Here is a 144,179-nt window from a genome sequence, read left to right on the forward strand (position 1 = left end):
CATATGATCCGGCCTGTTAATAACCAAACAAGTATTATACTCATATGGTCAGACCATACACGTACGGTCGGACCATACACGTATGGTCGGACCATATGAGTATACGCATATGGTCCAAATACTCATATGGTCCGGAACATATATATAACGATAAAACATATGTGATACAAACGATGCCAATTCATATATAAAAACTTAAGGGTAGCTGCTATACATTGTATTTATGAATTATGAGGGATGATGAGTTAGTGCTTATATAAGCATGGGTCATATTTTAAATATTGTATATAATTCCAGGTCATTATTTCTTAAATATTTATATAACTATAGGTACTGAATTTTAGTGAATGTTATATTAAAATGGGTACGTTTATTGAGGGAAAAATGGCACACCCCTACCAAAAAAATATGGAAGAAACCCCCCCCCCCCCTGTGAATTTTAGTGGGTTTCTGAATACTGGTCCCCATGAATTTAAGTGCCCAAGGAATTGCTATTGTTTTATGGGCTTGTATACAGTCACTGGTATAACCAATGTTCAAACATCCATGAAATTGTAAGTTTTCCTTATTCCATGAAAATTTGTAGCCACAAAAATAAATTATTCTGAATTCAAGGGATACAATCAAAATCACGTGATGGATATACACACACCGGAAGTTACAGTCGAACTCGTCGCTTGAAAGGTTAGTAGTTGCATTTTCTTGTTTATATCAATTAAATTTTGATTAATAAGTTGGCACATTGAATGTCGGATAGTATGTAGTTTTAAAATACTCAATTGTTTTTGCTAGAAAGCGTGCAGTTATTGCAAACACTTCGACACAGTTATCTGATGAAATTTTGGAACTGTGTCGAAGTGTTAGCATTAACTGCACCCTTTCCAGCAAGGATAATTGTGTATTTCAAAACTAGATAGTATCCGACATTCGGTGCACTACCTTATTTATTAAATTTAATTGATATAAACAAGTTAATACAACTACTTACCTTTCAAGCGGTCTGCTCGACTGTTACTTCCTGTGTGTGTATATCCATCACATGATTTTGATTGTACCCCTTGGAATTATACTTTTAGAAATTTGCACGCAACTCATATTTTAAAAACTTTCTAAAATAAATCCAAACTAATATTTGGTTTATTTTAAAACCAGTTTGCAGTATACTGTATCTGTTTCTTTTTTTTTATATTTAAGGAGATTTTTATGCTCCATTTATGGGCATTATGTTTTCTGGTCTGTGCGTCCGTTCATTTGTTAGTTCGTTTGTTCATCCATCCCGCTTCAGGTTAAATTTTTTGGTCAAGGTAGTTTTTGATGAAGTTGGAAACCAATCAACTTCACTTAATGCACATGTTCCCTATGATATAATTAATCTAGTTTTAAAGCCAAATTAATCAGTTCCTTATGATAGTGTGGATGGGGCATCCATTTACAACGGACATATTCTTGTTTATGTGTATTACTGTGCCTGTATATTTTGTGACGAACTTTAATATACTGTAAATTCAGAAATTAATGTGATGTTTTTTTTATTACAAAAAATGCGACTTAGTTGAAAATGCAATAATTTAAACTCGCATTTTGAAATGTTTTATATAAACTAAACAGGATTTTTCTCAAAATCGTAAAATTAAAAATCGCATTTAAGTCTAAAATGACAAAATCGCAATAATAAATGCATTCAATAATTTCTAAATTTACAGTACTATTTTTAACCAACTGTTCCTTTTTAAACTGCCTTTGGTCTGTGTAACCTTTCAATTATTTTACTTTGGAAAAGATCAACAAAAACAAACACAAAGCATGCACTGTAAAATTTTATTATTAAAAAGTAATGCACTATAAATGCAGTATAAATGAAATGATAACAATTAAATATTGGAAGAAATGAAATAAATGATATAAATCTTCCCAATAAATAATTACCTTTTCCGTTTTCTGTACCTGGCAGTGTTGTTTGGGTCTGTTGGGATTCAGCCATATTGTTTATGTTTTAATCGTATTGTTTTAGGGTTAATATATCTGATCACAAACAATCGTTTTAACATCTTTAACTAGGCATATGCATTACAAAAATGATAATAAATGGAATTAAATCCCAAAAGATACATTAAAGGGTTTTTAATTTTGAATTTGTTGTTTCTATTTAGCCTTAAGGTTTTCCTACAAGCTTGCATCAAAAGATAACAGTCAGAGCCAGGATCAGACAAATACAGAATTTTATATTTTGGTAATGAGATTTTATTGTTTTTCCTAACCTTTAAGTATCTAAATGTTTTTAATTTGGTTTTAATATTTTTAAGAGTGATGAGAGTTTAATGCATTTGGTTATATTTGAAAAGATATAATGAAAAAATTAAAAGAATTTTTTTTTCACATTACTTAATTCATAAGAACCAGGGGGAGCAATGAAAATATAAAATGAAACAAAAGAGGACACTGACTTTAAATACAAAACATTTTTTTTGCTTAGCTTTTTACTTTAGTGTATCTACCCCATCCCCACTTTTGATATAAATAAGAAGATGTGGTATGAGTGCTAATGAGAAGACTCTCTGTCCTAGTCCAAATTTACAAAAACTTCACAATTATAGGTCAAAGTACATACCCATAGCCAGGGGGTTCGGACGACCCCCCCTTGAAAACAAATAAGCACTGTTAAAGTCAATGTTCTGTTCGAATTGTGACTGTTAAAGTCGAGTTTGTGAGTCCAATGAACCCCCCCTTGGAAATTCCTGGCTACAGGCCTGAAGTACAGCCTTCAACAGAGAGCATTTTCTCACACAGAATAGAATACAAAAAAGAAGATGTGGTACGATTGTCAATGAAGCAACTCTTCACAAGAGACCAAATGACACAGCAATTAACAACTATAGGTCACTGTACGGCCTTCACCAATTAGCAAAGCCAGTCAACTTTAAAGGCCCAGAAATCGCAAATGTAAAACAATTCAAACAAGAAAACGAACAATCTAATCAAGGTACAAAAATATTAACAGAAAACATATATGTCTCACAGCAACAAACAACAACTACTGTATTACAGATTAAGTCCATTAATACATGACTGATTTGCTATAGTATTATAGTGATCTTAAAACTTTAGACTGATTTTTTTAGTCTCATTAAGGCGGTACCCAGCACTTTCACTAAAATAAATTTGGCTTGTTTAATTTTCATAAAATTTTGTCATAGTATTTACTTTGACACTTACACAAAAACATGAAAATTTAAAAAAATTTGAACGAACAGTTTTGTCAGAAATATTACACTGGTTATATAGCAATTTGACAAACACTAATTTTGATCATTGAGAAGCCTAATTTTCCTTTTGCAACACATCATTATTAAAACTGACTTTACAGAGTTATCTCCCTGTAGTGTTAGGTCCCACCTTAACTAGAAATATTTTATTAAAAATATATTGTTCAAGGACAATGGACAAAGGTTGATGTATAAATAAATAAGAAATGACAATTATTGATAAATGTATGAAAAATATACAAGTTCACTGTGATTTACACATTGAATAAAAGATCATTATTTTTTGGCATAACAAACATAATAACAGGATACATATTTCAATTAAAACATTCATAACTGTCAAGAGTACTGTTATATTTTAATTTATATACCGTACCCTAATTGAAATTTATGGATGTCCAAATTTATTGATGGCCATTTTCTACTTTACTCAGACATTATAATTTAGACATTTTTAGCATTGTCCTGAGTTTGTAGAAAATATTTTTTAATTGAATAATAGTACATCAATATTTGCAGTGTACCAGTTTTAGTGGATTTGGTAGACCACAAATTTAGAGATATATATATATTCAACAAAGTATTAAATAAGCTGTTTAGCAACTTTGTCTTTTATAACCATGAATTCAAGGCTCCACAATTTATAGTAAAAAAAAATTATCAAACCAATGAAATTGGTATATACAAAAATTAATGAATCCACATAACACACTTAATAGATTAAAATATTTTCTCTATATATAGATTCAAGGGTAAAGAAAATACAAAGCTGTTAAAACTGTCAAATGTGTGCTGAAAAAAATATCTGATTCAAGTAATTTCTGAACATAAATAAAACCTACAACTGTCAAGACTATATTTATATTGTCTGAGTACAATCTGGAGAAAAACTGTGGGGAAACAAAAACTTAAAGATGAATTTTTCAAAATGTGAAGAACAAAAACAAACTTATTTTTTTCCAAAAATGAGATTAAAATGCAAACATCAAATATTGAGTACAATCTAAAAAAATAATATAAATCAAAATTAATCATATGTGCTAAGATAACTAGGTTACTTATTATAGTCTTCAGTAACATGTTTCATCCTACTGGATCCATTGGTAGGGTATGAGTCAACACAGATTTCTCACTAGTTAAACTCCTTGAGAGGTCTTCAATTCATGTCTGTCAGGATTCATCTGACCTTCACCTTATTTTCAGGATTCATTTATAGTCAATGTTATGTTCTGTGGTTAAGGTGGTACCTAACACTACAGGGAGATAACTCTGTAAAATCAGCTTAACGTTTTAATTATGTTGTGTTGTAAAGGGAATAATAAGCTTCTCAATGATCAAATTTTGTGTTTGTCAAATTACTACATAACCAGTGTAATTTCTGACAAAACGGTTGGTTCAAAATTTTTGAAATTTTTATATTTTTGTTAAAGGGTCAAAGCATGGAAGTAATATTGAAAGGAATAAAGTCGTCACTTCAAAGGTTTCATCTGCGTTACCGCCCATCTTTCAATAACTTGTTAATTGGTTCAATATCTGGCATGGAAGTTGATTCTCCGCATGTGATCGATCAAATCACTGACACTTATCGGTCATTTTCTTGTTCACGGAGAACTACGAACAGACAAGTTTTTGTCGTTTATACGTGTGAAGTAACCCGAATAGTTCATTCGTTACATTCCGTTGATGTAAGCTACCGAAAGAGTCATTCGTTCAATTTTTATTTTAGTCCAATTTTTGCCTATTTTTGGTTAGTTTGATCATAATAGTTTAAACCGACAGCTATCACATAGAAAATTGGAGAACAAGATTGTGTCATTTCAATTTTAATATTTACAGACAGTTAAGAAAACATTTCCGTAAGTTAAGAAGATGATTGTAAAAAAAATACGTTTGGACCCCCTTTATTTAATACGAAAAATCGAAATCCTTCGTGTATTTATAGTCAATTAAAATATTCACAATTCTAAACGGTTCTATCCTTCAATTTAAGGTCTTGATACATAAACTAATTTGTGTAAAAATGAATTTACCGTAAGACAGATAGATTCAAGCCCATTTCGTCGGTTTGTTATAATTTTTGCTGTATAGCTTATTATATTAATACAAGCATTCCACAATACTAAATAATTACATTATATGTAAGTTTCATTGTAATACGTTATTCTGATTGGCTAACATGTTATTCCGTAAACAATTGCATCAGACAATAACATTTATCATGCATGATGACACGAGGTCCCACAAAAAAGTGCACAGGTGAATTAAATAAAACTGGATAAAAATCGTGTTGTCATGATTTTAGCTAAAAAAAATGTAATTATAAGTATTGAATACTTCTTTTTGAAACTTTATAGGGTTGTAAAAGCGTTGACCGTGCGTACATTTTTAGAATGAAGCGCTTCCGCGCTTCATACAAAATGTACTTCGGTCAACGCTTTTACCACCCAATAAATTTACAAAAAGAAGCATTCAATTCTTAAGTAATATATATTTACGAAAATATTATCACCATTTTAGTTGTCCAGTTTCAATAATGCAATCAATGACATTTATGACATATATGTAAATTTAGAATACTTGAAAGTAAATATTCTTTTATTCAATCTCGATTAACTTTGCACATTTCAACAGTAAAAAAATCTATTGCCTTCATTTGCCTACACTATTTTGTTAAACATCATGTGAAACCTGATCAATTCAACGGTATTTATCTGTTTAACTCAGGATCCTCTTTTAACCGGAAAATACTTTTCGAACAGTTAAAAACAAAAGGTTAAAAGCATAAATATGCTAAATTAAAACAATTTTCCATGTTAAATTGCTGTAGTTTGAACAATTCTCGTCCGTTTTTCAAGTTTTTTACATCATACGACTTCATCTGAAGGCAGAAGTTTTATATGATACAGCGCCACCTTCTTATTAATAAACCTCGGATTTCACACAGGTACTTTAAAATTACCGGACTCGATAAAACCACGTGACTGATAAGAAATTCCAGATGCCACTTTACAACCGCGGTAACACAGATAGTTACCAAAGGGGTCTTACCGCTGAGACTATAATTGGATGAAATCGTATGACTTTAGTAAAGAGCTTAGCATGCTATAAATACATGCTAATTAGTCGTTGTTATTCCTTCTAAATATTACTTCCATGGTCAAAGTAATTACTTTGTCAAAATTTTATGAAAACAAACAAGCCAAATTTATTTTAGTGAAAGTGTTGGGTACTACCTTAAGTCAGTTTCTCCGACATAATTAGCAATATATTCACTTATGTTTGGATGTATGAAATGATGGTATGGTGTAGCTATGTGTTCATCTGACCTTGACCTCCTTTACATGGATCATTGATATGGGTAATGTTAAGACCAGTTTATGTAAAAAAATTAAAAAGAGTTCCAACTTTTTCTTAGATTACAGCAAATATGTCTTTCAAAATACCTAATGCCCTCGTTGATTAGCATGAATATCAAGTGAATATTGCCTGGTTAATTACTGGCACGTGCCGTCAGACAAAACCTTTGATGACAGAAAAAATCAAATTTTGACTTAACTACAGTTTTTAATGACTAAAAAATTCAGATACATGTACATTAATTTCATGAAAAAACTACGTCCAATGGTATGTTTATTTCATTCATAGCACCATCCCATCATGGGCTTAGTGCAGTTTCATGAGATTAGTGCACCAAGGCCTAGGTAGTGTTTAGACGCTCCCCTGGTTATCAGCTATTATAATGGGATATTTTCACATCTCTTTTGTTTTTGTTATTGCACTGAACTTTTAATGTTAGATAAAATAGAATGTCATCACCCACACAGAATTTGTTTCTCTAAAAGGCAGTTAAATTTTACCATCGCTTTCAAGATATTAATAAATGGAGTTGTTTTTAAAAAAAGTAGAAGACCTTACTATTGCTAAAAGAAAATGACTCTTCATGACAAAAATTCGGAACCCCCCCCCCCCCAAGTGTTAATTTAGTTTATTTACATAAAAGTCCTAAATCACAATTGGTATGTTTAGTGAATGAAAAGTCAAAATCTGAATAGATGTTGAGTGTAGTAACAGAAAGTGTCTAAATAATTCTGTACCACTGTCCCCATGTTTAGGGGAGGGTTTGGTGCAGGTCACTGATCCTTTTTATGGCATCATGTTTTTCGTTGAAAATCCAGCACCTCACATCGGTCAGGGTAAAGATTAGTATTATCAACAAGTAAAAACACAAAAATACCGAACTCCGAGGAAAATTCAAAAAGGAAAATCAAAAATCAAAAGGCAAAATCAAAAGTCCAAGCACATCAAACGAATGGATAACAACTGTCATATTCCTGACTTGGTACAGGCATTTTCTAATGTAGAAAATGGTGGATTGAACCTGGTTTTATAGCTAGCTAAACCTCTCACTTGTATGACAGTCGCATCAAATTCCATTACATTGTCAACGATGTCAAAATAGTTCAACTTTCATCAAAGGAATTAAAATCTTTTAACAGGAATAATTCAAAAGATGACAACAAGAAAATATGTGCTTCCAATGTGAAAGAATCCAGGCAAGGTCAAGGTTATATATAAATTGGAACAGGAATGGTATAGATCTATATTGGATGAACAAGAATTCAAATTCACATGAAATAGGTAATATAAAAGTTAGGATATTTGATATGATTGTCAATGAGACAACTATCCACCAGAGTTCAAATGAGGTGGATGTAAGCAATTAAATGCAAATTGCAGTTATACTGCTTTCAACAATGAGAAAAATCTTTACCATAAAGTCCTGCTTTAAAAGCTTGAGACAGGTAAACGGAATATTTTTTTACAAGAAATAATTTTTAACAGCCTAATTTATAACAAAATGATTTACAAAAAAATAATAACAGACAGGAATGAACCTGAACTACTTGCTGTCATAAAACTGTTGAACACAATTTTTGGACTCCGACTCAGGAATAATCAACCAATCAAAATACTGCACTTGGTGTTACAAGCATAAATTTTGTTCTCCCAATACAGAGTAAAGTTTTTTGACAAACAACTGAGGCTCCTGAGTCCTGACTTGGGGCTGGCACATGCAGATATGGTAGGGTAAAGTTTTTTGACAGAGGACTGAGGCTCCTGAGTCCTGACTTGGGGCTGACACATGTAGATATGGTAGGGTAAAGTTTTTTGACAGAGGACTGAGGCTCCTGAGTCCTGACTTGGGGCTGGCACATGCAGATATGGTAGGGTAAAGTTTTTTGACAGAGGACTGAGGCTCCTGAGTCCTGACTTGGGGCTGACACATGCAGATATGGTAGGGTAAAGTTTTTTGACAGAGGACTGAGGCTCCTGACTCCTGACTTGGGGCTGGCACATGCAGATGTGGTAGGGTAAAGTTTTTTGACAGAGGACTGAGGCTCCTGAGTCCTGACTTGGGGCTGGCACATGCAGATATGGTAGTGTAAAGTTTTTTGACAGAGGACTGAGGCTCCTGACTCCTGACTTGGGGCTGACACATGCAGATATGGTAGGGTAAAGTTTTTTGACAGAGGACTGAGGCTCCTGACTCCTGACTTGGGGCTGGCACATGCAGATATGGTAGGATAAAGTTTTTTGACAGAGGACTGAGGCTCCTGACTCCTGACTTGGGGCTGGCACATGCAGATATGGTAGGATAAAGTTTTTTGACAGAGGACTGAGGCTTCTGACTCCTGACTTGGGGCTGGCACATGCAGATATGGTAGGGTAAAGTTTTTTGACAGAGGACTGAGGCTCCTGACTCCTGACTTGGGGCTGACACATGCAGATATGGTAGGGTAAAGTTTTTTTCAAAGTCCAAGACCTCACAATTGTATATAAATTTCAGTAATCATTAAAGTTAGTCACTTTTGCTTTTTTGCATCAGATTTGTTGAAGTCAACATTTAACACAAACATCTGAGATATCTATTTATGATAGATTGATTGTTGGTGGTTTATTGTCACTTTTAAGCGCCACTTTTGGGCTATTTCATGGCAGCCAGTTTTTATTGGAGGAGGAAGCTGGAGAAAACCACCAACTTTGGACAGGAAAACTGGAAATCCTATAAAAAAGGAGATGTGGTATGATTGCCAATGAGACAACTTATAATCCACAAAAGACCAAAATGACACAAACATTAACAACTAAAGGTCACAGTATGGCCTTCAACAATGAGCAAAGCCCATACATAGTCAATTAAGATTGGAGTCAAGTGCACCTGCACGATTGGGGTTTGAAACCACAACCTCAGTGTTGACTGGCTAGTGATAATAGTAGTAGAACTACTTAGACCACTTGGCCATCAAGCCACTCATTTATGTTATACAAATAGTGGCATGATGTATAAGGAGTTCTTTCAATAGCATTGATATCCATTAAAATGATGACTGAGCGAATCTTTTCATAATTAATAAAAAAAAAAAAATCAGTTGTCTTTAAGATGCATGATATGTTTGCCACTGTACATTTAAAGCAAGCAGCTATTAATAGACATCAAAAGATCAATGTAGAATAAAAAACTTAAATCTTAAAAACTTAAAAATTTGTTAATCCAAAATTGATTTTACATATATCCCTACTGGTCAATCAATTTTTCCCAAATTAAGTTAAGAGGGGGGGTGTGGGGGTCAGTGAAAAAACTATGTGAATTAAGGTTTTTTTTCTTCATTGAACTTTTGATGTCGTCCCTTAAAACAGTGAAATCTTCCTATAAATTCTGTCATAGAATGCCCAACAAATGAAGTTATAACAAATTGAGAAAAATATAATTAACAAAAGAGCACTCAGTATCATCATTTTTTTGTTTTATCTAAATTTTCACTGGTCAAAGTACTATTATATAACTGGTCAGTAGATCATCATTAGAAAATTGAAACCCATAATCAAACACAGGAAATGGTCACTTTGATCTATTCATTAGTTTTTTAATCCAATAAGGACCCACACCATTTAACTGTCGTAAAAAAGACAGATTGACACCTATAGAAAAGTTAATGAGCCATAAAAAAGAGTCCCTTAGTATAATTTAGGTAATTATAGTGTATTTTAAACATGTTTTTGTCATCTAATTTTTTTCAACTCCCACTGCTATTTTTCACCTGAGATGTTAAATCAGGTATTGATTATTCACCTTTGACCCTAAGGTATAGAATTGCTCACCTACGATCAAAACGCATGTCAGACCAACATGTGCATGTCCAGCAAGGCTATTGTTAATAGGTCACTTTTTAATGACCCGCAGGTCAAAATGATATTTTCTGCTATTTAAGGCATGTTTTTATGACATTAAATGAAATGAAATTGGAATTTAAGGGTTAATTTGTGACAAGGTCAAATTACCAACAAATTGACCATGTTTTTATAGTAAATTATAAAAACATGATAATAGGACAGAGAGATTTACAATTTAATGGATTTACTCCTTCAATGTTACTTATTTTGTTGAAAAAGTTTTCAATTTTGATATTCATATGACTGACATCTGAAAATTGGAAACCATTTCAATCAATACCAGCATATAGATTTGTTTGAATTACTAGTAGATGAAATTCAAAAGATTTTAACTTTTTCATTTCTTGTCCTAATTCAGAAGATTTTAACTTTTTCATTTCTTGTCCTAATTCAAAACATTTTAACTTTTCATTTCTTGTCCAAATTCAAAACATTTTAACTTTTTCATTTCTGGTCCTGAAAAAAAAGTTTCTGATATCTTTAATTAATGGGGTTCAGGCAGGGTCCTGGTGGGCAGTAATTAGAACTTGTACTCTTGTCTTTCTAGCTGGAAAATTAAAATAAAATTAATGCCCAAACTGGACAAAAGCAAAGAAATAGAAATTAAATGAAATTATATATCAACAAAAAAAGTAAACTAAGCATCGAAGGATAAATAGAAAAAAAACAAAGATTTGATTTTATTTTGGAATAAGATACAGGCCTATTCTGGTAGATATGGAAAATGATATTCATGTTGCCGAGTCCCAAAGCTATTTTGTTGGTGACATGTTTTATTTCACATGGAACCTGTTTTAATAAAAGGCATGTGGATTTGATTTGTAAATAAATTATAATCATAAATCTGTTTCATATAGATAAACAAGATATAACATGTATTTGCATGTTATCAGAAATTGTGAATTTTTAATCTAGTTTTTATCAATTACAAAACTTGACCAAACAAAGGTCTTTTGGTAAAATGATAAAACTTGACAGATTATATTATCATTAAAGTGCTGGTCATGTTGTTGAATTAACTATATTTTTATTATTATTGATATTGTTATATTTATAAATTAACTGTTTACAAAATTTAGAATTTTTGGAAATACTAAGGCTAACTCAGGCATAGATTACCGTAGCTGTATTTGGAAACACTTTTAGGAATTTGGGATCTCAATGCTCTTCAACTTCGAACTTTATTTGGCTTTTTAAAAACTTTTTTTTGATTCGAGCGTCACTGATGAGTCTTTTGAAGACAAAAAGTGTGTCTGGCGTATATATAAAATTTAGTCCTGGTATCTTTAAATGAGTTTATTTATAGAATACTATTTATTTACATGGTGCATTATTACTTTGTTCCAGTCAAAAGGGCTTCATACTGTTTTTAGAAAAAAAAATATTGAGTTAGTTCCCCTGTGAAATAATATATTTAGGAGTGGCCCACAGAATGTCAGCTGGTACCATTCTCAGACTCCTTTTAATTGCAACCACTTGGCATCCATCATCTTCCATCTACTGTGGATTCATTATTATACCACTTTTTGTGGTTTTTAAGGGTACAAGTTAACCAAAAATTTAAATCGTCAACAAATTACAAATTTTCTATAGGATTTGTTACAAGAGATTGGCTACACCATAAAAATCAAATAAATGCGAAAATGTAATATGTTTAACTTTCTAAGCAATATTCTTTTGAAATAATTCATCAGAATTCTTTACTTTCAGGTATGAAAGAAACAAACACATATAATTTACATACAAAAGATGGATCATGAAGAAAATCTAAGCAATATTCTTTTTAAATAATTCTTAGATTTCATAACCCTTCTTTAATTCCAGGTATGTCAGAAACATACATATATACATACAAAAGAAAAACCATATACATATATTGATACAAAAGAAAAACCATATACATATATTGATACAAAACAAAAAGCTTCTTTAATTCCAGGTATGACAGAAACATACATATATTAATACAAAAGAAAAACCATATACATATATACATACAAAAGAAAAAACATATACATTTATACATACAAAAGAAAAACCATATACATTTATACATACAAAAGAAAAACCATATACATTTATACGGTAAACGGACAGAAAGTCACAGGACACAAAGTCACAGGACATAAAGTCACAAATTAGATAGGACAAAAAGTCACAGGACAAAAAGTCACAATTAATCCTTTGACAATTGTTTGAATATATAAAAGAAAGATCTTGAAATATTATCTTTTTATTACATCTATTCATTTTGAAGTGTAGGACATTGTTCATAAGCTTTGTTAAATAAAAAAATAGTAAATTTTAATCATTCAAAAATGATATTTCTTGGCACCATGAAGCCATTTAAGTACCATGTCATGATGACATCTTGTTTTCATAACAATTATTTGATCATTATTGATATTTATTGAATAATTTTTAATTACAAAGTTGCTTTAAGTTTAACACTTCAAGAAAAAAACAAAACTTTTATTTTTTAAATTATTTTTTCTTGCTTAAAGAAAAATATTCTAAAAACTAAATTGTGACTTTTTGTCCTGTGACTTTTTGTCCGTGACTTTTTGTCTGTGACTTTTTGTCCTGTGACTTTCTGTCCTACATTCATTTATACATACAAAAGACCTGTTGTGATGAGAAAAGGTAACTATATTCTTTTTCAATACTTAGTAGATTACATCAGCGTTCTTTTATTCCAGGTATGTTAGAAACATACATACTTTAGACCCAATGTGATGAGAAAAGGTAAAAAATCTTTTTTTTTTAAATAATTTAAATTTTAAGTTTCTAAGCAATATTCTTTTTAAATAATTCTTAAATTACATCATCATTCTTTAATTTCAGGTCTGACAGAAACATACATGTATACATACAAAAGACCTGTCGTGAAGATGAAAGGTATCCATAAGTTATTTTATTATAGACAATACACCAGTTAACCTTTGTTAACTTTTGTTACCTCTTTCTATAGAAGATAAATGGATGCAATTTACCAATCTTTCTCTAATTAAAATTAATATATATTATAATCACTTTGCTTGTCCAAAAGTAGTACTGAGCTTTCAACATCAATAATTAATGAGGAGTTTTTAATGGAGTATTTTCGATATTAGCAGAAGACAATCTGTTATTGAATCAAAAGCTAAACGAAAAATGACAAGGAATTGTTAATCAATATTAATACATATAAATCCCAATTTAGTACGGGGGTTATGTAATTTTTTTGTCCCGTCCTTGGCTTATCTGTTAGTCATTAATGAAAATAATCATCGTTTTATTGTTCCGTCGTAATGGGAATAAATGAACTAGGAAGGTTGGAGATTGTTTTCTAAAAACGATGTCCTGGAGAACTTTTGACATTGGACGATAACGTAATTGGGGTTTTATAGTGTTCTTTGCGGTAATTGGGTAGATTTTTATCACTTTGAAACTGGATTGGAAGGATTTGTTGATCAAATCACAAAAAGGTTGGGTTGCATCAGAATTGATGAACTGTTATATGAAAAAAAAATTCCTAGAATTATTTTTTTTTTATTTTTTTTATTCTTTTTTTAAGAGTGTATCTATCAAGCCAAAGATAAGAAATAAAAAAATCATTGAATTGCAAATAAAAAAAACATGAACAGCATATGAATTAAAATTTTAGCTTTTTTTAATGTTTTTTTCTCCCTACACATAGTTTCTTCTCATATGTTATATAAATTCCTAACAGAGTTTTTGACCTAAAAGATATCTTTTTAACATTTAAAATTAAGCCAGTATGAATTAATTAACTAAACAGAGTTAAAGAGGAGATTTAAACCAGTCCTTATCTCAGATACTATTAGTAATAGGTCATCTATATTTGGTGTATGAAATTTAATAAGATGTATTCATAAATATCTATCTGGTAGATTTATTTCATGATGACCTAATTTTCATGGCTCATTGGTCAATCTTTTGGATTTGTTTCTCATACACTATAAGCAATAGGTGCACATATATATATATATATATATATTGTTGTATAGAATTATTTTACAGTGTACAAGTGCACCTGGTAGTGTTCATTTTCTTGGTTCATTGGTTAATGTCATGTTTTCATGGTTGAAACTGTTTTTCAGATACCATAAGCAAAATATTTTAAAGCAGTAAGCAAGACATTTCAGCATATGCATACTTGTATGCCTATTCCTAATTGTTTGTCTTGGGCAGAACTGATAAAGCTAATCCAAACAATGAGATTGCTAACATACATAAACAAAAACTGTGGAAATCATCAATGGAAAACAAAAATACAACCACTTATTTAATTCTTTTTAACTCCTGAATTGCATTTTTGTTTGACGATTGACATTTTATATATTACATATTGACAAACAAATCACTGTTTACTGTGAAATAATAATTTTACATTTACATACCAGTACACATGTACAGATAAATGACATCTAAATATGTAAATTTTTTAATAAATTGTCATTTTAAGATTTTGTGTAGGATGGTTGAAATTTTAACTTTGAATAACCTTTACACATTATCAGAATAAGGTAGATATCTTACATAAGCATCTAAATATGTTAATTTTTCATTATTTTTCATCATTTTAAGATTAAAGTGTAGGATGATAGAAATTTTAATTATTTAGCACAATTTTGAATGTCTTCCTAATAAAGTAAAAGATTTTATTTTTGCCAAGTTTTCCACCAGTTGCTAATTTACTTTAATTAACTTTGCCCTTTTGGGCCATGTAAGAGGGTAGTAATGCCCTGTACTGTCAGGTGTCAAATTGTCATTTTCAGCTATTGCTAGCGTCAAACTAGTTAAATTTTTACCATAATTTACAAATATCCTTATCTTGAAATTGTCAGAGGTCTCAAGTTATATTTGGTACCATCATTTTTTGGAGAAAAAAAATTACATGATTCTTCAAACACAGTTGATTTTTTATGCCCCACCTATGATAGTAGAGGGGCATTATGTTTTCTGGTCTGTGCGTCCGTTCGTCTGTTCGTCCATGTGTCTGTTCGTCCGTCCCGCTTCAGGTTAAAGTTTTTGGTCAAGGTAGTTTTTGATGAATTTGAAATCCAATTGACTTCAAACTTGGTACACATGTTCCCTATGATATGATCTTTCTAATTTTAATGCCAAATTAGAGGTTTTACCCCATTTTCACGGTCCACTGAACATAGAAAATGATAGTGCGAGTGGGGCAGTCGTGTACTGAGGACACATTCTTGTTTATCATCTAAAAGAACTTGCACCAAAAATAACTGTTTACATCTTCCTTGGTTGTAAACTTTTCAGAAATAAAACCACTTGACAAATCTCAACCAAACATAAGGAGAATGATCCTTTGGATATCTGTTTTGAATTTTGTATTTATTGTTTCTGCCAATTAATGATGTGACTACCATACCTAAAAATAGAGTATAACATGCACAAATTGTTTAATATTTCAAAAAAACATAATGGAAAGAGAATTTACATTCAACATCAGTATAACGCTCAGAATTTAAAAGTTATACCAACTCCCATTTCTACAGAATTATCAAATGACTCTTAGAATCCGACTTCATCAAAAACTCTCAGAATTCCAAGTTTTCCATTTCTACAGAATTATTAAATGACTCTTCAAATCCGACTTCATCAAAAACTCTCAGAATTCCAAGTTTTTCATTTCTACAGAATTATCAAACTACTCTTAAAATCCGACTTCATCAAAAACTCTCAGAATTCCAAAATTTCCATTTCTACAGAATTATTTAATGGTCTGTGTATGAGTCATTGTCCATACATGTGGAGGAGCTATTGCCCATACATGAGACTGTTTTACTAAATTTGCTTTTGGTCTATTTTTTAGAAAAGGTAGAAACTGTGAACAGTAAAAAAAGAAAAGATTTGTGTAATTTCATAATGAAACTTCAACCAATGAAGAACTGAAATCAAGCCACAACAGATTGATTATAAAACAGAAAATTCAACCATTCCAAGAAAGTATCAGTTAGGTAAGAATTAGAGATAAATAATAACTGTTGATTGATCCATTTCTGTGGGTACATGTACCAATTTTTGTGGATTCAGTAAAATTTGCAGTTTTGTTGACATGTATCTGATTTTGTGGTTTTGAGGATTGATTCATTTTCATGGGTACTAAGGCCAAATAAAAATACATGTGTGGTTCCAGTTACCCTACCTGCCCTACTTTTTCGTCTTGAAATTAGCCTACCATAAAGATTTTATTGTCATTTTTATGCCCCACCTATGATAGTAGAGGGGCATTTTGTTTTCTTGTCTGTGCCTCCGTTCGTCCGTCTGTGCGTCCGTTCGCTTCAGGTTAAAGTTTTTGGTCAAGGTAGTTTTTAAAGAAGTTGAAGTCCAATCAACTTGAAACTTAGTACACATGTTCCCCATGATATGATCTTTCTAACTTTAATGCCAAATTATAGTTTTGACCCCAATTTTATGGTCCACTGAACATAGAAAATGATAGTGTGAAGTTCAGGTTAAAGTTTTTGGTCAAGGTAGTTTTTGATGAAGTTAAAGTCCAATCAACTTGAAACTTAGTACACATGTTTCCTATGATATGATCTTTCTAATTTAAGTTTTGACCCCAATTTCACGGTCTACTGAACATAGAAAATTATAGTGCGAGCGGGGCATCCATGTACTATGGACACATTCTTGTTCATTAAAAGCACTGTTAATGTCATAAAGATGCTCCCATAGACTCACTGTAAAACAAAACATAAAATAAAAAAAAAATCCCTACCTACCTACCCTAACTTTTTTTCAGATGTAACTGGAACCACACATACTATTTTATTTAGCCTAATCTTTGTGGATTCAGTAAAATTTGCAATTTTGTTGATATTTGATTTCGTGATTTCGCCAAATTCTGCATTCAAGCCTTTAGAAAAAGTGTACTTAGTTGTACGTTTAAATGCATAGTTCACCTTAACCACAATATCCACAAAAATTGGTATCACTCAAATATAAATGATTCCTCAGGTATATGATTCAGTGGAGTTGTGGATGTGACTGTAAAATTTAGCCAATGAAAAAAATGTTTGGTATATAAAAGTTACCTTAGATTTCAAAAAGTATTGAAGCAGCTGAATATTTGTGTAACCTTACTATCAATGGTGTCTATCAAAACATAAGTGTGAAATGCTGTTATTGTCATATTTTACACCAATTATATAAAACGGTAAGACACCTGTTTCATTAAATTAAATTTGGATTTTGGACTTTGTCTGTTATTCAGAACTCCAAGCACTCCTCTAAAAAAAAAATTAAAGTTTACTTTGGCTTCTGTTCGTGGGAATTGTTTTCAAGATGTTCGCTCCTCTTGTTTTTGAGTAATTGTCAGATATTCTTAATTCTCTGATTTTATCTATGTGTATTCATTACATTTTTTATGAACTATAAAAAACAATTGACTTATTTTGGCATGTTCAACCAACCTCTTTCCATGGCTATAATTTACATTTCCATTTTGAAATTTTTTGTATGAACTAAAACAGGATTTTTCTCAATATTGCAAAAGATTAAATCGCATTTAAGTTCAAAATGACAAAATCGTTATAATAAATGCAAGCAATAATTTCTGAATTTACAGTATTACTTAATCAATTGACAGATGTGTCATACAGACAGCAAGAATTATGTATTTTGAGAAGATTGGGTGATGTACCATACAAACAGCCAGAATTATGTATTTTGAGAAGATTGGGTGATGTACCATACAAACAGCCAGAATTATGTATTTTGAGAAGATTGGATATCAAGAACTGATCTAAAGAAACACTAAGTTCCAGCCAAGATAAAAGGTGAGTATACTTACAATAAACGACAGAACACTTTGCTGTAAACCAGGGATAAAGCATCACAAATTCTGCCAAAAACAGTTGGTTTTGCCATGTTCTTGCAACCATATTGTTATGATTACGATAATTATACTTAAACTTTGAAATTAACCAATCAAAAGACTGGATTTGATGTTTCGAGGACAATGTTTTACTCAAGTATTGAGTAGTTATATGACAGAAAGGTACAGAACTCATGTGCTATTGAAAGATCAGGCCTTGAAGGCATAAAACTTTGCTCAGTGCTCGGAGCACAAAAATCATGCTCGAAACATGAAATCCAGCAATTTGATTGGTTGATTTTCGAGTCTGAGTACAAAACTCATACTTGAAAGTTTTATGACCGCGAGGCCAGATGTTCCTAATCATTAGTCTTTTTCTTTTTGAGCTAGTTATGTTGGCTGCAGTGGAATGAAGGTGGGACATGACACTAAAGGGAGATAACTCTGTAAAAATCAGCTGAACATTTTATTCACATTCTGTTGTTTGGGAGATATTAATTAGGCTTCAAATGATCAGAATAAGTGTTTTGTCAAACTGCAATATATGCAATATAATTTTTTCAATACACTGTTTGGTATCATGTTTTTTGAATTTTTTTTTTTTTTGTCAAAGGGTCAAAATAAATATTTGTCAAAATTTAATGAAAATTAAACAGCCAAATTAATTTTTGTGTTCGTGTTTGATATCACTTTAATATACTTGATTTATATTTGGTCAGATTTCATAATTGATATTTGTGTTTGAAAATAAATAACTTTGAATAACAATAACAACTCCACAACAAAAATAAACCGAAAATCGCATGAGAATAAATTGACATTAATATAAACAATTATCACATATTTTATTAAGTTATTTCAGAAATAACTCTTCTTGCATTAAGTATTTGTTTTAAATTATATAAATTCTGACTGAATATTTATAATGCTGAAAAATAACTGTTGACAAATCATTTTGCATAAGTTAGTTTGTTTAAGGGATGGACAAAATATCTAATTAACTGATTGTCTGTTTTGGACAGTGGTCAAATGTATTTGTTACTCGAAGAAACATCTGCAACTGACATTGTGACTTTATCAGAAAATGTCTTTAAGTTACAAGTTATAAGTTATCAAAAGACTTTGTCTTGAAACTGCATTATTTCGTAATGAAAAGAGTTTAACCGGAAACACAATAAGACAACCTTTCAAACTATGATTGATAGCATCAATATTTTGCAAACATAATTAAGATCATCCGGAATTCATACCACGCGTGTATACCGTATTTAGTATTCATTTGTTTTAATCAAAAATGAAAGTATTGTCAAAGTATTGTCATCAGTTCAATTTCATTATTTAGTATAAAAGACTAATTAGCGAAGAAATGGTCTGATGTTTGTTTCATTGGAATGGACAACACTCCAAAGACAAAATAGATGTCGTGTCTAACAAGACCTTGTCTCAATAATGTATTTCCAAATGAATACAAATTTTATGTTTCGTAAAGCTGTCTAAAAAGTACATTGATGTTTGAGGATTTTGAAATGACAGCTAAGATACGAGATTTTAACTTAATACTGTAAATTCAGAAATTATTACATGCATTTATTATTGTGATTTTGTCATTTTAACTAAAATGCAATTTTTTATTTTTTTTAAGCGATATTGAGAAAAATGCTGTTGAAAATTTATAGAAAAAAAATCAAAATGCGAGTATGAATTATAGCCTGTTGCATTTTTAGCAATAATTTCTGATCTACAGTTATTTAGAATTGGTTTAAAAATTTAAAAATTAAAAAAAACAACATTTTTTTCCTTTTGTCTGATGCATTGAACTGTCATTTCTACAAATACAAAGGAGAAGGGGCTTTACTATATTTGTAATGTCTTCCACTCCTATTAGGAGGTGGGAGGCAACACACCAGTTATTTGAAATATATTTGGAAAAAAAGAGCTTTCGGATAGAAATTGACCTTATACAAAATTACGTATATATGAATATGTATTAACAATTAGTAATTTTAGAATATTCAAATTAGAAATAAAAGATGAATTTTGGTCTCTTTTGTATGGTTTTTTTATCGACTCAATTTCAAACTGTTTATTCTTTAGTTTTCTATGTTTTGTCATGTGTACTATTGTTTTCTGTTTGTCTTTTTAGTTTTTAGCCATGGTGTTGTCAGTTTGTTTTAGATTTGCGAGTTTGACTGTCCCTTTGGTATCTTTCGTCCCTCTTTTACACATTGCAAAGGATTTTTCAACCCAAAATAAGTAAACGTATGTTCATTTGCATAAAGTCAATTTCTATTGTAGGCAGTTCAAATCATAAATAATATATAAAAAATGAGTTTGTAGCCAGCATAATGAATATATTATTCAATAATAGATTAAACTTGTTGACAATAAGTTTCTGACCACGCTTTGAGGCATATTTTTGCTTTGAAATTGAAAAGCACACATTTCAATGATGGCAGATTATTAAAAATCCATTCTTTCTCCTTTTGGTAATTCTCATTATAGAAATAAATAAATTATGATTGCTTTTGAAGGTGGACATTACCTCTGGTTGTTTTTCCACTGACCAGCGTCCAGTGGGAATGAGATGACCACTAGATATATAGTTGATTATACATTTTAATAATCGTAATTGTCCTTTATTCCCAAGTATAGATAATTCGTTTGATAAAAAATTTATATTAATGGTATCATATGTAAAGTTTTCTTCCAATAGTTTGTTATAATTATGATGTGGAAAAAGGGGTTCAAAAAAGGAAAATGAATATCTGTAAAAGTATATTGAAGAAGTAAAAAAAGTCTTTGTAGAAAACATGATTTTTTTTTTAATTATTTATATGGTTCATGGGATTTTCATCTTAAATTTCAGTTCTTGGTACAGGATGTCTCTTTTTATTATTTTTAGATTAAGAAAAGTTTTTTGTAAGATTTTTTTCCATTTATTGGTTGAATAGAATTAATTTTGAAACATATGTTAGTGCTTATGAAGGGACATATGTAGCGAGTCTATGCTTTAGGCCATTTTAAAAGTCTGTAAATTATCAATGTGAAATAGCTATTTAAGTTTGTTTTGTAAAAACTGATGATATTATTCTACACTATTTGATTTCCCTGTAAAAAAAAAATTCAGTGATTATAAAACTACTTTATTTTTTCAAATTGTATTGTACAGCAAAAACATGGCCTCTAAAACAAACTCCTTATACGTCAGTATTGGTTATGGTAAATAGAAAAAAACTTGCAGGAAAAAAGTCCCATATCTGGTCTTAAGAAAGTCACACCTTTGGTTTTTATGTTAGAAAAGTCATCACAGAAAAAGTTACAAATCAGATAGGAAATAAATTCTAAATCTGAGTAAGTCATAGGAAAAAACGTTGGAAAATTTCATGATTATATTTGGCTTAATTGTAATAAATACCAATTGGAAATTTAGAGGTCAAGTGTACAAAACAAAACAAAAAAGAGGTCAGATCGTATGAAGAAATGTAATAATTGGTAGTCAATTTAATATTTATCTCTATAATTGAAAGAAAAATTACAAAAATCATAGTTTTATTTATCACAAGGGTTAAACCTACATTTATCTTATTACAAAACTCATAATTTTATCAAACTGAAAGAAGATAAAAAAAATACACCAAAATTTTGTTTTATCAAATGGAAATAAATAACGTACGAAATTACAAAAATTGTACTTTTATTGAACGGAAATAAATAACCTATATTTGCCTCATTACGACATTCGGCATATCAAGTTTTAATTGACCGATTGGGTAGACACAAGGGAGAAAAATATGGCGATGATATGTACGCATTTGGGAATGATTATGAAAAAGACAATTATGATATAGTTTATAAAAGGTGTATTGGCAGATGTAGATAACACATTAAATTTCATTATTGGTGTTTGTCCACTCAAAACTGGACACTGGTCATCAGCTATTTTTAGTCAAAGCAGCCTTGAAAATTGTTAAGTAATAATTACTTCAAAGGCCTGATAGATACATGTTAAGCATGTATGTAGGATGTAGTTAGTACATTTAGTTGAATAAGAGATTTGAAATTAAAAACTTTTAAAGCAATAAGCTGATAGTCATTTTGCTCTCCATTTATTGGAAGCATTGATAAAGCCTTACATACTAGAATATCCATCTATTACTATGTATTAATTTTGAAATTGAGTTTTCATATTTTCTGGTATCTTTCCCTTCTCTTTTTTCTATCATATTTTGTTAATATATTGTACAAAGTGCTTCATTGCCTTTATAATTGTCCACTTTATTTCATTATCAGACTATTGTTTTGAATGATGTGGAAATATCTGTCTCAATTGGGAATTAGTTTTTCACAAAAATATGACCCGGCTGTATTTTAATCTAATCAATTCCTCCAAACACATATCTAATATAGTTTTGTAACCTGTTATTTTGACTTTTGCTTATTAGTTAGCATTGCAAAATGACCAACTGTTCCTTAGAGAGTTGTCTAACTTGATTCTGCTCTCCAGACAATGAGATTAAAAAGTGTCAAGTTGGTTTTCATTACTGTCGCTTCAAGTTATTTATTTCAAGCTATAAAAAAATTGAAGAGAGCAAATAAAAATGAGAAAAATATTGAGGAGTTGCAAATAAAGGTCAATAAAGGCACTTTAGGAAATAACCAAAAATTGTTTTAAGTTTAAGTTTAAGTAGTAAACGCCAAAAAAAGTACAAACAAACATTAAAATACTGTATAAAAAGACCTGTTGATCTGAGAGATTTTAAATTGTCTTTACAAATAGGACAAAATTATTTATCAGACCACAGATGAATTATCACGTTGTGATTCAGGTTAAAAGCCGTCACGTGGTGACCCCATATGAGACCGTATGAGGTTAGTAAGTTTCATATGGGGTTCATGACGCGTTAATGGCGACGTCATCTATTTATGTTGTTGTGTTTCATTGTTTATTTTTCAACAAAATGACGCAGAAAAAGTCCAGCGTCCAATAAATTCGTTATACAGTTAACTACTGACCCCCTACGGATCAATAGAGGGTGAATAAAATTCATAGGGGATTGGGCCTACCGTCTATGGGTCCGTAGGGGGTCAGTAGCAAACCATATATCTTATACTGTCCTCTAGTGTTTTTCACATTATTGTTTGTATTCAGTGTCTGATCCAGAACCTTTCCTAAGCGGGGGCCCGCTGACTGACCTAAGGGGGGACCCGCTCCAGTCATGCTTCAATGATTCCCTATATAATCAACCAATTTTTTTCCCACAAAAGGGGGAGCCAGGGCCCCCCTGGATCCGCCTATGGTATTCATGAGATCATAGGAGAAAGAAAATGTGGTATGATTTGCCAATGAGACAACTCTGCACAAGTGTCCAAATGATATTAGTTATTTTTGCACTTAAGAATTGCCAACCTTGTTAATTCTTGTTCAAAATTGTCTTCTCGATGTTTTGATCTTTTAAGAGTTGTGTCTCTTAGTAGTTGTTGCTCTGTATATCTATGGGAGACGATTTGTAAACTTTATTTTCCTTTTCTTGAATGCAAATTAGCCATTTTAACATGTTTTGAAAATGAAAGATAAAAATTTAGTTAATGATCTTATGTGTTTCTTTTTTAATAAAATCAAGCCAATAATATAGATATTTTTTTATTACAGAATTGGACGATGAATAAAGACGCTGTTCAGGCAGAGATTGAAGACCTGGTAAAAGTAATGCTAATTTTAATTTCTTAAGCTAATGTTTTAAAGGAGTACCTAACATTGTAACCTCAGTATGAGATGATTTGCGCATGTGCTTAGCATGTTCAGTTTTTGACCAGAATGTCAGTTGAAAACTACAATCAGACCTATTTTATTGATTGATTTGGCTCACCAAAAAAAACCTTATTCTTATATACTGTAAACCAACTTATTTTTTGGGCGATTTATTTTTGCGACTTTCATGAGTAGAAAAATAACGCAAAAAATAAATCGTAACGAATATGTAAAACTCTGATGTTATCTTATTAAAATACACCAAGTCAGCTGGAAAATCGAGAAATTAAATAGCCGTGAAGTGGACTAGAAAGGATCAAACGCAAAATATAGTATCCGCGAAAATAAGTTGGTTTACAGTAAGTATCCAAATCTCATAGGTTAATTGTACTACCTGGTACATGTATCTGAGAATGCCATGTGATGTCACAATCTGTTTTGAAAATTTTTTACTTTATACAAATTAATGTGATTATGAAAACATATGATCTGATCATACTAAATACAGGTGATAATCACAAGGATACACATGAGGCTTTTTATCTATTGATATGTGTAAACAAGAAATTATACTATCTCACATGCTCGCTTACATATATTTATCTCCATTCATACCTAGGTCACATGCTTATTTGCAAAATAAAACTGATGAAATTCTGTTCATTCAACAAAATTCAATTTTATTCTTTCAGAAATTTCATTGTGACCTAGATAGGTGTATCATGTTCTCTTTTTGGCATGAACATGCATGAAATATTTGCCACTGGACATAATAGCCAAACAATCAATCATGCTCTAGTGGTGACCTAATCTATTTTTGTTTGAGCTGTCTCTGTTGAGCTTATGCATGTATTTAATTGTTTTAACTATGTTTACTGTATAATTAATTTTATAATTGTATCTTGTTTTAATCATGTTGTATGTGGTGAGACTTTAATAAACTATTGAATCTGAATCTGCAAAACAGTAATTCATGTTTGCAAATATTTAAATGATACTTTATAAAAATATCTGAGTTAAAAACTTTTTAAGTTTGAAAACTCATCTATATTTGTCAGTTTATATTTTACGAAAAAATATTTTTGGGTCAAAATTGAAATAAAAGGAAGTAATCTTCTTGTAATGTGTTTTAGAAAATAAAATTAGGTCTTTTGAATTTTATCATCATCAGATGTTTTTTTTCTTTTCTTTTTTTGCATCTTTTTTTTGGCTGCATGTGTTACCTCTTTGGGCCTCTAGTTGACCATTGTATGACCAGATGTAACTGATGATGAACATTATCCTGACTTAATCATTTTTCTGTGACATATCACTGATATTTCTAGTATCAAAAATCATCACAATCTTAGGGGCTCTGATAAGGATGCAAATGGTATACAAATTAAAATTGTAAATTTCACAACTAATTTTTTTATAAAACATTTTTATTTTATATAAATCAAGTTTTTATTGCATTTGTAAAGAGTAATATTTATTTTGTAAATTAATTTATAAGATAAGTACTAAATTTCTTTTCATTAGCTAGTTCTCCCAATGGTGCCCCTCCTTAACAGATAAGAAGAAATGATGAGTTTCTTGAAAGTTGCATAAGACTGAATGGGCTGACCCAGGAAGATGTTCTTTCCTAGTGGTCAATCTTTAGCACTGGACATCTTGACCACATGTCATTTATTTCAAAGAGAAAAATCATCCTTTGAGAAAAGTCCAATTGATTTTTGTCAGGAGATACGAAATTGTCTCTTTTGTTTAAATTAACTTAATCAAGAATGTTGCTAATGGCCTTTTGTTCCAGTAATTACTGTTTTTCAGGAAATATTATTTATGAAACTATGAAAACATACATGTTGACATTATGAACAAATAGATGATTAGGGTAAATTGATTGATCTGTTCTTGGAAAGTAGAGTGATTTCTTACGTTTTCACCATTGACCTAGTAGTTAAAACATGTATTGGTGTACTATTAAACTTTGATAAGTGAAAAAAAAGTCAATTTGTTATGTGTTGTCTTTTTTCTCTGAATTGATTATTGACTATTTCATCAAAGAAATTGTGAAATTGCTCTTTATTTAAGTTTCAAGAGGAACATGCATCACAACCTCGGTGCGGTGGTAGTCACACACATTCAACATTGTTTTATTTTATTTTTTATTTATTAAATTGATATATTAGGATATAACATAATTCATCTTTTTTTTATTTGTAAATTTGAATATTAAGCAATTCATTTTTTTATTTGTAAATTTGAATTTTGAACAATTAAATTGTTTGTTTTATATATTGGTTATTTTTTACACAAAAATCATCTCCTTTTTTATGGTGGGAAAATGTAGCAGTTTAACAATTTATTTTGCAAAACAAAGATAATTCAACATTTTACTGTTGACCAATAAAGAGTTCATTCCCAAGACTCTTTGTCTCTGGTAAATTTAAAATTACGTAATTCAAGTATCTTATATCAAAATTTATCAGAACATTTATTGGTGAAATTATTTATTATCACAGTGAAGACAAATTAGAGACAGACCATTTCATTTATGTTTGACATTCATTGAATTGTATCATTTTACTAATTACATCTTAGATCTGTGCAGATCTATTTTAGAAATTAGCTGTAGCTTAAAAAAGGGGGGGGGTTAAAATCTGAATTTTGTAAAATCTCAGCATTCTTTTCAATTATGTAGCTTAAAAAAAAGGGAGAGTTAAAAATCTGTATTTGTGCCTTTATTTGTAATATCACAGCATTCTTTTCAATTATGTAGCTTTAAAAAGGGGGTGTTTAAATCTGAATTTTGTGCCTTTATTTGTAAATTCACTGCATTCTTTTCAATTTATCAACAAAGAGATAAATTTAAATTATATGAATTCAAGAAGAAAGTAATTGTTAAACAAATATAAATCTTAAGAAGTAACCAATATTAGTTAATCATTATATTTTTGATCTAATTATTTTATTGTGAAATTGTTTCTCAAAACATGCATAAAAAATGATAAAACATGTTTTTGTCGAATTGTTTTTCTGATCGGGAAATATGAATGAAAAAAGATGTTTATTGGTATATAGTAAATAGAAAGCAAGATGATACAAAAGAAAACAAAGGTCATTCGAATGTGTCTAAACCATCAAATAAAAACAAATAAAAACTAAAAAATGAGAAAAACAATAAATTAAAGGTCTTTCCTTATGTAGTGGAAAGACATAAAAAATGAAAAAAAAGAACAGAACAAACAAAGCAAGCTATGAATAGAATAAATATGTAATAGAGGTCAAAATAAAATTGTATTGAAGTCAAATAAACTTTATTAGACATGTGATAGTTTAACAAGACATAGATTAGGTATGACAGTTCATTAAAGAATCAAATTTTCTACTAATTAGATGCCTAATTAAAAATTCTATCAGAATGACTTTATAAACAAGTCCATTGACAGGTTTATTTTGGAGATACTTGTTTATTGCTAAACATGTGTTGTGTGTGTCATTTGCATGAAATTGACACCTGAAGTGTGTGTACTGTCGTAAATTACATCATTTTAGAATTATTCATTTGATTGGCAGTTAACTTTAATATATGTTCTCTGGATTTTAATACATATCTCAGGATAGATAAAGAATTAATATTAAATAAGTGTCAGGAAATTTATTTTATGGCATGAATACATTATGTAGGTAGATGGATAAAAATGTAATAGATAAATATTTGGACCAATAAATAATTGAATCAGTAGGAGTGAAAATTTTTGTTTTGATGATAATAATCAATTGTATAAATAAAAGTTTAAATTTACTTTCCAGCATGTCAAACTCTTTATATTAAGTAGCAACCATTGATACAGGATTTTTTTTCAAATTTTGCTATAACACTTTTTTTTAAATGAAAGATTTTTTTTTCAATTTTCAAACCATAAAAAAAACATTAACCAAGGGTGGATCCAGGACTTACGGTTATTAGAGATGGGATGAAACCTGTTTTATTCCACAGCGGAGCAAGACAAATACAATTTTGAGTTAAAATTATCCTTTTTTCAGCTGAAAACAGCTGGTACAGGAATTTCTCGCTACATTGAAGACCTGTTTGTGACATTCTACTGTTGTCTTTTCTATGGTCAGATTGTTGTCTCTTTGACACATTCCCCATTTCCATTCACAATTTTATATGCCAAATTTTAGGGGGCAGCACACCCGCCTCAATCCTCCCCTGTATAGTGTATACAGAGATGTTCGCAAAAGTTGTATAAATATATGAACAATTCCTTTTTAATGAAAAAACATTTATACTGGATCACAAAATTCTTTAGAAATTAGTCACAAAATGTAAAGTTATAAAATGTTAGAAAATGAAAACACAATTGCTGCAAAACCACTACCAAATCAAGTTTACCTGTGTCTTATAGTATCTAATTGATAGATTGCGTGTGTTCAATTGCAATGAAAGTATTAGCATGATCACTGATCCAAGAAATGAGGTCAAGGTCAGGTGAACTCTGTCTATACTGCATTTATTGAAAGCTTGCAAGAATCCAGTCATCACCCATGTCCTGAATAGTTATCAATTTGACCTTGATCAATATAATCAGGTCAGGAGAACCCTGCCTATATTCCAACAGTCATTTAAAGCTTGTAAGGATCCTGTAATGACCCATGTCCTGAATATTTATCCAATTAACAGTTATAAGTTATATATTCCATAAAACTTTTAGCAGTCGCTGAACCATGAAAATGAGGTCAAGGACAATTATCTTAGGTCTGACAAAAAATTTGGACAGTGGCATCTGTATTCAAAGTTAGCATTATCCAGGCTTCTGAAGTGGAAATTTCAGGCAGTCAAGGCTAGACAGGTTGTTGTCGCTTTGATACATTCCCCACTTCCTTTCTCAATTTTATGTTAACATTCACACATTTCTAGCGGAATTCTTTCTAGCATACTCATATTTTGTCGCAGGCAAGACTGAAAAAAAAAACATGTGAAAAAGTTTTTACAGCTATTTTTTTGTTTATTTCACAAGAAGACATTTTAGTTTCTTGTGTACAATTTGGAAATTAGTATGGCATTCATTATCACTGAACTAGTATATATTTGTTTAGGGGCCAGCTGAAGGACGCCTCCGGGTGTGGGAATTTCTCGCTACATTGAAGACCTGTTGGTGACCTTCTGCTGTTGTTTTTTTATTTGGTCGGGTTGTTGTCTCTTTGACACATTCCCCATTTCCATTCTCAATTTTATGATAAAAAGTCGGAACTTTTTTACAACAGTAAGGGACGACATCAAAAGTTCAATTTAGGATTAAAAACTTAATTCACATAGTTTTTTCAAAGGTGAAAACAAAACTAAAAATAGTGAAATATTGAAAAATTAATAAACAATCAAATAAAGACGAAATGTGTGAATGGTAAAACAGGTGTAGGGTGCTGATGTTTCTTAGTCTTTAAATGAGTACAGCAATTATAAATTGCACTAAGAAATAAATTTTGTGCTTCCTTAAAAGGTATGAAATCATTTTTCGATAAAGGGAAGGGAAAATAAGAAGATGTGGTATGATTTCAAATGAGACAAGTCTCAATCAGTGATCAAATAAAGTGGAAGGTTAGCTTCTGTAAGTTATTGTATTGCCTTCAACAGTGAACAAAACCCATACACCATAGCATGTAATATATGACCCTAAATGATGTTGTATATGTAAATCCTACCTTACTTTACACATGAATTATAGGGAACTTGAGTTAATTTTACCCTGGGTACTGATGATTTCCGAACCACTTTCTGGGAAGATTTAATTTTTTCAGGGATTTTTATCCTGTACATCGGGAAGTTAATGGCAGTCAGCATAAACTTTCTTACATATTATAATTGAACAATTATAAAAGGGTTTGCTGGTAAAAAGAAATATGGTCATCCCTCATTATTTCTTGCTCATTACAGTAAAGAACTCTCGTTCAATTGATTGTGTGGGATTTATAGATGCACATTTGAAGCACACTTAAATTGTACTCTGAGTACTTTGTCAAGTTTGAAGCACACTTAAATTGTACTCTGAGTACTTTGTCGAGTTTGAAGCACACTTGAATTGTACTCTGAGTACTTTGTCAAGTTTGAAGCACACTTGAATTGTACTCTGAGTACTTTGTAAAGTTTCATGACAGAGAGTCAAACCTTCCAGTCATAAAACTTTGGAGTATATTGTGCTTGGTTATTTCTGTTAATTTTTCCTTTTACGGTTCCCTTTTTCCAACAACACATTTCAAAAAGAGAATTAAGATAGTACCCAACTCCTTAACTAAAATTAATTTGGCTCGTTTAATAAATAATTTTGACAAAGTATTTACTTTGACCCTTTGACAAAAATATAAAAATTTCAAAAAATTTGAACCAACTTGTTTAATCAGAAAAATTACACTGGTTATATAGCAGTTTGACATACACTTATTTTGATCATTGAGAAGCTTAATATTCCCTTAACAACGCAACGTCATTAAAACGTTCTGCTGATTTTACAGAGTTATCTCCCTGTAGTGTAAGGTACCACCTTAAGATAGTCTCTAAGTATTTTTTAAAAAAAAAGTTCATAAAAAATCATTTTCTTTGCCTCATTAATTTTTGAAAGTGCAATCTCACTTGTTTTCTATTCCTTATTGATTTAACCATATAACATACAATCCAATTTATTGAGTTTTGGTGATTTATAAATTGATAACAAAAAATATGATTATTCTGCCTTTTGGCTGTTTTAAATATTGTCTTTTAGGATACAGTTATTTTCTTTGATCTAATATTTTATCAATATATAAATGTAGTCTTACTGCCAAACAGTTAGAAATGAATCTGTAGAGATTTTTTCTGTTGAATAATTAATTTTTGACGCCTGTGGCCGTTACTACTATTCTTTTTAACATTGGTATTTTCAGTGCAAATGATGTTGATCTTGTTTTTAACAGATGTTTGACTTGTGAGAAAAAGAATTAAAGGCAAGATATAGGGATGGTAGATTATGTTGTCATTAGCATCACCAACGCTAAGTTATTAGTTTTGGTGTTAAAGTTTTTTAGACACCCAAGCTTGGGCCTTGACTCCCGCTGTAGCCAGCCTTTCCCCACTAATGACCCTCCACAGCCTTAGGCTAAAAATTAACACCTAGAGCAATGGTTTGATTTTATGCCCAATTTATGGGCATTATGTTTTCTAGTCTGTGTGTCCTTTTGTTGTCAGTTCGTCCCACTTCAGGTTAAAAATTTTGGTTGAGGTAGTTTTTGATGAAGCTGAAGTCCAATTAACTTGAAACTTAGTACACATGTTCCTAATGACATGATCTTTTTCATTTAAATGTCGAATTAGAGCTTTTACCCTAACTGAACATAGAAAATGATAATGTGGATGGGGCATCCATGTACTTGGGACATATACTTGTTTTTCTTACTTTTTTCTACATTTTACAGCTATAATATAGATACAAGATTCAATATTTCATTAAAGTCTCACCACTTGTATATCTAATTTTTTATCAATCAACATTACACTCTTACGCTGACGGCAGCATTCCCAGGCATGATACAGGGTTCAGGGAAGCCCTTTCTAGATTTAATATCTTTATATTCGATACTCATTGCTAGCAATATAGTAGACCAAAGTTTACAAAAAGTCAACTAGACTGAATTCACAGTTATCAAAGTGTTAAAAAAAAAAAGATGTACGGCGAGTTCATATGATTTGCACATTTAAACAAATTGATCATCCTTCTTTTGATCGTAGAATTGGCGCTCAGAAAAAAAGTTAATAAAAAAAAAATTATGCAATCTGTGCATGTATTTTTTTGTCTTCTAAAATTTAAAAAACTTCAAAGGATTAAAATATAAAGGTTGAAAGATACCATTGGGACATTCGCGCGCCTAAGTCATAAACAAACTGACAAAGCCATGGTGAGAAAACAAAATACTAACAGACAAACAACTTTACACAAAATAGAAAACTAAAGATGGAGGCTGCAATTATAAAAGAAGTTAATATTCCCCTTATTATTTTTTTTACCAACCGTGCAAGGGCTGTATAGCCAGTCAATGTCATTAAAAACTAACATTTGTTGTTATATTTTTTAACTTTTTTTTCATACTTTTTCAAGATATGAAAACTCTTTACCATGATTAGAAGAAAAAAATACCAACAGACCGACAACAGTTCACAAAACACAACATAGAAACTAAAAGACTGTCTTTTATTATAGGAGTAAGTTATGGCCTTAATTTTCTTTTTCTTCATGCTTTTTCAAGATACGGAAACTACACTTATCATCAAGTTTAAGAATTTCAATCAGATTTTTTGGGAAAATCAGCAAATTTCTGTAAGTTATTAAATCATTTTACAATGTTATAAATAAATTAACAGTTGTTTACTGACATAAAAGTGTACAAATCCATGAAAACCAATATGGAAAAATAAACATTTCCTGTTTGTGTGCCCTCCATAAAATTAACCTATAAAAGAACATTTTGGCTATGTAATAAAAGTGTTGTCCAAGGTATTTGAGACATGTTATTATATGTTTGTATGTTAGAGATTACGCAATCTTTGATTAAACTTTTTATCTAAATAACCCCTTTTATAACTTTAAAGTGAATTTACAATTATTAGTCATTTTTGGACCTGTCCATTATGAATACCTTGAGGGTTATAGGTATAGGCTATGATCTTTAATTTTTTTCACATAAAAATGATTTTGATGGTATTTTAAAACATGAAAGGGCATCTTGTTTTTCTACGTTTTATTCGGTCAATGACGTTAGATTATTGTTAATGAAAATGTTTTTCGAAAAGTCTTTAAATGGATCTAAAGATGCTAATTTTACAAATTGAGTTTTCCTAAAAATAGATATTGTTTATTTGTTATAAGAAATAAAAACAGCTGATCTTTCATAAACAAAAAAGTATGAATGGTGAAACTTGTTTTTCATGAAATTCTAAATTGCAAAAGGTTGTTAAATGTTAACTAAAGTATATATATGGAATCTTTTCCACATTAAAACATCAACATCCATAAATAATAACTCATTCATTTTTTGAATATAAGAGATATAGAGAATAAGATACCAAAGGGATTATCAAACTCAAAAGTTGAAAAAAAAAAAGTGCCAAAGCCATGGCAAAAAATACAAAAATTATGAAAAGGCTAAAATCAATACACAAAACAAAACATTGACTTCTTAAGCTGAACAATTCCATAGCAGTCAATCAACTCATGGTGGTGTCTGTTAAAACTGCATTTTGCACTACATGTACATCGTATTTTCTGAATTTGACCAGCCTCTTTTCTTTTAAAAACTATAAAAAAATAACATGGAATTTTTATAAGATTGTTCAAACTGCATTTTGTACTATAAGTACATGTATTTTTTTGAATTTGGCCAGCCTCTTTTCTTTCAAAAACTATAAAAACTAACATGGAATTTAAAACATTGTTCAAACTGCATTTTGTACTACATGTACATGTATTTTCTTAATTTGGCCAACCTCTTTTCTTTCAAAAACTTTTAAAAAAAAAATAACAAGTATTTTATAAGAATTTCAAAACTGGCATATTAGACTAAATTTTTTTTTTTAAATATGAATTGAAATGTAGACTGGTTAAGAGGGCAATATTTTTATTGGCACAATTCATGGATAAAACTAAAGGATTCTGAATGTCTGACAAAAAGTAAAAGACAAGAGTAGCGATCATCCTTAATGCACTGACTTTAGTGAAATCTTCATTTTTGCAACTAATAAATATATAGTATATTAATCTAACAGTGAAGTTTTAAAGTACAGTTTCAATTATTAAGGGAGATAATTTACTAACCTATTTATTAAACTATATTATTCTCAATGCAAAGAAATTGGATTGGAATGGAAATGGGGAATGTGTCAAAGAGACAACAACCTGACTAAAAAGTAGAAAACAGCGCAAGATCACCAATGGGTCTTCAGCACAGAGGAATAATTAGTGCAATGGATGTCACAAAAAACTCTAAAAACATATAGATAAACTAAAATTGAAATAAAAACATGTTATACTTAAAAAGGCCAGAGGCTCCTGACTTGACCTTCTTTTAAAATAGATGTAAGGTACAACATGATTGAGACAGCAACCCCATGACATAAAAAAAACAAAAGAATTATTTAGTTCTTAGTTTTGTATTATCATTTAAACAGTTACTCCAACCAAATGCCATTATATCAGAATCAATTACTATTGGGGTAATCAAGAAAGTGTAGTCTTATTTCTTTAATTATGAATTAAAACTTTTACAAGTAATAATAAGAAAATTGAAAAAATGGAAATGAACAAAAGAATCAGTCTTGCTTCATACAAAGTTACATAAAGTTAACATCGATAAAAATTTGAAACTTTTTGTTTTTAAATTTAGTGGAGGTTAAAAATAAATAAATTTTTAAATGTGAATTTAAAGAAGTAAAAAGCAAAATTAAATCTGTTTATGCTTAAAATTAGTTAGAATAGAACTCTAAATCTTTATATTTTTTTATAAAATTTACAAAATACTAACAAGTGTTTTTCAATTTAATCTATAAAAAAATGTTTGAACTTCTACTTCATGAAATTACCGATGGCTATTTCCTAATCCTAAGTAAAAACAGAGACTTCTAATGTATTATAAGTCTCTGGAAAAATATAAATTATTCAAGATAATAGCAAAATCTTCTAAAAAGCAAAATTTTACCAAAATAAGTAGATTATTCAATTTAAACAATCAATTTTATTAAAACTTTGTCTCTATAAAATCAATTTCTAATAATCCCAGTAGAGCATCAATGACCAATGGCTATTTCTTAAATCTATTGTGAAAAATATCAATTACTTATGATTATAGCAAAAGTTTCTCAATGTGAAAATTGAAAGAAAAAAATAGATTATTCAATTGAAACAATCAATTTCATTAAAAGTTTTATTCAATAAAATCAATTTCTAATAATTCCTTCAGCATCAGCATCAATGTCCATTTCTTGTTTCAAGCCAAAACTTCTGAAAAGTGAAAATTGAAAAAGAGAAGATAATTCAATTTAAACAATCAATTTAATTAAAAGTTTTACAATATAAAATCAATTTCTAATAAATCCCAGTAGCATCAATGTCCATTTCTTGTTTCAATCCAAAACTTCTGAAATTGAAAATTGAAAAAGAGAAGATTATTCAATTTAAACAATCAATTTCATTAAAAGTTTTACTTTATAAAATCAATTTCTAATAATCCCAGTAGCATCAATGTCCATTTCTTGTTTCAAACCAAAACTTCTGAAAAGTGAAAATTGAAAAAGAGAAGATTATTCAATTAAAACAATCAATTTCATTAAAAGTTTTATTCAATAAAATCAAATTCTAATAATCCCAGTAGCATCAATGTCCATTTCTTGTTTCAAACAGAAACTTCTGAAGAGTGAAAATTGAAAAAGAGAAGATTATTCAATTTAAACAATCAATTTTATTAAAAGTTTTATTCAATAAAATCAATTTCTAATAATTCCTTGCAGCAGCAGCATCAATTTCTTGTGTCAATCAAGCATTAACTGCAGTATGATTTGACAATACATTTCCTATGTAAATTTCACTATCATTGATTCATTAATTAGAAAACTTTTACCTCCTTCACCCCTCTGGCTATTGGTTAAATGGACCTGTCCATAGTATTATGTAATAGTGTATGGTCAGTTAATTTTTCATTCCAGGGTAGAAAAGCTTTTGTCCATTGATGTTGTTTACATATCTTTATTTAGGACCCGAAAATAAACATAGGCTTAGGATTCCACTTCAGTTTTATTACATGTGTAAAAAATGGGAATGCCTGGTCAGTTTGTTGTGACATTGTACTAGCTTGACCAGTGGTCAGTTGAAAAACAATTTGTTTTTGTGTGACAATTTAGAAAGAAGCAATTAGGACAATTTATTGTGGATGAAAAGTATTTTGCAATGATGGAGGTTGAAGCTACTAGCCAAGTGTTTAACCTGAAAAGCAATGGTATGCATTTAGTTTTAAATAAGTTTGTTGTCTGTTTTAATAGTCAATTTTATAGCTTTTCCTTTGCAAGTTGATTTTACATGAATGAAACTTTGTGGTGTTTAATTGTTTCTATTAAAGAATGAGAAAATGTTTGGTTTTTAAAAACCATTTTAAGTCTATTATTTTACCTTTTGAATTATGTAATTAATGTTTTTTTGTTAACTTACTTCTGTTGTTTTTTAGTTTTTTAATGAACTTAAGTATTTTCTTATTTAAAAAACAAAACAAACAAAAAACTGTTACATCATGGTTTTTTTCTGTGTCTCTTAAATTTGAAATAATTTGCTTCCTTTAATTAGTTTGTGTTTTTTTATTTATTTAGAACTAAAAACTCAAAAAGTGCTTTATTTTTTATGATGAATTCATAAGTCGTTCTTCAGACTTAACTTGGTATTCATATTACTTTTAGCAAAAGCATGTTGTATATGTACTATGTGTGTATGTTTTTGGTTTGATGTTTTTGTGAAAAAGCATGATTTTCGTGTGTACAAGAGTTTCTGAAGATACCAAATGAAGAAAAAAAATTGTTAATTAATAATACCTTAATACATTCTATTCTATTTGTGTAAAAAAGGAACCTTTAAAACAAGTGTGGCTACTTTTTTTAATTAATTACAAAAGTAACTTATCTATTTTAATGAAAATATGGCGTTGACTTCAGCCATAAATACATTGCATTAAAATGCTAAATTAGTTGTCACACATTTCCATGTTTATTTTTGTATTAAAAAAAAATCTTCTAAAAATAACTTTAATTTAAAAAAAAAAAAAAAAGAGTTATACATGTAAACATATTTTTATGAATGAACGAAAAACACCCGATTGGTATTAAAAATGAGCAACACATTTAGACACATTAACAGTTATACTGCTCAGTGGATATCTATAACTGACCATTGTCCACCCATTGTCCAGACTAAATACTACACCCTGTGTTGACCACCTCTTTATAAATTTTGTTTGGATCAATCAATGGTTGTATTGTGAGGGCTAACTGGATCAAATGACTTGTTTAGATTGTATCTGAATAATTTTGACACTTAAGCTCCTCAATGTTGACACTGTTAAATTTGTGTTTGGAGATTTTTTGTTGTATGGTAGACCTCTAAGAAATTGAAAAGATTGTATTGACATAAGGGGGGGGGGGGGGCGAAGATTTTTTTCGTGGTATAGTAGACCTCTAAGAAAATTGAAAAGATTGTATTGACATAAGGGGGGGAAACAAAGATTTTTTTCGTGGTATAGTAGACTCTCTTAGAAAATTTAAAGAGATTTTATTGACACAAGAAGGGGGGAAAGATTTTTTTGTTGGTTGTTTTATGTAATAGTCTATTAAAAAACTTGATCCCTTGGTTAAAGTATTGTTTAAAGTCTGTCTGTTTAACAAACTATGTTTGAGTTTACATCACAAGTTTTAAAGTGTCAATATACACAAAAGTTTGTCGAATGATTTTGTGACACAAAAGCTGATAAATTGAAAGAAAAAAAATCAAAATATTATTTGACTTTTCAATATAACTTTCTATATAATCTTTGGTTTTGATATATATTTTTTTAACATTTTAAATCCAAGCAGAATTTCAAGCTATTGTGAGTTGAGAGTTTTGTTTATTCTTTTTTCTTATCTGAAAACTGGCTGCTGACAAAATTAATATCCAAATCAAAATTTTAAAAAGTAATGTTGTCATTTCAGTTTTTCTAGGCCCAGACATTTTCGTAATAAGGGCAAAAGCGATGGCATTATGTGTTCTTCAAAAGAATGGTACTTTATGTATACAATGTTTTAGTACAAAAACTACACAAAAAGCTTAAAAAAAGAAATTTATAAATAAAATATGGTAAGATTGCCAATGAAACATTCTCCATAAGAGACCAACTTGAAGTCTTCAATGACACAGGAATAAACAGCTTTAAGTCACAGTGTCTATTTGACATCTAAATTGAGATTTGACAAACGTTAACCAATAAGCGAGTTACATGTATCTGACATGGGACTGAGACATATGTTAAAAGCATGTGGCAGGGATGAACTAGAAGTTCTAGAAGCCACTAAAAACTTTTAATTAAGTAAAATTTTAAGGATTTTCATAGTAGCCACTTGAATATTGTTGAAACCTCTTAAAACACCCACAATAACATTATACTCAGGAGTTAGTTTATACTATTTTATACAGGAAATGTTGTCCATACTTATAAATTTATCAAATAAATATACACAGATTTTTTTTCCCTGATTAAAATTCATCCCTTTTAAAATGATGACCACAGGAAGAAAACTGTATTTATATTTGAAGATTCTAAAGTTTCATCGAGTGTTGTTCAAATTACTTCCCCTCTAATTTTCAAAGTTAAAAAGTGAGGCTTATTGAGCATTTGAAATGTTTCAAATTTAACTATTGACGGGGGAAATATCACAACTTATGAGATTTGGGGATAAAATCAGTTTCGTTATATTAATAGATATAGGAAGATGTGGTGTGAGTGCCAATGAGACAACTCTCAATCCAAATAACAATTTAAAAATTAAACCATTATAGGTTAAAGTACGGCCTTCAACACGGAGCCTTGGCTCACACCGAACAACAAGCTATAAAGGGCCCCAAAATTACTAGTGTAAAACCATTCAAACGGGAAAACCAACGGTCCAATCTATATAAAACCATTTGAGAAAAACTTTCCCGTTTTTTTTTTAATAAACTGCTTAAAGAATCTAGCTGTGCTTAGATTTTTCTTGAAAAATGCTCATTATTGCGAAATCACAAAATTGCTTTGATTGTGATTCTGAGAAGATGTTTTTATATTCATTGACATTTATTAATTAAAAATTCAAATGATTTAGGTGTGGAATGTGTGAACCAGTGTGCAGACCTGTGTAATGTCTCACACATATACATGTATCAGACCTCTGTAAATGTCTCACACATATACATGTATCAGACCTCTGTAAGGTCTCACACATATATCTCAATGCAGTCACACTTAACAGGGCTTTGACATTTATGCCAATTGTCTTTGAGCTCATGAAAACTGTGTGTCTTTTTGTTTATCAAAATTCATATGTTCTTTAAATTAAAATGTTAATGCAAACGTAATTATACAGGGTGTGTGATGAAAACCATTGCATAGATATCTTGGAAATCAATGTTGAACTCTATTTTCTTTTTTTGATTGTGTTGAAGTTTGTTGTCTTTACTTTGCTTTCTTTCTATTCACCAGTGAATTGTCTCCCCCTTTTCAGTAGACTTCCAAAAAATTATGACCAAAATAGTTATTATGTAACATTTAAATAAAGAAATCTTTTTGTGTTGATAGTTTGCTGTCCCTGTTATAATGTTACTTTACTTCCCTTCTATTAATCAGTGATTTGTCTCCCCCTTTTTGAGTAGACTTCTATTCATTAAACCTTCATTAAGAAAATATTATGAATGGCATAGTTATTACGTAACATTCAAATAAACTTTTTAGAAAGCAATCTATTCATCTACATATAGGTACAAATGTACTATTTTAACAAGTATATTAGTGTATGATCACTATCTATTTTTCACAGTTATGTTTTTTTTTGTTAGGCAATACATGTACATTGATAAAATCTTCTTTACAAGATTTGGTTGATATAAAGTTGAGAATTTGAACAAATCAAGGATAAAATATTGGAACCTTTGAAAGCTTTTTTATAAGGCAATACATGTAGATTGATAAAATCTTCTTTACAAGATTTTCATTGATAAAAAGTTGAGAATTTGAATGTTAGATGTAACATGATAATTACGATCACGCCATTGTTAGTACATGTAGTGTGATCAGATTATTTACGTGTTTCAAGGAGAGATGTCTTAATTTAGTGTGAAATGAAATACACAGGTTGAAATTTCAAAGAAAACGTCAATGCTAAAATACAGGGAGGGACCTTTAGAAGCTCAAACATCAAAATACATTTCTAAGTGTACTCTTGTTCAGAGTTCTCGAAAAAAAAATATTTCCCTGGTGGTCCTTGAAGAAAAACTGCTGGTACTCACAACTATTTGTATTTATCAAGAAAACTAAATTGTGTCCATTTCTGCATATTTTGGTGGTCAAATCCTTAGGACCACCACTTTTCAGGAACTCTGCTTGTTTGTGCAGTGAATGCAACTTTGCAGTGCACAAAAAACAGTTTCAAAGTTTCGTGCTGAGTATTTGCTATTTCATCAACAGAAGACCAAATTTTAAGTTACCAAAATCTTAAGAATGTCTTCAATTTTCAACACAAAAAATTAAGTAAAGCGATGAATTGGTTCCTCCTTATTAAAAAAGAAAATTAAACTGGCTTTTCAAATTTCAAACTAAATGGGAGATTTTTTAATATAAATGCTTTATCCTTGATATTTTGGTTTGCATAAAAAAGTTAATGATACATATACTTTTTTCTTTGTTGACCAACAGTTTATTTTTAATTATGCAGTTCCATAGCTTTTTAAAATTTACCATTTTGTAACAATTACAAGTACATAAAAAGGAACTATTCTGAATCACACAAATTTTTCCTGTATTGACCAATAGGTGTATTGCCTGAATAAAAATTCTATAAGATACATTAGTTGACCATCATTTCACCTTTGTCCATTATCGAAACTGTCCATCATAAAAAATTGTCCAAAACACCACTAGGAAGTTTTGACCAGGGCTAAAGGCTAAAAAATTTGGACAGTTTTTGTGATGTATTGGTATATACTAAGAAAGATTTTTAAAGAAGAAAAACTAATTCCTTGTTAAGACTTGAGTTTAGGTGCCATACATTTAACAAGAAGATGTTAGTTGGTTTGTCTTTCCTAAGAGGTGAGTCTTAAACTGAATAAGATGAAAACATTTGGCAAGTTTGTTAGCAGAAGGGGGGGGCATTTGGCAAGGGAGGGGAAACATTTGGCAAGTTTACTAGCAAGGGAGGGGGACATTTGGCAAGTTTATTAGTAGAGGTAGGGGGACATTTGGCAAATTTGCTAGCAATGGCAAGGGAACATTTGGCAAGTTTATTAGTAAGGGGGAGGAATGAAACATTTGGCAAGTTTACTTGCAAGGGAGGGAGAACATTTGGAAAGTTTATTAGTAAGGGAGGGGGGACATTTGGCAAGTTTATTAGTAAGAGGGAGGGTGAAACATTTGGCAAGTTTACTAGCAAGGTAGAGGGACATTTGGCAACATTTCTTCAACCTCAGTATTCTGAAGTTTTTATAATTTTGATACATTGTCGCTATAGTTGCAAGACTGTGAATGACCTTCATTTGTAATCTCGGTCAATAAGAATATCTTATAAAGTAAAAGGTCAGAATTCTGACAGCACAACAACCAATATATACCATTCTAAAAAAAAAAAAAATTTCAATAATATCATTTTTTTTTATTTTATGAATGAAAATTAACCTCTAAGAACACATTTTTTTGGTGGTATTTTGATTTTTTTTTACTAATTTCAATCCTGTTTTACAAATGGTAACTAGATGGCAGGTGGTCTTTTTTTTTAATTTAGAGCAGGCTGACATTTAAATGATAAACTTGGTGAGTGTTCCCAGTACAAACAGATTTAAGGAGACTAACAAAAATTGATAATAAAAGTGGTCAATCAGATATATTATGTAACTCTTCATTTTTCTCAACTACATGAAGTCATTTTGGTATTTAGACGAACCCATATTTTAATGTGGATTAATGTTTTTATAGAAGGTTTCAAGACACAAGAGGAATTTTAAATAAAACTTTTGAATATAAAATGTTTTAAGAAGGAAACAGATAATTGCTAATAGATAAATTTGTGATAAGAGCTGTTTCGTCTTAATTCTTTTCAAGATCTCATTAAAAATTTTCCTGTCAATTAGACATTTTAAATTTTATTTTAAGAAGGTAATAATTTATGGAAAATATTAATCCTAAAAAATCCTATTATAATAGTTCAAAAGATGAGTGTCGATCTTATTTTAAATTTAATGTGATTTAGTCGATTATTAATCTTAAAAGTGCAAAGGAAAAGCTCTTTGTTGACAATTTGTACGCTTTTGTAACTTTATTTGTTGACTTCCTATTTTGATCTTTTTTTTGTAATTTTGGGTTGAGATTTAAGGGTAAACAATATAATCCTTGAAAAGAATCAGAAATTTTTAGAAAATTAAATTAAAAAAATAGGGGGGGGGGGGGGATATTTTCATATCTGTTATTACAACACAATGAGGGGGGAATTTCAAAGGAGCAATGCAATGAAAACTCAAACAAAACAAAAATAAGGTCCCATAAAATTTAGTAAACAAAGAAAAAACTTTAATGTAATTCATAGAAAAAGCAAGATAGAGCAAAAAGAAAGTCACTGATTTATATCTTGTACTGTAAGATTTCTGACTAAATGTATTCACTTTTTGCAGGTACATGTATAATCTGATCTTCAAACCCAATTCCTTTAAAATTCTCATTTTGTTGAAACAGAAAAATGAGGGGTTTAAAAACCAGAACAGTTTCTATTGTGTATTTGTTAAATAAAACACATGTAATAATCTTTTTTGAAATATATCATGAAATCTGACAAGTAAGAGTATTTTACGATGTGTCAAATTGAAAAAGGTAATTGTGAACTGTCACACCGATTTGGGTGACATTTTTACCAAGGGCAATTTACATATCATATCTTTCACACTGGAACACCAATTAACACTAATGTCCAGTCAGTGGTCATTATTTTGACCACCATAAAATATTAATATGTCAGAAACTGGCCTTTCCTATTTTTGTAATCAATTTTATCTTATTCCAATGGGGATGATTTTCAAAATTTGAAATTGCTCATTTGGGTATTGGAAAATAGGCATACAGAAGTAACGAGAAATACATTGATTTGCTATTATTTAAAATCGGACTTCAAACGGATAATTATCTCATTGTGTTTGATAATTTTTTCAATGAAAAGGAAAGAAATTTAATATTTACATTCAAAAAGAGAGAGAAATTGAAAAAGCAAAATTTAAAAATTAAAATGTAAAACTAAACAGCATGTTAGTCTTGGAAAAAAAATAATTGTGGATTCAATGCCAATCAAAACTAACATTTATATAAAATTCTATATAACAAAATGCATACTCTGTTATGATATCTTTTTTGGTCAAAGGATGGGAAAAAACTAATACAACTATGAACTTATAATTCTAGAAATTAAATATTAAAAGTTTAAATAAACACAGTGTCAATCTGTTTCTCTTTGTATATATATATCTGAAAATAATTAATAATGATGAGTGTCTCTTGTGGAGCAGGAACTGTGCACCTGCCTTCTGCACCTAAGTTCTTTATTTACTATAAGTAGATGCATTTAATTTGGAGGATTATTTCCTCTTTTTTTTTTTCCTTTTTCTTTTTTTTATCCATGATTTTGAATTACCTGGCCGTCCTGATAGTTTCTTAATTATCACCGTTAACTCATAGAAAAGCTTTGTATTTTGCAAATTGAATGTTAAAAGCCCCCCGGAAGATAAATTTTTCCTTGATAAAATAATTCTTTGATGAAACACATCTAAGGCTTTTGTAACATTGCATGATGATAATTGAATGTCTAATTGAAAAGTTACAAAAATCAATTTCGTGACAGTTGTCAGTAGAAGTTGACGTAATTGTCCATTAAAATACAAAATATTAATAATAAATGACCACCCTTTTTACATGTGACTGGTCAGTTTCATTGTCCACTTGCCATCAGCATTAATTAAATCAATAATTGAGATTTTTATTGTCAAAACTTACTGGAAAATGAAGGGCTATTTTAATGAGTTATAATAAAACATTGATGGTCAAATAAAGTGGACAATGGCTGTCATTTACACTGATCAGTGGTGTTGAGAGGTCAGCTGTGATGCAATATTGTCCATCAAAAATTTAATTAAAAGTTTTCACAATGGGGGAAATGAGCATATTGAGTTTTTCTTTTTATAGAAAATGTCAGACCCTTCAGCTGGACATGATGGTCAGTTTTGGCATTTGGCTGGCTGTCTTGTCATGCAACTTCATGGTGATGTGACTTTATCAAAAAATAATTTAAATTATCTTAAATTTGCATAATGTGGATTCATTGTTTATCATGGGATACCAATTTTGTTGGGGTGTACCTCTGAATCATGCATTTCAATATTAGATGAAGTAAAATTTTCAAAAGGCTTGTAACTTATGCCAATTTTGGCAAATCCATGGAATCATGCAAAATACAATATTTCATTTATCCTTTAAAATTGATACCAAGGAAATAAATGAATCCACAGTATATATTTTTTATTAGATGAAACAGATGTTAAATAAAAGACAATCAAAATACAATTTTTGAATTTGACAGTAAAAATAAAATTAAAATAAAATAATTAAAGTTAAACTAATTATCTATTAAATTTGAATGATAGACTTCAATAGATTTACAAAAGTGACGTTTAAGGATATTTGAAAAAAGAGTTTTTTTTCATTATTTAAATCTTAATTTAATGATATATCATATATATTATAAATTATTCAAAACAAATCTTATAAAAAAAGAATAAAACATGTCCAGTTTTAGGTCAGTTCTAATAAATTTCTGGGTCCATCAAAAATATAGCTGTACTGTTGAATTATTATTTATAGCATTTGTCATGTAAAATAATTAATGTACATAACTGAAAAATCTATAAAAGACCCCACTATCATCAGGGGCAATAACTCAAAACAGTTAATAGATAAAAACCACACTAGTCTCTCGTCATTCCGACAACTTTATTGGTGAATTTATGTTTTTGTCCACACGTCTAATTGTTAAAATGAATGTCCACTGTCACAAATGTCCAGTCTCCAGAAAAAAATGACCAGTACAAATTTTGTTCACCCGAGGGTATGATTTGGACGAACACCACCTGGTTAATGGGTCTACAATTATGTAATTTTATCACAGGTTTAGGTTTTCGTGTGTCTACTCAACCGTGAAAAAAAGAAAATTAAATGTTTATTAGTACAAATTAGGATAATAAAAAAGCTGAGAAAAAAAGATAATAGGAGGTTTTTATGTATAGAGGTGATATCAATTACAGATCAGGAAAGAAATGACATGTAATTAGTTAATGATTAAAAACATTACCAATGTATACTTATACTTATGTTACGATTTATACTTATATAACTGATTTTACATGAAAAATGGAAATTCTATCAAAAAATGGAAATTGAAGCAGTTTTCTTTTTCTTTTACTGCATGAAGATTTAAAAAAGTTAAGAAAAGGAAAATACTTTTAAAATGGAAATCAAAATGTTTTTTTTTTCTTTAAATTAAATAAGGTTAAAAGATATATTAAAATAAGAAGTTTTATTAAAAAAAAGAAGATGTGGTATGATTGCCAATGAGACAACTATCCACAAAAGACCAAAATGACACAAACATTAACAATTATAGGTTACCGTACAGCCTTCAACAATGAGCAAAGCCCTTACCGCATATAGTCCTGTTTAAATCAGTTAATATCGTTTAGGTAAAAGTCTAAAATTGCTTGATATAGATTTATTCAGAAGTTTATGCTTGGAAAAAAAGGTTAGTATCAGGAATATAAAATGAAAAAAAAATAATTAAATAGTCTCCTTGATTGAATCTTGCTAACTCAAATGTAAATCCCTATACATGTATTTTTAATATAGAATTTTAAATAATTCCAAAACGAACTTACAACTTTAAAAATAAATATCATGAATTTAAATGAAGATAAAAATAAAATATCAACTTAAAAGTTTGATTGTAATTTCATATGTGAACAAAGATTAATGAGATGATTTGGGAAAATGTTGCACTGGATGAATTAAAGTACATAGAAGTAGTAAGAACTGACCAATACAAAATTACACCAGAAACTGACCAGTTGTATTCTAACCTTGAGAAAGTGATTATGTTATCATATGATGGAAAACACCAGGCAGAGAAGATAAATATCTCATAAAAATTACTTAAAGAAGATTCTCCCAGCTGGTCAATCTGACCATGTAAATCATCACTTTTTTGTGCTGCCAAGAAGGGGGACAATTGGGATAATTAAAGTTTTTATTTGAAATTTTCATAAAAAATGTGTTAGTTTGTCATTTCAGTCATTGAAAATGTGAAAATATCATTAAAATGATTAAAAATAATACAAATAAGAAATTTGATATTAGTAATTATTGGTAATTATGAGTTAGCTCCCCTTGGGAAACCTCAGTGCATGTAATCTTGGCTTGGATAATGAAATGAGTTGTACAAAAATCAATAGCTTTATCAATATGTGATGGTCAGCTTGACCCTTCCAACATTCTTTTTCACTGGGTCATTTATTGTTTTTCCATTAAGCATACTAAGTGCACTACGACTTTCTCACAAAAATTAATTAGATGACCACTGTATACATGGCCAGTACTTTATACTGATAGAATGAGATAGCATTCATTAAAAATCCTTGCAATCTTTTGATAGTGAATATATTAACATGTTTATTTGTTTAGACAAAGAAAAAGTTCACCCAGTACATTTTTCATGTAAATATTGACAAAATTATGATTTTTCGTTAGTCATTTGTGCAAAGTACATTTTTCACAGTAAATATTTACAAAATGATAGGTTGTTTATTTCAAAATTTCACAATTTATACAATGTATAGTTTCTTATCACTAAAATGTTTTTATTTACGCATTTGCAAGACTGGATCAGCATAAGTTGATGTTTTAATTGAAATAATTTAAAAGGCTAAGACAAAAGCATTTTTAGCTATAAACTTTTCACATGGAATTTTATCAAAAAGGTAAAAATTAACTGATTTGTGAAAGGTCAAAGTTTGTTCAGATCTATGTGACAAACAGTTTTGTTTCTAAAAACAACAACATTTTGTTATAAAACATTTAGAGAGAAAATGTGTTTGCATTACTTGACCTCATTACCAAATTTATGATTAAAAAATTATGGAACTTAAATAGAAAAGTTGGACAAAGTCAATGGATTATATAGTTCTTTTTAAAGTCGTAACAAAAAGCAATTTCTATCCTTGTAAATTATTTGTGTAATGCACAGTGACTTATATAGTCAAGTAAGGCCTATTCTGAATGGTCAGTTTTTTTTTTTTTAATTTAACGCTTGTAATGCAGAAGATTGCCTGCCTGGATTTTATGTTCTTGTTATGGTTAGTTACTGTAAATGCACAACTAAGACCATAGTCGAGGGAGAGGACAGGGGGGTACCCTTCTCCCTTCTTCCACCCCTCTTCTCCTTTCTCCTACCACTCTTCTCCTTATTTTTTTTTTTAATTTACCGGAAAAAAGAAAGATGTTTTATTTTTTCATATTTTATTTTTTTCTCCAACTTTTTCTCCTTCCACTCAGCCTTCCTCTCCTACCTCCTTTCTCCCTTCTCCTTTCTCCCATCCCCTTTCTCCTACACCCTTTCTCCTTTCTCCTACCCCCTTTCTCCCTGTCTCCCTTACCCCTGTCCTCCCCCTCATAGTCAGATGCTGATTGAGGAGGGGGCACCTGGTTGCAAGAGCTCCCTTTTTGTTGGAAAAATGTGGTTGATTATTTAGGGAATCACTGAAGCATGGCTGGATTGGGCCCCTCTTGTGCAGTCAGTGAGCCCCCCTTAAGAAAATATCTAGATCCGCCACTGACACAAATGGAAAGTTTCTAACTAATTTTACCCTAGAGAAAAAAATCAGTGGAATTACACTGGAATACCACTGATATTCCATTGTAATTTCCACTGGAATTCCAGTAATTATCAATGGAATAATTTGGCTGGAATTCCACTGGAACTACATTGGCTTTCCACTGGAATTACAATGAAAATTCCAGTGTTATTTCACTGGATTCCAGCCAAATTATTCCACTGATAATCACTGGAATTCCAGTGGAAATTACAGTGTTATTTTACTTGTATTCCAGTGGAATTCCAGCCAAATTATTCCAGTGGAATGCGAATGTAATTCCAGTGGTATTTTGCTGCAACTCCAGTGGAATAACTACAGTTCCAGTGGAATTGCTAATCTGACATATACGCCCTATTGCTGGCCTTATCACTACTTCTGAGAAACACACAATATAGTGATTCATCATATGATTGATCTGATCATATTCAAATAAATAACATTTTTAACATCCTATCCATGAACAGAAAAATGTCCTGCATGGTTTGTATAAGTAGAATAAAAACAGTGTCTATATGGTCAGCTTAAACCGTACCCACAAACTGATTAACTAATATAAAAATTATGTGTGATATATAAACTTCTCTTCCTTTCTGTAATTCAAAACTTGCTGTCTCTGTACTTCCAACTATAATTGCTGAATAAAGGTATTAACATGGAGTCTGCATAAAATCTGTTTCATATCATTGCTGGCAGCTCATATTTAATCCCCTAAAAGTACAAAAATATCCACAAAGAATCAATTGTTCAAGAGGTAATGATTGTATGAAGCAATAAATTCAATAGAAACAGCATTATGCATCTTAAATTGCATTGGAAGTTTAAGTTAAACTCAAATTTAGTACCCCCCCCCCCCCCCCCCCCCCCCCTTTTAACCCTTGAAGATAAAACTGGCGACTTAAATTATTATTAACGTTTCACCAAGTTAATTTACGATGAATATTATTCACACAATTTAATTTCTACATATCAGATTATCATATATACCCATGTACCATTTACATGTCAGATTACGATATGTCTGTTATGAATGTGACAACAATATATCAATTTATCATTCTTCATTAATTTATTGTCTGCCTAAACTTTCTGATGTTTTGCTCAGATTAAAATCCTAAATGTTTTATATTGCCTCAACAAATTGTATTTCATAATCATTATATGTTAAATCAAATACTTATCTGAAAACATCTGCGTTTGGATTCTCCATTTTTGTTATCCAGCGTAATCATATGACGTCATATTTGCAAGTGCGTTTAAGTCAAGGTGTCAATCTCGTCCCATATAATATCGGCCCGAAGTTGATTCGTCCCTGTAATGGTATTTCAGTGAACTTCTCAAAACCGGTCGTCCGTTGGACTACGGAAACAGCCGATTTGCGGGGTTTGCCGGTTTGTAGAAATTTAAAATCACAAGAGTTACTTCCCCTTAATATGGGTGTTTGAGAATGTTTTGAAAATGTATTTCACTTTCATTAAAATATACGTTTTCCTTTTTAAATTTTAGTTTTGTATATAATATCTATCTTAAAATACAGCTACAACTTCTATTTCATCTTATTTTATTTTTTTATTTTGCAGGAATAAAAAAATAAAAACACCATACATTTATGATATTTCACGAATAATTAGATAAGATGTTCTACTCTGAGCGGTCGAAACAGTACGTATGATACTCATTTGTACGTGTGCTGTAAGTTATAAATGTTACACCTTGTCAAAACGCAATAAAATAGGAGAGTTATGAAACGAAATTGACAGGTGAACAGATATTACAGCCTCGGACTATTAGGTGACCTGATTGAATTTTATTGACCGAACAATTTGTAGGTTACAGTTATACAAATGAAACAGTAATTTAAATCATTTCAGATGACAAGGCGCATTTTTCGAGAATGAGTTAAAATTATAATGATATAATTATTTAAATACAACAATACCGGCTGGTATCCGATTTCAAGGAATAACCATTTAATATAATGCAAATCTGCTGGGTCTTCTTAATTTGGCCGGTATAGTGGGAGAGGCTGTATTCAGATAAATTTCAATATATAAGAAATAAATAAGGGTGATGCATTAAAACATTTTTGAACAGAATGGCAATTTAATTTTTTTTCTTTGCATGTTGCTGCAGAAGTTGTCATTAAAGCAACAATTAAATTGCCTTTCAATTAAGACATCATAATTATTTTGACTAGGTACAAATGAATTGTACTGAGAATAGTCATTAGAATATAATATAAATACTTTTTCTACCACAAAAAATGGCCATCAGTATCTAAATGATAAATCATGCAACCCAACAATGTATTCCAGTGGAATTACAGTGGTAAAATTTTCAAATGTCATTATTCCAGTGGAATTACAGTGGTAAAATTTTCAAATGTCATTCCAGTGGAATCACCAATCAAATTCCACTGGAATTTTTAGTTTTAAATGATTTACCAGTGGAATTCAAATGAGTCACTGTAAACCAGTGGAATTCCAGTGGAATCAACTGGTATTCCACTGGAATTCCATTGATATTTTCTATGGGGTAAAACTATCATAAATAAGAAAATGAAATAGAAATGGATTCAATTCATTTCATCAAGGATTTGTATACTATCTATTTGTATACTTGCTTTCATACAAAATAAATCATCGAAATAACTTTTTTCAATAATTTTGTAATATTTATCGACTCATTGTAATTACAGGTTTAAGTTATTTGCTTTCAGAACCTATCATATTAATCTGAAACCAATTGATATTGTAGTGTATTTCACTTAAGCTGACACAAAACGTGTAATTATATTGACCTGAGGGATATTTCTATTTTTTAGATGTTTTTTATTACTTTAATCATCCTAAAGCAAATTAACCATGTGTTGCACATAAAAATTGGATTATTGAAAATATAATCAAATACAGATATATAATTCAGTAAAATTTGAGTTATCTCCCCTCGTTCTGGTGTAAGTAATTCTTATAAATATATAGTATATATGTATAGTTAATATTGTCACTAGAAATTGATTTGATATAGTTTGTGCTGATGAAGAGTTGAGCATTAAAACATTGTAAATATGTTTGCAGTATTGAAGTTCTCAAAATTTATACTATAAAACATTATGCTAAAATATCTGTTCCATATATAAAAAAGAAGATGTGGTATGATTGCCATGTGACATCTCTCCACCAGAGACCAAATGACACAGAAACAGAAATTAAAACAACTTTAGGTCTTTATACGGCCTTCAACAATGAGCAAAGCTCATACCACATAGTCAGTTATAAAAGAATCCTTTTATAACATCAACTGTAATTAAAATATACAGTGGTAATAATATTCCAGAAAATCTCTTCTGTTCAGAATTTATATTAAAAGGGTCTTCTCTTGTGTGGCAATATCATACATAATCATATTTAGTTTTGTAATAATATTGGCCTTTAAAATTGATATTGAAATGCAAAATATTAAAACTCAGAAATACTAGTGGTCCATTAGCACTCAGCTGGATACTATATATTTTTAATTTTCATACTAAATTTTCACTAACAACACATTTGCCATTCATTCTTGTTATGCACCCCTTATCATACTCCTTCTCAGCCTATAATACCAAAATAAAAACAATAACAAGCAATAATTTAGGTATTTTAAACTAGTGTATAATGAAGATTTTCTCAGCAAAACTTGTATAAATAGCATATCTTGTATCTTGGTATTTTTAATGATACTTATTTTTATGTCCCTCTTAGGGGCATTATGTTTTTCGATCTGTGGGTCTTGTCTGTTTATATGTCCCTTTGTCCCTCTGTCCAGTTTCTGGTAGAGTGAGTGGAGCATTCATGTACTATAGTTATACTCTTGCCTTTAATTGTGCTGAATGCCTTCATATATTTAAGGAATGACTGTAATCTTTTTCCTGTCTATGAAGGAATAACATAAAAAATTGGGTACACACTGAATAACGCGTGTCACATGACTAAATTATGTTTATGGGCTGATAACAAAATAATGTCGGCCAATCAGAAGACACGTTACATCCAAAATTAAATTATAATAGCGTAAACATAAATGTAATCACAAACTTTTACTATTATAATCTTTCGTAGTAGTAGTTATGTCAAAGGTTAACAGTTGAGGAGAATGCATTTTAATACCAGACAATTTTCTTTTTCCTTTTTTAGTTCCTGAAGATGTTGGGTATATCAAAGATGCCCACCAGTTTGCCCACAGACCATTTCTGGACATTCACGGTCAAGAGAAAACAACACCAAGACTGCCATACCCAGAAATTTACAATCAGCCATCGATATCACCACGACAACATGTTGAAAATCAAAACCAAGAAAAGAACCTATATCCTCAGGTATTTGACAGACAAGAGCAAGAGAAAATCGTGCAGAGACAAATGATTGAGGCCTACAGACGAGAATCGAGAGAATTTGGAAAAATTGAAGAAGAAAGCAAGGGAGATTACTCACAAAAGTCAGATGACCATGAGAAAGCAAAAGAAGCTATTTCACCAAGACAACATATTGACAATCAAAACCAAGAAAAACAACTATATCCTCAGATATTTGAGAGACAAGAAAACATCAGAGAACGAGAGATGATTGAGGCTTACAGACAAGAATCAAGAGAATTTGGACAGATGGGAGATGACATCAAGGGAGAGAATTCACAGAAGTCAGACAGCCAGGATAAAGACATTGAAGAAGGGCGTGAGCAGAAAGAGGAGAGTAACCAGTTAAATGATGGCTTAAAGAAATGTCCTGACAGCATGGAAGATTTTCAAGCAGCAATTAAAAGGTAATTTTCTAGAATCAAACTTGTATTCTGGTTTTGTCGTGTCATAGGGTTGCAGTCACATGGTTACAATTCTGATTGTTATTCACTTGTGGTTTGTTGGTTTGCTGTCTGTCATAAATTATTTTGTTAATAGTTTTGGCATAAATCAGGCCTATGTTTTTTCCTTTTTATAGTTTCACATTTTATCATGTCATAGCCATTTATAAGCTGATAATGGAGTATGGGTCTTGCTTGTTGTACAGTTTCTTATATTTGCTCACGACCACAACATCTGGCCTCACAGTCATAAAACTTTCGAGCATGATTTTTGTACTCAGACTCGAAAATCAACCAAGGAAATTGCTGAATTTTATGTTTCGGGCATGATTTTTGTGCTCTGAGCAATGAGCAAAGTTTTATGCCTTCCAAGGCCTGGAATCTGGTGGATAGTTGACAATCTTACTAGGACTTTTTAAAATTGGATTGCCAACCCAGGTGAAAAAAAGGGGGGTGTCCATCCATATATCCCATTCAACTGCATTGATTGTAAAAAAAAAGGGGGGGTTCCAACCACCAGAATCCCATCCCTTTCTGGAACTATAAATGTAAAGTCTGTCATATCTTCTTACAGCCTTGAATGATGTAAATATGTTTTTCCGTGAAGAATATTTTTACTCTCAGGTGCTATAGATTACAATTTACCTTTTTTTATCCAAATAAGTGGACCTTTTATCGTTTTATTGATAACTAAAATGTAAGTTGTTAAAAACAACTAAATAAAAACTTCAATTTATGTTTCACCTGGTTTACTTGAAGCAGTGTTGCTTAATATAGATTATTCTGTGATCTTTTGCTTGTATGACAAAGAATCAGCTGTTGTATTTTTCTTTACAAGTAAAAAAGTTGGCCATGGACCAAAATTGAGTGATACTAATATTGGGTCATTTCTTTGTACTTTTATTTTGTTTTGGTTTCCATCTCATTGCCATCTTTATGGTCATTTCCTTCCCCTTATTGTTTTTGACCATTTCCTATGTTTGATTAGGATGCTAGAAGGTTTCCGAAGTTATGTAACCATGTCAAGATTTGAATACCTGCCAACTTTTCAAAATGCCCATGGGGGTTGTAAAAGATGGTTCCTATAATCTTACAAAGCCTTCAAGGGGGCTTTCAAATATATTCTTATGTGTTTTTTTTGCTTCTTCATGCTTAAACAAACTCATAGCCATTGTTAAATTAATTGTATTCTTTAAAATAGTGGACAAAATTGCTCTTACAAAACTTCCATTTGGGAGCCTTCATGGGGGAATTTCCCCGCAAATAGTGACAGTTGGGGGGGGGGGGGGGGGTAATGAATTTGGTTTATCTCACATTATCATCATCATAATCTTATATAAGTTATACAATATAAAAGTCCCTTCTTTGAGTTCTTCAACTTAAATCTGTTTTCTACAAACATTAATTTTCTTTTGGATGTACTCTTTTACTTTGGTTCTTGAGAAGTTGGGCTATATACTTAAGACTTAAGTAGTTCTGAAACTGTCATTTTGAAAGTAGAGTTCCTTCTTCAACCCCACCCTTAACCCTAGCACACACCCAACTGCTTTGCTATAGGTGTGATATCTAAGCATTCAATTATAACTGTGGTATAGTTAAATTCTTCTATAGTTAAATACAGCAAGCTATATAGGTAACCAAGAACTAAAATAGGCTTTGCAGCTTTGACTAGATAATAAAATTATGTTTCTTTAAACAATATGTTTATCCTTAAAGTATGGGAATCAGTACCTGGAAAAAATATAAAGAATCAACATGTTACTACATATAAAAAGCAAGGAGTAAGTTTCTGAGTAAAAAAGTTGCAAGTTGTCCATAAACCCCAACCCCCCTTTTTTCTTAAAAAATTTTTTTTGAATAAAACTGACTGGAACACCTGTTTTGCAAACATACAAATAAATTTAACTAAAAACTTTTAACATCCTTGAGCTGACTTTCTAAAAATTTCATCAATTTTTGTATCTCACTGTTATAAAATCTCGAAAAATATTTGTAATATTTACAATAAATTATATCTTATTAAATTTAGGTCAAATTTTAAGTGGTTTAAAAAACTGATGTCTTGTTTGAAGCACATCTTTTTCCGATGAGGTGTCAAATATCGGGCATGTTTATCAAGTGTTTTTGTTCAACTCTAATCTGCTTGTTTTTAAAGGTTTAAGTGTTTTCAATTATATTAACAGGATTTGAAAATAATACATGTACTTCCAATAAGTGAGGATTTTTTTGTTTCATGGAAATTGAAATAATAAGATTTATGACATCTATTTAAAGTTTAAATATTTCCGCAATTTGTCTTGTTAAATTTTTTCTCTTCAAACCAAATTTGGTGATTTTTCATGCATATGTTGGTCTATTTTTGTATAGCTAAGTAGGTTTGAAAAATTAAAAAATAAATCTCTTGAAGTAACTGTGCTCCAAACATAAAAAAGAAGATGTGGTATGATTGCCAATGAGACAACTATCCACAAAAGACCAAAATGACCTTGACATTAACAACTATAGGTCACCGTACGACCTTCAACAATGATTGATTGTTGGTTGCTTTATGCCGCATTAGCACAAAAAGGCTATATAGCGGCTAACCTTCAACAATGAGCAAAGCCCACACTGCATAGTCAGCTATAAAAGGCCCCGATAAGACGTTTTAAAAAGAAATCATAGAACAATGCAGATAGAGAATTTCAACAGAATTGTAAAGGCTGAAAATGATACTTTTAACTCTTTGCAATCTTTTCTAGAAAATGTTAACAATTTATTCCCTTAACTTTTGATTTAATAAAACCCACATCAAACGTTAGACAGATTTTCCTGAATCCAGGACTGATGGATTCATATTAAATGGGAACCGGGCCCGGCAGGGGTTAACTCTTTATCTACCACTGACGGATATATACGCGGTTATTAACACTGTTTAGTTCGTAGTGACTGATAAATCCGCTTGCCGTGTCACCTGTGTATTCGCAGTGACTGATATATCCGCTGTAAACAATGCATGCGCAGTCGCGTTGACGGATATTTCCGTAAAATATACCACTGTTAAAACTCTTTAGATTGGACAATACCTAGGGGGAATCCCGAAATGAACCAATCAAATTCGGTTTTACAAATGAATAAGCTTTCAATTCGTATATTCTTTTTCATTGAAAGGTAATATGTTTACATTAAAATACATTGTTTTTAACACGTGTTTTCGTTTGAGAATTGCGATTGAAACAATGGCCGATCAATGAGCTTTATTCTTCGAATCGGAGGACGAAGATGAAGGGTTTTAGTGTTTTAAGCAGTCTGATATAGACAAAAGTGAAGTTTGAAGTGTCGGCAGTGATATCAGTTATCCGAAAATAGCGAAACGAGGAACCGGAGTTAGATAACGGCATTGAACAAATAATTTGTTTTTCAACATATTTTATTGGATTAATTAGTGAACATAATTGGATCAAAATCAGAAATATAAAAATTCAACCAATTGAGAATTAAATACGTTTTTCATTTTTAATTTCTATACAGTAATTGCTTAATAATTTCATATTTAATTGCACCCCTGTAAAAATAATCACACTGCAAATTATCTCTGGTAGTTAACCTACAAGTCAGCTGCAGTAGCTAACTAATAAAATGTGTGTAGTAGTGAACTGTATGATTGCCTGTGGTAGATAAGAAGTTAAAGTCATAAAACTTTGCTCAGTGCTCAGAGCACAAAAATCATGCACGAAACACAAAAACCAGCATTTTGATTGGTTGATTCTTGAGTCTGAGTACAAAAATTGTGCTCGAAAGTTTTATGACCGCAAGCCTGATATAAGAAATGGCTGGAAGTATTTACTTAAACCAGCTGCTTGTTTTATAGACTTTGAAGGAGAATGGACCCTTATTTGTCTGTCCCAGTGCTGGAAAACTGACATCTTATGTTTGTCTTAACATTTTCTACTCTTTAAAAAAAATCAAGCTTGTATTTTAAATGTTTTTGTGGGACCTGAAAGATGTAAATGTTAGTCTTGTATGTGTTTTAATTTTAGTTCATTTATTTGTTTTGGAGTTAAGTGTGATGTCCATTTTCACTCAACAAGTTCACATTTTTTTTAAGGGCCACGTAAGGCCCATCTCCTGGTTCAGGATTTTCTGGCTGGGTTGAAGACACATTGGTGGCCTTTGGATGTTATCTTCTCCTTTGGTTGGGTTGTTGTCACTTTGACATATTCCCCATTACCATTCTCAATTCTATCAAAGTTTTGGTGCAAAAATAAAAATTCTGCTTTAACTTCCTATGCTATCAGTGACAAGAAGTTCATTTTGTGACAAAGAAAAAGAATGTAAAATTCAAATACAAAATTATAAGTACAAAAAAAATGTACTATTTAAATAATAAGTTATACTGATGTGTGTATAAAATTGTAAAACTATTTTAAATGATTTCACCAATTTCACATAAGTAAACTTTCATTATCCTTTTGAGGAAAAAAATTAATTTAGACAATATTATATAATTGAAAATATATTACATAAAACATAGTTTAAATCCGTTTTAAATTACACCCCATCCCAAAACTCATCTTTTTTTTTCCCTTTAAATCCAAAACGTTGTAATCAAATATCATTTTACTGTGAAAAAGTTCAGCCATAAAATTTACAGGGGTCAGTGAAGCAATAAAAATTAAAATGGTGAAAAGACTGAAGATAATAGGATTTTTTTGGACATATGTTGTGTAAAAGGTGACCAAATGTCATCCAGGTCAGACCAATCTTTTATCCTGCTTACATTACCATGTCATACAGGCAGGTGTTTTTCAATGGTCAGTTTTTAAAAATAAAGGTGGACAATGGCCAAAGGGTCAGCTTTAATTATCCCTTTTGTTGTTGATGATGACCATCAGACCCAATGGTCAGTTTTTATGTTTGACCACTGTATTCATTAAAACCGATTTATTAAAATTTCATTTTTCAAGCAGATGACCAGTGCAGTGGTCATCTTTGCTGAAAAAAAGAATTGTTAAATATTTTGGACGCATGTCAGTCATGGCTAGTGGTTTAGGACAGCCCACTTAAACTAAGTAGGCATGTAATGTATATGTTGATTTTGCCACGCTTATAATGACCTTTAACCTCTGTATCATGTGGCTACGGACAAGTGACCAGTGATATTTTTACATTCTGATAACTAAGTGGACATAAAAAGGATGCTGTTCTGATCACGAGTGTGTTTTTTGTCACTAGTATAGCTAATGGTCATTTGAAGTTTTTAATCAACACCACTGGTCAGTGTTAATGGTCATTACATGTTTTCAACTGACCAGTAAAGATAAGAAAATGCCAGATATTTACCCAGATATTGAGCAGAACCTGATTGGCAGGTAGGGATAATTATTCTATATATTTATAATTATAATGTCAGTAATTATCAATTAATTGTAATCAGGAAAATGATTTAATTACGTAAAATTTCAACTAAAATTGAATTAAAAAAAATGTTTCTATTTTTCATTATTTTTCTTTCTCTTGGTCATGGCTGAATTTTTTGTTATTTAATCTTATTTTATGATTGTGTTTCTTTTTTTTTTATTGTTGTGGAAAGGGTTGTTTCAATTAAGCATTTTCCTAAATACATATTCTTATACCAGAAAAATAATTAAACAATTTCTTCTTAATGTGTAATGACTAGGAAAAATTTAGAAAAGGACATTCTTTACTTGTAATTTAAAACACAAACAAAAAATAGCAACTGTACATAGGGTGTCTTCATTTCATGTAGAATATATTCTCATGTATATTTGTAAGCAAAATTAGTTCAAACACATATAAACCTTGCAAACAGGTTAGGTTTGACAATTGAAATCAGAACAATTTAACTGTAAAAAATAAAACATTTTATAATGAAGGCCTAAAAAATGTGTAACATCAGTTAGTTTTAAATCAGACTGGTTGTTTATTAAGTATTAATTTTATGGGTTTTATAAAAAAAATATATAAACAATTTTTTAGTAGTAATAATTACTGCATAAAAAACAATGATTATTTAATATGTCTTTATGTTTTATTGTACTTTTCAAAAACACATTAGATTTGTGTAACATTTGTGAAATAAAAAAGTCACTTGTCAGTTTGATGTTAATAGTAATACCTTGATGTGGCGACTAAGTTGACATTACATCTGACTTTTCAATTATTGTGTGTCCTATAATGTCTCAGAAAAGATGTTTTTGATCAAAGATTCTTAAACTAAAACAAATTGGTGTAAATTGAAACTTTATCCTAAATGTTCATGAGATTGAAATATTTATAGAATTTTTAAAAAACCTACAGTTTATGAACAAACTGTTCTGCTGTTGTCTGTTCTATGGTCGGGTTGTTGTCTCTTTGACACATTCCCCATTTCCATTTTCAATTTTAACTCTTTCACTTTTAGGATACAAATTTAGTTGTCCTTATTGACAGCAGAAATGTGATAATATATAAATGTCAAGTTTAATCAGAAAGCTCCAAGGGGTTTATGTTAGAAAGAAGAAAAGATTTTTTTACATATTAACACTGGGTAGGGGAGAGTTGAACAAAGTTTTAGATCATCAATTTCATCGTGTGTTTTCTTCCTTGTGGGCAACACACCCTCTTGTGACTTCCTCTTCATCTCTTGCTTAGAAAATTCTGGACTCTCTAAGTTACACTACCAATTTTTAAACTGAAGTGTAGCATGAAACATTACAGTTTAGATTTCATGGAAAAACACTTTTGACCACTTATACATTTGGTGTTTTTGTTAAAAACAAGTGACATCAGTTGAAACAGATGACTTCTTTATCCCATAAATTCAACCCACTTTCCTCAAAATTTAACAGATTGTGATCTTTTTGAGTTATGATAAAACCTGCAAATTTAATTTTTAATTTCATCAAAAATCTCATTTTGAGTTAGCTGGAACAGACAGTAGATATAATGTTTGATACGGTTATTCTGAGGTATGCTTTCATGTTTTATATATAGATATAATTTTTGTTTCCTGTTTGTTTGGTTTTACACTAGTGATGTTTGATGCCCTTTATAGCTTGCTGTTTGGTGTGAGCCATGCAAGGCTCTCTGCTCAAGACCATTCACAGGCCGTAGCCAGGAATTTCTAGGGGGGGGGGTTCGTTGGACTCTCAAACTCTACTTTAACAGTCACAATTCGAAAAGAACATTAACTTTAACAGTGCTTATTTGTTTTCAAGGAGGGGAAGGTCGTCTGAATCCCCCAACCCCCCCTGGCTACTGTATGCTTTGACCTATAATGGTTTACTTTTACAAATTGTGACAAAGTATAAATGCATATATATATCATTGTATTAAGATCTGTTTAAATGGTTTTCTCCAAAGAATCAGGAATATTTAAAAGTAAGAGTGATATGGAAAACATTCAAGATTTTTTCACCACAGTGGTATCTGTTGCTAGGTATTGCTGGAGTGTGGTATCTGTTACTAGGTATTGTTGGAGTGTGGTTGGTATCTGTTACTAGATATTGCTAGAGTGTGGTATCTGTTATTAGGTATTGCTAAAGTGTGGTATCTGTTGCTAGGTATTGCTGGAGTGTGGTATCTTTTACTAGGTATTGCTAAAGTGTGGTATTTGTTAATATGTATATATTGCTGGAGTGTGGTATCTGTAACTAGGTATTGCTAAAGTGTGGTATTCGTTACAAGGCATTGCTGGAGAGTGGTATATGTTACTAGGTATTGCTAGTGTGGTATCTGTTACTAGGTATTGTTGGAGTGTGGTATCTGTTACTAGGTATTGCTAAAGTGTGGTATTTGTTACAAGGCATTGATGGAGAGTGGTATATGTTACTAGGTATTGCTAGTGTGGTATCTGTTACTAGGTATTGTTGGAGTGTGGTATCTGTTACAAGGTATTGCTAGAGTGTGGTATCTGTTGCTAGGTATTGCTGGAGTGTGGTATCTGTAACTAGGTATTGCTAAAGTGTGGTATGTGTTACTAGGCATTGCTGGAGAGTGGTATCTGTTACTAGGTATTGCTAGAGTGTGGTATATGTTGCTAGGTATTGCTGGAGTGTGGTATCTGTTACTAGGTATTGCTGGAGTGTGGTTAGTATCTGTTTCTAGATATTGCTAGTGTGGTATCTGTTACTAGATATTGCTAGTGTGGTATCTGTTACTAGGTATTGCTAGAGTGTGGTATCTGTTGCTAGGTATTGCTGGAGTGTGGTATATGTTACTAGGCATTGCTTAAGTGGTATCTTTTACTAGATAATGCTGAAGTTATTGATGGAGTGTGCTTTTTGTTACTAGGTATTCCAGAAGTGTGGTATTGTTATGTTACTAAATGTTGACTGAAGCCTGCCTCAAGGTGCTGGATTTTCTCAGTGTGTTGACTCATTGGTGACAGTCAGCTGTTTCTGCTCTTCGGTTGGGTTGTTGTCTCTTTGACACTTTCTAAATTTCCATTCTCAATATTATTAAGAAGTTCAAATTTCTTGTGGCACCATATTTGTAATATTTCAATGATATCCAGAAAAGTTAGAAAAAAAAGAATATGACAAAATCTGGGTTTTATTGGTGTTTTTTTTAATTTAAATCAGGATAGTAACTTGGCCAAATAAAGTTGGATAAAACTTTTAGTTCTTATATATAAAGTCAAACTTTTTAGATTTGGGTGTGGATCAAGTTTCTGATCTTTTTGATTTTGATGACATATGAAATGTGAGGGTTTATTTCCCCAAATTGTTGACTTTGATGTAAAAGATATAGATCAGGCAAAAACAAATTACTTAGTATGTAAAATAAGAAGATAAGAACTTCCTGGAAATGGGATGAAAAAGTGTCCTACCCTTAGCTACTGACAGGAAATATGATTCACAAAGTTTTGTCCAACCCTTGACCATTTCCTGGAAAACAATACTTGAAAGGGAAAACACCTTTGGAACATATAGTTGAATTTAATCCACAAATAAACTGTCTTTAACCCTCCTTGAAACTTTTCATAAACCCTGTAAAAAAATAAAAATTATCATCAATTTTATAATCAAGTTTGAAACAAGTTTTCATATACATGTATCTTTAATTTTAGATGCAGAATTCATTAATTTTATGATTAAATGCATTGCAATGATTTTCAAAATTAAATCAGTATTAACAAATCTAATGCTCCTTGAAAGACCTGTGAAAGACTACTCAGCTTGATGTTAATAAGTTCAATAAGACATAAAGAATGTCTTAGATTTTGCCTAACATTCTCATTTTTCTATAAAAAGACTATTATTTTCATTAAAAAAATCTCTATTAATATTATGACAGAAAAAAAATCCCCTCGTGTGCCTCCCTGAATACTGCAATTTCTCCCATAAAAGGTCCTCAATGAATGCACATCTTAAAGAAGAGCTTTTTACTAATCAATGAAACATCTTATTTTAGATGATTATATTTCTTTGTCCAGTGGTCAGCGGCTTGACCAGTGTCCAGTGGCCCTTTGACCTCAGACAAGATAAAGCATGACAGTAAAAAATGACCGCATGACCCGATGGACAATGGTAAAAATGATAGTTTAACACATCAATGTGTTGGGACTGTCGCATCATGAAAATGGACGCTTTGTTCCAATCTGGCTCAAATTTCCATTTTCTAAAGTGCAAGGAATTTAAATGTTTTAATTATGCACTGGTTTTTTGAAAAGTTGAAAGATGAATTAGAAATGTTCAAGTGGTAACATTTGGATAATGATTTCGTATTAGCAATGCATTTGATGGGTCTGAACAAATGCACTATTAAAGACGTGTTAAATTTCAAATAAATATCTGGAGAATTGTAATAGCTAGAAAAAAAGATATATGTTATGGTCGAATGAAATTCAAAAGTGACTATTCAAGAATGATTTATAAGTTTTTTCTAAAATTGCTAAATTCAAAATTTGTATACACTTAAATATTGGATAAATTTATATTTTGAATTAAATTTAGAGATGAAAAAATTAAAGGATTTTTAAACAAACATGGTTTTACTCTAATAAAGTATGAGAAAATATAAAAACATTTTGTATTGTATGTTGTCCCCTGGATTGTCTTTGTGTTGTTGCAGAGATACAGTTTCGTTGATGTCAAAATAAATTACTCAACATTTCCCTTTATTTCTGTAACATTTGATTAGTTTTCTTATGTCAGCATTTCTCATTTGAAAAAAAAATCTTAAGAGGGTAAACTCTAACTGTTTGAAGGTGAAACCTTTTTATTTGACATTCCAAAAATTGTTGACAAACTTCCCTCCTACAATGTTCCCAATGTGGTATAAAATTATCTCCCTTTTTTTAAATCCTAAAAGGGAATTTTAAATCTCCTGATTTTTGAAGGTTGAACTATTTCATTGCTGTCAGCATTCTGACTATTATAAGGTTTGAGGGTGACATAGCTGTTAATTTCTGCTTCATTTGGTCTCTTGTGGAGAGTTGTCTCACTGACAATCATACCACATCTTCTTTTTTATAATTAAAACCTTCAACAATGTTCAAGATAAAGTTGAACCTTTTCTGATTGTTGACATTCTGAAAGCGGTTGGATAAAACATGCAAAGAAGACTATTTGTACATCTATCATTCACATTTATCACACCTGTAGCCTGGGGGGTTTGTTGGGTTCGTACGAACCCCCTTGAATACTAATATTACCACTGATTAAGTTGACATTCTATTTGAATTGTAACTTTTAAAGTTGAAAATGGTTGTATGGAACCCCAACTTGGAAATTCCTGTCTACAGGTCTGTTTACAAGAAATGTCAACAACACAATTCCCCATCAGAGTTCCCAATTTGTTACTGACGAAAACTGCCCAATCTCTTGATCTTTGAGTTTCATAATATTATTACATAATTTCAAAAATGGCAAGAACCTTTAGTTGTTTGGCCTGTCTCAATTCCATTTTGCTAGTATCTTTGTTATTTTACACCTTTTCTATATAAGAATAAAAATGACCAATCCCTGTGTTTGCCCTTTCAGTTTATGCTATTTAATCATTTTTTTAACGATTTAATTTTATTTTTCTTAACTTTGACTTCCTGATTGCATGTCCATACCAGAAAAAAAATGTCAATCCCTGCTTTTGACCTTTGAGTTAATACCATCTACTGAGCTTTTTAACATGTTAATTTGTTTTTATGAGCCAGCTTCCTGAATTCTTATTTTTTTTCTAATCGAAGGACAATTCAATAAAACTTAGATTTTGAATAATACTTGTGAATGTTAGGAATTTATTAAAATTGCCCTGAAAGTCTTTTTAGGCATAATTTGCTTTCTTTTAAATGTAAAAAAATGTTTCATATTGACAAAAGACAATTTTTTGCCTTTTTTTATAGGACCAAATGTTGAATCCATGCAGTATAAGTATTCCTTTGAAAAAGACCCCAAAAAATATACTATAACCAAAAGGTATAAATCCACAGTATTTAATTAACAAAACTATTTCAAATTATTTCAAATTAAGCTAAAATAATATCTAATTTGATACCTTACGAAATGGATAAAAATAGGTATGGGGTATAACTCAATGAGACAGCAACCTAAGAAAACAAAAATAGTCAAGTAGTACATTGGCTTTTTGTGATTAAAAATTAGAGGCTCAAAGTTGTCTTATTATATTATGTATAATAAAGCACCATTATCAAAACAGTCTTTATAGCAGTTGTCGTTTATTTATGTAATTTATACGTGTCTCTCGTTTCTCTTTTTTTATATAGATTAGACCGTTGGTTTTTCCATTTGAATGGTTTTACACTAGTAATTTTGGAGCCCTTTATAGTTTGTTGTTCGGTGTGAGCCAACGCTCTGTGTTGAAGGCCGTACATTGACCTATAATAGTTTACTTTTTTAAATTGTTATTTGGATGGAAAGTTGTCTCATTGGCACTCACACCACATCTTCCTATATCTATTTATAAAGATAGATAGATAACTTCATGTAGGCTTAAATGTCCAGTGACAAATTTTTCATTTAAAAGAAAGACAGCTATCAGTTAAAGATTTTTGCATATAAAGAAACTGATTTTTTTTTTTTGGTAATGTTTTATGAAATTTACAAGATTATTTAATTCAGAATTTATGAGATATTAGAATGGTCAGTGCTTTAATAACTAGAATAATGTTTGTCATATTGATTCACAAAAAAATCAGTTAATGATCTTAATTTTGACTGCAGATGGACAATGGTCATCTTAATATTATCAATCTGTTACCATGACAATGGAGTCCTTTACTTTCAAACTTAATCTTTTTATCTGTGAAAGTTAATTACTTTTCTATGATTATTGGTAATTGGTTCAACTCTTTTATAACATGAAAAAATATTTTTTGTAGTAGTATTTTCTATTACCTATAGTGTATAAGTTAAAGTAATTGTCTTTAATCAAACTAAAGGATTATGGGAAGAGAGGAAATTGATTTATCATAGATATAGGAAGATGTGGTGTGAGTGCCAATGAGACAACTTTCCATCCAAATAACAATTTAAAAATTAAACCATTATAGGTTAAAGTACGGCCTTCAACACGGAGCCTTGGCTCACACCGAACAACAAGCTATAAAGGGCCCAAAAATTACTAGTGTAAAACCATTCAAACGGGAAAACCAACAGTCTAATCTATATAAACAAAACGAGAAACGAGAAACACGTATATATTGCATGTAAAGGAAATTGAACAAAATAGTGGGAGGGGGGTCTATAAGAAGCAGAAAAGGTACAACAAGGTTAAAAGTAAAAGAAGTAAGAAGCCTGCAGGAACAGTGATCATAATCCAAATAATTTGGTAATCCACTAAAGAGGATTAGCCAATGATGCATGCCCCCTGCCCCTTCTTTGTGTAAATGTAAATCAGGATCTGTGAATTCAAAAGAAAATAGTTTAAATTACCCTTTGATTTCTTATGCTTTTTTCTTTTTTAGTATGCTTTTTCTTTTTAAGTATCTCATACAAAATAAGACTTCATGAAATCTTTTTGATCATTAATGGAATATTTGAAATTTTTTTATTTTTTTATATCATAATTTATTGTTAAAGAAAATCATTCAAAATTTGAAAGCAACAAAAACAAAAATATTAAATAAATAAAATTAGTTACTGCAACAGAATTGCTATTAAAGGCTGCATAAAAATCTAGCATTAAAAAAAGAGCATGCATAAATAAGTTGACATTTTAAGTGGACTTCTTCAAATTTCATGTTCTCTTTAAAACGAGTCATCAAATATTAATATTATCTATGACCTTTTATTGATTCACTTGTAAGGGTCATAAAATAATCACATGTTTTTTAACAACTTCTTTCAATAGAAATTTATAAGCTTGTCAAAAACATACTCGAAAAGACATTTAGACCCATGTCGCCTGTTTTAAAACCTTTAATTAAACAATGTTTTCTATTGTGTTTAGATTTGTTAACAAACTATCACAGATGTTTTGTGGCGGATAATTTCCTAAAACATGTGCTCTGCCGATTTGTTGGTTAATTGTAACCTCATCAATGCCATTTTATGGAAAACATCAAGTTGAAATATGTTAATTTGTTTTTGATAGAAAAAATGAAATGGAATGGAAACATTTGTAAATGATATTCTGGCACTTGAAGGAAGTCTTTTCTTGATTTGAACGTTTTTTTGGGTTGCTGTGTGATTGAAAAATACTCCTTATTCTATTATTCATATAGAATTTTGTTTAAGGTATTCAAAGAAAACAATGACTAACTGGCAAGGAAACAGAAACAACAATTTTTTGATTTTTTTTTTTGGAAATAAATAATAAACGTATTTAGAAATTACAATTTGTTTGTTTTAAAAAAAAATGAATTTTAAGAAATAAAAGTTTTACATATTTAGAAACAAAAATTAGTTTAAAAATAAATTTGAAGGTTATTTTTTTGTAAAATACTTTCATTACTGATAGAAAATGAAGCATATTTCTAAAAGCTTCGATATGACTCAAATTAATATTTGATGTACTCAGGCCCGTCTTTAAGTTACTGACAAAAATCATAACTAGTAAAGTGACCTCTTGCCATCTTTTTTAGACGGGGCTAAACTATCCGTCAGATTTGGTAAAAATCTACGAATTAATCTAATATTGTCCTTCATTGGTATTTCTGGTTGATTTCCCGTGAGTTTTGTGATTTGCTGTATTTTATACTGTCAGATCTTGTCAGCCGACAAATTAGAATCTGACATTCAGAAAAAGGTTTTAAAAGGTGACGTTAGCCAAAGAAGAAAAATTATATTGGGCATAATGGAGTTAATTAAATGATTGTCTCCCCTGATTTGTCAGAAAACATTGAGAAATGATTGTTGGTCATAAGTCATTATTTTCTAAGATAGGTTTTGTTACGCTTAATTCTGGAATCAAGAAAAGGAGACCTTTTATACATAGGAATAAAAAATCAAACAAAGAACTAGTATAGTAAAGAAGTATAAAATTATATATTTTTCCAAAATCTTTCTCTACCTCTGTCCCTCCTTCAATAAATGACCAAGACACTAAGGACGGTTTGTTATTTGTTGGAGGTAAAATGATATTCCATATTTTTCCGAGATCTACTTTAAAGTCTGGATCCGTGATTGATTATCTGTCTTGGAGAAAATAGTTAATCATAATTTTTGCTGACCTTTTGGGGTTATAGCAAGGCCAGTGGTCAATAAATGACCATTGCTATGTCATATCTTGTATTTTTAATTACATTTTTCAATCTAGATGGTCATTAGAGTAATGCATTTCTGCATCCGCAGGGAAACCATACCGTCAAATTTCTGACGGCTTTTTTATGTCCATTCAATTGTTGCAATTGCAAGGACAGTGGTCAGTCAAAATTGACCAGTGCTGCATCATAATTTGTATTTTTAGAGACAAGATGACCAGTGCTTCAATCGATTATCTTTGTTCTTTCAAAAGAGTAATTGATATTCATTTCAAAAGACAGAGAAGGGGGAAGTTGAGGAAAATTATTATTTATTCAATTATCATTCAATTTTTTGTATAAAATGATAATACTATTTTGTAAAATTAATTATTTATTTTTGTTGCTTATGTAATTGCAAGAAACATTTATAACTCTGTCTTGAAAATCCAGTTAGAGGTATATCCAATGTTGTGGTAGATCCCGGGGTTGGAACCCCCCCCCCCCCCCCCCCCCTTTTTTTTGACAATCAATGCATTTGAATGGGGACTATAGTTGGAAACCCCCTTTTAAAAAATGCCCTGCAATTGAGTAATCAACCAGGTTTCTGAACGATTTTTCAAAGTAATTACCTTAAAATACACATTGTATGTATTGTAATGTTAAAAAATCAGCGATATAAACATTGTCCTCCTTTCTTCTGGGTTGGGAATCCCCCTTTTAAAAATGACTGAACCAGCGCCTGCAATGGAGTTATCAACCCAGTTTTGGAACGATTTTTCAAAGTAATTACCTTAATATACATATTGTATGTATTGTAATGTTAAAAAATCAGCGATATAAACATGGTCTTTCCCTAGAGGTTGAAATCAATGTTTTTTACAATACCAATCTTGTTACAAACAAAAGACTGAACTCAAGCTATTTGTGATGTTTTTTTACACAATATATTGATTGGCTTAAGTGGTCAAGCTGTGGTCATAATGTACTAAAATATTGTTTTTTCCTCTCTTGATGAAGTTAATCAAAATTTATATCTGACTGGGTCCATAAAGTGGAATGTATTTGATCAGGTAAATGTATGTTTTATATTCACTTCGTTCTCTTTGGGGTTTTTGGGAGGTAGGACAAGGGGGCTGATTTCTTATATGGGATTAAACTGAATTAATAAATGGGTTTTTGTTAATGAGACAGCAATCCAACAACAAATGTATGTTTTTTATTTACTTTTTTTTTTTTAGGAGGTATGGAAAAAAAGGGGGCTTATTTCTTATATGGGGATAAACTGGGTTCTTTGGTATTTGTTAATTAAACAGCAATGCAACAACAAATGTATGTTTTTTAGGGGTTTTTTATTGGTTTTTTTTTGAGGTAGGGAAAAGGAGCTGATTTCTTCTATGACAATAAACTGAGTTATTAATTGGGTATTTGTTGATGAGACAGCAATCCAACAACAAAAACATCATGAGGTATCTGGAGAGTGGAACAAATTTATATAAGAATAAAATGTGATATGGTTGGCTCTAGTAGATAATTGACTGACACCTGAGACACCAAATGCCACATGTTCAGAAGTAAACAACTATGTGGATAGTAATTTTCATGGATTCACATTGAGGCTAAATTGCATTTCATGTATATTTTACTTCCTGGTTTTACTTTTAAGTCTGCAAAAATTCCTCTAGAAAACCTGTACTAGGTTTATTCTTGGTTCACATATACCTAAGATTGGAATCCAACAGATAATGATGAATTCTAAGTAAAGGTCACTGTATGACCTTCAATAATGAGTAAAACCCAAACTGCTTAGCAAGCTATAATAAATGTGACACAAAATATTTGATATAATATACAGCAACAAGCAACAACCCCTGTATGGCGTTGTTTGAGTATTGAGAGAGGTAGTCCATTAACCATATTCTGAAAAGATATGAAAACTGGTGAACACCAAATAAGGCATAAAAGTAGTGAAATGTAAGATTTGATTCTGTATTCCTATTTGGTAGTTTTATTGCAGCGCCTTTCCTTCATGGACATCCATGAAATTTAAATTGGAAAAAAAACTTGTTATTTCAAAGCACACAAAAAAAGTCCATAGGGTCCTTAAGTGTTGGTTATTTTTCTTCGTTATACAAATACAAAAAGATCTTGTTAATTCAAACTGAAAAATAAAGACGTCAAAAAAGTTAAGAGGTGGTTGTTTTTCTTCCTAAGCCAAAAAATTGACGTCAAGATAGTTAAAGTGGTGGTTATTATTTTTCTAATTCATAAATATCTTGTTAATTCAAAGCATGAAAAAGACGTCAAGAAAGTTTAAAGATGGTTATTTTTCTCTTCATTTACACGTTTTCATCCTCCAGTCTTTTTTGTAAATCTTGTTTACTTAAAAGTCTAAATGTCAAATAGATATATATTTGCAGATGTTAATATTTATTGACATTTTGAAGATGTTATGTATGAATTCTTATAAAATGATGGAGGGGAAAATAAAATCTTATGAAAAGGGGTGCCCTATCAAAACTATGATTATGATTTTTTTATTTTAAATTCTTTGGTAGTTGTAAAAAAACAAAAACTAAAATTATGAAGAATTTTTCTTTCCAAAAAAAGATATTGAATTTGAGGTTTAAAAAAGAAAATGTCAGTAGCACAATTTGGTCTAAACATTTAAGACATTTTTTTAATTTTTTTTAAATAAATATAAAAATGGGAAATTCTGTAAGTATATAAACAATACTCTCAAAAATGTGTCTTTCCCTGAAAAATGTCCTTAAAATAAAAAATTGTCCAAACATGTCCAGTTTTAATTTTCTTCTTGTAAGTACGTTTAGACCTAGTAAGATTTTAGTGATATTTCAGTTAATGAATCAACAAATTTCTCACTTTTGCTGGTAATAAATCCTTGGTAAAATAGCGTGTTAATGAGTCTTGTGAATGACTTTTTTAGTTTGTTAATGAAAATAGTGAATGAATTGTTTTTATCCAATGAGAATCTTCTGACTGTCATATAACTTACTTTGACATTTCAAAAACCCGTAGGAGTGAGAGAAGTTTCCGTTCACACTTTTGTCACAAACATGTTTGTTCTTTTTCTCTACTATAAGATGCATAGTAAAACCGACCTTCTGAAAAAATTAGCACCTTTGCTATCAGCTATTTTTTTGTTACTTTTATGAATGAAATTTTATCCAGCCAATCAGTGTTGGATAAAGAATCTTGTTATCCAATCAAATTGGACTCTGAACTTATATGAATGAAAGTGTAGTAAAACCTAAGTCTGTAGTACGGTATAGTAACAAGTTGTGAAGTTGTTTAGAGACAAACAAACAGCCTAAGTGTCATCGACTTAAACAATTGCTTGAACATTCTGATGCCATCGTATTTCATTTATAGGAAGTTTACTAAAATGTAAGTTGTAAATTGTTATCTTTAATTTGTGCACGCTTGCAGTGCATCAACGGACAGTGATTTCAAACTTCTGTTTTTGAAGACAATACAAAAAACAATTGAGTCGATTTCACAAAATACTTACAACTAAGATTGACTTAGATTTGTTGTAAGTTTTTTTGTGAAACAGACATGAATTTTTCCGGCTGTAAAAGTCACTAGATTACATATGTTTTCCTTAAGCTGTATTAATATAGAATAGACATAAATGTTGAGTTCCACATTTGATGGAGCAGAATATGTTTACCCTTCATGATGATAGAATGTAACTCATTGTTTCAAGGGTATTACTTTTGTCTCCTGTTAAAATTTTCTTTGTATATCTAATGCTTCTACTCACCTTTTTATTATGTTTATGTGTTTATTATTGTCTGTTTGATAATTATCTCCCCTTAATTTCATATTTTAAAGGGAAGTAATTGATTAACATTCCACAATTTCTTTCAATGGGGAAAAAAGGTTTAGCCAGTTGCACTGCTATGACAATTGAAATGTATTGACTGAAACATAAACATATATGCATCTATTGGTATTTAATGGGAGTATAGTTGCACTGGTTTGATTTTTTTTTGGCTGACACGTTTTTGTTAAAGAGTTGTTGTTTTAGTGATGTATGTCGTTTTGAGGTGTCAATCCTGGTCAAATTTTCTTCAATAATTTGTTTAATTAATCATTTCGTATCACACTTGATATGTGATATTATAATCATAAGGTGTGGTGTTAATGAAACTTGTGAATGAATTTTTTAATGAAAATGTGTGAATGAATTTTCAAGAAAACTTGTCAAATGGATTTGTTAATGAAAAAACGTGAATGGATTTTTACATCAAAACTTGTGATGGACTTTTTTTACCCAATGAGAGTCATGCTTTTGGCAATTGAAATAATGGCTGAAATATAAACATTTAAATATCTTTCGTGTTGTTGTGTCGTTGGTTTGCTGTCAAGTGAGAGTGTATATGCTGTATCTTTTTGGGTCATATTTTCTTAATTTCTTTTTTTTCAATTGATCTTAATTGTTTTTTGAAATATGGAATTTGTTTTAATGAAAATTAAAGCATTATTAAATTAGTATTCAAATTGAGGTTGTGAATTTTCTTTTTTTTGAAAATCTCCATTGTCTGAATGGCTTTAATAAATTTGTCCAAAAGACATTTTTACTGGACATTTAAACCACATCAAATACAAAAATATTGATGTCGGCTCTTTTAAACCTGTTAGCAGTGTTTTTATCATAAACGTTTTTATCATACACAATGACACCTGACCAATGGGATGGTCACAACAAACCTTAGGTTCTATTGATCTCGGCCTTTAATCATAGCTACAGTTTTACATATTATTCAATTTTTGTTTGCTCAACATTGATTAAATAAAATAGTTGCTAAGAAAAATGTTGTTTGCGACCCTTTTAATTAGCGGCATTGAATAGAGGTAATACAAAAAATCTGATGGCATATTTACTTATTTAAATATGTTTTTCATATCAATGTTTGCATTTGTGATTTTCAGTTATGCAATATTTTATGTGATAAAATAAAAAGGGTCAAAAGTTTAATGATAATGAGAAAAAAGTCAAAAGGTGGGCTAATATTTAAAGGTAAAATTACATATGAATAGATAATGAATTAAGTGAGAAAAATACCTGAGTTTTTAACATGAATACGAAATTTCAAATGTCATTGAATAATATTTCCAAATGGGCTTTGAAGATGAAATTAAGTGCAAAATATCGTAAATTTGAAAAAAAAGAAGAAAGGTTATGATAATAATTTTGACATATTAGATATAAACAGAAACTTAATGAATTTCTAGTAAAAACATTGGATTTGAATATTATATGAAACAGAAAAATCATCTTAAGGGAACTAATTTTATTTCACAAATTATAATATTGATTAAATGGTTAAGGTGGATTTTGAGTGATACTGAAAGAAGGTCATTCTGTATTTAATATAAAAAAAACATCTTGTAAAATATAACTTTAAAAAAAAAATGTGTATATAAATTTTTTAGACCCACCCCTCCCAACGAAAACTCTTTATTGATCAGTGGAGATTGCGCAATCTTCAACCTCAGCATCCAGAATGATAAACATCTTTGTAAACCTGGGAAAGGCAGATTGATCTTTATGTATGAGTAAACATTGACCATATGTTTAATTATGTTTTCTTCCTCAAAGAAAAAACCTCTGGTCAACATATTCTGTTTTTCTTGACCAGTGCTTATGTAAGGAAGGCGAGGAGGCTCTGTTGAGGGATATATAAAAAAAAAAAAAAGTCTGAAATGCAATAAAAAAAAAAAATTCTATGTTTTTTCCCTGATTTTTTTATATTCAATTTGCAACAAAAAGCAAAACAAATCATTTCGTCAGTATTACATGTAATTAGAAAAAAGTAAGAATTTATAAAGCACTTTTTTTTACAGAAAAGTACAAAGGATAAATTAATTAAATTGAATTTTATTGTCCCCCTCCTTTAATATCCCCCTCGTAATGTATTTTATGAAGCCCCCCTTCCCCTTTAATATCCCCTAATAATCATCAAATTCTAAATGCAATTCTAAGTGAAGTTTTACTGATAAGGACCCACTAACTTAACATGAGTCTTTTTTCACAAATATATATAGAGATTGACCATTGGTCAGTGTGTTGATAAGATAATAATGAAAGGTCGTAACTGTTTTAGTTAGTTAATATTTACTTATGGGCCGGTCAGGACAGTTTTAAGGGAAAAAAGAAGCTGAGGTTTTTTTTATTTGTGAGAAATGAAGGCTGCAATGATCACACTACCAGAAGAAAATACATTTGGGTAAGACCATTTCTTAATTATGTCATAATTTGCAATTAACAGAGATAGTAGGTAGAGAGATTTTTACCTGTGAGGAATGCCTGTTAAAAGGTTTATTGATTTTATAGTGGTCAGCTTGACCTCTAGGTTTTAAAAATTATGGCCATTTGTTTGCTTAGTTTTTATGAGGGCTGTTTTATTGCTTAACATCTAGAACATGTTGGGGGTTCATTTCGTCTTTTAAAATCTTGGATGTTTGTATTAAAAGTAATCGGGATTTTAGATTGTAATTTTAAAGCCAGTGGTTGTTGTTATAAAATAGTCATTATATACAACCCAGGAAAGATGACTCGAAAAACGATTATTTCATTGCAGCTGTATTTTTTTAATGAATTTATTATGCATAAAATATGTAAAAAATTATTGGCGTATTGAATAAATAATAGAAAATCTGTTGCTTAACTTAGTACATATGTACTTATTTGTTATGCAAAACATTATGGTGTCCTACTTTTGTTCTTTTATCAATTATACTTATATATAATATACAGTTGAATTTGTAGATACAAAAATTTAAAGCATTTCGAAAGTGCACTTAAACATTTTACAACTTTAGGTACATACTATAACTTACTTAAACAATTACTCCTAATTTGTTTTGATGACTTATATCTTTAAGGTAACAAGTACTGTTAAAAAAATCTGAAATTAATTATGCATTTTTGAATATTTCTCAAAATGACACTTTACCCAGATTGATTTGGAAAAGGGGGCGTTTATTATGCAAAAATGAATTGACACTTGCAGTAAAAGACTATTCATACCCTAATTTAACAATGCGCACACAAAAACCAAACTAAAAAGAAAAAGTTTTTAAAATAATAAAGCATTATGTTTTAACAATGGAAGCAGTGCATTTGATTATACTAACATACGCTGAGTTTGATTAAAGGTGGGATTGCATTTGTTATATTAAAGGAATAAATAATTACGGTATAATTCAATGAGAAAGGAATTATACAACAGGTACAAAAAATGAAGAAAAATTTAAGAATATGAAAAAGAGGCTTAAATTTAGAAAATTTCTAACTTTCATTTATCTCATTAAAAGATGTATCAAAACTACTCTATGTGAAGATTACTATTTAAAACAAAGAAAATAAGCTGTCCTAATTAATTGTTTTCTTTGTTTTTAACAATTTCCTGTTTAATTCCCCAGTGAGAGATTTTCCAACCACTTAATGCACTCAAGCCTTTTTGTATGTTAATAATATAACTTAATGACCAACTCTTATCTATGGCTTGCCTTTTGACCCAAATATTTATTACATAACTGGTCAAGAGGAAAAATGTAAAGGCAGCTGTATTATCAACAAAACTCTCATAAATACATAGATTTCTAAGTAAATAAGTTGTGTCATTAGTGGGGCTCAGTGAAGGGGTTTGCAATATTAATTGATGGGGAAAAGATAGGGAAAGACTGGCAGAAATTTAACAAAGCTGATATCAGTATTAGGGATAATATTCTTTGTAAAGAAGATATAAACTTTTTAAGTAGGGTTTAAGGGCTGCTATTTATAATTTTATATACAGGGAAGATTTTGGTCAGTTATTTAAGTGCTTGAAAGTTTTTTGTTAATGAATTTTTTATCTAAAGTTGCTGATCTGTAAAATTGATAATTTTAATAAAGTTGTTAAAGATTTTTGAATGAATTTTTGAAAAAAGACGTGTTTGTAGTCAAAATAAAATTATCCCTATCAATGTAAAAGCAATGTGATATTTGTTTGCTAAAGGAAAACATGTGAGGCATAATTTTGTGAGTTTTATATAAAAGAGTTAAAAACAACAAAATTAACAGGTGTTTTATTTTCCTCTATGGACAGGTTAAGTCTGAGTGGAGGGGTTCTGATAATAGATAAAATAGAATATTTTTTTATCTTCAAAAGTCCCCTTTACACTGATCAAATTTCAAAAATGGGTTTCAAAATTTACAACAAGTCATTACATGAACATATCTATGCTTAAACAGACCAATCTTCAATGTATGTACACTAAGTCTTGAGTTTTATAACTTTTTTTAGATAAAGTAGATAGGGGGGTGGGTCACTGATGATAAACAAATTTATCTTATTTTTATCGGTGCATTACGTTTGCGCGCATTACCATTACATTTGCGCGCAAAAATCATTACGTTTGCGCGCAGCTTTCCATTACATTTGCGCGCATTTTTTTGGCAGGTAAACTCAGGTAAAATACAGGTAATAATGCTTATTTATCTATTAATTTGTTGAATTATTTATAAGTATCAGTACCCCTTCCGTTAGTCTTAGTATGTTGTCTCTATGAAACATTCCCCATTTCCATTCTTAATGTTATCATAAGGCACATATTTTGAAAGTATTCAATCAGTAATTTTTTAGGGAAAATACAGGTAGTAATGCTTATTTATCTATTAATTTGTTCAATTATTTACAGGTATCAGTACCCCTTCCTTTAGTATAAGTTTCATAAGGCAGGGAAAAAAGAGATAAAACCGCAGATTTGTTTTCGATTTTCAGACACATTTCAATAAGTGTATGCAAAATTTTAAGAAAATCCGTGAAAAGCCCACTCATATATTGTAACATGACCTTAAGCTTTAACGGAGTTTTTACTTGCTTTTATAATTCAATATGAACAGTATATAATTTGACTGATAAACAGATAAACAAACTTTTTTAAAATTAATAATTGATTAATATGAAAATACAAAAAAAAATAGTTATTTATAACTTAATATAATTTTTATTTATACTTTTACCTGAGATTACCTGTAAAATAAATGCGCGCAAATGTAATCAAAAGCTGCGTGCAAACGTAAAATATTTTAATCCCCAAATGCGCGCAAACGTAGTGCGCCCATTTTTATGAGGTTCAAGTATCGTATTTAATCTTTAAAGTATTTTTATGGGAAAGAAGTTAAAAACTAAACATATGGTCATTTTATTAAGTCGTGACATCAATGTGGTTGCAATGTTATATTTGTTTTTTCAAATAATTTTCCTTAATCAAATTGAGGTGCAACAATTTACGAATAAGTTTGAGGTCATTGAGTTTATCACAGTTTTCAGTGAATGATTTGCACAAAATTCTCTTTTAATTTTAAAATCATTGTTTTCAGTGAACCCCTATTTTGTGAGGGTGAGGCTTATAATCTTCGAATTCTTTTTCTGTCTTTTTTTCTATTTTTTTTTCTTCTTCCAAACATTGCAACTGGTTGTAAAAAACATAAGTTATTTCTCTGCTTTTGGTCATAAATGAGAGTTGTCTTCGCTTTTTTTATTTTCTACATAAAGTTATCATTAATAAAATATTATGACTGCTGTTTTGAATGTCAAAGGACCTTCAAAGTATTTTTTGAAAAAAAATCTTGATAATTCCTAAATTTATGCATTTTCTTTTTTAAAGGCAAAACATATTCCTCTGCTCTAGAAGTTTGCATTGTTTAAAAGTTACACAAAAATGAGAATACAGATATCAGCAGCATGAATAGAATTGTACGTTTCATTCTATGCCCACAATAGTTTTCCAACTGTATATTATCTATAATAATATATGTCAGTTCCAAAAGTTAAGACCTTTCTACATGAACCAGGGCATAAAGTGTTAAGTTCCCAACCTTTCCCAATACTTAAGTATTTTTATGGGAACAAAATGGAAAATACAATGTGTCGTCAAGTTCAAGCCAGCCTAGTTTTGTCAAAAGACAGATAAGATACTCATTGTAATAAGTACCATGTATTCATTTTTATTTCTCATTATTGATTTTACTAAAACAAAGAATGAATTCAGCAAAATTGCTCTCAGATATTCGCAGAGAATTGCTTGAATTTTTGAAGTAAGTTCTGATAATTTTTATTTCTAACAATATATTTTTCATGATAAAAAGTATGTTTTGATCTGGCTGCCTGTCTGTCTGTTACTCATGTTTATTTATTTTATCAACATTTTGATCAGGCTATTAGAGATTTCTAAAATCATATACTAATTCTATTTCTGAAATCTACTTTTACCCCCTTGACATCAGTGTCATATTTAAGACTTATGCAGGTTCCAGTGGCAATAAAAAAATGCTGAAGGTTTACCATTGGATACAAGATTGATTGGTAAAAATATGATTTGCAGAGTTATCTTTCCTTTAAAGAAGATCTTGATCAATGAATTTAGATATATAGTAATACATTATAATTTCTTTAATCTAGTTAATACCCCTGTATTTTATACTGCCTTTAAAAACATGACAAAATCTAAGATAGTTTTCTTTGGAAAATATTTTCTCACGATTTAAAAAATTTCCTTTGAGATTTAAAATTATTCTCCGGAAAGTTTCATTATATTTCGCCTACTTTTATATTACTTAGAACGAGAATTAATTTCCTTTTCTATTATATTAAAAGACATGTTATTCATTTTACTTTTTATTAAATACAAATATTTTCTTTTTAATCTTGCTCTTTTGAAAGAATTCACTTTGCGTCTTATTTTTCGATATTTTTTGTTAACAGTACAACAATAAATGTAACAAAACCAGGTGTTAGTATGTAAAATATATTTTCATTTCTTTTTTCTCGCCATTTCTCATTCTCGAACAATTACGATTGTATGCTGGTGTGACCAACCATAGGGAGTGTCAAAAAAGTATTAAAAACATCTTTAATTTAGTTGAAATGAAAATTATTGCATTCCTTTATTGGTATCCTCAATAACAATCTATGCAGAAAAGTTTTTTATGCGGGAATTTTTTTTCATCTTATTATTTCAATTGTATGACCCATCGACAAAGGTAATAAATAAACAGTTATCGGAGTATTTATATTAAATCCCATACAATAATATTTTTTACTTTGAATATATAGGAAAAGAGACATTAGATTTTCATCGAAGCAATATGTTGTTTTTCTTTTTTCCGAGGTCTTTTGAGTGTAAGATTAAATGAGCATTAGCTATTGGTTTTTTATAATACAATTGCGGAGGATAAAAGGCTTGATTTTTATATCTTTACCAATAAGAACGTAAAAAGGCTGATATAAAATTGAATTCACGTTGGAGCCTGTTTAATGTTGGTCATCTCACAAGTTTTGTGGCCAAGTCACAAAAACGTTTACTGATAACGATGTTAGAACACAGAAAAAGAAACAAATTTGTCAAGGATAGGCCTAGTTTAAATGTCGAAAAAACTAGATAACGATAAAAACTAGTTACCTTTGTTTAATACATTTAGTAGTTTGTACGTAGGTCAAAGTTTGGATTTTATTTATCAGGTAAGACATCAGCTAGATCAATCAATTTTGATCATTTATTCGTATTTTTTAATTTGAGGTATGTTTTTTAATTAAATATTCAATTGTATATACTCATGTTTTTAAATAATTTTTGTCATTAAGTAATATAATCTTATTGACATCAAAGTTGAATCATGCAAATAAACTTGGTGAATTTAAAAATAAAATATTTTACAATTCGTTATGATGCATAATGTTACTGATTCAGTTACGGAATCTGTATTTAGATGTAATTCTCTGTTCTGTAAGAATATCAGAATTGATTTTGAAATAGAGTTATGTCCCTGTAATGGCAATATATAAGTACATGTAATGTATAATTTGCACAAGTTTTTGTAAATATAAAAAAAAAAAAATTCCAATCATAAGTAAAGACGGTAGTAGTCTATGATTATGTTGGAGTTTTTTTTGTTATGATATTTTTTAATGTGGATCAATTTTTAGTTTTATATGAAATAGTTTGATTTCCAATCAGTGTTTTACCTTCTTTGACTTTTATTTAAATATACCTGGTCCATTTAGATGAAAGTACCCTCAGTATTGCCTTAGGGATCTAGTGTTGGGGCATTGTGAAATAGGACTATGGTCAAAATTTAAGGCAAAGGAACAGTACTTTGATTGCTGTTCTTCATCTTAAAGTCACAGTGAGATCTTCAACAAGGAGCAAAATATGAATTTTTGATAAAGGAAAATATATTTTCAATGTTTTCCCATACCATCCCAATTTGCAAACTAAAGTAAGAGGCCTACTTGGTGTTCAAGTTACATGATGTCTTGTGCCTGGTAGGTTACTGGGTCATAAAACGGAAAGTAAAAGTAGACATATGAGATGTTAAAAGGCAAGGAAAATAATTCTTTTCATCTTTGTGTCTTTCCTTACATTTTATGGCAGATAAATTATGCTGGTAACCATGGTAACTAAATGAAGGCAAAAAATATTTTCTCTGATCAATTTTGTTCTTTGTTTTATATGGTGCTAAGACTGTTATAACACATGTGTTATAGTATGGTCTGGCATGGTGGTTTGGTTGAAAACAAGACTAAAATATAAAATGAGGAGTTGGTTCTTATGATGACCTCCAAATTTAAGAATTTTTCGGTCATCAATTTATCACTGCATGTGTTCTTCTGAAACCTTAAAAAACAAGGTTTCTTTTATAGACGATACATTGGTATCTACTGCGTTGGCGATTCCCTTACTGAGAAGTTATATTTGTCGCAAAGTGTAAATATATATCCATTAAACTATATATAGACAATTTTTTAAAAGGGAGTGACATTTGTTTTATATATATTACACTGTTTTTTCATTTTCTTTTTAATAATTTTGGACGTCTACTGCTGTTTATATTTACACCTTTTGACAAATTAAACTTTCGCAGGCAGAGTTTCTCGCCAACGCAATAAATGCCAATGTATCGGTATATATATAAAAACTTGTTTTATAAGGATACAGAAGAAAACAGCGATAACTTGTTGACAGAAAGTTGATTTCCGAAACTGACTTTATCTTCAGTGTGGATTTAAGTGCTTGAAGAGCAATTGTTTCTTTTTAAGTGTTTAGATCTTAAATTTTTTATGGGTTAAAACTCAAGTACGTTGGATGACAAAAAAGGTTGTTTAATCTTAGCCGCTCTGTGTTTTATAAGCTTTGTGAACACTTGATATAAAATTTGAACCAGTGAAGTCTTGGAGTACTAAATAGCCTTAACTTGAAATGGCGGGTATGTAAAAGAATATTTTCAAACATTTTTTTTAATGTTTTTTTTTTCATATACATGTAATCATTTATCGCATTCTCATGTATTTTACACCTGTTAGAATATAGCTTTTTCTCACAGTAAATTTGTACCACAAATATTTTTTGATGACTAAGATGTGCTTTGTTTGGTTTCCAGTTTTTTTTTTCAAAACTGAAGGTTCATCTGAACACCTGTTTTATACTATAACGTCAAAGTCAACAACCACTTACCTAAAAGAACTTAGAACAGGATATGTCATGGTACAATCAGGATCTGAAATTTTTTGATAATTTTTCGTTTGTACCTCTTCTCCACGAGGCTGACTTTAATTGTTTTGTACCTTAATGAGTTGAGGCTGAATTTAGTCCCCTCTGACATTGTAATACCATGATACTTTTAAGAAGGTAGAGAAAATAATGTTAAGATTTGTTCCTTGTTCAAATGTGTGAGCCTTAGCAAGGGTTACTTCCCTTGTTTTGAAATTATTAAATGATGCTTTGGTTTGTTCCAATTATATTTCAATTGGAACAAAATTTAGTTCATATGTGAGCGGAATTTGCAAGGGTTATTTCCCTTTCTTAAATTTAGTTATTCGGCTTTTACATTCTGTAAAGGACCAAAAGGATGGTGAATTTTTCTTGGAATTAATTTAAATGAAATTTAATTTTGTAAGAGTAAGTTATTAACATATTCGTAACTTTTTTGTTTTCCAGGGCCGACACAGTGTCACCTCAAGTTGCAGATGTTGTTGAGAAGGTAATGTCTGAAGAGAACTCGCTGATAGAAAATCACGAAGGTTATAATCTCTCCAACGCCAGTTTCCAGGATACCAATTCTAACTCATCTGACGATCAATCTGAATACCTGACTAACAATGTTACATCAGACTCCACAGCTACGTACGTCAGAGATCCAAACACAGGCCACGTTACCACAATTAAGCCAGACAAAGAAGGACTTTATTTCTGCCACCTTTGCAGCTTTTCAGGTAAATTTTTATTACATTACTCCTCTCTTTTTCTTCTACTGTGGATTCAATTAAAGTAGTGGGCCTTCAAATTTTTGTTCATTTTGGTGGTTAGGTCGAAGCACAAACTTAAATGTTCAGCAAACTTCACATTTTCTATTGTCTAAGCGGAGAAAGACTGTGGCAAATTCCTTAAAAGATTTTTTCCTCAATCCAAGAAAAGACGTATCCACAAAAAAGCCAGAAAAAAAACCTAAAGCAACATGTACCTCACACACATGAATTTGTGAAAAATAGTTTTGTATTAAATAGGTTCATTTGACCACAATACTATAAGATCTATGGAAAAGTTGAGATACCAGAACAAAAGAAATCTGTTTAGAAAACAGAAACAAAAATAAGTTACATGTATTCAAGCATCTATAGTCTGGTGAATATTTGCTCTTCTTTCAGAATTCCTTGAACTAATTTTCGCCTTATGAAACACATGTTGTTGCATAATACAACAAACCAGGTTTAATTTCAGCATAAAACAGGGCATGATTGTTCATTTTCCTAATCCCAGCAGTCGACTTATATTCCAAAATCATGTTAATTTTTCTTCTAATAAATGACAGTATTTTACCAAAGGGAAAAATATATAGCAGATAAAATGTTGATTTTATGCAGTTAATTCACTAACAAGAGTTCAAATGATTCCGAAATTATCCATAAAACATCAGGATGGCCATGTGGAGAGGTTAAAAATTAGGTCATAAATAGATATTGTTGTATAATGTTTGCTTGATAAAACCTTGTGAATAAACCATATGTTGAAAAACACGATATAACTTTGTAGATCACGGAAAGTACAAAAGTCACTTGGATAGAAAATTGTTGATCTTGTGATTGAGGGAAAGAAGGGAACACAAAAGAATAAGAAAAGTAGAATAAAGGAAGGGGGCACAGACAGGCTGGGTTCTTGGTGGCCCATTTATTAAGTTTTCATCAACATTAAAAGAGTTTAGGCAGCCTATTTTTCACAGATAGTGAACACATTGATGTAAACAATGAAATACAGAAATATTTTGGTCACAAAATAAAATAAATATAACCTTTTAAAAAACTTGAAATTCTCACAGGTCAGCTTCAAGTCTAACAAATTTTTCGATGTGTAAATTTCAAATATTTAAAAAATATTTTGGTTGGTTTAATTTATTTCAAGTTAAAATTTATTTTCAGCATCAAATACAATAACTTTATTTTTCTGAGGACAATTTTACCAATAATTCATTAGAAAGTAACTATTCATAAATCATTTACTACACATTAAAAATGTCCTCTCTCAGGAACAATATCATTATGCCATCATACTGACTAATATGGGTAGAAATTAATTCAAAAACAGAAATATGCGTATAAATGTTTTTGACATCTCAATGAACTCTTGATAGAGTCTAGCCCACGTACAATTTTGTAAAATTATACCACTTTGGGACCTCACTGATAACTTGAAACAAAAAGTCAATAAAAACACCTCTGACAAGGACGGGTCAATTTCGTATTTATTAATTTATACAACATTTTTCAAGGTAGATTTGGTTTTTATAGCATAAAGCTTACTGCATGCATGTCCAAACTTAATTAAAAAAGAGCAGACCTTTTACGAGATCGGACATTTAAACGTGATATGTATAATATAAACGTACATGATCTTAATTGAAAAAGTTTGGATTTAATCATCGGAAATTCAATAGAATAAATATTTTGATCATTTTTTGAATGGTTCAGTACCGTTTAATAAAAACATTTTTTTATACCTTATTGCATTTTTGAATAGAGATGCACACAAATAACTTAAAGAATTGTATAAAAAAAGAGATAAAAAACCAAGTCGTATGTAAACATGTTGTCGATCCACGTCTTAAACTGGGATGATAAAAAAAACTATAAGGTAATTTATTAAGATACTTTTAAATTAAACTTTTCCCTGTAAACAGATAAATTAAAACGAAAAAGCAAAGTAGATAAGAGGTCTTTTATGTATATTGTTTTACACCAAAGGTCAAGTATGTGTATTGCTTTTTGTTTTTAAACTCAAGTAAAGTGTATGTAAGAATTGGACAATTTCTTTATGATCAAAGTTCATTATAAGCTTTTTAGCCTCTTTCACACATTCGTGAAATTATGAATAAGTTTATTCTTGTATCTCAATTGTATATTTCTACTTGTTAAGATAAGTGCAGTTGAACTGAAATTATGACAAGGTCAAACGATAGATCAACATGTGATATTTTTTACGGTCATATTGTTTTTTGTTTTTCTGCTATCATCTTAGCATTAATTAATATATAAACAGCAACACTTTTCCTTTTCGCAAAACACTCTGCATGAGAAAAAATACTCATGAGCTTTTATACTAGCTGTATCGCCAGCATTTTTGTGCAGAGATTTGTAGGGCTACTAATAAACCAGGAATCTCTTAATATCAATTATCTAGATTACAGCTAAGGGTCTGTTTTCAAAGACAGTTTGAAATTTAATAATTGGGTTTCTTCTTCAAATCTAAGGTAATTTCTTTGAATAATGAGCTATTTTGTCACCAAAAAAAAATTACAAAAGTTATACTGAAAGTTTCATCACTTTCTAAGATTTTTTGTGAGATTGGTAGCAGAGTTCATATAACTTTGGCTTTCTCAGATTCGACACAAGTCCATCAGTGACAAAAGAGGTGTCTGTCCATCCAAAGTATAAATATTATATGGGGGTCTCATTGGGGGGTTCCGATCCCGGATCCCGCTTACTGTTTTGTCAGATTCCCGTTTCTCATTTTTTTTCATTTCCCGGGTCCCGCAAGACCTCATTTCCCGTTTTCAGGATACAATAATTTGACTTTCCCTTGTCAAGCTTACCAAAAATCGCCAATCCCGCGTCACGCTTAGACCCCAATGAGACCCACTTACATGTTAATAGCCTTTCAAACCAAAGTATATATCTTAACAATCATCATACCCACTTAATCATCATTTATTCCAGTCGTAAAGAAACAAAAACAAGGAAAAAATATGTTTACTTTTATTTCAAGTTTTAAAACGATTAGTCATTGAAGTAGAATTAGCACTCCTCCCAAATGATTTTTTTTTAATGTTTATGTCCTTGGGAATACGAAACGGCTTTAATAATCAGATAGATAATTATTTCATATTGACCCGTTGATATATATGTTTCCAAATGGCATATTTAGCTGCAGGAATTTTCAAATTATTCATTTCACATTCTGACCGAGGTCAAGCTAACCACTGGTCATTTATCATGCCGTAACAATATATTAAAAATATACCATGGCTTTTTAGTGAAAGCAAAATTAACGATAACAATCTTCCCTCTACAACAATTTTGAGTAGTATTTTTTCTACATGGATGATTTTTCTCCCCTGGGAGCATATTTGGTCAGTGATTGTCCATTTTGTTTCTTTTTTACCTGTTAAACTAACAGCCCGTTGGAAAAATTGTGTTATTAAAAAATAAAAAGTACCGAAGGGTCATGTTGGTCATGTAACATTTTGTTACCGATATATTTAAACGTGGGGACCAGTGTCACGCTCACAGCGGTACAAGTATATTTTAAGTATTTAAATAATGTTTTTAAGCAATTTAGCACATGGATGCTAGCATTATACAAAAAATGGTTTTAAATCAATAAAAAATAAATTTATATATAAAACTTGTTTTTGGCCATGGGTCATCTAAGTGTCAAGGGTGGATTTCTAGATGTCACAGTTGTGTTGGTTTTTTACGATATTTTTTATATCGTTAGTTAGATACATTAAATAGTTTTTGGAATGTAAATATACGTAAAGCTCTATGAACTTTTGGTAAGTGGAATGTACACTTTAAAAGATATAAACATTCTAAAATTAAAAACAAAAAAGGTAAAAGTTCAATAATGGGGGGAAGAAATGGTTATATTATGAGTAAGATTTTTTTGCAGATTTGATTTTTTGTTTGATTTTTTTTTTTTTTTTGGCAAACTTGATATTTTTGCTATATCATTTTCATAAGCTCATTCAGAGATTTTGGTTTTATAAATATCATATCAAAATTTAAATCCATAAATTTTAACAATTTTTTTCCTTTAATTAATTAAAAAAAATAGGTATTTAGGAACTTATATATATATATATATATATTTGAAATGGAAGTAAGACATTATTTACTAAATATTATTGGAAATATTAGTAAGACATTATTTACTATCTAATAAAAATGTCAGATTTTAAAATCAGTGTTAATGAACAGCCAGCCAAATTTATGTTTTTTTAACATTTAAAAATCTAATTTTGAAAAACTGAGCCTGCCAAAATATTGTTTGACATCACTTGAAAATATCTAATATTAGAGTAGTGTAAATGGAACATGCTGGGTTGTTTTGTAGTTTTTTTTCTATTCTATAAATAGACAAGAAAAAACGTGTACATTGATTTTTCTATCCAATCATACAAAATATTACTATTAGCTAGCCTTACACAATCATTTATTGATCCTTATTTATAACCAATAGACAATTTTCATATCACTGACTTTTTACTCCAGATTATATATTTTTTCAACTGGTTACTTTCACTGTGGTTATTTATTCTGGTAGCCTGTCAAGTAAGAGTAACTAAAATAAGTAAAATCAAGCTATTAAACAAAGGGTACAATTGGGATGAAATATTTTAAACTGTTTTCTGATGATTTTATTGCGTAATGAACAGTTAACTTGTCACCAAATTGTTCTGATTGTAAGCTTGATTTTACGTCTTTTAGTTGCTCTCACTTGACCGGGTAGCAGAATGTCCAACCACAGTGAAGTAACCAGTCCAAAAATAGAGTTTCTGTCCTCCTTTACTATTTGTTTCAACAATTGATCACTTTTTAAATAAGTCAAAATCATAACTAGATGACTGTGACCTAATTATTCTGGTTCAGTAATTTTGTAAATAAATGTGCTTATGCATATGTATTAACAAAACTGATCAGTGTGCTACTCAAATTTAAAATTTGGTCTCATCTCAAATCTTTTAAAATGTTTTATAAGTTATTTAATTTTGTATATTTATTATTTTTTCTCAAAATAAGCATTTTACGTCTTTTCAAAATTATCACCTGTCACTTTGAAGAAAAAGGTCATTCTTAATATTGTTTTTTATGAATGAAAGAAAGTGTAAACTGTCTTGTTTGTTAACACTTATACTTGTATGTTTTAACTGTTTTTGATTCTCATAGAAAACTTATTGAATGGAAACCTTTATTTAAATTTAGACTCTAAATTGATTTAAAAGTCCACTCAAAAAAGTTACATAAGAAAAAACTTAAATACACATTTTTTCTCAAGGTTGACCAAGAAACTAGTGGGATCAATTGTACTTTAACGTCTGAATGCGTAACTACTTTTTGGTTCATTTGTCCATCGTAATTGGTTGGTCAAGGGACCAAAAAATGTGTCTAAATATTAGTTTTGTAAAATAAATAAAATTTCAATTCATTCTCAGTGAAGGTTTTTAATTGTTTGTTTAAGTATTTTTTTCTATATCATTTAATCTATCGGGAGTGACCATTCCGTTTTTTAACATGGGGAAAAACACATCTAATACGCTGAAGGTAAATTTTGTTTTTTTTGTTTTTTTACATTATTTGTATGATATATATGATACAATATGTTATTTAGGAACAATTTTTTGTTAGCTTTTTTTTTTGTATTTTTTATTTCAATAATCCATTTATACCTCATTCTGTTTAATGTTAAGTTATTTAAAACTACATGTCCGGACATTTTTCAAGTACCCACCTAAAATTCCTAAACCTTGACCATTAGTGTTTTATTAGATACATTCTTTTGTTGTTTAGTATAAAATCCATTAAAAACATCATCGGAAAACCTTTTTATTCAATAATCCAAAATATTTATACGATAAATTCTCTTTGATTTCTGTCACAGAAGGCTTAAGAAATAAGAAAACACCTAAGCAATGTATATGAAATCAACAAAAAAGTTTTTCATCAACAAAAGTATAATTTAAAAGCTGATAAGAATTTTGGTCATGGTTACTTTTGACACAAACACTTCAATAAAATTTACAATAATAGACCTCAGATTTTCAAGTTATTATAAACTTGTATAACTTTCTGTCCATTCGCATGAAAAATAAATTAAGCAGTTATAAATTACAATAATTTATAGATGGGAAACTTTATTTGTATTTGCCCGTAAAAACTTTTAAGTATAAAACTTTACCTATGTTGACTCTAGATAACACTTATCATTGAATTTTTGATCGCTGTGGAAAGGTGCGACTCGCTGGCTATCTGTTTAAATGACCGATTTACTGCAAATACCTAGTGATTAGTAAAATACTATATAATACCTACAAAAAATGGCTAAGGCATGTGATCTCAATTTTTATACGCCGCTTTTCTCTTCAATATCGGCAAAAAGAAAAAAAGGTTGATAGGCTGATTAACCAGTTTCCGCTACTAAAACTTGTTTTGGTTTTTAATTAAACCTCTTTGTGAAAAGTAATAATATAAAATCCAAACAAACAACATTTCTTATTTTACTATAAGTTCAGTTTAGTTAAGGGGAGACTACCCATATGAGTTTTTACACTAGATTGAATTTAGCCTCTGATTCCCATAAGTTTTTAAACAAGATATTTTGAGCTCTCTTCTTACTGTTCTATAAGTTCCTCAGAATGAAAAATAAGGCTCTAGATGTGATTAACTTTTTATTAAAAAACGAAATTCTGGTCAAATGCTAAAACAAAATGTACATATAATTTTTTTTCATCAATTATTATCTAATTTTATGGATAAAAAAGAGTTTCTATAAAAATACGTTGTAAGAATTAATACTGTTTGTTTTCGTATTTTTCAACAATGGTCATTTGGATATAACGTGAGATAAAAAGGTAAACTGCTTTGTTTTGATTATGTACATACTAAAAGCATGCCGTAATTGGTTTTACAAATGTAAATATTTTGTTGCCTGAATTGATTTTTTCATAGTACGGCTGAACTTTAGTCTTTTAGCTCTGACGTACTGAAAACACTTTATTTGTACTGATTTCGTCACTAATACAGTTCTATAATGAATCATGAGGGGTATAGTATGGGGTTAAAGTTTGTACAAAACTTTTTTATAAAACTATTTGATTGATCCAATTTAAGAAAACGGAATATACATGATATGATGTCATGTGATACTATAGAAATAAAAAATTGACATCTTACTTTATTTAGCATTCAATATATCACAACAATGGTAAGATTGTTTTTGTGTTGCCTCTAATTATATGCAAAAAGTGCACTTTTTTTAAAATATAGATACAATTAGAATTTGTTAGCGCCACAACATCAGAAGGGAGAAAATCCTTGAAATCAGTTTATTGAATGACTTGAAAATAAAAAAATTCAATTCATATTCATAGGCAGCTATTTGCTTATGTTATTGAATGTTCATATTGTACATATACTATCCTACCCATTCTAATGGTTGACATTTATCTTTTTATAGGAAGAACCCAAGCTGATTTCGAGAATCATATGACTTGCCATTTTGAACATATTTGTCCCCACTGTGATTACAAGTCTAGAACAGAAGGCCGACTTAAGAGACATATTAAAGATTTTCACACAGACGACCCACCAGACGGATTCGGTTCCAAAAGGAACATGGGCAGACCTAAAGTCTTCAGATGTAAACAATGTGAATTTGTTGCCACTGAAAAAGTAAGTTTGGGAATTAAATAAGAATTGCACTAGGCAAATACTGGCTTGAATTTGTAATTCACTTGGAACCAACAAAAAATTGCATTTTATGAATGTAGCAAAAGTTATATTTGCATGAAAAACAATTTATAAAAGAAAAAGTAGATTGCCGTTGTTCAAAAGTCATAAATCATTTGAGAGAAAACAAATCTTGGTTACAAACTAAAACTAAGGGTAACACATCAACTATTAGAGGAAAACATTGGAACAACAGAAACACTGACAAACTGTAGCCAAAACAAGAAAATATAGCAAAACATAATGAATGCATGATAGTTAATGCTATTTTAAAAAGCATGTCCTAGTAGTACACAATTATCTATTTTATATGTAAAAACAAAAAAGAGATCTTAAAATAAACGTATGTGTCAGATTCTCTTGAAGGGTAAGCATTATACTGCAGCTTAGAAAATTATATAGTTCATATAATCTGTAAATCGATACATATTTATATTTATGTATTTTCTTTTTTTTTTCAGACTGAATTCTGGGCTCATGCTAGAGCTCACATTAAAGATGATAAAGTATTACAATGTCCACGATGTCCGTTTGTTACCGAGTATAAGCATCATTTGGAGTATCATCTTCGTAACCATTTTGGCTCAAAGCCATTCAAGTGTAACAAATGTAACTACTCATGCGTAAACAAGTCTATGCTCAACAGCCACATGAAGTCACACACCAATGTGTATCAGTACCGATGTGCCGATTGTACGTATGCCACAAAATACTGCCACAGCCTCAAACTTCATCTCCGTAAATATCAGCATAAACCTGCCACTGTTTTGAACTCCGATGGAAGTCTACCTCAAGGAATTGATGCTGATGCATCCGGTCTGTCATTACTTCAAAAGAGAGGTCCACCAAGAGGACCAAGAGGTCCTAGAAAGGATAAATTTGATCCGTATATGAACAGCATGTTTAATCTACCTCAGTCCCCCATTCATGGAATGCCACCTGGAATGGGCGGAGCAATGATGTCGCCATATTGGCCATTACTCAGTCAGCTTCCGAACGGATTCCACCGCCCACCACCTCTAATTCCAACCTCGTCACCAATGTCAATGAATCCATCAATCCATTCCCCTCAGCTACCTCAACATTTATCCTCCAAAATGGGAGCACCGAAAACTCCCGATGGAGACAATTCTAGCAATTATCCATTTAAGTGCAATTTCTGTTGCTATGGAACCGGCAGTAAACAGGAACTATATAAACATTTAATGAAAGTTCACGCAACTGAAAACCAGGACTTATTTTCCATGTTTGGCTTGTCCTCCGAAGCTTTACTAGAGGAACAGAACCGTAGACTCAGCCTGATGAAGCACAAAATGGAGGAGAGAAACTTAGATGATAGCTTGAATGATGAGCTTCATATACACACAGATGGTGAAGACGAGGACCAGAAATATAGTCCACATTCCTGGTCTCATCCATCACCCATTGAACCAGCCAAGATAAATCGGAATAATGGCCGATACAGTATGCCAGAGTTGCCTGTGAATTATTACAGAAATGGAAATGCTAGTCCCAAAGATATTGGTCGGGCCGAAGGAGAAGATATCATTAAACAAATGATGAATAAATTCGGAGCTGGTTCACCCATGAATGCTGCTAGACCCAAAATGCCTCATCAACGTGAAAGCCCTCTTGACCTTACAAAGCGTAAATATCCATTCTCATCTAGTCCATTATCTCAGGAAGAAATGTACAACAGAGAAATGAATCCTGATGGTGACGCTCATTCAAGCGGGGAGAGCACAACAGCTAATGATAACAATGGCCAGAGTCCAAGAAAGAGGTCCAGAAAAGGAAAAGCTTTCAAATTAGATAGACTTTGTCTAAAATTGCATGATAAACATGATGATGCTGAAAATGGGAGTGAAAATGAAGAGTCTGAGTTTTTAGAGAGTGAGTCTGCAGGAGACCTTCAGATTGATGAATCCAGCAACATGGATGGAGAGATGAGAAATGTAGATGAAAGAAATGAAACTGATGAAAATGGCAAAAAAGATGATGATATTGAGGAAATTAAAAATAGCCTTCAGTACCTTAATGAAGGTATGGTTAAGTCCCAAGTAGAAAAGGCACCAGAGAGAAAGTCACCCGATTCTACCAGAAATCAAAGTGGCGATGAGGTTGCTTCAAGTCAGGCTATAACTAGTAGCCAAGATGTTATTTCGTCTGCCAATCGGGAACAGGCAGAGCTGTCAATGCAGACGTCACAAGCGTTGAGACATCAAACTGAACTTGCCTGGAAGATGTTACAAAATAGTGGCAGTGGTGGACATTTTCCTTACATGTCACTGGAGCAGAATGGTCATCATCAGGATTTGGCCAAGTTAACCACTGCGGCACAACAGATGATAGCAATGAACAATCGTAAAAGTGGACCAAACGGGAAGTATGAATGTGCCTATTGTGAAATCGCATTTAAAGACTGTGTCATGTACACAATGCACATGGGTTACCATGGTTACAAAGATCCATTTAAGTGTAATATGTGTGGACATTGCAGCAAGGACAAAGTTGAATTCTTCCTTCATATTGCTCGTGCCGCTCACAATTAAAGACAAAATGGCTGTTTGTGTAAAAACATTTTTTGCATGATGACATTTTTTTAACATTTTTGCAGACTTCATAACTATTAGTGATATATAGACAAAAAATGGATATTTAAATGTTGTCTTAGGTCAAAGATTTGACCTTGTTATTGACATTTGCATTCCCAGATATTGTTTTGGCAGCATTACATCCAAGTTGTTAATACTAGTCATATAGATTGTAGATTTGTGTAAGGGAGATGATTTGTATTGTATTTATACTCCTTTTATATGTATTTTTGTGTTTTGGGTGGGTGGGATTCTTTAAAAGTACATTCATTATGGCATAGATAAATGTCCTCTGCAAGGTTGATATTTCTTTTTTCCATCATTTTTTTTAATAAAAAAGATTTGATAAATGATTGTGAAACTATCCAATTGTTCAACATCTACAAAAATACTGTTAAATAATATTATTTTGGGTGAACTTCATACAAATTTTTTTTTGCTATTTGGAAAATTTAATGAAATGATAAGATTTTTTGGGTTTTTTTTTTTTTTTTTCTATTCTGAAAAAAGTGCTCCTTTGAAGGAGGGAATTCTTTATACAGATACAGATATAGAAACTTTGTAAATAGTACACAACTAGTGCTCTCCAAGCAGACATTGTTAGTGTTATATATTTTTTGTTGTTGTATACAATGTGTCTACATCTTCAAGTTATTATGAGTTATGATATTAAATGTTGATTTAATGAATTTTAAGTTTTTTTGTGAATGATTATTTATTGAAATCCAAATGAGTAACATCTACAAAAAATTGTATTTTTTAAAAGAATACTTTGGAGATAAATATAGCATAGCATTTGGTTTTGATTATTTTAAAATTGGAGAAGAAAGGATATTTACCTTCAATATTTTTTCTAAAAAAACTGCCCATAAGTTTAATTTTGACTTTACGGCAATTAAAAAAGAAAAATGGAAAGGGGAGGTAATTATATGTTTAGATTATTCAGGGGTGGATAACTCTTGATAATTTTAAGATTATTTTTGTAAAATAAGCCAGAAAATATATATGATTTGTTGTATTGTGTATGCATGTTGTAAGTAATATTATTGTTTAAAATCTCAGGGAACATTATTATAAACAATTTTAATGCCATTATTTGCCAGAATTTGAGGTGCATCTGGGAAAGTTGTAATAAATTTCTGGTACACTCAATGTGCATAGAAATTCGATCATTAAAATTAATTTTCCCTTAGTTACCTCAGATTAAATTTCATGTTCAGCATGTTATTTGCATAGATGAAATGTATATATGACAGATATTTTACAGGAAAACTTTTTTTTCTTTTTTTAATTCATCACTGCTAGTTGAGCACTTTTTATAACAATTTTCACTTTTTGCATTTTTAACAGTCGGGTGCTTTGCATTTGTAGTGCTATACATTTTTCATTTTTTGAGCGACTTTCATATAGAACACTTTCCCAATCTGATTATTACCATTCTTTTCTCTATAAAAATGGATAATTGGGAAGTGAAGAAGGCATTTTTTTCAAAAAAGGGGATTAATTTTACAAAAGATCTTCTAACTTAAAAAATCTAATCATACTGAAATTTGTAACTACGCAGATGAAGACACAAATTTTGAATACGCATTTTGAACTGTTCATTTCTACATAACTTTTGATTGCAACGGTTCAGCCTATATTTTCAACCAGAAAGAATCATTTTAATATAAAGAATGAAATAGATATATAACAAATGATTTGATTGGGGTAAAGAATTCAAATGATAACTACCAAAGTCTATAAATAGATCTCAGGTTTCTAGTATTTGTTCATTCCCACACTGAGCTATAAGTGAAAAATATTCCAAGTTACTTTTGAAAAAAGAATGAAATCCTAAATAGAATGATGCTCAATAATTACTACATGTTTTTTTTTAATGTGCAATTAATTAGATTAGTATAATATATTTAGTGAAAATAGAATAGTTATTTAATTGGGTCATCTCAAAGCTACTAAAGCCATCTAAAGACAGGTAGTTTTATCACTCCTGCAAATCCCATGAGCAGTTTCTAAAAAAAAATCTTATTCAAACGTAAACTTTAGCCTGAGATGATCAATCAAGCACAATTCAGGATTTTTGAGATGACCCTCTGATTAGTTAGATATATACACATTAAAATGACGGAATTCCAGTGAGGAAAAATTTAAAACTGTACTGATACGTCCTGATCACATCCTCATTGATTTAATTCAGGAATATATTAGACGACAGTATGTTATATATACCTCAGTCAAACTACCTCAGATTTGTACAAATAAAACAGCATCTTACAGATTCTAGATACATGATATACTGTGGGTTCATTTATTTTCTTTGGTATCAATTTTCGTGGATTGCTGAAAACTGGCATTGTCATGGATATTTGATTTCGTGGTTTTACCAATTTCTGTATTCAAAGCCTATTTCAAATATGTAATTCGTTGAACATTTGAGTTTGTGGTTCATCCCTACCCACGAAACCCACGAAAATTGGTATCCAACGAATTATAATGAATCTTTAGTATATAATTCATTTTCATAGTAGTATTTGTAACATTGGAGAACTACAACCATCATGTATATGCATTGAAGAAAATCTACTCTGATTTCAATTGTCTTGTATACCTCTCTTAAATGGGCATTATTGTTTATTTTCTGATCAATATAACATCATCCTTCATTTGAATGTCGTTTCTTAACACAAGATTATGAAATGAGATTTTAATAATGATTTTAATTTCTTTTGTTGCACGATGAAATATATTTATAATTTTAACATAGAAAGAAATAATAGAAATTAATGGTCTTAGACTATGTCAATAGTTTAAGAATTATTTTGTTGTAATCAGATCTACAAATAATTTAAGAGAAAACATTTATAACCAAAATGTTAATCATCCATCTTCATTCTTCCTTTTATTCATGTTAAACTAAAATCTTGAACTTATTCATTTTCCATTTTTGTTGAATTCAAGAAATCACATTACATTGTCTTGTTTATTTTTATATATATTTGCCATATTTTATTTATAATTTCATTAATCAAGCTTTGTCATTATAGATTAGTATTACACATTTTAATTAGTTTTAATCATTAATCAGTTTAGTTAATCATGATTACTGTGTTTAAGCAATGATTCCATTGTTAATTGTTTTGTGTTGATTATTGTTAGTGTAATTGCTGACTTGATGTTTAAGTTACATCCTATAAAAATAAAATTGTCAATCAACTGATATCTTCATTTATTATGTTTTCTGGTCTGTCCGTCTGTCTGTCCCTCTTCAGGTTAAAGTTTTTGGTTGAGGTAGTTTTTGTTGAAGTTGAAGTCCAATCTACTTGACATTTAGTACACATTTTCCATATTATATGATCTTTCTAATTATAATGCCAAATTAGAGTTTTTAACCCTTTTCACGGTCCCACACTTAACATAGAAAATTGTAGTGTGGATGGTGCATCTGTGTACTACGGACACATTCTTGTTTTGTTATTGATAATGTCATGGCATCATCACACTTTGGAGCAGTATCTGCTTACCCTTCCGGAGCACATGAAATCACCATCAATTTTTAGTGTTACTGTTGTACCCCTATTTGTGACATTTTACCTATTCTGTTTGTTTTGTTCAAACATCGTTGTCAATATAATGGAATTTGATGCAACGGTCATTCAAGTGAGAGGTTTAGGGCTTTAAAACCAGGTTTAATCCACCATTTTCTACATAAGAAAAAGAACATGTCTGAACCAAGTCAGGAATACGACAGTTGTTATCCATTCATTTGATGTGTTTGAGATTTTTATTATGCCGTTTAATTAGGGACATTCTGTTTTGAATTTTCCACTTCCACAAAGTTCAGTATTTTTGTGATTTAACTTTTTTTGTTTATAACCTAAACAACTCTTAGGTCGTCTTTGCAGCCTCTTAGGTCGTCTTTGCAGCCTCTTAGGTCGTCTTTGCAGCCTCTTAGGTCGTCTTTGCAGTGTCACATATTTTTTATTCCTACTGACAATCACTCTTAGATCGTCATTTTATCCTCACACTTTTTTATTAATAATATCGACAGGGCTTAGGTTGATGCTTCATTCTCACACTTTTTTATTCTTAATGTCAATAACTTTACGTTTGTCTTTGCTTCCTGACTTTTTTTTTAAATGTCAACAACTTCAAGTGATGTATCTTGGCATTCTCACACAGTGTATTAAAAAAAATATTAAATCTTTATTTTAATATGAAAAACAACTAGAAAAAGGATGGGAACATCTTACACGTAACAACAGATTGGCTGTGTGTAACATAGAATACCATAGCATAGAACGATATAAACGAAGGATTAATGAAAAAAACCAATGATAATAACAATATAAAAATAAGAAGATCTGTGAAAGCTGCCAGTGAGACAACTAACCACCATATCAAGAAAACAAACATTATAGAAGTTTGCAATTGCAGGTCACTGTGGGATTTCAGCAATACTAATTATTAAAACCCATACATACAGCCATAGGATGCTATTAAAGTTCAAACAATGAAAAATGTTTAACAACTCAAACAAGAAAAACTAATGGCCACATGTTAATGTACAAAAAAATATCCAAACAAAATATGACAAATAGCAAAAAAATGGCATCCATTGAATTACAGGCTCTTGTCTTGGGACTGGCAAAATATGATATACAGCGATACAATTACAGGATCATGACTTTTTGTTACTGGCTATGAATCAAAAGAACAGTATTGTAATTTAAATTTGTACATGTAGTGAATCTCAGTTTAGTAACAATCAGATCACACATCCTTTATCAATTAAAGTATTAATTGATTGGTTGGTTGGTTGATGTTGTCTGCTTGATGTCTAACGGCGAATATTTCATGCATATTTAAGATGAGAACAAGCACAGAACTTAATTAATTAATGTTTGCATGTAATAATCTCAATTTGTCAACAAAAAGAACAAACATCTTGTATTTCTTTATGTCCAGTGGCAAATAGTTGATACAATACACTTTCAAGCAGAGAAGAAAACAGTAATAACTGTTTACATGTAATGAAACTATATAGTAAGTTTATCAACAATAAGAAAACAAAATCATCTGGAATGATTGATTGTTATTTGCTTAATGTCCATTGGCAAACATTGCATGCATGTTTAAGACGAGAACAAGTACACTAATTGATGTTTATTTTGAGTAGTACTCAATTTATCACCAATAAGAACAAATAGTGTATCAATCAAAGGATCGATTTGGGATTGCTTTATTTCCAGTGACAAATATTTCATAAATGTTCAAGACGAGAAAACGTACAGTTTACATGTAGCAAAACTCAATTTATCAACAATAAGAACGAACATCTTGTAAAAATCAAAGGATCGATTGCGGTTTGCTCCATTTTCAGTGGAAAATAGTTGATGTATGTTCAAGACGAGAAAACGTACAGTTTACATGTAGCAAAACTCAATTTATCAACAATAAGAACTAACATCTTGTATAAATCAAAGGATCGATTTAGGTTTGCTTTATGTCCAGTAGAAAATATTCGATGCATTTTCAAGACGAGAAAACGTACAGTTTACATGTAGCAAAACTCAATTTATCAACAATAAGAACGAACATCCAGGTTTGCTTTATGTCCAGTAGCAAATATTTAATGCAATTTTAAGAGCAGAACAAATGAAATGTAGGTCTTTGAAGCAAATGTTTATGACAGAAAAAAAACTCTCACCTCTCTGCAAGCATACGACGTCCCCTAGCAATGACGAGTGGAATTATTTGCAGAAAAAATTCGGATATATATAGACTTTGTAAAATGTAACCCCGCCAAATTAAACTACTCTTTTAAGTTGTATGTAAAAAATATGTGGATGTATCGTTTAATCTAACTATTTTGAATGAATCAGGTCGTTAACATCTAATTATTATGAACGATCTTGTCATCAACATCTATTTATTATGAACGCATCATGTCATCAACATCTAATTATTATGAAAACGATCATGTCATAAACATCTAACTATCATGAACGAATCATAACGTTAACATCTGACTATAATGAATGAATCATGTCGTTAACATCTTATTATTATGAACGAATCGGGTCGTAAACATTTAATTATAATGAACGAATCGGGTCGTTTACATCTAATTATTATGAACAAATCATGTTGTTAACATCGAACTATAATGAACAAATCGGGTCGTTAACATCTAATAATAATGAACAAATCGGGTCGTTAACATCTAATTATAATGAACGAATCGGATCGTTAACATCTAATAATAATTAACAAATCGGGTCGTTAACATCTAATTATAATAAACAAATCGGGTCGTTAACATCTAATAATATTGAACAAATTGGGTCGTTTACATCTAATTATAATGAACGGATCATGTCGTTAACATCTAATTATTATGAACGAATCGGGTCGTAAATTATAACATCTAATTATAATGAACGAATCGGGTCGTTAACATCTAATTATAATGAATGAATCGGGTCGTTAACATCTAATTATAATGAACGAATCGGGTCGTTAACATCTAATTATAATGAACAAATCGGGTCGTTTACATCTAATTATAATAAACAAATCGGGTTGTTAACATCTAATTATAATAAACAAATCGGGTCGTTTACATCTAATTATAATGAACGGATCATGTCGTTAACATCTAATTAAAATGAACGAATCGGGTCGTTAACATCTAATTATGATAAACAAATCGGGTCGTTTACATCTAATTATAATAAACAAATCGGCTCGTTAACATCTAATTATAATAAACAAATCGGGTCGTTTACATCTAATTATAATGAACAAATCGGGTCGTTTACATCTAATTATAATAAACAAATCGGCTCGTTAACATCTAATTATAATAAACAAATCGGGTCGTTAACATCTAATTATAATGAACGAATCGGGTCGTTAACATCTAATTATAATGAAAGAATCGGGTCGTTAACATCTAATTATAATAAACAAAATCGGGTCGTTTACATCTTATTATAATGAACGAATCGGGTCGTTAACATCTAATTATAATAAACAAATCGGATCGTTAACATCTAATTATAATGAATGAATCGGGTCGTTTACATCTAATTATAATGAACGAATCGGGTCGTTAACATCTAATTATAATAAACAAATCGGGTCGTTAACATCTAATTATAATAAACAAATCGGGTCGTTAACATCTAATAATAATGAACAAATCGGGTCGTTTACATCAAATATAATGAACGGATCATGTCGTTAACATCTAATTATTATGAACGAATCGGGTCGTAAAATATAACATCTAATTATAATGAACGAATCGGGTCGTTAACATCTAATTATAATGAATGAATCGGGTCGTTAACATCTAATTATAATGAACGAATCGGGTCGTTAACATCTAATTATAATAAACAAATCGGGTCGTTTACATCTAATTATAATGAACAAATCGGGTCGTTTACATCTAATTATAATGAACGAATCGGGTCGTTAACATCTAATTAATGAACGAATCGGGTCGTTTACATCGAACTATAATGAACGAATCGGGTCGTTAACATCTCATTTTAATGAACAAATCGGGTCGTTTACATCTACTTATTATGAAAAAATCATGTTGTTAACATCTAATATTTGTGAACGAATCGGGTCGTAAACATCGAACTATAATGAACGATTCGGGTTGTTAACATCTAATTATAATGAACGAATCGGCTCGTTAACATCTAATTATAATGAACAATTCGGGTCGTTTACATCTAATTAATATGAACAAATCATGCTGTTAACATGTAATATTTGTGAACGAATCAGGTCGTTAACATCGAACTATATGAACGAATCGGGTCGTTAACATCTAATTATAATGAAAGAATCGGGTCGTTAACATCTGATTATAATGAACGGATCATGTCGTTAACATCTAATTATTCTGAACGAATCGGGTCGTTAACATCTAATTATAATGAACGAATCGGGTCCTTAACATTTAATTACTGTTAACATCTAATTATTATGATCGAATCAATTTTAACGAACGAATCGGGTCGTTAACATATATTTATTATGAACGGATCATCTTATATTTATGAACGAATCGGGTCGTTAACATATAATTATAATGAACGAGTCTGGTCGTTAACATCTAACGATACTGAATGAATCATGTCGTTAACTAAGCATCTTATTATTATGAACGAATCATTTCAGGTATATCTTATTGTTCTAAGGGCATACGATACAGTTACAGGGGAGGTAATGACGTTGCTAACGTAAAATGTTATTTTCGCGACGTCAAACTGTGACATATCGGGAAACGATGCCTTTTTCGACTGATTTTTATCATTCAAACTGATTTAATTTGAAAACGAGTTCATGGACCCCTGTTTTTCAAAACAGCAATTTGTTTCATTTTGCAGGGAGATTATGTGACACAAATTTTATAAACTGTAAATATAGGATTTTTTTTTAATGTTGATAAACATGCAGCAAAAAATGACGTATTTTCCTCAATTCATGAACATTTGATAAATATGAGTTATTTCTGAATCAAAAAATGGATATTTTTTCAGGGTGCTTATAAAATACAGAAATTACCGATTATTTAACAAAAAACAATTTGTGTTTATCTTTTATAACAAAAAAGTTATGTCTTTCTCTCGAAAAGAAATTATGGCCACAAATCTGAATTTTGAGCAATTTTACAAAATTTCGACCTCATTTTACTCAAAAAGTAGCACATGAAGGTATATTTTTTATAACATATTTGATTTAATCAGGTAAAAAATAGACTATATGCAAATTTTCACGAACTTGTAAATACAGGATCAAAACTGTATCGTATGCCCTTACATCTAATTATGATGAACGAATCATTTTTTTAACATCTAATTATGATGAACGAAGCATTTTTAACATCTAATTATGATGAACGAATCATGTCGTTAACTTTTAATTATCATGAATTATTATGGGTTATGAATTGACTGACGTATGATATTTGGGAAATATGTAAAATCGATGATGCTTTTCCTAAGAAAGTTATGTTTATATGAGAAGGGAATTTTGAAGAAAATAATATATGAGTTGGGGTAGGTTTGTTTAATCATGGTCAGCCGGACATCTGTTTCAAATTGTTTTCCGTTAAAAAATCTAACCAAGCACCAAAAAACCCCTGACATTAAGCTGACTCTGTACCTTTGTAAAAAGGTTAATCTTGGTCTCTTTCACGACAAGAATAGTTGTTATGCGCAAAAAAAGGTGTAAATAGTAGACTGTTTTCAGGTGAAAAGAACGAATTTACGCCTACAGAAAAACAAGATATGAAAATGAATCTTTTAGTTTATTGGAGGTGGGTAGTTACCTTTTTGTTGCGTTAAAAGACGTTTCTGGTGAATGTAAATCCTGAAAAGCGCTACGAATTCAAAATGTACAAGTGTTTGTTTCATCTCAGCGGCTTCTCGCATTGCATGGATTCAAAATGAATAAGTGTATTGCACCGGGTCGTAATATTACTGCGTGTGGATAGAATAGAATAAAACAGAATAGAAAATTTGATTATAAATGGGGTTTACATGGACATTTCAAATATAAGCTCTGTAAATTGTGGATTGTTTGACCAGCGTAGTAGTCAGTTTTTGGCCACTGACAAAATTTATACTATACACTTACAGCCGATTACATTGAGTGTGTTGGCAAAGATAATATCTTTGTTCGTTCGCTTGCTAGCATGACCGTGAGGTCATTAAATGTAAGGAATACTACCCTCCTTTCGAAGTAGCCTAGTCCTACAGACAGATGATTGGTTATGTGTCGGACTAGTCTCCTCTTAAAGGACGGTAGTTTAATTTTCCTAATAAATGCATGGCTTCACGATTTAGCTAGCAACCAAGCTAACCAAATATATTACCTTTGTCTACACATGCACTCAATGTAATCGGTTGTAATTATAATAGAGGTAGTTAGCTTTGCACTAGTTTTCAGAAAGCTGCTCAAGTGCACCAACTAAATTAATTATAAAGTGCCGTTTTCATTTTCAGTTCTTTAACCTTAGTAAGATATTAAAAATTTGATAACGTAAGATTTGATCATAACCGCCTTCTAAGTCTAATCTTAACCAAAGTGTGAAATTAAATACTCACACTTATTAGTTGTTAGCATTTTGGTGCCATTTCAATTGTTCTTATATCTGACCGATTTTAATATCATAGGGAACATATGTACTAAGTTTCAATATAAAAAAAAGATGTGGTTTGATTGCCAATGAGACAACTCGCCACAAGATACCAAAAACGACACAGAAATTAACAACTACAGGTCACCGCACGGCCTTCAACAATGAGCAAAGCCCATATCTCAGAGTGAGCTGATTGGACTCTAAATTTATCAAAAATTACCTCGACCAAAAAAGTTAACCTGAAGCGGGACAGACGGACAAACAGACGAACGGACGAACAAACGAACGAACAGACGCACAGACCAGAAAACCTAATGCCCATAAAAGGGGCATAAAATACAAACACAAAAAAAATTAAAAAAATTAAAAAAAAAAAACATACAACGTAACCTAGATGAAAACATTATATCATTGTAACATAGAACAAAAAGGACAAAATGGAGGGAGGTTAGGAACCATTATAGTATACAACATTGAGTTTGTTGTAATATAACGACAGTATCGGAACTAGGGGACAAAGGCCGCCGCCCTGTTATAAAACTTTACGTATATTCTAGTTTATTGAATGCGTATACTGCTTACAGGTATCACACTAAACGTTCCCGGCTTGACAGGTGCCCCCATCGCTTTATCAAAACCATGGTTCCGCACCAGTATGTAGCAATGGAGAGTACAACATTAAAGGATAATACTAAAGGTAATTTAGGGATATGTTATTGTGGTGATAATAAGACTAGGGACCATTATAGTAAAAAAAAACTTGGTTGATTTTACATGAAAGAAGTTACACGGGGTGCTCATTTTCAAATTTCCGCTGTTGTACTTGTTTGACTTTATAACTATTTTGATCTGAGCGTCACTAATGAGGCTGCCGTATTCAATCATAATTCTGGAACCTTTGATAACTATTTTTAATGTTATCTCACAAACCTCTTTTTCTTTCTTTTTCCAAGATTACGTTTTCTTATATTCTTTTTTATAACCACCTCTATATCCCAAATACCCTTTTCTTACCCCTTATATATCACATGCCTACATTTTAAACCCTCTATCTCATATACCAACTTCTTACCCCTCATATATCTCATGCCCACTTTTTACCTCCTCTATCTCATATACCCACTATTTACCCCTCATCTCTCACAAGCAACTTTTTACCTCCTCTATCTCATATACCTACTTCTTACCCCTCATAGCTCACAAGCAACTTTTTACCTCCTCTATCTCATATACCCACTTCTTATCCCTCATAGCTCACATGCCACTTTTTACCTCCTCTATCTCATTTACCCACTTCTTACCCCTCAAAGCTCACATGCCACTTTTTACCTCCTCTATCTCATATACCAACTTCTTACCCCCCATAGCTCACATGCCACTTTTTACCTTTTCTATCTTATATACCCACTTTTTACCCCTTATATCTCACATGCCCATTTTTACCTCCTCTATCTCACATACCCTATTCTTACCCCTTATATATCACATGCATACATTTTAAACCCTCTATCTCATATACCCACTTCTTACCCCTCATATCTCTCATGCCCACATTTTACCTCCTCTATCTCATTTACCCACTTTTTACCCCTCATATCTTACATGCCCATTTTTTACCTCCTCTATCTCATATACCCACTTCTTACCCCTCATAGCTCACATGCCACTTTTTACCTCCTCTATCTCATTTACCCACTTCTTACCCCGTATATCTCACGTGCCCACTTTTTACCTCCTCTATCTCATATACCCACTTCTTATCCCTTATATCTCATGTACCCACTTTTTACCTCCTATATCTTACACCCCCCACTTCTTTTGCCACTAGATCCTGCTCCCCAGAATTGTGTCATCCCACTTGCCTGAAATGAGGGTTTACTTAGACAGTCCACTTTTCACTATATAACTCATCGTTTTTTTAGTCAAACACAATCATTGATATAAAGTTTATATTCCCTAATGTCCATTTCAGAGCATTACACATGGACCACTTTTGATATTGTATCGCAGTTTAACAAACAATCTTTTTAAAAGAGTTTTTTTCTCTGGCTGTTTATGACGTTTTGACACTAAATCCATTGGATGTTGGATGTATACGGATTGATAGTTTAGTCTTAGATGCATGATTTGTTTTATTAGTTGTTAGTGGATTTGAACTAGCTGTCAGATAACTGCTAGTACTCTCAGATCTGTTCATTGTGTCGGGATGTATAAGTACCCGGCCACGTCCACTTGTATTTTTGTCCATCTGATGAGTTAAGCCTTTTCAACTGATTTATATAGTTTGTTCTTATGTTGTACTGTTATATCACTGTCCCAGGTTAGGGGGAGGGTTGGGATCCCGCTAACATGTTTAACCCGTCACATTATTTATGTATGTGCCTGTCCCAAGTCAGGAGTCTGTAATTCAGTGGTTGTCGTTTGTTTATGTGTTACATGTCTGTTTTTCGTTCATTTTTTTTTACATAAATAGGGCCGTTAGTTTTCTCTTTTGAATTGTTTTACATTGTCTTATCGGGTTTTTTTATAGCTGACTATGTGGTATGGGCTTTGTTCATTGTTGAAGGCCGTACGGTGACCTATAGTTGTTAATGTCCGTGTCATTTTGGTCTTTTGGATAGTTATCTCATTGGCAATCATACCACATCTTCTTTTTTATATTAACAAAATTTATACGAAATGATCAAAATAGAAAATTTTAACCATAATTTTTTTTAAAAGCTAGCACGGTAACTTATAGTTATTTTTTCATAATTTGAAGAACATAATTCGCCCTACGATATATCAAAATAACACAGATTATAAAGACTTCTTGTACATAGTATTTTTTTTTTTTTTTTAAATTTTGAATCCAAGATTTCAGGATATAAAGCCGCAAAATACCGTTGTCTCATTGACACTCAACATCTTTCTATATCTATCATATAATTATTGATTATCCGTTTTTAGTACTCTAGTCTCTGAGTTAGTACTATAACAGTCCGTACTACTATCTTGTTAAAAAGATCAGGTCTAGGTTTGTTATATATCTCAGCCGTTCAAAGTCGTGAGTCCAAGGCGAATTTTACTGAATGATCTCTATATTTAATCAAAGGTCAAGCGGAAGGTTATAATGTGATAGCAGAAAAAATAGGCCTCAGATAAAAGCATGTGGTCTACAGCTTATTTTTATACAATGTAGGTCGCCTTGAGTTCAATGACCGGCCGATTTTGTAATCTATGTATGTACAGTATTACAATAGAATGATAAGTGCACATTTTTTATCTGCATGCCGTTTATCAAATTAACATACCAGCAAGTCCAAGTGCCATGAATAGTTTCCTAAAGAAACCTGTAAAAAAGGGGGGATTTGAGAAAGTAAGCAGCAAGCCGACGTCACAAATGAAGGAAATAAAGTTTAAAGTTACTTTTTTCCCCCGTTTCAATTCATTCATGTGTATGTTAACGATCGTCGGAAATATCTATGAGTATCTGATAAAATAAAAAAGAACAATTTAAATTCGTTTTGGAAAAGCACTGCACTAGGTATAGTCCAGTCGATTTGGGCAGATTTTAAACAAAATTGCTCAGATTGTGGTAAAATCATGATATCTGGCGTAGTAGTAATACTGATAACACAGGGTGGTAATGCCCTTTACCGTCAGGCGTCAAACGATTATTTTCGGCTACCGTTAGCGTCAAATTGGTTAAAATTTTACCGTGATTCGTCAAAATATCCTTATCGTGATGCGTCAGATGTCTCAAATAATTATCATTGTCGTTATTTTTGGAAAAAGTGTACATTTTATTGTCATGCACTGTGAATTACCGTTAACGTCATTTGGTAAGAATTTTTACCGTCATACGTCATGGAGATATACCCCCATTATCATAACAGACTTATAATTTGGTACGTTCGACTCGCGTGTCGTCAACAATCACGAGACTTAGTGGCGCTCGCATGAAAACAGTTCCCAAGCCAAATCACTATTAGATTTAAAAAAACAAATCATTTGAAACAAATATAAACAAAATAGAAAGAAGAATCCATGTAGTTATTGAAATAAATCTCAAGGCTTACCCCACATATATAAAAGAACGAAGTCCTACATTAAAATCATAAAAGGACCAAAGAAGTAACAAAAACTATTGGACAATACAATATATAAATACTACTGTTTATCGTGGATGTATTTCTGCTAAGGAACCAAGTAAAAGTTGCATGATGCGATATCACAAGTAAATAAAAGAAGATTTGAGGTAAACGTCAATAAGACAGTTACCCAACGACACATAATAATCAAAAGACCTCTAAATGTCAACATGCGATCAATGAGGTAAAATAATCAGGGGCGGATCCAGCCATTTGAAAAATGGGGGGTTCCTAACCCAGAGTAAAGGGGGGTTCCAACTATATGCTCCCATTCAAATGCGTTGATCGTCCAAAAAAAAGGGGGTTCCAACCGCTAGAACTCCCCCCCCCCCCCCCACTCTGGATCCGCCAATGGGTATTGATATATATGAGTATCTTAACTTCTCAATCTGTTAGTAAAACTGTATCAAAGGGAACTTTTATAGGGCTTAACGAAATGTCTAACTAAGCAACCATGTCCAATCGGAATGTCGACTTGATTCCGATAGAGAAGTAGGGAGAGTCATGCACACGGTCACACCATTTTAGACAATAAAAGGAGATATTGCAGGACAAAAGTTCTGTCAAATACACTGAATTTCAGTGGCTTCTTACAACATTCCTACAGGTCTTTTAACTTTACTGGTCATAATGAAATATTAGCTTTTATTATTTTTTTAGCGCCAGGTTGGTGTCTCAATGTCTCAATATTGACACAATTTCTCCTTTTATTCATCTCACATTTTAACATTCTGAAAAAAAAATTGTTCTCAACAATCCGTGACACATTAATTTTTTTGTATTAGTCCTTTTGAGAGAAAAACTTTCTGGTGGCTAAAGTGCGATAACTCTAAATTAAAAAAAAAAACGTTGAAAATAAAATATATCATTTAACATATAATCTTGTTTTCGGGTTTCTCTAGTATAGACGAAAATCTAATATCTTTTTTCATTTTTAAATTAAAAAATATTTAGAAGGGATCATGTAACTTACTCAATAAAACCTGTTAGATAGCTTTAGATCTCAACAGGCATGCAGTTTTTAGTCACAAGAGTGTTATTGTGTCGTTTTGCTGGGTGTTTGTTTATTCTATATTGACTACAGGTATAAGTGGAGGATCGAATTCTCACGAAACATGCTTAACTTCGACTCATTTGGGGTTGTCCAACGTCAGTTACCTCTGGCGTTTGTGAGTCTTGTTTGCTTTCATATTTTTTTTATGTTTTTTTTTTTCATTTACACGTTTCGGGGTTTAATTTTTCTCTGAATTAGTATACACTTTTGTGCAGGGGCCAGCAAAAGCCTGCCTCCGCGGGTGAGATTTTCTCACTGTGCTGAGACCCATTGATGACCGTCATGATCAGCTGTTTTCTACATTTTATGCACTAAAATACGTGGAATCCAAAAAGTAATAAATAAAGAAGAAAGGGTATCAAGATCCGTTTTGCTCCAAAAATGCTCCTTTGTTAATATCTAATTTAAAAACACAGAGAAGTATGAGGCGATTAAGAAAACTAGAAGGATAGTAGCGGGTTCTGTACCGAGGATTGCCGAATGGATTTCTCATTTGATATTAACACAGATACTACAAACGAACAAACCATACCTTCCCTGTTTATTTAATATAATTTTAGCACACACAGAAAAAGGAAGAAGATTGGATTTTATGTTTATAATTCAGACAAAACCTAAAATATTGCGCCGATATGTTTTATGTGTTGGGGATATTTGTTTTCCATACAAAACTGAAAACATTCAAATGACGGAAGCATTGTTGTGTTTTTATTTTATTCTCGTAAAAAAGTGAGCTCACAGATCCTCACATGATAGATATTGTAATAAATTATATTGAATGCAAATACAAAAATATTAAAAACAAGATAATATATCCGTGTTAACACACTGGTCGTAAACACCAGACACAGGCGCTTGGTAATATGAACACGATTTTTATTTAAAATTCTTTTTTGTTGTTGATTAAAATCAAAGATTTGTATACTGTTCTATACAAATCCTTGTTAAAATCGAATTTTCTTTATTCATATTACATATCTATTACTATAATGTACATGTCTCACCTAGTTGAATGGATAGTAAAATTGGTATTTCCTCTGAGTCGTTTAAATCACTTGAAACTAGGTGAGACATGCGAGCCTCGACATGCACATTTTTTTTTAAAGCATTGTTATTTTTTTAACTTGTATCACCTGATTCGGAAATAATTCCAGAACGAGATTATTAGGTTTCTTACCAAAACATTAGAACAAAACTACCGAACTCTAAGGCAAGTTCAAAAGGAAGGTCCACAGAAACTGACAAAACCAAACCGCTGTATCAATTAACAGAACGGGTGAAAAACAACTACCATATTCCTGACTTAATACAGGCATTTTTTATGGTTCCATTATATTGACAAAAGTGGACAAGCTAACTAAACAGACAGAAAAGGATAACGCACAGCATTTCAATAAATCTAAAGTGTAGATGGACAGAAAAAAATATAGAAAAGTTGTGAAAATAAACTCAGAGGATGTATACTATAGTTGTTAATTCAATACACAAATGACTGCCTCACACTTTTTTTAATATGATCTGAGACTACTATAACATAGTAGTCTCAGATATGATAGATAACTTTCTGTGTTTTTTTGTGTAAATGATTGTTTGTTTTGAGATAATAACAAAGTGATGACTGCTGTATTTTGACTATTTTATTTATTATGTCTGGTTTGTTCATGCATCGTTGTAAATATAATGAAATTTGATGCTACTGACATAAAAGTGAGAGGTTTAGCGCTATAAAAAAAGGTTCCATCCACCATTTTCTACATTTGAAAAGGCCTCTACTAATAGTTGTCAAAGGTACCAAGATTATAATTTAGTACGCCAGTCGCGCGTTTCGTCTACATAAGACTCATCAGTGACGCTCATGTCAAAATATTTATAAAGCAAACATGTACAAGTTGAAGAGCATTGACGATCCAAAATTCCAAAAAGTTGTGACAAATACGGCTAAGGTAATCAATGCCTGGGATAAGAAAATCCTTAGTTTTTCGAGAAATTTATTAAGTTTTGTAAACAGGAAATTTATAAAAATGACCACATTACTGATATGCAGGTCAACACCGAAATGTTGACTACCGGGCTGGTGATACCCTCGGGGACGAAATGTTCACCAGCAATGGCATCGATCCAGTGGTGTAAATAGTTATTAAAGGTACCAGGATTATAATTTACCAAGTCAGGAGTATGACAGTTGTTGTCCATTCGTTTGATGTGTTTTGTCATTTGAATTTGCCATTTGATTAAAGGGACTTTCTGATTGAATTTTCCTCAGAGTTCAGTATTTGTGATTTTACTTTTTATACAAAACAGAAAGAGAAACAGGTAACGGCAACAGATAAAAACTCGGGGTAAGAATTTATAGAACAGACAAAGGACAAAGGCAAATATTTCATGTATAATATGAACACAGAGAAGATTACCCCCGCACCCTTTGCCAAAAAAAAAATGTTTTTCATACATGTGCCTTCGGACTTTATGTTTTGAATTGTAATTTCACTTACCATTTTCGGTATTCATTCTATCATCCATAATAAAGTAACGAAAAGCCAAAAAAGAGACTCAAAGAACTAAATAGAAAAAAACCGAAATGATCTTATTTTCTGTACCTAACATTTTTTGACTCTCAAGCTGACACCTTCACTCTTCAGGTTAGCAGGAACAATATGCTCTGTTATTTAATTTTGTCATATTTGTGCATGGGATCGTTAAAGACCATGTTAGTTGTTCAAAGTATTGCTTGTCGAAGATTATACTACTAAGTTAACGAATGCTGCATTTGACTAGGAACTGCTCTATTCAGTCTCAAAAAATTTTGCACTCTTTCGACATTGCTTTCCCCTCTAATATCTGACACACAAAAAAAAATAGTTCTGCTGTAACATTCATCTAACTTTTAATTATCAAAAAAGTATTGAAGGTTAAGCTTTTTCATGTCCAGCTGCACATATTACAGTGTTATCCAGATTCATCGTTATACGATGCGGGAAAATTTGCTATAGTCAAATTCAATTTCAAATAAATAGATTTGTGTTTAACACCATTATGTGATCTGATGTGCAATGATTGATGTAATTATTGTTGGTCTTTAATGCCATTTGTATCATTATTTGCTATTACATGGCGCCCGGTTTTTTAGTATGGAAAGTTGGGACACCCGGAGAGAACCACTATCCTTCGGCAAGGAAACTCTCAATCCTAGTCAATTAAGATTAGAGTCGAACCAAGCTACCACGTGTAGGGTTCGAGCTCTGAAATAAGCAGTGAAGCAGTGATTTTTATTAATAGAAATTTTTTTTCTCACTCTATCCAGTTTTCGTTTGATATATAGTTTTATTTTCTTTTATTCAAATTAAAGAAACAAAGACGTTTTAAAATGAAGAAAGTAAAGTAGCTGAGTGCATAGTTTTTCCAAACATATTCTTTTATCGCTAGGAGGCTGTCTCGGCTAGAAAACTTTCGGAAATTGACAGTTTGTATAAACACATATTGAATACGTACAATCTGCATATCTATTGTCAACTACGATTAACCAATGCATTATTGTTCTGTGCAATTGGACAAACAATTAGTCGATAGGTACTCAATTCTTTTTTCTGATCATTTAAAAATGTTGCAGGGGCACTAGACTCACACGAAATGACGAATGACAAGAATTTGTTGATGTAAAAAGGGAGAGAAACCATAACTGACACATTTAGTCTTAGAATATTGAAATATCTGAACATACAGAATGTTGTTTTATACTAAATCAATTATTTTGAATTTCATTTGATGTAAGTTTTAACGAAGAGATTTTACAGATTTTATTGTACACTCTGACAGTTCACACTGTAACAAGAGGCAGTGAAGATGTAGTGAAGTCAGTAGGCTGTTTCTTTGAGATAATCGGATGATTTAACTATAACTGATTCTGTTGTATTATTTGTTTCGAGCGTCACGTATGAGTTGATTGTAAACCGTGAAACTCGCGTCTGGCCTACAAATGATAAGATTGGTATCTTTGATGAATTTTTGTGTATATTTGTTTGTAACTTTAACTTGGATATCTTATTAGGTCTTTCCACTTTTCTGTGGAAAGACCTATTGTTTTCTTTTGTTTTTTTTTGTTTCTACCTCCTAATTTTGTTCTTGCGAAAAATATTTGTTTCGCAATATGTCGCTTAGATATTTTGTATATGATATCGAACAGTTTATCCGCTTTTTAAATTTACCCTTTGTAACCCAATACTTTTCTTTGTAAGAGTTATCTCCCCAAACACTGTTTTCCTTGAGTCCACAACTCCTTCGCAACCATAAAAGATTACGACAAATTTATTTTACAAAATTGCTCGTTATATCCTTTACATAATTTGTCTTATTTTGGCCAAAGCGATATGAACGCTCCACATGAGAGTTATTTCTCCTTATGTATTTGGTATAAGTGATATGCATCTCTATCTTGTTAACCATAAGTGATAGAGAACTAGGATCTTTTGATTTGAGGTCCTTGGTAAAAAAAAATAAAAAAAATAGGTCAAGGTCAAAGGTCAAGGTCATATTCTTATTTTTGAATTTGGCTTATTTTCACTCATTTCAAGAAACTGTATAAGATATCAACAAATTATTTTTCTTAATTGTAAGTTGCAACATGTCGTTACACGTAAATTTTGATTGCAAGGGTACGTTGAACGGAAATACGAGTTTTCTCCCCTATTGTATTTAAAAATCTGCGAATGGTGATATAACTGATTAACCAAATATAATTAAGACCTATGGTCTTTTGATTTGAGGTCCTTGGTTTATGACCTTGAAAATGATCTCAAGGTCATAGCTTAATTTGACGTTCTTGTTTTTACCTCACATGTATACATGATAAAGCCATGAGACTTTTGGCTAAAGGTATCAAACCATTTCACCTTGAAAAAAGCCACCGGAAGTGACCTTGTATTAACCGGAAGTAACTATTTTTTGTACTTTATTATTATTATAAAAGTATATATAATCATATATTTTTGGAATCAGCGTACAATAAGCTATCATTTGACGATTGCAATGGCATTTTAAACTTAATTTTACAACTTTCATATACATTGTTTTTGGTGGGAAGACCTTTGATTATATTTTTGTGATGCTTTTGGCAAGTGATGTTTTTAACTGTTTAATAATCACTTTGATGTATTCAAAGGGGATGTAATGACGTCGCAAACGTAAAATGTTTTATTTTTCGTTATCTCGAATTGTGTCATATTTGGGAAAAAAGTATTTTTTTCGGCTGATTTCAATCATAAGAGAAAATAAACCTTTCAGTTAGCTGTTTCGGATGATTTAACTAATACAACTTATTTTGCCTGTATTATTTTTGTCCAGCATCACTTATGAGTCTTTTGTAGACGAAACGCACGTCTGACGTTCAATGTGTAATACCACCATTGATTTTCCCCTATTATTCTTTGTTAAATTTAAACTTTTCAAAAAAAATAATGGCAAAATTTATCTTCGTATATAACCGGATGTGACGTACCATGATTTGGTGTTATTACACCTCAAATGATAAGATTGGTATCCTTAATGAGTTTTTTTTTGTATATTTGTTTGTAGTTTTAACTTGGACATCTTGTTATATATTTTGTGAAACTTTTGACAAATGATTTTATTTTAACTGTTTAATAATTACACTGATGAATTCAGAAGGGAGGCAATAAAGTCGGTAACGTAAAATGTATTTTTTTGTGATCTCAAACTTTAACATATTTTGAACAGAAGTACTTTTTTGGCTGATACAATCATAAAATTGAAAACCAGTACATGGACCCAACTTTTTTAAAATGACATTTGGCTGATTATGTTGGAAGATTATTTGCACCGTAATGTAATTTTTGTGAACAAACGATCAATTTAAAAAAAAAATGATATATATATATATATATATAGTACAGCTAACAAAAGCTGTTTTTCTTCTTCTACAATGATTAAATAAAATTTAAAAAAAATCTTCCAAATAATTGTTACTAAAATTTAGAGTATACTTATGTAAAGAATATATTTCAAATGTTGTTCTTTTTTACACCCGCTTGTGTTTTTTTTTTTTTTTTTTAAATTAAGAATGTCTGCCTAAAAGGATTAAAATTTCTAAGAACCCAAAATTTGCAGTAAATGAATATCATTTTGACCCCATTTATTTTTAAAGTAGCACATGAAGGTATTTTTTTTATCACATATTTGAATTGGCTAGGTGAAAAAAAGTTTGGACAAGATTAAAAAAAAATCACCGTGGGATCAAACTTTATAGTGTTGGCTTTAATAAGTCGCTTTGGTTTCGTCTTCCTGATATAAATCTAAGATATTATAAATCAACAAGGAAGAAGGTATAGTTCTTAGTGTATTTCCCCCCTTAGAATCAAAATATTGCAGATTTATTCGTTTAATGGTACGATTTGACTACTATTACCAAAAGTCCACGTATTCTTGCATATTTAGGACGCATTATCAATCGTAAGCTTTAAAATCATGTTTTATATTTAAGTAAATAATTGTTTAACTTGGTGATAAGGTGTTCTTAACTAAATGACACCATGCTTTTGTGCTCTAATATTCATGAAAACATTATACTAGACTCATTCTTTATATGAATTAACTCGTAGTAGAAATTAAAATGTTATCAGGATAGGTTAATTGGTGTTTCCTCAGCATCTAATAACAAGTATTTCACTCATAACCTGTACGAATAATTTGTTTTACCAGACGAGCGAAGTATGTTCATCTTTTTTTGAGTTTAAGAAGACATGAAAAATTAAAAAGAAGACATGAAAAATTAAAAAGAAGACATGAAAAATTAAAAAGAAGACATGAAAAATTAAAAAGAAGACATGAAACCTAATGAGACCGGACGAGGATATTTTTCTCAATCTGCCACAGATTTAACGCACATATTGTAAATTGAAGTGCGGTTAAAAAAATAGATGGGAAAAACATATTCATTCTAACGTTCAAATTGAAATTTGAAAGGTTTGTAAATGATGTAGAAAAAAGGGGTGGTCAAATAGACGTCGAAAAGGTATTCTTTCTTTTATATACTATTTAACTTAGTGGCAAAAGATACCAGAGGATCGGTCGAACTCATTAACCGAAAACAAACTGACAACGCTATGGCTAAAAATGAAAAATACAAACAGACAAGTAATAGTGCACAAGAAACAACATAGAAAACTAAAGAATGAGAAACACGAACACCCCCAAAAATTGGTGGTGATCTCATATGCTCCGGAATGGTATACAGATTCGACTCCACATGTGGCACCCGTCGTGTTGCTAATGTTATTACAAACCCGATAATTAGTCTAATATTAAACTAATAGATAGTTGTTATATACTTTAAGAAGACAGATACAATAAAATATCATTGATGTTATTATTTTTTAGATTTTACAGCTAATAATACTAAAACAAACAAATGTCACGAAAGAGAGAAGATTCTTTACGCTTTTACGAATACTTGTGTCAGAAAATTGGTTCTGAAGAGGATGTTAAAGCTAGACGACTAACTTCTATTGTTTGTGATATGGGGAATGTATGTTTTAATCAATTCAGAAGTGGGAGTAACGGCGAAGGACTACATTTAAAAGGTAGTGATATTGATGTCATGATAATAAATTGCCAGTGTGTAGTGTATGAAAGTTTTAGTGATATTCGTATTGAAAATAAGAAAAAAAAGTTCACTTTAGTGATGGACACAGAAGATACGCAGCCATGTTTTACTAAACTAAGAATTCTATGTAAATGTACCCCTACATGTATTTCTGATAAACTAGCATACGATGACCACAAAGGTAGAGTGCTTTCCAGCAAAACGTTTAAAGAGATTCAACTTGATAACTGTTCCACAAAATTAAAACCTATTAACAAAATACATGGTCCATGTTTAACAGACGAATTGGGCCAAATAGATTTAGCGGTATGCCTCAAGTGTGATAAATGGATATCTCAATCAGAACAATGGATAAAAAGATCCCGTGGAAAATGGCCCACGTCTGATGTAATTTCAAAAATCATATCTTGTGGTGTTTTGTTTGTACCAGTAGGCATCAAAGAATCAATTAATGAACACATTGAATGGAGAATGTCATATTCCGTAGCGGAAAAAATTCTAATATTTTCTTTCAATCATACACATGTAGCAGTTAGGATTATTATGTCATAATTATTTCCCTTGTTTAAAACTATAAATTTCATATTTCTTAATTTGATGATTTAGATTAAGCTTATTCAGTACATATTTGTTAAATTGCATAGCTTTTGCTTTTTGAAATCATTAGTTAGAGATATTTATCTTAATTGTAAAGTTTAATATTTGCATCGTTGCAATTTCTCTGGATACCTTCTGCGAGAGATTTAAATATTTTATATAACTAGTTTTAGATTCTTATTTTGAATCCTCTGAGGACTGACATTCAGTCCAACCAAGGAAAGCCAGGCTTTCCAACCATCGATTACATTAGTGCATTTGCTACATGCCTCCTTAGTACTGTTAATTGAAGTCTTTTGAATGCTCCATTTCTACATATATTTGGCTTTACATGATAACAGTTGTACTTTGCAGATTAAATTATTTATTGTTTTCAGTTTTTGGTTTTCATTTACTTAGATTTATTACAGCTCATCACTTTTGGACTCAGTCGTTTTCCGTACACATCAGTTTACAAACTAGAATTAGCTGTGGTCCGCATCCCCGAATCTTAGGCAGAATTATTCCGGCTACATTTGGTAGTGCGGGTGGGGTGTGGAATTCTAAAGCAGCTTTTCTGGTTTGTAACTGAACTAAATTATACTAAGAAATGGAGTAGACATTTGAGTCAATACTTGTTGTAACTGAATATGACAGTCCTCAGCAGACCAGTTTTGAATAGTTATTTGTGGGGTATTTTATTTTCATAGTTTGGTTCATTTTGTAAATGTATATTTATAGTCATGATTAGGTTTGAAGAAAAACCTTGTTTGTTTGATGGTATCAGCATTGATATTACTGATTATTTTGTTCATTTTGAGACGGTTTCTCTATGGAATCAGTGGAATGAATTTGAGATGGCATGTCAGTTGATAATGAATCTGAGAGGTGATGCTCAAACTACTTTACGTTTCTTAGAAAGGCCACAGTTGTATGATTATGACTGCTTGAAAAATGTTCTTATTCAGAGGTTCAATCCCAAGGAGAGGGTGGCATATTTTAAATTTCAACTGCGAGTTTGCAGTTTAAAGGAAAATGAAACAATTTCTGAGTTTGGTCAGCGTTTTAAGATACTAGCTCATAAGGCTTATCCTGATAATTTTTCCGATTTGGATTTGTATTTTACTGACTTATTTACATCATGTTTGAATATTGAGATGGCTAAATTTGTCACTTTTAAACACCCTCATAGTTTAGATGAGGCTTTATCACTGGCTGTGGAATATGAAGCTGTTCATTTTTCTGGTGATCCTGAGATTACTGATAAGTTCGAAAGTTCAGTTTGTTGTAATAATGTTCACACAAGTTTTGAAATTTTAATTAATATATTGAGGAGGCGATTAAGATCACGAAGGAAACGTAAACCAAAGAGATGTTTTAAATGTCATCAGTTAGGTCATGTCAGGTCTAAGTGTTCCAACGCGTCTTCTATATGTCATTCTAGAGATTACAGGTCTGCAAATAGTCAAGCGAAGATCTCAGAAATAGGCGAGATGTTAAAGAATGATAATTGTAGTTCAGATTGTGTAACCTTTGTTTAATGTTTGTTTTTACATTGTGTTGTATATTTATAGTTTTACTTTATATTTATTTCAAAGTACTCAGAGGTGTCACACGCCTCAATTTTGGCTGTTTGGTTTTCCTTTTTCAAAGGGAGGGATGTTGAACACCCCAACTTGTTTTATTTTTCATTTTCAATACTGGCTTGAATTATAATGGCTGATTTCCTGTGTAGTTTCAAGTGTAGACTGTTAGCTAGTTTTAGTAGGAATTGGTTTGTTTAAATGAGTTGTTGCTCGTTTGTCTGGATTGTAATCTCTAGCTAAATATTAAGTATTTAGGGAGTTTATGAGAGTCCGACTTTTTGACTTTTGTCATGGCAGAAACCAATAGAGTGAAAGTTAAGCTTGAAGTTAGGAACACTTCTAGCTCATACAGATGGATCTAATCCATAATTTAGAACCTTGCAATTAAGATGGGCATCGTCCATTTTATTTTGAGAATCTTGCTATAACATTTGGGCATCATCCAACTTTATTTTGAGAACCTTGCATATAGATGGACCCGATCCATCTCCGGTGGCACAAAGTCTGTGTTACCGTTATCAACAACGTTGGATTGCAGTAATAGGACCCGGTGGTACACGTCAAATGTGCCACTGTGATATCAACATTGGTGGACATTGCCTGGTATAACTTTTCATGATGGATTTAAACTGTTAGCTGTGCCGTTACCCTATATGCCGTACCACTGATTCTGAAGCCTACGTACCAAGAAGACCTCAAGTTGCGTCCCTTATTCTTTGAAACTGATGCCGATGTGTGTTTGTGTATACGTTAAACAGTGACATTTATTTAAAAGTGATAGTTTGACCCTTGCTTGAAAGACATTTAATCTGATGTACATTAATTTCCAAATGTTATTCCATTTACATTTGTTTCCGAAGGGAGGAGGAGGGTATCAGACTGGTGTTGTGATCTCATTGAACATTCTCGTGATTCGACTTTAAAAGATGAATATTTTGGATTTAATGTTTGATCCTGACATTTGGATTTTGCGTGCGTATTGATGCAGAAACATGAATATGATAGACATTTCAGTTTGTAGACTTTATTAATGAAATTTATTGTTTGTCTTAGGGGGGAGGAATGTAGCAGTTAGGATTATTATGTCATAATTATTTCCCTTGTTTAAAACTATAAATTTCATATTTCTTAATTTGATGATTTAGATTAAGCTTATTCAGTACATATTTGTTAAATTGCATAGCTTTTGCTTTTTGAAATCATTAGTTAGAGATATTTATCTTAATTGTAAAGTTTAATATTTGCATCGTTGCAATCTCTCTGGATACCTTCTGCGAGAGATTTAAATATTTTATATAACTAGTTTTAGATTCTTATTTTGAATCCTCTGAGGACTGACATTCAGTCCAACCAAGGAAAGCCAGGCTTTCCAACCATCGATTACATTAGTGCATTTGCTACATGCCTCCTTAGTACTGTTAATTGAAGTCTTTTGAATGCTCCATTTCTACATATATTTGGCTTTACATGATAACAGTTGTACTTTGCAGATTAAATTATTTATTGTTTTCAGTTTTTGGTTTTCATTTACTTAGATTTATTACAGCTCTTCACTTTTGGCATCAGTCGTTTTCCGTACACATCAGTTTACAAACTAGAATTAGCTGTGGTCCGCATCCCCGAATCTTAGGCAGAATTGTTCCTGCTACACACAATTGCTTTGTTATGCGCTGTTAAAAATTTTCCTGAAAGAATTAATTGACAATGACGAATGTCTGAAAGGTTTGCTTTGTTCGTATTTTATAAAAACACTCATGTTTTGGATCTTAGAAGAGTCCGACTCGTCAAAATGGAGACCGGATAATATTATTTTGTGTTTTCAAGCATGTATACACAAACTATTGTACTGTGTAGACTATGAAATATTGTCACATTATTTTATTCCAGAAAAAAATTTGTTCCACTTACGGTTCAATGGTATTAATAGGAACAAATTGTGCAATTTACTCAAAATTTCATATCAACAAGGAGAACAATGTTTGTTCTCTACTGCGACACTTAGATTTTATCCAAACTGTTCATCTGAAATCAACCAATTTCTACGTCGTAATGCAAGATTGGTCAATGAGATCAGAAAAAGCTTTTCTTGTGGTTGGTATGCAGCGGAACAAAATAAACATTTGCTTTTGAACACATTGCTTCATTATTCTAGAAGTGGAATGTCTGCAGATATTTTTACTTTTTTTCTGTCACGTGCACATCAGATTATACCACAATGTTCAGACATTCCAAAGGGTCCAAACAAACAAAAATATGTCAAGTATAAAAGTATCATCAGTCATCTACTTATAGGTTTACATTCAGATGCAGTGACTGGGTGGATGATGTTGGCCTCTTTCTTTTATGAACGAACATATTACTGTACATCATTATTTATAATAAATCACGCTTTGATGAAGTGTACAGACGAGAAAATTCAACTTGAGTCATTTCTTTCTGAGAGAATTCTGAACGTGGACCAGATATATGCATTGAATAAGATTGGAAACGAAAAGCTTATAAAATCCTTGAAAACATTGACAACGAAAGATCTACTTTTTCCTACAAGATCCTTAATTATACCAATAGAACTACAACAGGATGTCCACGACCGAGAATTAGTTATTCATCCTAAACCATTTGCACATTTCCTTGGGTTTCTATGTTGCTACCATTTGAAGGACGTTCTGTCAAGCGCTCATTTTTTGCGCCAGTTAATAGACCATCATAACAGTTGTTGTATTAAAATGGAAGAAAACTCACTTTGTTTTTTGGATAATCTTATATGTATTGGCATAGCTTTCAAGATGCTAGGTTTAACAAAGAGGGCAAGATTTTGTTTCCAAGAAGTATCTTCGACTGATGAAGACAACTTAACAAGTGCAAATATACGACTGTCCGAATTAAATCTTCATGACTGAATTCTCAATCAAATCATGTTTTTTAGATTATTTAATTATATAAAGATTTGTCTTTAAAATCATATAGATGCTGCAAGTAAACGCATACAAAATATGCAAAAGAATATTTCATATTAACAATTTCTTTTTACGGAACAAAAATAGAACTTCTTTAAAAACATAAATTGTATCTCAACCAGAATCCTATGTATGATGACTTTTATATCCAAACGATACTAGAATATTCTTTATTTATTTAGCAGGTGTAAAGTATACACCTTTTACTTATCCAAACAAAATCTGCTGGGCTTCATTGGAGGTTGGGTTCAAACTAGGCTTATTAACTGGTCTTAGTAACTCTTATGAAATTGTCATTTAATAATGATATTGGTGTAGTGCTGTCGCACTACTGTCCTAGTTAGAGGAGCATTTCGCGCCCACTTAAATGCGTTACCCGCCAAAATTCTATGTGTGCATCTCCAGTTAAAAGCATGTTAAAAAACTCATCATAGATACAAGGACTAAATTTTGTATATACGCCAGACGCGTAATACAGTGGTTGTCGTTTGTTGTTTTTCGTGTATTGCTTTGTACTTAAAACAAGTCTTTTGTTTCTTGTTTGAATTGATTTACACTTTCCATTTCGGGGCATTCTATAGCTTGATATAAGGTATAGATTTTGCGCATTGTTGACAGTCGTAAGGTGGTATATTTCTACGTCAATTGGTCTCCAGTGGAGAGTTGTCTCACAAGCAATCATACCACATCTTACTATTTTTATTAAGTTCGTGCCATCCGAAAAATAATACTCCCACTATTTAAAAGCATTTAAAAACTGTATTGAACCAGTACATAAACACGAGATAATAAACATTTTAAAAAGAAATACCTTGATCAAATGTTTTAAGAGAAATACATTTTTGGAACTATATAGCCTTTGACAAGTGATGCCATTTTTTATAATTTTTTTAGGTTCTTTGTTACAATAAATGGAAGGTTAATTATATGTAGTAACTAAATGAGGGGTTATACCTTTGAGGAATGACTGTAATATTTTTTTCTGTCTATGGAGAAATAAAATAAAAAATTTGGTGCACACTAAAAAACGCGTGTAGCGGGTTATTTAACAGTGTGCTCCACATTTTTCGAATAGACAGGAAAATATTACAGTCATTTCTTATAATATTTCTAAATTCCAATTTTAACCGTAGAAAACCATGAAAAAACATTGATGACGTCACGGTCACATGCCTAAATTATGTCTATGGGCTGATAACAAAATAACGTCAGCCAATCAGAAGACGCGTAAAATCCAAAATTAAAGTACATGTATTTGTATTTAGGCAACAACAGTTTACCGATGTTCAAATACCATGAAATATTAAGAAGACATAAATCAAGGTTTAAAAAAATATAAAACTGATGGGTTTACATGAACTGCAAAAAAGCGAGATTTGGTTATTCTTGCTATGCATGCATTACAAGATATGCGAATACACACGTAGTTAAAACTGTCTCAATTGGAACAGAACAAAACTTGTAATTGACGACTTTTCTGAGATCAAACGATGTGAAATTACAATTACTTGTCGCCAGTGAGTTGAGACACACACATGTCGTATCGTCAACCTGTTGGGGATGGTGACTGAAACATGTACGAAGTGTAGGTTTTATCTGTGTCCCTACACATCTCTGTTGAGGCAGCTTTTGTTTAAGGAGTACAACCCAAGTAATAACGTCCGAATGAACGAGTATAACATATTGAGTAAGTTATGTGAACGTTATACGATGGGAAAGATAACTTCTAAGAACTTGAAAGGTGACAGTTTGAAAGTTCAAATTCTCACGGATTAGATTCTTTTTTATAGTCGAGAATCGTTGTTCAAATCGAAGAAACAAAAAGGATAAAAATCAGGCCTTCTAGTTTTAGTAGTATTCATAATTTCAAACGTACTGAGATGTTGGTTATTGAGTGATATCTGAAAGCGTAATTCAATAATTTAAGAATTTGCAAGATATGTTTGCATCTATATTTTATATGTCCGTCTATCATGTTAACATACGCTGTAATTGGATATGAAATTGTTGAAATCCCCTCTTTTGTAGTCCAAAATTATTTGTTATTGATATTTTCCCCAGTAGGAAGCTCCTGCAGTCTTCCTATAATACCGGTATTATTTTCTTACTTTTATTGTAAGATATAATATATTATATATTTTTAAGTTAATTTAAATGTAATTTGCGAGAACGAAAAAAACAATTATAATCAGACATTTGACAAAAATAAATGTTTTATACTATTTACTGCAGGCTCATTTCGTCCTTCAATTGTTTATATATTATACTTTGACCTCATGTTACACATTTATGTGTCTGAGCGTTATCAATAAATCTTGAAAATCTTGAATCTATTTACGACAGTGCCCGCGACAGTGACATGAGTATAGAAAGAGAAATCTATTCCAAGCATGCGCGCGATACATTTAGGCTGAAAATATCAAAATAAAACAAAATAATGATTATAAAAGTTTCTTTTACCTCATCAATCAGTTTAAATTTTTACTCTTGGTTTGAAACAAGAAAACGTGTCATTAGTGAGCTAGTATTTCGAGGTAAATGGATGTGTTAAGTATGATTTACAGGTTTGTATTTTCAAAAGTATAAATTTAATTTCTATTTTGTTTTTGGTAAATTTATAAAGCACATTCTGTTAGATTTGTGAACCTTCAGACAAAAAAGGGGTTCACTTTCGTAAATCGGTTAACTGTTGAATAATCACTTTAATAATGGATTTTAACTATAGTCTAAATTCACCTCAAACTTAGATGGTTCGATTTCATCTACACATGATAGATAAGGAAGAAGGAACATATTAAAAAAAAATTGTGTGTATTTTCACTTATAAAATCAAAATATTACAAGCTAGATCGTTGCTGTTGCTTTAAGTCAACTTATAAATGTTTCTTGTATAAAGAGGAAGAATTTTAAAACTGAGCTTTCAAGTAAGTTTTTTTTATGTTTATGGAATTATCAATTCATTTGTTTTTTATCAAGAGTTCATAACTTTGTGCCATCATAATTTGTTGCTTTGTGCATATTCGTAGAATACATAATATCATACAATTGTTTATGTGTAATTGACAAAAAAATATTATCGTGATATATTGAGTGTTATTTCTGATAAACTCATCATAGATACCATGATTACGTTTTGTATTTACGCAAGACGCGCGTTTCGTCTACAAAAGATTCATCAGTGACGCTCGAATACAAAAAAGTTTAAGGGGCCAATTAAAGTACGAAGTTGAAGAGCATTGAGGACAAAAATTCCCAAAAGTCGTCCAAATGCAGCTTAGGTTTTCTATTCCTTAGGTAGAAAAGCCTTAGTAGTAGTATTATCGATCCTCATGCCCCAAAAATATATTCCTTTGTTGTCTTAAGTAGGTGTGAAGTGTCTCTTTTGTTTTTTTTGGGGTGTCTAATTTTTTTTTGGGGGTGTATAAATTTCTTTTGTTTTTTTTTTATTTTTTTATTTTTTTTTGGGGTGTATAAAATTTCTTTTGTTTTTTTATTATGTAAGTTTGGGGTGTATAAAATGTCTTTGTGTTTTTTCTTCATTGGGTTTGGAGTGTTGAAAAAATCCTTTTGTTATTTTCTTGAATAGATTTGTGGTTTATAATTTAAACAGTCTTCCTTTGTTGTTTTGAATTTGTAGTCATAAATATTGGGGGCTATAAAGTTCCTTTGTTATGTACTTAAGTAGGTTTAAATGATCCAACTGTTAAATTATAAAAATAAGTGGAGGGGCGGTGTCAATACCCTTTATATAATTCATTGATACTCGTAAAATGTCAAATGTAAATTCGAAAGATATTAAGAAGGTGAGAAAAAACGTAAGAATAGTCATAACAAAATAAGAAGAAAAAAAGAAAGAAAAAGAAAAAAGTGCAATGTGATTTTTCTTTCCTCACTTTGTTATTCTTGTTTTTTATACTTTGAAGACTCCCTTTCTTACCGATGACAAAATTAAAGAAATCCATCCCATGATAGTCTGGGGGTTTGCGTTCCAAGAAGAAAGAAAAGGTCATTGGATGATTTGTGCCATTGATGCCCATCGTTTTAGACGGCGTGTTCAGATGGCAGATGTCTTTTGTTGGGGGTTATAACTTTTATGAATAGATTTGAGACGTCATAGATATACTGACAGGTTTGATCCTCATGATATAAAGATACTCTTATACTGATGGAAAATGTCTTTGTTTAGGGGTTATACTGTTTTTCTACTTTTTATCAATATATTAGAGACCTCATACTTTAGATGTTTGAACACCAGTTGGGGTGAAATCGATTATTGTCAAATTAATTTGGGTTCATAAATATTGGATTAAATAAGATACCTGTACTTATTGGTTTTAAATTTATTCGCGTGTGTTTTTCTTCTTCTTTAAACAGATTAAGGCATGGAAATGTTTACTATATAGAAATCAGTCGTTCGTCAGTTTTTTAATCTATGCTATTGATGTGGCGGAATAGAAGTTCCTTCATAATAAATGTTCCAAACGGAAACAATATTTGGAAAAATTATTTACACTGGAATAAATATTACAGTAAATGTTCCTAACGGAAAAAATGGTATAGAATATTTGTTCCAGTGGAACCTCTGTTACGCGGAACAAATATACGTTGACAATGGAAAGCCGTAAAATGTCAAACGTACTTTCAAAAGAAAAGAGGGTGAGTAGCGTTTAAAAAAATATTAACAAATTGAAAAAGTTTTTTAACCCTTAACACTGTTATGGTTTTCATGGTATAGAATAGGGGAAGGGGAGGGGTTCTACTTTTTTAAGTTTGGCTCACGACTCATTTTAGGTTATGTTATTTGGTGTTTTAATGCAAGATATATACATGAAGCATAAACCATAGTAATATTCGTCGATATATTTTATTGAAATTACAAGGGTATGCTGTAATTAAACCCCCATCCGTCCATAGTGCTACTAAAACGTTAAAATATAGAATGTTCAGAGTTTATGGAATAACATATGACTGTCTGTTTCCGATTTTTTTAAGATAAACTACCTCTTTCTGGTATTTTTTTATTACACTATTGAAAAAGAAATAAGTTACTTCTGTAACATCCTTCAATGTCTAAATTTTTGTATGTTTACACATTTTAATCTGTATATAGCATGTTCATATCATACTTCCATCTTTTACCCGAGAAACAACAATGAATAAGCTAAAACATAAATAAAATAAAAACATAACAGATAATAATGCAAATGAATGAGAAAAACCTCCACAGTCTGTAATTGTTTCTTAAGGTCATACGATACAGTTTGATCCCATATTTACAAGTTGATGAAAATTTACATATAGGCTATTTTTTAACTGATTAAATCAAATATGTAATAAAAAGTATACCTTCATGTGCTACTTTTTGAGTTAAATGAGGTAGAAATTTTGAATATTTGCTCAAAATTCGGATTCGTGGCCGTATTTTCCTTTTCGAAAGAAGGACATAACCTTTTTGTTTTAAAAGATAAACACAAATTTTTTTTTGTGAAATAATTTGTAATTTCTGTATTTTATAAGTATTCTAAAAAATTATGCATTTTTTATTCAGAAATGGCTCATATTTATCAAATGGTTATGAATTGAGAAAAAACGTAATGTTTTGCTGTATATTTATCCAAATTAAAAAAAATGCACTATTAACAGTTTTATAAAATTTGGTCCACATAATCTACCTGCAAAATGAATGAAAATGTCGTTTTAAAAAATAGGGGTCCATGCACTCGTTTTCAAATGAAATCAGTTTGAATGATAAAAATCAGTCGAAAAATGCACCTTTTCCCGATAAGTCACAGTTAATAACATTTTACGTTAGTAACGTCATTATCTCCCCTGTAACTGTATCGTATGCCCTTAAAACGAAGTATACCACTTTACACTAATAAAGTATATCCATTGAAATCAGGGTGGTTGCGTTCGAACATTTTTCACTGTAGGAGGGGGTTTCGTGTAAAATGTTTGAATACTTTGTTTCATTTATGACTGATGTTAGGGAGACCAGCATTAAATATACTACAATTAACTGTTGAATCATTTTAAGTTTTACGCAAATTAAACGGCTACATATACAACAATGAGAAACAAAAATATCGCCTACCTTCTACTTAGTTAATCAAAAAATATATACTAGTATAAGAAAGAAGTACACAAAACAAACCCACAATTTGTGTCCTGTTTTTATTTTTGTTTTATAACCTTTTATAACATGTAAAAATATTGTAAAGTAAGTTTGCACAGTTGTAAGGCCTATAATGAGGACTGAAATATAATACTTCTTCCCATGTCTAACTCTCAGTAAATCAATCAATGCTGATTTATATTGAATATTATATACAAGTTGCGCTCGATGTTGATACTAGTGAGCGTAAAAAGACGTTCCTTATTATAATGCGATTTTGACGATTTCAAATAAAGTTTCAAGCGTTCAACCTTATATTTGATGAGCTCAATGAACTGTTTTGAATTCGGTTATCACGATTTCGGTTTGTCGAAAAATGCATTGTTTTTACAAATCAAACTCAAATTGCTCGTACATGTTGTTTTTTAATTGAATGTTTCTTTACATGAGTTGTCAGTCTTGGACCATTATGGCAAATTTTCCGTTTGCCACCAGATCGCATCAGGATTTTTGTTTTTTAATATCATTTAGATATTGTATTTATATTCCCTACTTTTTTTGCATATACATGTATATACTCATTTCGCCGAATTTCTTACAGTTTCCTTTCATTTTTATGTATTATCATTGCCCGATGTCGCAAAAGATCTAGGTAGTTTTTTAAATTTATTTGGGAATCATATTTTAATCATTTTCAGTACTTTTTTACCATAATGCATGTCCTTTGTTTGTTATTGTTTGCCGGTAATAGTTTTCCTCTTTCTTTTATTTCAAGTTTACGATGATATTATATATTTTTTCTTTTGACGATTTGAAAACCTGCAGATCGACAACGTTCCTTAAGTAAAACAAATGTACTAAAAAAACTATGATCCCAATAATTATTAATCGCATTTGATCAACATTTGAATTTTAACTTAAACTTTTCTTTATATTATAGATTATACTTCTTTATTTTTATTCGAGTAAACCTGGAAACAAATAACTATCATGATATATATCTAAAAACCAAAGCATGACTTCAAATACGTTTTGCAGACGTTGTGACACAACTTCTTCACTTTTTGAAACGATATAAAAATCTTGTTGTCTATCGAAAAACGTTATACACTATTTTGTTTCTCTGTTACAAGATGGCTATACTTTTTGAAGTCATTGCAATAGAAACTATACTCATGTTTCAGGCAAAAATATATCATGAACCAGAAATAAAGCTAATGCACTTTTAAATGTATAAATAATTTTCCTCTCAGCTTTTCCAAATTCTTGATATGAATGCGCAAACCCGCTATATGCTTATTTTCGAATGCTTGGACATTTTTCAGATCGTTTTCAAACATGATATTTTCCGGTTCACGGTTTCAGTGATATTGATTTTGCTTTAACATGCAAATAACTATAACAATAGCAATATTCTTGTGAAGTTTTACGATGATCGGAGAAAATATGCGATACGAACGACACAGAACTCTGAACCTCTGCACACAAAATGTAACGTTTGACATTGCGGTTTTGCATAAAAATGGAAATAATTAAGTTTTAAAATTTTTGGTATTCTAAATTTCGTTTCCTTTTTTTTTTTATTTTCAAGTCTATTAAACTCAATTCAACCAGATATCACTATTTTGTCAACGAACTGTCCAGTCTACGTATTTATTTTTTATGATAATCTATAGCAAAATGGATTCGTACCAACATTGTGCGCAACGTCAGAACATTTGTATTTTTTCTTCTTTCCTCCTTTCAACTAAAGATTTCTACCCTACATCTTCATACATGTTTTCAGTCCTTGTAAAAATTGGCAAACCAGTTACTTTTTATCAGCTTTAACCTGTAAACCTTCTAATTTATAAGAATATATATATATCTTATGCCAAAATTATCCCATACCTCACTTGCATATTTAAAAAATTGGTCTAATAAGGGTTTATTCAAATTTTCCGTAGTCAATATGCTATCAATGCAATAGTCTTTTGCATTTTTAAAATAAACAATATCTTTCTATATGAATATTGTGGTCAATGAACCTCTCTAGTATTTTGAAGTAAATATTAAATGAATATCAAAAAGGGAATCTATTATAGCTAACAAACAGATTTTGATGTCATTTTAGTTGTTTCTAGGCAATTTATTCAATGAGAAAATAATAAACTAAGGTAAACTTAGGTTGCATATAGATACACTTACTCGTTGATTTTGATTGAACACTTTCTGTCTGGTAAGCTAGATTATAAATTACACACATCGATACTACACAGTAGGTATAATGTCCGGTTGGTATATGAGTTTTGTTTTAAAGACTAAATTAGGTTTTGGTATTGTTGAGTTGGACGAAAACTTTTAATCGAATGTGGTATATTAACGATTACAAGATTCAAAGGAAATGCGTTCATGAAATATGTATATCCTTGCATTATCGCACACTTAATTTTGAATTCCGGGTATTTATAGAACGGTCCCGGGTTTTTTTGTGTGTAATGTTCATGTCTTATTTCTCATCGTTAGGTTGATTTTCTAGGCACTTTATACATATTCTAATGCCTACTATTTCTTAATCATAAGAAATCCGATGGACAAGGTATAATTTGCTCTTGTCACTACACACAGACACACACATACATATATATTTATTTACAGTGATGGTATGCTTCTAGAAATATATTAGCATCTTGTAATTATACTGAAGAGATGAGTAGATGATCATTTCTGTACACTAATAAGAATACTTCGTGTATTGTACCAGAGATCCTTATTAAATTCCTACAAGAAGGTAACACCTCCCGAAACGAAAGCTTATGTAATATAAGCTAGAGTTAGAGGAGGGGATAAGGTCTCTGCGCAATGCTAGGTGGTCTTGTCGTAGAAGTTAGAAATAAAAAGTACAGGTTCCAGCCCCGGCGCCGGGGAGGAAGTTACGAATCAAATCTACTCTAACATCGTTAGGTTGATTTTCTAGGCACTTTTTTTAAATATATATTTTTTTTTCTGGAACGAAAAAATGTATTTCAAGGACCAAATAATAACTTTGCAATGTAGTATTTCAATTACTATCGTTTACAGTTTTGTATCGATTTTCCAGTTGAAACAAAATATCAGTACAAAATACTGCAAAGAAAAAAGACATTATAAACTAAGACTATATGCCATGTGCTTAGCAAGGATTTGATTCGTTTCATAAGTATTCTTACAATTTATTTTTTATTGTAGCATCGGTGGCTCATCGCCTAAATGAATCAGCTGGAGAGAGAGGTTTTAAATTTAATTTCCTCTGTCAGTCGATGCAATTAATTTCCTATCTCAAATGTAAATCTTATACTTTAATTATAGATTAAATTGAGATCTATTGATACATTGTCGTACGAAAAAAAGAAAAGATACAAAAAATAGGAAAGCATTAAGCACATTTGCAAAATGTTTAATTTAAACAACTTTTGATAAGCTTTATTTCCGCATTTAATCCAACAAAAATCGTTCATTATTACAGTTTGTTCTATATGAATATGATTTTTGTTTTACAGACAAATATTTTTATCTATCATTCACTTAAAAAGAAAAAAACTGCACACATGTTACTATTTTGAAGAGAAATTTTATATAGCATATCGATTCGAAGTTGTCAAAGCATTGTTAACAATGGTTAAAGACCATGGTTTATTTATTTCCCCATTTTAAAGACAACTTGAACATGTAACACACATTGTAAATTTAATTTACACATTTGTAATGACAATAACAACGAGTGAATACAATACTTTCCTCTAAATGTCAAATTATTAGTTAATCAATCAATTTTATTGGATTTTACGACTTTTTATAAACCAGTGTATAGTTCGATGTTTCATTTATATATTTAAGCAGATTGTAATGTTAACAGTTTTGAAGGGAAGTGGTATTGTAGTTTTTGTTAAAAATAGATTGCGAGAGACACATGGTTTGATTGTTGAGCCGTTCATGTAACGTTTTAGAATTAAGTCCTGTAGTTTGTTTGTGGAGAGATTGAAGAAAGATCGGATTGAAATTAGTTATCGAGTTGCGTGACAAAATTGAATGAAAACAAGACTGAATTAAAACAAAATATTATCATTATCACTACCTTTAATTGTCCATTTTTTTCCCTTAAGGTTTACGAACATATCACTCTTTTAATTACAAATTTAACCATTGCTTAAATTTTTTTCTCTTAAAAACTTGTATGATATTGTTGTTTTAGAACTAAATAAAACTTGATCCCTCTATACTTATAAACGCTATTAGAAAGCGAATAATAATAAATATTTGGTAAGATCAGGAATAAGTACACATACACCATGTACACGGTATTTTTTTTTTTATCTTATTTTGGCCTAAGGTACCACTGCACTTGAAAAAAATGTATTTGGTATAATAATGAAAAATGTATGCTTGGCAAAACAAGCAAATTTCCTCCAAATGCAGTATTGTACCAATGACGAAAGACATTTAACACACACATTTCACTAGAATAAGGGAACGGACTTACACCAAAAAAGGGGTTATAGACATTAATTGTGTAGTTAAATTTTCGAATCGTATACAATTGTGTAAGAACGGAATAAAATAGATGCTTCCACGACGATGGATGAAATAAGCTAAGCGTTACAAAGCAACGAAGAGATACCTATAGACGGCAGTTTTTCTGTTATGGTCGGGCAAATAGACATTTCATGGGGCAGGGGAGACACATATCACAAAGTTATTTGGTGGGGGAACACAGGTAAACTTCGTAAACGTTATCTAGTATCAGTAGACTTAGTGAAACTATGTACATCATAGCAAGCCTATCTCAATATAGGTTTGATTCAAGAAAAACCTGTCGCACCGTATCGTCTGGTCAATGGTAGGCACTTACCTCAGATGACAAGGGTATATGGTAGATAAAGTTCTGAATCATTGGACAGTCCCGCAGTGTTTTTTCGAACATGGAATAGAGAAATGTAGAATTTTGCCAATATTGGCAACAGTAGTATACCGATGGTCACACGTCTTTGTGAATTAGCCGACGTAAGTGACAAGAAACTGTGTAGAATCAATGAAAAAAAAAAAACATTTTGAAAAGGTGGTAGACTTGTAAATTGTTAGTCATTTCATCAAAATTAGGAAACACATTCATTTGTATAGGTGAGAATGAAACATGTAAAGAAATGTTTTTTTTTCTTTACTCAATTGAAACGGAGGGGTATGTACATATTTCTGCCATAGTGAGTTTAACGGGATTCTTTTCTTGTAACTTTTTCTGAACAAACGGTCTTAAACAATACAATAACAAAGATAAACATTCTTATGTAGACTTTATTATAACAGGCAGTACTTTGTCTTGTCGTGCGTTAAATAGAACGTGCAGATCCCTCGAATGCTTTAAAAGGTACACAAAGGAAACGAAAACAAAGAAAATACTTTTTTACACAGAGGGGAGGCCGGCGTCCGCCGCCCCGCGCGAAAAAAGTGTATAAAAAAACTGAGCGCGGGGCGGCGGACGCCGGCCTCCCCTCTGTGTAAAAAAGTATTTTCTTTGTTTTCATTTCCTTTGTGTACCTTTTAAAGCATTCGAGGGATCTGCACGTTCTATTTAACGCACGACAAGACAAAGTACTGCCTGTTATAATAAAGTCTACATAAGAATGTTTATCTTTGTTATTGTATTGTTTAAGACCGTTTGTTCAGAAAAAGTTACAAGAAAAGAATCCCGTTAAACTCACTATGGCAGAAATATGTACATACCCCTCCGTTTCAATTGAGTAAAGAAAAAAAAACATTTCTTTACATGTTTCATTCTCACCTATACAAATGAATGTGTTTCCTAATTTTGATGAAATGACTAACAATTTACAAGTCTACCACCTTTTCAAAATGTTTTTTTTTTTTCATTGATTCTACACAGTTTCTTGTCACTTACGTCGGCTAATTCACAAAGACGTGTGACCATCGGTATACTACTGTTGCCAATATTGGCAAAATTCTACATTTCTCTATTCCATGTTCGAAAAAACACTGCGGGACTGTCCAATGATTCAGAACTTTATCTACCATATACCCTTGTCATCTGAGGTAAGTGCCTACCATTGACCAGACGATACGGTGCGACAGGTTTTTCTTGAATCAAACCTATATTGAGATAGGCTTGCTATGATGTACATAGTTTCACTAAGTCTACTGATACTAGATAACGTTTACGAAGTTTACCTGTGTTCCCCCACCAAATAACTTTGTGATATGTGTCTCCCCTGCCCCATGAAATGTCTATTTGCCCGACCATAACAGAAAAACTGCCGTCTATAGGTATCTCTTCGTTGCTTTGTAACGCTTAGCTTATTTCATCCATCGTCGTGGAAGCATCTATTTTATTCCGTTCTTACACAATTGTATACGATTCGAAAATTTAACTACACAATTAATGTCTATAACCCCTTTTTTGGTGTAAGTCCGTTCCCTTATTCTAGTGAAATGTGTGTGTTAAATGTCTTTCGTCATTGGTACAATACTGCATTTGGAGGAAATTTGCTTGTTTTGCCAAGCATACATTTTTCATTATTATACCAAATACATTTTTTTCAAGTGCAGTGGTACCTTAGGCCAAAATAAGATAAAAAAAAAAATACCGTGTACATGGTGTATGTGTACTTATTCCTGATCTTACCAAATATTTATTATTATTCGCTTTCTAATAGCGTTTATAAGTATAGAGGGATCAAGTTTTATTTAGTTCTAAAACAACAATATCATACAAGTTTTTAAGAGAAAAAAATTTAAGCAATGGTTAAATTTGTAATTAAAAGAGTGATATGTTCGTAAACCTTAAGGGAAAAAAATGGACAATTAAAGGTAGTGATAATGATAATATTTTGTTTTAATTCAGTCTTGTTTTCATTCAATTTTGTCACGCAACTCGATAACTAATTTCAATCCGATCTTTCTTCAATCTCTCCACAAACAAACTACAGGACTTAATTCTAAAACGTTACATGAACGGCTCAACAATCAAACCATGTGTCTCTCGCAATCTATTTTTAACAAAAACTACAATACCACTTCCCTTCAAAACTGTTAACATTACAATCTGCTTAAATATATAAATGAAACATCGAACTATACACTGGTTTATAAAAAGTCGTAAAATCCAATAAAATTGATTGATTAACTAATAATTTGACATTTAGAGGAAAGTATTGTATTCACTCGTTGTTATTGTCATTACAAATGTGTAAATTAAATTTACAATGTGTGTTACATGTTCAAGTTGTCTTTAAAATGGGGAAATAAATAAACCATGGTCTTTAACCATTGTTAACAATGCTTTGACAACTTCGAATCGATATGCTATATAAAATTTCTCTTCAAAATAGTAACATGTGTGCAGTTTTTTTCTTTTTAAGTGAATGATAGATAAAAATATTTGTCTGTAAAACAAAAATCATATTCATATAGAACAAACTGTAATAATGAACGATTTTTGTTGGATTAAATGCGGAAATAAAGCTTATCAAAAGTTGTTTAAATTAAACATTTTGCAAATGTGCTTAATGCTTTCCTATTTTTTGTATCTTTTCTTTTTTTCGTACGACAATGTATCAATAGATCTCAATTTAATCTATAATTAAAGTATAAGATTTACATTTGAGATAGGAAATTAATTGCATCGACTGACAGAGGAAATTAAATTTAAAACCTCTCTCTCCAGCTGATTCATTTAGGCGATGAGCCACCGATGCTACAATAAAAAATAAATTGTAAGAATACTTATGAAACGAATCAAATCCTTGCTAAGCACATGCCATATAGTCTTAGTTTATAATGTCTTTTTTCTTTGCAGTATTTTGTACTGATATTTTGTTTCAACTGGAAAATCGATACAAAACTGTAAACGATAGTAATTGAAATACTACATTGCAAAGTTATTATTTGGTCCTTGAAATACATTTTTTCGTTCCAGAAAAAAAAATATATATTTAAAAAAAGTGCCTAGAAAATCAACCTAACGATGTTAGAGTAGATTTGATTCGTAACTTCCTCCCCGGCGCCGGGGCTGGAACCTGTACTTTTTATTTCTAACTTCTACGACAAGACCACCTAGCATTGCGCAGAGACCTTATCCCCTCCTCTAACTCTAGCTTATATTACATAAGCTTTCGTTTCGGGAGGTGTTACCTTCTTGTAGGAATTTAATAAGGATCTCTGGTACAATACACGAAGTATTCTTATTAGTGTACAGAAATGATCATCTACTCATCTCTTCAGTATAATTACAAGATGCTAATATATTTCTAGAAGCATACCATCACTGTAAATAAATATATATGTATGTGTGTGTCTGTGTGTAGTGACAAGAGCAAATTATACCTTGTCCATCGGATTTCTTATGATTAAGAAATAGTAGGCATTAGAATATGTATAAAGTGCCTAGAAAATCAACCTAACGATGAGAAATAAGACATGAACATTACACACAAAAAAACCCGGGACCGTTCTATAAATACCCGGAATTCAAAATTAAGTGTGCGATAATGCAAGGATATACATATTTCATGAACGCATTTCCTTTGAATCTTGTAATCGTTAATATACCACATTCGATTAAAAGTTTTCGTCCAACTCAACAATACCAAAACCTAATTTAGTCTTTAAAACAAAACTCATATACCAACCGGACATTATACCTACTGTGTAGTATCGATGTGTGTAATTTATAATCTAGCTTACCAGACAGAAAGTGTTCAATCAAAATCAACGAGTAAGTGTATCTATATGCAACCTAAGTTTACCTTAGTTTATTATTTTCTCATTGAATAAATTGCCTAGAAACAACTAAAATGACATCAAAATCTGTTTGTTAGCTATAATAGATTCCCTTTTTGATATTCATTTAATATTTACTTCAAAATACTAGAGAGGTTCATTGACCACAATATTCATATAGAAAGATATTGTTTATTTTAAAAATGCAAAAGACTATTGCATTGATAGCATATTGACTACGGAAAATTTGAATAAACCCTTATTAGACCAATTTTTTAAATATGCAAGTGAGGTATGGGATAATTTTGGCATAAGATATATATATATATTCTTATAAATTAGAAGGTTTACAGGTTAAAGCTGATAAAAAGTAACTGGTTTGCCAATTTTTACAAGGACTGAAAACATGTATGAAGATGTAGGGTAGAAATCTTTAGTTGAAAGGAGGAAAGAAGAAAAAATACAAATGTTCTGACGTTGCGCACAATGTTGGTACGAATCCATTTTGCTATAGATTATCATAAAAAATAAATACGTAGACTGGACAGTTCGTTGACAAAATAGTGATATCTGGTTGAATTGAGTTTAATAGACTTGAAAATAAAAAAAAAAAGGAAACGAAATTTAGAATACCAAAAATTTTAAAACTTAATTATTTCCATTTTTATGCAAAACCGCAATGTCAAACGTTACATTTTGTGTGCAGAGGTTCAGAGTTCTGTGTCGTTCGTATCGCATATTTTCTCCGATCATCGTAAAACTTCACAAGAATATTGCTATTGTTATAGTTATTTGCATGTTAAAGCAAAATCAATATCACTGAAACCGTGAACCGGAAAATATCATGTTTGAAAACGATCTGAAAAATGTCCAAGCATTCGAAAATAAGCATATAGCGGGTTTGCGCATTCATATCAAGAATTTGGAAAAGCTGAGAGGAAAATTATTTATACATTTAAAAGTGCATTAGCTTTATTTCTGGTTCATGATATATTTTTGCCTGAAACATGAGTATAGTTTCTATTGCAATGACTTCAAAAAGTATAGCCATCTTGTAACAGAGAAACAAAATAGTGTATAACGTTTTTCGATAGACAACAAGATTTTTATATCGTTTCAAAAAGTGAAGAAGTTGTGTCACAACGTCTGCAAAACGTATTTGAAGTCATGCTTTGGTTTTTAGATATATATCATGATAGTTATTTGTTTCCAGGTTTACTCGAATAAAAATAAAGAAGTATAATCTATAATATAAAGAAAAGTTTAAGTTAAAATTCAAATGTTGATCAAATGCGATTAATAATTATTGGGATCATAGTTTTTTAGTACATTTGTTTTACTTAAGGAACGTTGTCGATCTGCAGGTTTTCAAATCGTCAAAAGAAAAAATATATAATATCATCGTAAACTTGAAATAAAAGAAAGAGGAAAACTATTACCGGCAAACAATAACAAACAAAGGACATGCATTATGGTAAAAAAGTACTGAAAATGATTAAAATATGATTCCCAAATAAATTTAAAAAACTACCTAGATCTTTTGCGACATCGGGCAATGATAATACATAAAAATGAAAGGAAACTGTAAGAAATTCGGCGAAATGAGTATATACATGTATATGCAAAAAAAGTAGGGAATATAAATACAATATCTAAATGATATTAAAAAACAAAAATCCTGATGCGATCTGGTGGCAAACGGAAAATTTGCCATAATGGTCCAAGACTGACAACTCATGTAAAGAAACATTCAATTAAAAAACAACATGTACGAGCAATTTGAGTTTGATTTGTAAAAACAATGCATTTTTCGACAAACCGAAATCGTGATAACCGAATTCAAAACAGTTCATTGAGCTCATCAAATATAAGGTTGAACGCTTGAAACTTTATTTGAAATCGTCAAAATCGCATTATAATAAGGAACGTCTTTTTACGCTCACTAGTATCAACATCGAGCGCAACTTGTATATAATATTCAATATAAATCAGCATTGATTGATTTACTGAGAGTTAGACATGGGAAGAAGTATTATATTTCAGTCCTCATTATAGGCCTTACAACTGTGCAAACTTACTTTACAATATTTTTACATGTTATAAAAGGTTATAAAACAAAAATAAAAACAGGACACAAATTGTGGGTTTGTTTTGTGTACTTCTTTCTTATACTAGTATATATTTTTTGATTAACTAAGTAGAAGGTAGGCGATATTTTTGTTTCTCATTGTTGTATATGTAGCCGTTTAATTTGCGTAAAACTTAAAATGATTCAACAGTTAATTGTAGTATATTTAATGCTGGTCTCCCTAACATCAGTCATAAATGAAACAAAGTATTCAAACATTTTACACGAAACCCCCTCCTACAGTGAAAAATGTTCGAACGCAACCACCCTGATTTCAATGGATATACTTTATTAGTGTAAAGTGGTATACTTCGTTTTAAGGGCATACGATACAGTTACAGGGGAGATAATGACGTTACTAACGTAAAATGTTATTAACTGTGACTTATCGGGAAAAGGTGCATTTTTCGACTGATTTTTATCATTCAAACTGATTTCATTTGAAAACGAGTGCATGGACCCCTATTTTTTAAAACGACATTTTCATTCATTTTGCAGGTAGATTATGTGGACCAAATTTTATAAAACTGTTAATAGTGCATTTTTTTTAATTTGGATAAATATACAGCAAAACATTACGTTTTTTTCTTAATTCATAACCATTTGATAAATATGAGCCATTTCTGAATAAAAAATGCATAATTTTTTAGAATACTTATAAAATACAGAAATTACAAATTATTTCACAAAAAAAAATTTGTGTTTATCTTTTAAAACAAAAAGGTTATGTCCTTCTTTCGAAAAGGAAAATACGGCCACGAATCCGAATTTTGAGCAAATATTCAAAATTTCTACCTCATTTAACTCAAAAAGTAGCACATGAAGGTATACTTTTTATTACATATTTGATTTAATCAGTTAAAAAATAGCCTATATGTAAATTTTCATCAACTTGTAAATATGGGATCAAACTGTATCGTATGACCTTAAGAAACAATTACAGACTGTGGAGGTTTTTCTCATTCATTTGCATTATTATCTGTTATGTTTTTATTTTATTTATGTTTTAGCTTATTCATTGTTGTTTCTCGGGTAAAAGATGGAAGTATGATATGAACATGCTATATACAGATTAAAATGTGTAAACATACAAAAATTTAGACATTGAAGGATGTTACAGAAGTAACTTATTTCTTTTTCAATAGTGTAATAAAAAAATACCAGAAAGAGGTAGTTTATCTTAAAAAAATCGGAAACAGACAGTCATATGTTATTCCATAAACTCTGAACATTCTATATTTTAACGTTTTAGTAGCACTATGGACGGATGGGGGTTTAATTACAGCATACCCTTGTAATTTCAATAAAATATATCGACGAATATTACTATGGTTTATGCTTCATGTATATATCTTGCATTAAAACACCAAATAACATAACCTAAAATGAGTCGTGAGCCAAACTTAAAAAAGTAGAACCCCTCCCCTTCCCCTATTCTATACCATGAAAACCATAACAGTGTTAAGGGTTAAAAAACTTTTTCAATTTGTTAATATTTTTTTAAACGCTACTCACCCTCTTTTCTTTTGAAAGTACGTTTGACATTTTACGGCTTTCCATTGTCAACGTATATTTGTTCCGCGTAACAGAGGTTCCACTGGAACAAATATTCTATACCATTTTTTCCGTTAGGAACATTTACTGTAATATTTATTCCAGTGTAAATAATTTTTCCAAATATTGTTTCCGTTTGGAACATTTATTATGAAGGAACTTCTATTCCGCCACATCAATAGCATAGATTAAAAAACTGACGAACGACTGATTTCTATATAGTAAACATTTCCATGCCTTAATCTGTTTAAAGAAGAAGAAAAACACACGCGAATAAATTTAAAACCAATAAGTACAGGTATCTTATTTAATCCAATATTTATGAACCCAAATTAATTTGACAATAATCGATTTCACCCCAACTGGTGTTCAAACATCTAAAGTATGAGGTCTCTAATATATTGATAAAAAGTAGAAAAACAGTATAACCCCTAAACAAAGACATTTTCCATCAGTATAAGAGTATCTTTATATCATGAGGATCAAACCTGTCAGTATATCTATGACGTCTCAAATCTATTCATAAAAGTTATAACCCCCAACAAAAGACATCTGCCATCTGAACACGCCGTCTAAAACGATGGGCATCAATGGCACAAATCATCCAATGACCTTTTCTTTCTTCTTGGAACGCAAACCCCCAGACTATCATGGGATGGATTTCTTTAATTTTGTCATCGGTAAGAAAGGGAGTCTTCAAAGTATAAAAAACAAGAATAACAAAGTGAGGAAAGAAAAATCACATTGCACTTTTTTCTTTTTCTTTCTTTTTTTCTTCTTATTTTGTTATGACTATTCTTACGTTTTTTCTCACCTTCTTAATATCTTTCGAATTTACATTTGACATTTTACGAGTATCAATGAATTATATAAAGGGTATTGACACCGCCCCTCCACTTATTTTTATAATTTAACAGTTGGATCATTTAAACCTACTTAAGTACATAACAAAGGAACTTTATAGCCCCCAATATTTATGACTACAAATTCAAAACAACAAAGGAAGACTGTTTAAATTATAAACCACAAATCTATTCAAGAAAATAACAAAAGGATTTTTTCAACACTCCAAACCCAATGAAGAAAAAACACAAAGACATTTTATACACCCCAAACTTACATAATAAAAAAACAAAAGAAATTTTATACACCCCAAAAAAAAATAAAAAAATAAAAAAAAAACAAAAGAAATTTATACACCCCCAAAAAAAAATTAGACACCCCAAAAAAAACAAAAGAGACACTTCACACCTACTTAAGACAACAAAGGAATATATTTTTGGGGCATGAGGATCGATAATACTACTCTTAGTATTTCAAAATTTCAAAACGTTTGAAAACAGTTTATGACAAAGTTTCATACATATTCAGTACGATTAAAATTGGAACAACAAGGAGAAGTTTTTATAGGAAGACGAGATGAGTATAATATTTTTTTTGTTAAAGATAAACTAAGCAATTGAAGAAGAAAAAATGGACAAAGGCAATTATTTTTTCTTCTGTTAACTGATTTAATGTATATGATTTGAATGCAGGTTCTGGTTATACCGTTTATTTATAGAATACATATAGACTAGAAATCCTTGAAAATGTTAGAAATAAGAGAGCCATTTGTTTAGTATTTAAATTGCAAGTTTGACATTGCAAGGAAATTATAAAAAACCGGTTGGTGGGAATGAGCGGTATCACGCAATATGTGAAGTTTGGTTGTTTTCGAAAGTCTCCAAATGATAGATCTTAAATGCTCAGAATAGACTTTACTGTTCGGTTAAAAAAGAGGAATAGAAATAATGCTTATTAAATCTTTCGTATTGCAAATTTAAAGAGGCTTGAAAATAATGTTAAAGGAAAAGGGAATCAGATAAGCCACAAAAAGTATCTCTTTTAACTATCTAACCATAACTACAGTCCTTGGAAGGTGTAAACTCATCCCCCCCAAACAAAAAAAGTGTATGGTTTTAATGGTATATGATATGTAGTTCAATGGTAGAAGGTGGTATACTACTGTTGCCTTTATTTGTAACGTGTATTTATCAAACTTTAAAACTATTCACAATATTGAACTGATTTTTAATTTTATACATTAATTTACAAAATTGTGATCAAAATTCCATTTCTAAAATAAATAAATAATTTTGTAGTCCCAAGATTTCTTCATTATGGGTAATTTTGGATGGTATAGATATATTGCGTTATGTATACGGTGCAAAGGTGTAACGTGGTTGGTGTATGATGTAAGGGTGTATGGTAAATAGTGTATGGTGAATAGTGCAACATTGTTTGATATTAGTGGGAAATTTACACCATCCAAGGACTATTAGTCAAACACTTTAGATCACAATCGGAAAAGAAAAGACAGAAACAATTTAATGATGTTATTTTTCATTTAATAGTTTTCTACTGACACAATCAAATGTCACGACAGAAAGATGACTCGTTACGATTTTACAAATATTTGTGTTTGAAAATTGGTTCCGAAGAGGATGTTAAGGCTAGAAGAATTACTTCTACTGTTTGTGATATAGGAAGTGGAAGGTACAGATCAATCAGAAGTGGGAGTAACGGCGAAGGGCTAAATTTAAAAGGTAGCGACGTCGATTTAATGATGATTAGTTTAGACTTTGCAGTGTATGAATATTTAAGCGATATTCCTGCTCAAAATCAGAAGATTGTTTTAGTTATGGACACAGATGACACCCAACCATGTTTCGCTAAACTAAGAATTTTATGTGATCGTACCTCTTTATCTATTCCTGATATTCTGTCACACGCTGACCACAAAGGGAGTGTGCTTTCCAGTAAAATGTTTAAAGAGATGCAACTAAATATCTTATCTACAAAACACAAATACTTAGATAAAATACATGGCCCATGTGTGTCTGACATCGACGACCAACTTGATCTAGCGCTTTGCCTTAAATGTGATAAATGGTTATCACACTCAGAACAATGGATAAACAGATCTCGCGGGAAATGGCCCTCAGTCGATATTATTTTTAAAATAATTTCCTGTGGCGTTTTGTTTGTCCCAATAGGCGTCAAAGACTCAATTAATGAACATATTGAATGGAGAATGTCTTTTTCGGTTGCGGAAAAATTTCTAATATTTTCTTTCAGTCATACACAGTTACTTTGTTATGCGTTGTTGAAAATTTTCCTGAAAGACGTAGTTGACAAAGAAATTTGTCTGAAAGGTTTGATTTGTTCGTATTTTATAAAGACTCTCATGTTTTGGATTTTAGAAGAATCTGATCCGTCGATCTGGAGACCAGATAATATAATTCCGTGTTTTCAAGCATGTATCAACAGACTTTTGTACTGTGTAGACCAAAACATATTGCTACATTATTTCATTCCAGAAAATAATTTGTTCTATCTACGGTTCAATGCAATTAACAGGAACAAAATGTGCAATCTCCTAAAAATGTCGTATCAACAAGGAATACGGTGTTTCTTTGCTACAGAAACACTTATGGATTATCAAAGATGTCCTAGAGAAATCAACAAATCACTATGACGTAATGCAATACTAGTCAATGAAATCAAACAAACAATTTCATGTGGCATTTATGCAGTGGAAGAAAATATCTATATTCTCTTAAGCACATTGCTCAATCATTCAAGAAGTGGGATGTCTGCAGATATCTTTACATTATTTCTGTCTCGTGCACATCAGATTGTACCACAACGTATACGAATTACTCAGGGGTCAAACAAACAAAAATATATGAAGTATCAAAATATATTAAGTCACCTACTTATAGGTTTACAAACAGATACAGTTACCGGATGGATTATGTTGGCTTGCTTTTTTTATGAAAGAAAACAGTACATTAAAACATTATCTATAATAAATTACGTTGTTACGATGTTGACAGAAGAGAAAATTCCGATTGACAAGAGTATACTTAACTTGAAGCAGATAAGTGCATTAAACATATTTGCAAACGAAAATTTGATGACGTCCTTGAAAAAATTGACAACGCATATTCTAGTTTTTGTTCAAAGATCCTTGCTCATACCAACAGAACTACAACTGGACGTGCAAAAACACGACTTTTTGATTCAACCAAAACTGTTTGCACATTTCCTCGGTTTTCTATGCTGCTACCACCTGAAAGACTCATACATTTATTTTCTACATCAGTTATTACATACCTTCAAGAATAGCCTTAATTCTAAGAAAAGTGCAGATTCTGAAGATGTGCGCTATATTCTTATATGTATAGGAATAGCTATGAAAATGATCGGCGAAACAAACAGTGCGCGATATTGTTTGCAAAGAGCATCGTTAATTGATGAGTACAACCAAACAAGTGCAAATACACTACTTGCTGAACTTAACATTAATGATTGATTTCAAGATCAAATCATTTGACAATGAGAATCGGTTGAAAGAAATTAAACGACAATATATTTTGATTTTTTACTTTCCATCTCTAAATAATTACATTCCAGCAGAGCCTGCAGAATACGGTTTATATATCTCCCAGTTGATACGATATTCCATATTGTATTACCTATCAAGATTTACTTGACATTGGGTTGCTGCTCACCAGTAAATTATTAAACCAAAAGTTCCAAGTGAATGGTGAAGTTGAAAATATCCCTTCATAAATTTCATGGACGTCATCGGTAATTAGCTGACTGTTATGGAAAATCTTTTTCACAGACGGTAGCGGATATGTTCTTTATGCGGTAATTACAATACCGTCTCCTTTTCCAGAATTTTAACTACCAAATAATATTAGTGTCATAGTGTGTTAGTGGCCTAATATGATATATACAGGGTCAGTAAATTCCATATTCAAGATATCCAAGATGTGGTATGATTACATATGAGACAACTCTTCACAACAGATCAAAGGGCACAGGAATGAACAACTATAGGTCATCGTACAGCCTTCGACAATAAGCAAAGCCAATACCGTATAGTCAGCTATAAAAGGCCCCAAAATGACAATTATAAAACCATTCAAAAGAGAAAACGAACAGCCTAATTTATGTAAAAAATATTTCACGAAAAAAAATATGTATTACTAATGTTAGGTCAAGAGATCGGGCGGAGCTAACGTTTTAATTTGCACAAGAACAGTCTATTCAAAGATGCGTGTGATAAGGATGATGTCCGGTATAACTATAATTGATTTCTAATCACCTATCAGTGGCACCAAACGGATATACAAATGAACTGAATGTATGACATGGGACGAACAACTGGACACTTCATTGATAAGTTTATCCCGACATACCTGTCTATTGATTAACTGGTCTTAAATAAGCGAACCGGTTAAACCTCGCCCTGTCAAGAAGAATAAAACAAGAAATAACACATCAACAAACGGCAACAACTGATATCTCTGTTGTCTTGTGTCGTCTTTTTGTCCATTTGGTTATCAGACATGGCTTCTATTTTCCTTCTTTTATTCACCATATAAACAAATTATGAATGTGTGTTCAATAATGCTGCATGTATTTTTGAAAATGGAATACACAAGCGTTTGTTTTATAGCATGATGACTGAGTTTATAAGCTGCATTGTTAAAACACATATGAATAAGGAAAAATTAAACCTTTTTGTTCTTAATGAATTTTCATTGATAAATCTACGTTT

The 144,179-nt window shown here is 30.9% G+C and overlaps 1 protein-coding gene across 8 annotated transcripts; it reads left to right on the forward strand.

Moving 5' to 3' along the window:
• Positions 1-24,034: 24,034 nt before the first annotated feature.
• LOC134690799 (protein hunchback-like) lies at positions 24,035-94,970 on the forward strand. 8 transcript variants are annotated; one of them, XM_063550855.1, is made up of 5 exons: positions 24,035-24,049; positions 51,984-52,608; positions 81,278-81,552; positions 89,066-89,280; positions 89,799-94,968. In XM_063550855.1, exons 2-5 carry the CDS (start codon positions 52,208-52,210, stop codon positions 91,887-91,889), a joined length of 2,982 nt encoding a protein of 993 aa, XP_063406925.1. In that variant the 5' UTR covers positions 24,035-24,049; positions 51,984-52,207; the 3' UTR covers positions 91,890-94,968. The 8 variants fall into 8 exon arrangements, with proteins under 8 accessions (XP_063406925.1, XP_063406922.1, XP_063406923.1 ...); XM_063550852.1 differs by lacking the exon at positions 24,035-24,049 and adding an exon at positions 35,793-36,091 and having other exon boundaries at positions 89,799-94,969; XM_063550853.1 differs by lacking the exon at positions 24,035-24,049 and adding an exon at positions 40,909-40,951 and having other exon boundaries at positions 89,799-94,970.
• The last annotated feature ends 49,209 nt before the right edge of the window (positions 94,971-144,179 follow it).

The sequence above is a fragment of the Mytilus trossulus genome, chromosome 11 (genome assembly GCF_036588685.1).
Source record: "Mytilus trossulus isolate FHL-02 chromosome 11, PNRI_Mtr1.1.1.hap1, whole genome shotgun sequence".
Classification (NCBI taxonomy): Eukaryota; Metazoa; Mollusca; class Bivalvia; order Mytilida; family Mytilidae; genus Mytilus; species Mytilus trossulus.

What these genes read in the sequence shown, in the direction of transcription:
- LOC134690799 (XM_063550852.1), top strand. Translation starts at nt 36,043, where the DNA reads ATGATGGAGGTTGAAGCTACTAGCCAAGTGTTTAACCTGAAAAGCAAT. An exon ending in GTTTAACCTGAAAAGCAATG is followed by an intron (nt 36,092 to 51,983) that starts GTATGCATTTAG and finishes TTCCTTTTTTAG; the next exon opens with TTCCTGAAGATGTTGGGTAT. An exon ending in AATTTGTTGCCACTGAAAAA is followed by an intron (nt 89,281 to 89,798) that starts GTAAGTTTGGGA and finishes TTTTTTTTTCAG; the next exon opens with ACTGAATTCTGGGCTCATGC.